General features: G+C 40.8%; 3 protein-coding genes across 8 annotated transcripts in view; all 3 read left to right on the top strand.

The window, feature by feature from the left end:
* The window catches only part of BPNT1 (3'(2'), 5'-bisphosphate nucleotidase 1), a 23,990-nt gene extending 4,499 nt beyond the window's left edge, over positions 1-19,491 (top strand). For 3 of the 4 annotated variants that reach the window (XM_032872945.1, XM_032872947.1, XM_032872948.1), the window contains exons 2-10: positions 1,282-1,409; positions 5,959-6,063; positions 7,827-7,934; positions 9,086-9,134; positions 10,660-10,751; positions 11,875-11,919; positions 15,412-15,609; positions 18,184-18,289; positions 19,333-19,491. In XM_032872945.1, coding sequence (XP_032728836.1) covers positions 1,282-1,409; positions 5,959-6,063; positions 7,827-7,934; positions 9,086-9,134; positions 10,660-10,751; positions 11,875-11,919; positions 15,412-15,609; positions 18,184-18,289; positions 19,333-19,481 — 980 coding nt within the window. In that variant the 3' untranslated portion in view covers positions 19,482-19,491. The remainder of the gene's footprint in view (positions 1-1,281; positions 1,410-5,958; positions 6,064-7,826; positions 7,935-9,085; positions 9,135-10,659; positions 10,752-11,874; positions 11,920-15,411; positions 15,610-18,183; positions 18,290-19,332) is intronic. The other variant, XM_032872946.1, reaches the window with a different exon arrangement.
* Positions 19,492-28,028: 8,537 nt separating this feature from the next.
* Positions 28,029-94,819, top strand: EPRS1 (glutamyl-prolyl-tRNA synthetase 1). Of its 2 annotated transcripts, XM_032872943.1 has the most exons (33): positions 28,029-28,201; positions 32,524-32,608; positions 35,243-35,342; positions 36,242-36,398; positions 38,176-38,315; positions 39,639-39,733; positions 43,694-43,820; positions 44,505-44,697; positions 46,126-46,297; positions 48,259-48,492; positions 49,733-49,817; positions 50,230-50,289; positions 50,587-50,607; positions 56,041-56,151; positions 58,135-58,271; positions 59,081-59,288; positions 59,858-59,970; positions 61,094-61,211; positions 66,729-67,082; positions 75,197-75,424; positions 76,628-76,890; positions 78,706-78,757; positions 79,237-79,446; positions 79,822-79,894; positions 81,149-81,228; positions 81,471-81,572; positions 82,295-82,450; positions 82,950-83,147; positions 83,541-83,714; positions 87,261-87,421; positions 90,014-90,092; positions 94,298-94,362; positions 94,457-94,819. In XM_032872943.1, exons 1-33 carry the CDS (start codon positions 28,156-28,158, stop codon positions 94,605-94,607), a joined length of 4,548 nt encoding a protein of 1,515 aa, XP_032728834.1. In that variant the 5' UTR covers positions 28,029-28,155; the 3' UTR covers positions 94,608-94,819. The 2 variants fall into 2 exon arrangements, with proteins under 2 accessions (XP_032728834.1, XP_032728835.1); XM_032872944.1 differs by lacking the exon at positions 50,587-50,607 and having other exon boundaries at positions 28,030-28,201.
* Positions 94,820-103,234: 8,415 nt separating this feature from the next.
* SLC30A10 (solute carrier family 30 member 10) lies at positions 103,235-137,093 on the top strand. 2 transcript variants are annotated; one of them, XM_032872942.1, is made up of 4 exons: positions 103,235-103,682; positions 126,814-126,891; positions 133,994-134,233; positions 136,549-137,093. In XM_032872942.1, exons 1-4 carry the CDS (start codon positions 103,235-103,237, stop codon positions 137,046-137,048), a joined length of 1,266 nt encoding a protein of 421 aa, XP_032728833.1. In that variant the 3' UTR covers positions 137,049-137,093. The 2 variants fall into 2 exon arrangements, with proteins under 2 accessions (XP_032728833.1, XP_032728832.1); XM_032872941.1 differs by lacking the exon at positions 103,235-103,682 and adding an exon at positions 125,287-126,093.
* The last annotated feature ends 7,086 nt before the right edge of the window (positions 137,094-144,179 follow it).

The following is a 144,179-nucleotide window of genomic DNA, read 5'->3' as shown; positions in this document are numbered from 1 at the left end:
TAGTCAGAAATTGGCAGTAGAATAATGACTTGCTGAATTGAGGCTCATAGTGTCTCTTTTCTGTTCTGTATTGTGTTCCTTTGTTGCACTGAAATAATATTGACCTGATTCAGTTAGAGGGCCAAGAGCTTTTGTCATCATTTGGCTCCCTGTGAGCACTCTGAGAAAAAGTCCAAGAGGTTTGTTAGAGAGTGTTCTTGGGATCACTTATGGGAAGTGTGAAGAAGGTAGTGATGCCTTGGGGAGTGGGGAGTTGGGCCACAATGCAGTCTCAGCAAAGGCCTCAGTCAGCCAACGGAGCTGGGCATTCAGAAGCCAGGATGACCCAGTAGAGTTGGGGTGGCAGCGAGGTTGGAGTGTGGACTGGCCTTCAAACCCATCCCCTCTGTTGCAGGTGCAGTGACTTAGCACATAAATTCCCAAAGAAAGATGGCAGCTAAAAGCCATCTGTTTGTGGCACTCTCAGCAGCTGGGGAAATGTCCTTCAGCCTGGAGAGGGTCTGGGTGGTACATTCCAGCCTCAGAACAGTCACTAAAATTGCAGGGTTTGAATTTGTATTTTCAAAGAGGAGTATACACTTTGTCCTGAAGGCTGTTTTTCCCTTATCTTTCATAGGCCAGGGGCTATTCTGACACTCATTACTTTTCCAGATGATTAGTCTTCACCCCAATTAGGTGTGTTGCACGTTCTCTTTATTTGGCAACTGAGGACGGTAGTAAATAGCCAGTAGATTAAATTTCATTAATGTCTAATGGAATATTCATTGGTTTTTAAAAATTAACTGTAATCCCATGCAACCCCTCCTTTTTTTTTTACATTACCCCGTACATACACCCACATCCCTTATGCTCTTCGTACCTCTCTTGGCTCTTACCAGTTTTATGTTACAGATTTTAGGTTACATTATTTTACTCCCAATCCACCAAAATATTAGTTCATTTATGGCAGATGTTGTATCTTGTATTTTTAGCCCCTGACGCACTTTCCACAGCCTTTACACATACACACATACCCCTCAGACATAAAACTTTGTCACATGATCATGGGCCTGGGACAGTTTTCCCCATGCTTCAAAATGTCCCATCTGCAGAAAGAAAGAATACTATAAAATTTATTGAGAGAGCTAATGCTGACATAGTTTTTCCAAGTCTCTTAGCAAGTATTTATTAAAGGATCTGTACAGTGAGGTACTCAGTAAATATGCGTTGAATTGAATTCAAGTGACTGAAACCAGTAGTTGGCTTTGAAAGTAACGGTGTTTCTCTTAATTTCCCCCTTAGGACTGATCATGGCTTCCAGTCACACCGTGTTGATGCGGCTTGTAGCCTCAGCTTATTCAATCGCTCAAAAGGCAGGAACCATAGTCAGACGTGTTATTGCTGAAGGAGACCTGGGTATCGTGGAGAAGGTACTGAAAGTCTTGTCTCATTTCATACCAACTTTGTTTTTGTTCCTTCACATTTTAGTAAAGGATGTAATAATCTGGACAGACTTCAATAGTTGAAATAATGTCTCCTCTATGGAGATCACTAGATCCTTAGTTCATATGAGCTCTATTTCTGCTTTGAAAATGACTCCAGACTTCCTGCATCCCAAACTTTTATTTGTATGGTTAAGCCTTCTGACTGCTGTCTAGCCCCAGAGCACTGTAACCAAGCTTCATATCCTAAAGAAATCTCTTACAGGACACTTAGTCCTTAGTGAACTTGCCATGTTGGTAAAATCTGGCATAAAAATAAGTATTCCTTATGGTCAGAGCTTTACATTTTTTTCTTCATGGAAAAGAAACACGAGACAGGTTGTGGTTTTATTTTCCCCCAGTGTGATAATTAAAAACAGGTAAATTAAAAAAAAAACACTTAGGTAAATTATCAGAAAGATAGTTTATCAAGAGAGTTGATTCTTTTTGTTTTTGTTTTTTAGGTAAGCTCTATACCCAGCCTTGGGCTTGATCTCACAATGGTGAGATCAGGGGTCGCAGGCCTTATCAACTGAGCCAGCCAGGCACCCCTAGTGACGGTTCTTAAAAGAAAATCCTACCATGCATGTGTTCTCGTTTATTTTCTTAAAAAAATTTTAGACATTTTATTTATTTATTAGAGAAACACAGAGAGAGCACAAGCAGAGGTAGAGGCAGAGGGAGAGTAAGAAGCAGACTCCCCGCTGAGCTGGGGGCCTGACGTGGGACTCTATCCCAGGACCTGGAGACTGTGACCTGAGCTGAAGGCAGACATTTAACCGTCTGTTGACCCAGGTGCCCCTCTAGTTTAAAATGTAATTTCTTCAACAAGATTTAGTTATCATTTCACATTATAATTTTTTAAATGTAAGTTTCCATATATTCACTTTTTATCATAACTTTTAAAGAAGATGGTATTGTAGGGGCGCCTGGGTGGCTCAGTGGGTTAAGCCTCTGCCTTCAGCTCGGGTCATGATCCCAGGGTTCTGGGATCGAGCCCCGCATCGGGCTCTCTGCTCCGCAGGGAGCCTGCCTCCACCTCTCGCTCTCTGTCTGCCTCTCTGCCTACTTGTGATCTCTGTCTGTCAAATAAATAAATAAAATCTTTTTAAAAAAAAAAGAAGATGGTATTGTAATTTTGCCCAAATGAGAAAATTACAGGGTAGGATTAACCATTAACATTAAAATGACTTATAAATAGAGTTGTAGTTAAGTCACTCCTTTATGATAAATCAGACATCTATCTAAGGCTGTTAGCAGAAAAAAAATGAGGACCAAAAATATGAGTAAAAAACAATTTAGTAATAAACTCAGATGAGCTAATTATAGGACATTCAACATAAGTGCTTTTAAAAATTAAGAATGGGGTGCCTGGGTGGTTCAGTCAGTTAAGTGTCTGACTCTTTTTATTTATTTATTTATTTATTTGACAGAGAGAGAGAGAGAGAGAACACAAGCAGGTGGAGTAGCAGGCAGAGAGAGAGGGAGAAGCAGGCTCCCTGCTGAGCAAGGAGCCCAACATGGGGCTCAATCCCAGGACCCTGGGATCATGACCTGAGCTGAAGGCAGTCACTTAACCAGCTGAGCCACCCAAGCACCCTAAGTGTCTGACTCTTGATTTCAGCTTAGGTCATGATCTCAGGGTCATGAGATCAAGTCCTGCATCAGGCTCTGTGCTGGATGTGTAGCTTGCTTATGATTCTCTCCCTCTTTCTCCCCCTCTCCCCAATACCCGCAACTAGAAAAAAAAAATTAAGAATAAAAATCAAGACGTGTGCCTGGCTGACTCAGAAGATCACTTGACCCTTGATCTAAGGGTCATAAGTTCAAGCCCCACATTGGGTGTAGAGATTACATAAATAAAATAACTTAAAAAAAAAAGAATGAAAATCACAAGAAAAAGTTAGAGAAATCTCACTTCTAATTTTGATAGCTTTATGGGTTTAATAGTATAGGAAGTAGATATAAGATGTCTTCATTTAAAAAAAAATATTTCATTCTCCATTGTCAAAAAAGATTCAAGCCATTGATAAATATGGACATGACATGTCCCATCCCCCCATCTTGACCACTGTTAGGTATATTCATAAGTGGGTGATCAATTTTACCCAAACATTTCATTTTAATTCATAATTCACATCAACCAAGAAAAGATCATTGGTGACAGATCAGAGGACTCCGCTTCCAACTCTGTCCTTTTCTCTTTAACCATTAACTTAAATACAGTTTTTAAGAATCATTGAATGTATCTTCTCAAAAATGTTGTGGAACAGGAGCATATAGAGAGCATACTTAACAAATTTATCAATAAAATGAACCTGGGAAGGGTAGTTAGCATATTTGATCACAGAATAAGTATTCAAAAAGTTACAAACACTGAGAAAAGAGGGCCAAGTCCAACAGGATATTATATCAGGAATAATTAATAAGTTCCCAAGATATTCATGTTCAAGTGATAAAAAGTAAATCTGATTTACATTTGTTTAAAAAAGAGGTTTTTGGTTGACAGCATATATGCTCAGTAATAAGCCAATAATGTAATTCAGTGACTTCAGAAGGCTATTAATTTTATAGCCGTTTTAAAAGTTTTTTTTTCTATTATAAAAAATAGGAAATGCAGAAAAGTAGCAAAAAGTGAACAAAAATTATCCATCATACCACCACTACCAATACCGTCAATCATTTCAGATAGTTTCCTTAGTATCATTTATTTTTAAATTGATTTTATGCTGTGATTATATTAGATGTGCCACATTGTAGCCTATAGCTAAGGAGTAATGGAAAAACAGTAATAATCTCCTGGTCCTCTGTATTGGTAATAACCTCCTTATCATCTGTACCTGTCAGATATGTCTAGTACTACTCTCCCTGTCCTTTGTACTGGTAATAATCTCCTTCTGTATTGGTCACATACTTCTAGGTAATAGATTTAAAAAAAAAAAAAAAGTAATAGTTGCCCTGTCCTCTGTATGGTCAGGCACTTCTAGGTAATAGGTAAAAAAAAAAAAGGTAATAGTCGCATTGTCCTCTGTATAGTCAGACACTTTTAGGTAATAGGTGAGCAAAAAAGGTAACAGTCACCCTGTCCTCTGTATGGTCAGGCACTTCTAGATAATAGATGGTAAAAAAGGTAACAATCGCCCTGTCCTCTCTACTGGTCAGGCACTTTGTTGATACCTCATTTTTAAATTTGTCACACAAAAGATTCAGAACGATGAGGTCTGGCATTATGTCAGTAGAAAGAGCAGGAAATATTATCCTGGACAAGAAAAGAATTGGGATAGCTTTCCTCATATACTTAATGGCTGGCAATGTGTCTGCTTTCCTCTAGAGAGTAGTGTCCAGACTTGATTAATGCAGAAGTCATCTTCAAATTTAACAATTCTTTTAAGAAGTTTCCACAGATATTTCTAGAATACCTCTGGTGTGCCAGACACAATTCTTTAGGAAATAAAACAAAGATCTCTGTCTTTGTGGCCCTGTATTCCAGCAGACTAGTATTTTGCATGTAGGTAACAAGAAGACTTAAGCATGGCATACAAGTCTTTGATTTTCATGATCATTCCTTGTTTCATTAAAAAGTATTGTCGAATTTTTACTATTTAAAGTAATAATTTTGTAACTCCACCTAATCAGGCATGTATAAATTGCAACATGTCATAATTCTGTGAAAGCAGACTATAGAAGACGTTGTGGCTGTCATTTGCAAGATTTTCCATAGTCTTCTACTAGAATGACTATCTGATGGTGGGGATTGAGTAAGAATGCTGTGGGTGAGCTAAATATATCAAATGTAATTGCTGTTCATTTTCATAGTTTTTATATTTTGGAAACAGGAATTCTTTCTATCATCATGAGGACCTGTTGAATTATTAGGAAAGTAGATGCTTAGTAGATTAGAAGATTAGTGAGTAGAAGTTATAGAAAGATTCAAGTTGGGAATATCTTTCAAACAGCTAAAGATAGTTTTTAGCTTTGACTGCCGTGAAAAGTTATGAATCTCCTGTCTCTTCATCTTTTTAAACAGAAGATTGATCTAGAGATCTTTTTTTTTTTTTTTGAAGATTTTATTTATTTGACAGACAGAGATCACAAGTAGGCAGAGAGGCAGGCAGAGAGAGAGGGGGAACCAGGGTCCCCACTGAGCAGAGAGCCCGATGTGGGGCTCGATTCCAGGACCCTGGGACCATGACCTGAGCCAAAGGCAGAGGCTTAACCCACTGAGCCACCCAGGTGCCCCTGATCTAGAGTTCTAATGTAGGGAATTTATCAACTGGGGGAGAAAGTGTTCTTATAATCTAAAAGCTCCTTTCCAAACTTGAACCACTATAAATCCCGTGAGAAAAACCAAGCCGGGAAACTAGTTGACTCATTGGGTGTTAAGTTCCATGAATCTAAAAACAAGTGCAACTTAAATGACATAAACACTCATGCATTAGGAATCAGAGGACAACTTATTTCAGATTAGTTCTGCTAAAATTTACTTTCCTTGTTGCAGACCTGTGCAACAGACCTGCAGACCAAAGCTGACCGATTGGCACAAATGAGCATTTGCTCTTCGCTGGCACGGAAATTTCCCAAACTAACAATAATAGGGGAAGAGGTAAGACTTGTAAGGAATGAACTCTTTTTTTAATGACTGTTTACCATATGGATTTATAATTGCCACTTTTTAATGACTTCTGTACCACTGTCATTATTTCAAGCATTACATCTGGTGTTTTTTGTTTTTTTGTTTTTTAAAGATTTTATTTATTTATTTGACAGAGATCACAAGTAGGCAGAGAGGCAGGCAGAGAGAGAGAGAGGGAAGCAGGCTCCCTGCTGAGCAGGGAACCCGATGTGGGGCTCGAACCTAGGACCCTGGGATCATGACCCGAGCCGAAAGCAGAGGCTTTAACCCACTGAGCCACCCAGGAGCCCCCATCTGGTGTTTTAACACCAAAACAATTAGCCTGTTCCTTGGACTTGAAGGAAACATCCGATTATAAAATATTTTAGTCCATTTCTAGGCAGATGTCTCAATTCTTGACTGCAGAAGATAGGGTTCCTGTTGTAATATTTAGCATGCAAACTAAGAGATGGACAGAGTTCTAGACCTTTGGAATAAAAGGGATTTTGTTGTTTCTGATTTTTTTTTTAATTGCACACTTGTCCACTGACTGTAACACTGAAAGTGAAGGAATTCACATTTTATGTAATTGAGAGAGAAGTATCTCATGTCAGAACCACTTACTTACTTATTTATTTAGTTTGGTTTTTTTTTTTTTAATATTTTATTTATTTGACAGAGAGAGACACAGTGAGAGAGGGAACACAAGCATGCGGAGTGGGAGAGGGAGAAGCCGGCCTCCTGCCAGGCAGGGAGCCTGACACAGGGCGTCATTGGATCATGATCTGAGCTGAAGGCAGACACTTAACGGCTGAGCTACCCAGGCGCCCCTATTTATTTTTATTTTTAAGAATGTGTTTAATAAGGGCTTAGGATGATAAAGGGCAGGAATCTTATGCTTACAAATAGGTTTATAATGATTAATTCATGATGAATTATTAACTACTGAATCCTGTTGAGGGCAGGTTAGGCATTTGAAGCCATTTAAGTGTTCCCATGGAAACTAGAGTGAAGTCAGAACTCTTTTAATTTTTTTTTGTTTTTGATTTACATTCAATTAACATGTAATGCATTATTAATTTCAGAGGTGGAGTTCAGTGATTCATCAGTCTTATTAATAATCAGTGTTCATTTCATCACGTGCCAACATCCATTTACCCCATACCCCTCCAGCAACCCTCAGTTGGTTTCCTACAATTCAGAGTCTCTTCTGGTTTGTCTCCCTCTCTGATTTTGTCTTACTTTATTTTTCCCTCTGTTCCCCTATGATCCTGTTTTGTTTCTTAAATTCCACATATGAGTGAGAGCATATGATAGTTGTTTTTCTCTGATTGACTTATTTTGCTTAGTATAATACCTTCTAGTTCTGTCCACGTCGTTGCAAATGGCGAGATTTCATTATTTTTGATGGCTGAGTAGGATTCCGTTGTGTGTATAGACTACATCTTCATTCATCTGTCAGTGGACATTGCAGAGACACTTACTTAAATAAGCTTATAACACTTAGATTTTTTTTTAACTGTTCAGGATAATGAAGATGGGATTTTTTCGTAGTCAACTTTGATCAGCCATATGTGGTCATTTTTGCAGTTTTATTCAGTGTGCTTTATTTTTTGACTCAGTTAAGCTCTAGACATAAATGGGAAACAGGAAGGTCTGGTGAACTCTGATGCTGCATTTCTTCTGTCACTAAGACAATGGGTGCTCTGTGAATACCAAACAGTTTCAGTAACCATCCGCATTATCTGCTTTAGGATCTGCCTTTTGAAGAAGTGGGCCAAGAGCTCATTGAAGATGGTCAGTGGGAGGAGATACTGCAGCAGCCGTGCCCATCCCAGTACAGTGCTATTAAAGAAGAAGATGTATGATCCATATGACTTCTTAAGTCTTTGTTGACCCTCTGTTCGTGCTCTAGTAAATAAAATTCGCCTGTAAGGTTGAAAAGCTGGTAGACATAAAACAGGGCACCCCAGGAACTTGAAATCTTTAAGGGACAGCAAAGAAGTGTTAGGCGACCATAGGGAATGTGTGACCTGTTGGTTTAGGGCTTGGTTCCTCACCCCATCAGTTTCTTCTCTAAAACTGTTTCTAAAAATACTTCTAGGGAGAACATCTAATTTGTTAGTAGATTTGGTAGTAAAAACTTTTGTTGGTAATTGAGGCTGGAAGGAGGTGAACTAGGTTGCTGTTTTATGTTTGGAAGGCCATAAAACTCACCTCGCTTCCTTTATAAAGCCGTTTAAATTAAATCTTTGGCTTCAGATAATTATGCTAATTCTTTAGTTGTTGAGTTTTGATTTATTTAACGCACATTCATTGAATACCTACTGTGAGTAAGGTGCTTTGCTTTGAGGGAGGGAGGGCACAAGGACAGTGAGACGCGGTGTCTTCTGGGAGAAGGGGGCTTCATTCACAGATTCATGCCAAGCATTGTAATTCTGGTGGGTCATGGCTACATAGCCTAAGTCATACTGAAGTTCTAAGGAGAAGGGATTTCTTCTTCTGTCTACTCTCAGTTTATAAACTGTTCATTTTTCTTTGCTGGACATATGTGGTGTCCTTAAGTTAAAATTACACTGTCTTAATTTTTTTTTTTTTTAATCAGCCTTTGTATGTCAGAGTGAGTAGCAGCCACACACTGTTTAAAACACTTTTGGTGTGCTCGCTTCGGCAGCACATATACTAAAACATTTTTGGTGCCACATTAAAGCTTTCCCTGTACCGCCCCCCAGACCTCAGTGTGTTCATAGCATTTTGTTGAGTGTTCCGGTGACAGTAAATGGAAGAGTGGAGCATTTCCTATTCAAAATTCTTAGATGGGACTTTTCTCTAATTTAAATGGACTTTTTCCATGATTATGAAACAATAAGGTGTTTTACTACTGTAAAACTGATGACATTAGCTTAAGCAATTCAAAATATAACTTTAAAAATGAAGAAAGAGGTATTTTTAATCTACTTAGACCTATTTTTTAAATGTTGTATGCTTAATTTAGATATTTCCCTTTTTTCAGCTTGTGGTCTGGGTTGATCCTCTGGATGGTACCAAGGAATATACTGAAGGTTGGTATCTCTTCAATATTTGTTTTCGATAGCAGTGGGTCCAGTAAATGATATTTAGTTAAAAACAATTAATATTTCATCTGCTGCGTAACAACCCAGGATCATATTTTATGTTTATGCCCTAAAGCTGCATTTCTGCTCATCCTTGCTATTATTGTATATCAGCGATTGTCAAGACAGGGAAAGGGAAAATTCAGTCCCTTCAAATACCACCCTGTGATCTCTACCAGTGCCATGATTCTAATGTCCCCCAGGTGGGAATAACTAACACAAAGCTAGGTTTACCAGAGGGACTGTGCTGAACCCCCAGCTCTGTTGGGGCAGAAAACAAACAGCTGTGCTCTGCAGTCACCTCCCGCCCCTCCCTCCCCAGCCACCCCTTCCCCTACCACCAAATACCTCCCCTCCAACCACACCCCCTGCCCCCTCATACCCCCCCCAACCATGAGCTGTTTTCCCACTCATAGCTTCACCTTTAGAGATGAGTTTGGGAATGCGGTACAATATTTCTCCTTTCTGAAATTGTCTGAGATAAGAAAAATTAGAAAGCAGCACATTAAAATAAAATTGGCAGCGTTAAAGTAAAAAGACCAGGCTCAGAGCCAGAGTTTTAGGTTTTAGGAGCAGAGCGTATATAAGCTTAGAGTTTTATTTTTGAAACCAAGATCTATATAAGTTTTCTTATATTGGTTCTCAGCTTCATGACTTAAAAAAAAAAAAAAAAGATTTCTCATAATCATTAGAAAAAACTCTCTGTGTCCTTGGGTGAGACATACCTATACATCTGAGTCAGTCACACAGTATATGTGCACGTGTATGTATGTGTATGTGTGCACAGTGAAATGTCACTCTAAGGGAAGCTCTAGACAGCTTAGTGTGTGTGAGAACACCCAGGTAGATTGCTTAGATGTTGACACCCACCTCTGGAGATTGATTCACTGATACCAGAAAATCAGTATTAAAAATTATGCCAATTAAGGGGCCCCTGGCTGGCTCAGTCAGTAGAGCATGCAACTCTTGATCTCAGGGTTGTGAGTTTAAGCCCCATTATGGCTGTGGAGTCTACTTAAAAAAAAAATTATGCCAATTAGTTCTGATGCTTCTTGATAATCTGCGGACTCTACTTGGAGAACCCTTACCCTGGAGACTTGAAATGCAGGTCTAGACAGTAATCCTGGAGTAGAGAGTGAACCAGCAGGCAGGACTGGCATGGGTGGTGGCAGAGGGGGACAGGAATCTAACAGTAATGGCTGCAGAGTCATGGCTGGTTTATTCAGTTGATATACAAACTGTACTAATGAGACCGTGTCTACCGACTTGGTTAAGTGGCCAAAGAAATCGAAGCCTGCTTCTGTCTCTGGCCAGCTATCTCTTATAATTTGTGCATTTTGTCAGAAGTAGGATTGATCGTGGCTGAATCATCACAGATCTCTTACCTTTATTGCAAAAATAACTTGGAGCAATTGATGTGCTGATGATAAGTCAGAATATATAATTGAGCTTGATACTCATTTCTTCTTCACAGGTCTTCTCGACAACGTGACCGTCCTTATTGGAATTGCTTATGAAGGAAAAGCCATAGCAGGAGTTATTAACCAGCCATATTACAACTACCAGGTATTACTATAAATGATACAAAAATACTTTATTAGATACATAAGTAGAGTGTTCTGTGATTTCCTGATGTTATCTAAACCAGTGGCTTCTAGCTTTGTTTCCCGTACAATTACTGGGAAGGTCTACAAAATACAGCTTCCCAGATCATACGCCAGACCTGTTGAATCAGAGCCTCTCAGGGCATAGGTATTTCTCTCAGGAATGCATATGTATGTATCTGTGTGTAGGCAGACACACCGTATGTATTCATATATGTATGTATTTTATGGATGCCTCTTGATTCAAATGTAGAAGTTTGGGAATTACTAACATGGTTCTTGATTAGCTTGGTCATTGAGACACCTGATTTGCAGGTGGTTCTTGAAGCAATTGAAGAAATGAACCATTTCAACCAAGGAAAGATGCTAGCCATGTTGTTTGCCAGGTAATACTGCATAGCACCTAAACTGCAGTCAGCATTAGTAACAGAACTAGATACGCTCTTGCGCTCATTTGTCTTACTTTATCTCTCTAATCTGCTCTTTCTACTCCAAAGAAACTGTCTTTCTTACAAGCCAGAGACTAATGTAATTCCAAAGCAGAAATATACCATGAAATTGCATTAAATGTTAAAGGAAATTGTTGCAGTAAAATATTTGAGGTATTCACATTAGTGTGATCTTAATAGAACTTTGGAGAAGCAAAGTAACCAGAGTGGGGACTATTACTACTGAATTTCTGATTTGAGCTTAGAGCAGGATTAATCTCTGCTTCTAAGATAAATTTGTTTCTCATGTGTATGATTATAACTTTTTTATTTATAATCCTGTGCTGCTTAAATTTATTTAGCAAAAATAGTGGATTATTAGGAAAGTCTCCCATATTGAATTGCTTAAGTGTCTATGAATTCTTTTAATATGACTTTAACGTTTATACAGTGTTATAGAAAGACACAAGCTTGTGGTTTTTGTGTAGACTTTCAAGTAAGTTAACGCTATTACTTAAAAGAGGGCCATATAGTTCATAGATAATGTTGTAATGCATGGCACGTTTCATCAGAAGAAGATCACAGTTCTTAGAGAGGTTATCAATACTTTCTATCACTTCTTTCTGAGATTAGAAACATTGTATTCGTTTTCCACAGAACAATGAAAAGCAGAAGTTAAGGGAACACAAGAATGAAGCAAAGGTGAGAAAAATAGCTAGGGTTTTGACCCCACTAGTAGGTAGAAAAGAGGCAGGTGACTTGTGGTACCCCAGGTGGCCATTGTCCATCCCCTGTCCCAGTTCACTTCCTCCTGTTCTGCTTCTCCTGTTGCTGCCTTTCCCTTTACCACAGTTCCTCTGCACTCTCTTGTTCCTCTCGTCCACTATCCACTCCTGCTTATTCCTTAAAATTTGTTGCGAAAAGTGGAAAAGTTGCTTAGTTCTGTTGATAGTATTCAGGGCTGGACATTCCATTTTTAGTAACCATCAATTATAATAACAATAGCTAAAATTCATTATGAGTTTACTGTGTGCTGCCAGACTGAAGGGATTCACATGCATTATCTCATTTAATACACACCACAGTCCTTTAAGGAAACTTTGTTCCTGTTTTAAAGAAGAGGAAACTGGGGGCGCCTGGGTGGCCTCAGTGGTTAAAGCCTCTGCCTTTGGCTCGGGTCATGATCCCAGGGTCCTGGGATCGAGCCCCACATCGGGCTCTCTGCTCAGCGGGGAGCCTGCTTCCTCCACTCTCTCTGCCTGTCTCTCTGCCTACTTGTGATCTCTACTGTCAAATGAATAAATAAAATCTTAAAAAAAAAAAAGAAGAAGAGAAACTGAGGCAAGTAACTTGCCCCCAGACCTCCCAGTTGTCATTGACGATCTGTAGATTGAAACCCAGGTCCAGGGGTGCCTGGGTGGCTCTGTGGGTTAAGTGTGTGACTCTTGGTATCAGTTCAGGTCATGATCTCAGGGTCACGAGATCGAGCCCCAAGTCAGACTCCACAGTCAGTGCGGAGTCCACTTGGGATTCTCTCTCTCTCTCTCTCCCTCTGCCACTCTCCCCCGCACTTGCTTGCTTTCTCTTTCTCTAAATAAATGAATAAATAAAGTCTTAAAAAAAAAAAAAGGAAGAAGAAAGAAAGAAGGAAACCCAGGTCCAGACCCTTAGCAAATACTCTATAGTGCTTTCTTGAGATAAAGACTTCTAACAATGCAAACTTTAGTATTCTAACAGATGCTGAAGCTGGTAGGCACTTGAAAGAAACAGCTTAGTGCAAAGAGACCTAATCTGTCTTTATGTTGGAGATAGCTTCTTTTTTTTTTTTTAAGATTTTATTTATTTATTTGACAGAGATCACAAGTAGGCAGAGAAGCAGGCAGAGAGAGAGGGGGAAGCAGGCTCCCCGCTGAGCAGATAGCCCGACACGGGGCTCGATCCCAGGACCCTGAGATCATGACCTGAGCCAAAGGCAGAGGCTTTAACCCACTGAGCCACCCAGGCACCCCTGGAGGTAGCTTCTTAACCACTGTGAATCATAATTAACCATTATGAAGTAAGATGACAATGTTAGCCTTTACCACCTGCCAGAAAGTTGTGGTGGGGCTCTGAAGGAGAGAGACCGAGACGAGGAGCACAGTGGAAGGCTGGCTGGCAGCCTCTTGGGGTCACATTTACCTCCCCAGAGTGTCAGATCCCCTGGGCACATCCTCTTTGCCGCCATACTCACTTACAGAGGGAATATGACATCTTAGGGAACAGAATACCCATGTCCACTCTCCAGTATGCTTTCCTTTCTTTTTCAGAATAACTGAAGAGCTGAATTAATAAAAAGGCTCCTTGAAAGCATGACCTGTATCTCAGCAATTAAGCGAAAGCCCAGTGGGCACCAGAGCCCATCTTTACAGGTTCTAAGACTCCTGTAGTGTAGACTCGATGGCGAGCACAGGAAGCACGTGAACATATGCTGAGCTCCCAGTACTTGTTCTTTGGTTCCTTTGTTGCCCCATTTGCAGGGTGAGCTGTGAGCAGACAGCCTCCTGCTGGCTGCCTCTTCAAGGATTGCCTCACTTGTAAAGAGCTGCATGGCCCTGTGAGGTGCCCTTTCTTAAGGCGGTCCATTTCCAGTGACTGGTTATTGCCTGAGTATAAGTGCCTGGTATCTCCTTCCGATTTTTATAACCCTGAAGGGCCCTTCTAGCTTCAGAGCTCCCCACAGGGCTGGCTGAGACTGTTGTTGGATCTGCATGACAGCTTTGGGTCTCCCTCTGCCCGCTCGTGCTTCCTTCCCTCCCATCCACAGGGGTTAATCCCAGGGGTACTCCATGATAAAGACGCTGTCTGTCCCAGAATCTGCTTCCCAGGAAATCCAACCTGCAACATGGGTGTATTTCACTGTAACGGCAGCCAGGGTACTGTTAGTGGGCGACTAAGATGTGTTTGAAAGCATTTTATTTTTTTAAAGATTTTATTTATTTATTTATTTTTGCAAGAGAGAGAGAGTGAGCGAGCGAATGAGAGCACATGTGCGTGACCAGGAGGGAGGGGCTGTGGGAGAAGCAGACCCCCCACTGAGTAGGGAGCTTAATGTAGGACTCGATCCAGGACTCTAGGATCATGATCTGAGCCGTAGGCAGCTGCTTAACCCACTGAGCCACCTAGGTGCCCCTGTTTGGAAGGATTTTAATAAGGAAAATGGGGCAGTATAGTTTAGTGATGAAGACTACTGGCTTGGAATACAGATGAGCCTGAGTTTGGTTATGATCTTCCTGCAGTCCTTGGGCGGGTTACTTCAGGGATTCCAAATCTCATTTTTCTCATCTGAAGAACAAGGATGATAATCCCTACTTCATGGAGTTTTGGGGGATTAAATGAGATAATACATGTAAGGCATTTAGAATAGCACCTGCTATACTAAATAGTATTACTTAGTATTCAGTAAAATATCTGTATGTCTACAATATATGTTTACTGTATTAACATAATGGTGTTACGGTGACTCTGTGTTAATTATTTTATGCATCGGGTAACGTTTTTCTGCATGAAGTGTATAGTTATAACCGTGTGTTTGAAAATTCTTTGAGCTCTGCAAAGGAAATTCAGATGCTGAGATTGCATTGTCATTGCCCTTTTTACCAGCACAATTATCAGCACAGTTTTTAACCCTGACCCCATTGTCTGTGGCTGCCCCTCAGTATCAGCCTGTTCAGTTGCCCTGTCTCTATCGCAGCAAAATACATAACTGCCATTACCCATTCCCACAGTAACAAGATCCTTTTTCCTTGGATAATGAAAAGTGGTAATCAATACATCATGTTTCATTTCCTGGGGACTTGAGTACCTTTTGCAAACAGCCATTTCCAAATACAATAATGAGATCACTGGCTGACTCAGAGAGACATGGGAATCAGTATATGATGTTTCCTTTCCTGAGGACTTGAAGGAATAACTGTAAATTCCCTCCAGTAGCTCTCAAACCCAGTTTTTAACCAAAACAACAAGAGAAGGCTCCGTTGATTATCTCAGGAAAATCTCAGGGTGGTTGATGATGTTCTGGTTCTTTATTAGATTACGTTGTCATATTTTTATTTTTTAAAAAAATCAGGATGCAAACCTAAAGCGATAGTCTCTGTATGGCTGACATTTTTCTCCAGATGATTACAAACATTGCTGTTATTTCACTCGCTTGCATAGGCAGGACCCGACGCCATGTTGGGGAGGACAATCTGGGGAGTTTTAGGTTTAGGTGCCTTTGGGTTCCAGCTGAAAGAGGCGCCTGCCGGGAAACACATCATTACAACGACCCGCTCGCATAACAACAAGTTGGTGACTGACTGTGTCACCGCCATGAACCCTGATGACGTGCTGCGCGTGGGAGGAGCAGGAAATAAGGTACGAACACGTCTGCCATTCCACTGAAATGCAATTGAATTATGGAAAGAAATCCCGAGCATTTCCCGAAACGTGAAATAAGAGCTGGGAGAAGGAGTTAGAGGTTGTAATTGACCATTAAAAGCACATTTCAGCAACATTTGAATTTTTAAAAAATGTTATCATTCGAGTCTTTTTATCTGAGAGTTCTGTGCTAATGCAAGTCATTAGGAGGACATCTTGTGCCTCTTGCCTGCCCTCGTATTCTTGAGGACCCTCTTGGGTTACTTCCTAGACCTTTCTTCTGCGGACCCAAAGGATGGGCCTGCCACCCCTTCCTGGACGCTTCCCCCATTCTTTCACGTAGGCTTCCATCCTGCCGAAAAAGTTGTGAAACAGAACCCAGTTGGATCTGCGTCCCTAGCACTGATCTCTTCTCATCTGATTGCCCCCTGGATAGCACCATGATGACATACTTCAGATATCTCAAATTCAGCATGCTCAATTGGATCTCTTCCTTTTTCCTTCCTGCCCCTACACGCATTCCTCCTATTTCCTGTCTGCTTAATGGTACCACCATTTGCCTAATTGCTCCAGCCAGCCTCCTGAAAGTCACCCTAGACTCCTTCCTTCCTCATATCCCATCTGTATCTTCTTAATTCCTCCCTAACGTCTCCTTTGTCCATCTCAGCTGCCTTCACCTTAGTTAAAACCTATCATCATCTCTCACCCAGACTTTCCAGTAGTTTCCAACTGGTCTGTCTATTCAATCCTAGGCCTCACAGTACCATAAAGCAGTTAAAAATGCAAAACTTACTGTCTATCACTTCCTTGCCCCAAATTCTTGGATAACTCCCTGCACAACAGTTTAAAACCCAAGCCTGTGAGAATGGAATGTTAATTCCCTTATATTTTGGCCCTTGAACACACCCCAGGCTTATCTCATGCCATCCCCCAGCTCAGACCCTGGGGATACCAGACTGGCTGTAGTTCCCGATGCAGGTGCATCTCACACTTGTGTCCCTGGCATGGGGAAGGCAAATCGTAAATACTTACTGAACTGAGTGGAATTCATTTTTCTTCACCTACCCTTTGGAAGCAATAATCAACTATTTTTAGATTTTCCAAAAGCATTTACTGGTGAGAGGATGAAAATGTGAGTTTAAAAATAATAGTATTTGGGGGAAAAAAATTCTAAAACATTTCCAAGTAAAAATGTATTCACTAAATATAGTGGCAGGTGTAATTTCTCTTTGCCCTTACTTTTTTTTTTTTTTAAAGATTTTATTTATTTGATAGAGAGAGATCACAAGTAGGCAGAGAGGCAGGCAGAGAGAGAGAGAGAGGGAAGTAGGCTCCCTGCTGAGCAGAGAGCCCGATGTGGGGCTCGATCCCAGGACCCTGAGATCATGACCCGAGCCGAAGGCAGAGGCCTTAACCCACTGAGCCACCCAGACGCCCCTGCCCTTACTTTTATAACTGCAAAAATCCCATTATGTGTTTTATTCCCAAGGGGTACCATTCTCTTTAGGAACAAAGTCCCCACCCTGTACATCCCCCACCTTTTCTCCTATAAAAGGTGGGGCAATTATTAACTTTTTTGGGCATGTTACTAACTTGTTGGGCAGTTATTAACTTTTTCATGTCAAGGACTTCTTTAAGAGTCTAATGAAGGCTACAGCCCTTCTTCCCTTAAGAAAACAGACCCAAAATAGTTCTTGGCACATAATAAGACTTGACACATATTTGTTGAATGAAAGAAAACCGTTTTATATAGAGGTCTACAGCAAGGTTTAATCATTTGATGGTGTTCTTAAAGAGTACTAAGAAGAGTAATTGGTTACATTGCATTCATTGAGATTTTCCTCCTCCTCTCAGTCTGCTCTCTTCCTCTGAATATTTGAGGCCTGAGTTTTACAGTACTGATTATTTTATGGTACAACCCAAAAATAAGTAAATGACTCATGAAAGCCTGATAGCAGGTTACTCTTTAGAGTCCTGTCGATTCTATCAAATACCCTCAGTTTTGTTTGAGAATTAAAGGAGTTATTAAGATAACAATTTAAAAATTCATATTTTGGTAGAAGAAACAGTAATATGTAGTAGGACTCCAAAGACTTAAGAAACTACTTGTTAGTTTCTTTGTCAGCATTGCATATGTATTAGGACTTACTGCATTTTATACATGAGTGCACTACTCGCGCTTGATGTTCCTCTAGCCTTTAATCTACAGGATTAAAAATCTTTCAAGTTTTCTATAATATACAGTACATTGTTTCTACAGTAGGAAAAAAACCAACACAATAAAAAGAAAACTTTATTTATCTAAGTAGGACTATGAAGACTATTCTGATCTCTTCCTTGTAGCTTATTGAACCACTTCCTCCCCACCCCAGGTCACTGTAGGATTCTATATTTTGTTGTATTCTGTCTATTTCTGCATAATACTCATGTTCCTTTCAACCTGCTAATAGCTTTCACCTAAGTTGAGTCTGACAGAGGCATGGATGAAATACACTTGGTAGAAACAAGCATTTTCTCTTATTCTTTAATCATTTCATGGCCAGGGGATAATTATTATCTCCAACCCTACAGATCATTCAGCTGATTGAAGGCAAAGCCTCTGCGTATGTATTTGCGAGTCCTGGATGTAAGAAGTGGGATACTTGTGCTCCAGAAGTCATTTTACATGCTGTGGGAGGTCAGTCCCTTTTATTTTGGGGAATTACAGGTGTTACAGCTTTTTTATTATGCTACGACAGAATCTTTCAGTATATTTACCTACATTCTGAGGCTATAAAAGCTCAGAGGAATCCTAGAGATTAGCCAGCCCAACCCCTGCATTTCAGAAGTGAGGATGTCAATTTTTCAGCAAATTCATTTTCTTTAGTTATTGTTTATCTTTTGGTCTTCAATCTACATATAGTTGACTTAATTAAACCCTTATTGCTTTGTGGATTTAATGCTTCTAGGGTTTCTTTTTTCTTGAAAAGAAAAATGGTCATTACCATTGTCTTCACCTCACTTAGTTTCATTTAAGCCAATACTGGTAAATGTTTCAGTACTAGTGCCTAAGATCACAGAGTTAGAATTTTTTTTAAATCTGACAATATATTACAAATATATGCATAGTAAGAGGATTTTCAATTTCCATTAGACATAAGTTGACTTCTACTCTTAAACAAAACAGTTGATTTTTGTTCTATCCTTTCTCCTAATATATTATCCAATTTCATATCTCATCAGCATATTACATGACAAGGGAGTTAAATTCATCACAATTCCATCTCATTAGGATGCTAAATGAAACTATAATGTGACACAATTAAATTGGATGAACATACTTCATTTAAACCTTAATAAAGTGTTAATACTTGGTGGTAGAATGAAGAAAACACTTCTGAAAATGGGAATAGTAGCGATAGGGTAGAACCCGCAGAAAAAGTAATCATCTTAGGAAAAGAGAAATTAACTGATACCGAGAAACAGGAGTTAAAAATGCTAAATGAAATTAATTTTAACCAGGGAGAAAAATAATTTTTTATCTTTCAGTTAGTCAAAATTGTTCTATAGTTTTAAATTTAAGTGAATTAAAACTTAAGCCTTTATAGTCACTCATTATTTTTCCTATCTTATCCAGAATAAATTGATACTATCCCATAGGGAAGTAAGAGGCACTTAAAAATAACTAGAAACGTAACGATCCGGCCAGCCACTGATGTTGTATTGATGTTTCTTCTGTAGGCAAGTTAACCGATATCCATGGAAATGCCCTTCAGTATAACAAGGAGGTGAAATACATGAACTCCGCAGGCGTCCTCGCCACACTGCGCAATTACGACTACTATGCAAGTCGGGTTCCAGAGTCTGTGAAAAAAGCACTTGTTCCTTAAAGGAAAACCTCATTTACTTAACTAGGAGAAGGACACTTGATTCTCAGAATAATATACTTTAAAACGAATTGGATGAAATTACGAGAGTTCCCCTTTCACTTAATTCATTGTTGATCAGTGATTTATATTTACTTAGCAGTAAAAAAGGAAAGAATTTCTTGATTAATTATTGACCCAGGCCAATTGTGAGATCAGAAGGATTTATAAAGTAAGTGTGTTACGGTTCTTTTCCTCCTTGTGAAAGGAAGGGTTAGTTTCAACTCGCTATTCTGGTCGATTATTTAATCAACATTCCTGTTACTGTGAACAGTTTCTTTAGGGCACAGAATCACAAGTTGTTACCTGAATCTCATTCTTGTTTTTCACAATAATTTTAAGTTTTCCTTACTCCAGTTAAGAATATACTGAAATGTCATGTATGTTGATGAAACAGATTTATGGAAAAACTTCTTTGTAATAAATTATTTAATTCTAGTTTTTTATGTTCTTTACCATCTTTTAAAATTTTTAAGTAGTATTTGAAAATGACATAGTCTCTACCATGGACATTACTTAATTCTTATGGTGCCATTGTAATGCCTAGCTCTGGCAAGTTGGGTAATTACCTTAGTTCTTTACAAGGGGAGATTATAACATAAGCTATCAAAATTATTCTGACATTTTTGGGTCTCTTTCCAGTGCTTTTAAATAAATGTCTCTGTTACTGGATTAGGTAAGTCGTCTAAATTAATGTTTCTTAGACCCGACTATATATCAGAATCACCCAGGAGGCTTTTCAGAAATACAGATTCATAGGCTCATCCCAGCAGTTTTGATTCTGTATATTTTAAGAAGTCTACTCCAGGGAGTTTGATAATCACTGAAGTTTAGATAATATCCTCAGAACATCCGTAACCTAGCCTGAAGAGGTCTTTGTGGCTTTGACACCTTCGATGACTCCAGTCTCTTGTGACTGTCTTCTCAGTGACTTTCTTATTCCCTCTTCTAGCCACTCCTACTTGGTCTCCTTTCTTGGTTTCTCTTTGTTTCCCTTCCCTTAAATGTCAACATTCACCAGGATTCTCTAGGTTCCCTCTACTTTCTCAGTAGATGATCTAATCCACACATATGGCTTCATTTGGGTTGTTTGTCCTTAATTCCAGAATCTTTATCTCGTTTAGAGCTCATGGGGCGCCTGGCTGGCCCAGTCAGTAAAGCGTGTGACCCTTCACCTAGGAGTTGTGAGTTCAATCCCCTCTGCACCTTGGGCGTAGAGCTTACTTAAACAAAGCAAAAAACTTCTCAAGTTCTAGGTTATGCCCAAGAGCCTGCTTTGATGTCTCGCAGGTGTCTGTGAATTATTATGTCTACAAAGCTCTTCATTCTTTCCCATCTGTCCTTAAATTATTTTACAAATCCTTAAGGTGATCCTAATAACTGGCCAAATTTGGAAATCACTTCTGAAATCCATTTTCTTCCCTCTAAGAACACAATTCCTTATCTATAAAGAAGAGGCTAAACTTAATTAAAAAAAAAAACCCAAGTGCAATGTGAGAAAAACTTTGAAGGCATTTTCTACAGGTTCCTATTTAAAAGTGAATTATCTGAGAGACATATTGGCATGTCCACATTCTCTCTTCATTCACATTGCCTATTCATTAATTCACACCCTCATGCTCCTTTATTTCTTCCACAGATCACTGTCATGCCTTCCTGACTAATCTGCCTGCCCGCCCTGTACTTTCCGCCCTGTACTTTCTCTCTGTTCTACTTATCATATCCTCAGGGTTATTTTTCCCAAAATCAAATCTGGTAGTGCCACTCTCTTAAAATCTTTTAGGGCTTCTTGTTGCCTTCAGGATAATATACAAGTTTCTTGTCACAGCATGTGAACCTCTGATGTCATGGCTTCTTCCTTCTCCAGTGTCAACTCTGATCACTAACTTATATCCATGCTCAACCATTTAAAGTTCCCCCCCAAATACCATGCTTTCTCTCACTGTGGCTTCCATTAATTCATTCAACAAGTAATGTTTTGAACACGTTCTATATGTTAGTTATAGTTAGCTATACTGCTCTAGGTACTCAACATTTACTGGTGCATATAACACTGGTGTGAGTCTGTTCTTCTGTTGAGCTCATATGCTTGTGAAGCAAATCAGATAAGGAACAAGTAAATGATATCAATTAGCTTGTGGTAAAGCTGCAGAGGAAATCAATTAGGAAGATTAGCTAGAAAGCAACAGGGGCAGGATGGGAGTGGCTGGAGAAGGATCTCCTTTATTTTTAATTTATTTTTTAAAGATTTTATTTGAGAGAGAGAGGCAGAGAGGACTAGTGGGGTGGGAGGTGATGAACTTAGGGAGTGGGGGAGGGGCAGAGGAAGAGGGAGAAGCAGGCTCCCAGAGCCTGATCTGGGGGCTTGATCCCAGGATGGTGGGATCATGACCTGAGCTGAAGGCAGACACTTAAGGGGCTGAGCCACCCCGGTGACCCGAGGATCTCCTTTGCATAAAGCGGCTATCCTTTCTGGGAAGGTGATGTCTGCACTGAAAACTGGATGAAAAGACGTCAGTCATATCTAAAGCAAAGGGTACAGGGTTTCTTTTTGGAGTGATGGTTTAAAATTGTCTTAATGATTGGATAATTCTGAATATACTCAAAAATCATTGAATTGCATACTTTAAATTGGTGAATTATATGGTATATGAACTATATTTTAACGAACCTGTTAGAAAAAAATTAAATAGACCCATATGGCTAGTTCCCATCATATTACATAGCACAGCTCCATATCCGCTTCCTGGTTTATTCCAACAATTTCAACAACCACTCAACTCCAGCAAGACGTTTCAGCTAAGCCTCAGAATTAGAATATGCACACGCTATGGGATATTTTCATCTAGATATATTATAAGCATCTCAAAAAACCAGTCTGGAGCCAAATACTTTGCCAGACCTGTTTTCCTTCCTGTCTTCCCTTCTTAGATGATGACATCACTGTCCAACCAGTTATCCAACCTGAAGTCTGGTGATAAACGTAGACATACCTGCTTCCCTGCCACTAATCCCTCCCCAGGATCTCATCCAGTCACTATGTCTGGAACTTGCTCTCTGTTGTCAGTTCTGATTTTCACTGCCTTGGTTTAGGCCTTCATCTTTTATCTTCTCTCACATAGACTGTTGTAATCGCATCTTAACTGGTCTCTCTGCCACCATTTCTGCACACTCCAATCCATCTGCCATATTGTCACCGCAGTCGTCCTTGTAAAATGCAATCCTAATCATCTCTCTCAGTGTCACTTAAAACTCTTCACTGATTCCCTATCACAGGATAAAATCTGGCTCCTCAGAACTCTTGATAATTTAGTGTCTGCCTGTTATCTAGCCTTGTAATCTCTCATTGCAAAATAGTTTACATTCTGACAGTAACGAACTGGCCAGTTTTCTAAATACGCACGGCTTCATGACTCCAGGCTCTAGCTCATGTTCTTCCTTTAAACTCTTTTTTCCATCCCCTAGATATGCCCTCTCTTATTGGGAGCTTTCCTTTGCTATTTTTTCCTCCCTCTCCAACTCACGGTGGATAATCATTTTCCATCCTCTGAGCTACTTTTGTACTTTGTGCAAACTTTCACTTATTCATTTGCCTTTTGTTTCATTGATTTTTTTTTCTTTTGCTAAGCAGAAAAAACTTTTATTTTGATGTAGTCCCAATAGTTTGTTTTTGCTTTTATTTCCCTTGCCTCAGGAGACATATCTAGAAAAATGTTGCTATGGCTGATGTTAGAGAAATTATTGCCTGTGTTCTCACTAGGACTTTTATGGTTTCAGGTCTTATATTTAGGTTTGATCCATTTTGAGTTTATTTTTGTATATGGTGTGAGAAAGGGATCCAATTTCATTCTTTTACATGTAGCTGTCCAGTTTTACCAACACCATTCATTAAAAAGGCTTGTATATTCTTGTATATACAAGAATTGCATATTCTTGCCTTCTTTCTTGTAGATTAATTGACCTTATAAATATGGTTTTATTTCTGAGCTCTCTATCTTGGAATTGTTTACAGTCTTAATAGGAGTCAACAGTTTAATGTGACTGTAAAGAGTTAATGCGGTATCCATTAATAGCATTGTGATGGACAGGATAAAAGAGACAGTGCTTCTGCCTGAACTCTGCCCTGATCACACCACACCCAGAACATTTTGTTCCGTTTTGATCACATTTTAAAAGGCACATTGAGTAACTGGAGCAAGTTTGGAAGAGAACAGCTGGGATCAATTAAAACTATCATTTGAAGGATTACTGAAACAATTGGAGACTTCTGGCCTAGAGAACAAAGATGGGGAGATATCATGAAAGCCTTCAGTGTATGAAAAGTTGTCATGTGGAGGACCCCAGAACTGTTCTGCAGACCCTCTGAGGATTCAGGTGTATCAAATAGTAATTAATAGGTGTTTAGAAACAGAGGGTGTTGTCTTGGGTGGTAATAAGTTCCTCATCACTGAAGGTGTTCAAAAACAGTTTATTTGGTTATTCATTTTTTAAAAAGATTTATTTATTTTAGAGGTGGGGAAGAGAGGAGAGAGTAAGAAATCCCAAGCATACTCCCCATCGAGTGCGGAGCCTGACACAAGGCTCAATCCCATGACCCTGAGATCATGACCTGAGCCGAAATCAAGAGTCAGACGCTTAACTGACTGAGCCACCCAGGCACCCCTTGTTTGTTGAATAAATGACTTCAGTGTTCTTTGTGCATTCCCTGGTGCATCATATGGTAAAAGACACTCAATATGAGAAGGATTTTGAAAAGAGACCCGAGGATTTCTCAGCAAATAAACAGCTATATATCCCTATATATCATATATGTTCAATCACTCCATAATATTTAGTGACTGTGCATCTTTGATGTGCTGGAAACTCTGTTGGACCCTTGTGAAACTTAATAACATCAAAGAAATCTTAAAAGTCGTCTTGACCAAGAGGAGTATGTTTGGGAGAGGGCAGCTATCAGTATAATCTATCTTAGTATTAGCACTGCATAAACACATTGCTTACTATCTACATGGAAGCTGACCAAATCTGAAAGAATTACATGAGGTGTAAGTTGATGAGTGGAAGGGCCCACAACCAGGGAAGAATGTGACTTTCACCTTAGAGTTCCTAATAGTCATAAAATAATGCTGAGCATGATAATACAAGTTTTCTCGTCTTAATGGGATCATATAGCACTTTATAAATCTCTTTCTCCACCCCCTCTAACCATTACCTCATTTAACTTTATTCAGGTGTTTCCATACATTTAGAAAAAGTATCCCGTGGCCATTTATGATACTATGGCCAGGAAAAATAAAAGGCTCTTTCATTGTTGTATGTTTAAATGAAATTATGAGTCTCTAATCATAAATAAAACTAATATGTAATAAAATGGCCAGAACATAAGAACTGAAGTGGCAGCAGCATAAGGAGGTCTCTGCCAAGAGATTTTAGGAGAAATTTAAAACGGGAAAAGTAACAAAAGATCCAAAACTACTCTGATTTCAAGTAGAGCATTTTATCTAATTTACTAGTAGAGATAGACCATCAATGGAGAATATGAGGTTAAACAGGTTATGGGACCATCTTAACAAGGCCAAACAGGTAACAGGTCCATTTCTTCCTATTGTGTTTATATGTTTAAAAGACATGAATCTATAAATATTATGTCTGAAAGGCTATAGATAAGAAATGCAAGATTAGCAATAATTAAATGCTTAAAGAAAGCAAAAGGGATATATGCAGGTTTATTCAGGTCTGAGATTTGAGTAAGAAGTCTGTCATATAAAAATGTGGGGGGAAATAATTTCAGGCAAAAGGAAAGTGGTGCAAACAGATAAAAGATGGGCTAGTATTCTTTTTTGAGTAAGTCATTGGTTTACTGATAATGTTTTATAAAATAAAGGAAAATAGATACATAAAGGTCCCAGATATCACCTGAATTCAAAGAAATGGAGGAGTCTGGATTAATAAGTTTGAGGATCAGTTGTAATTTGGTTTAATATAAAACAGTTCACAAACGATATTTCAACTTCAGAAGATACAGTATTGAAATATCCCTTTGTCCAATCTTGAAGCTGCATGTTTTGTCCAAAGGGATTTTTTTTTCTAGAGAGGGTGTAGGTTTACATGTGTATGGAGAAATAGGTGGACATGCTATTTCAACTATTAAATTCTTGGTTATACGTGGTATTAGAAAGGAAGAACAAATCAAAATTATTTCTAGCAATCAATTTTCTGGAACAACTCTGTGGGCTTTTACCAAAAGTAGTGACTGGCTGATAGCATCTAGGGAGAAGAGGCTTTGCCAAAGAAAAAAGTACCGTTGGTTTGAATGTGATTGAAGAACAGAAGGGTGATCACAGTGGAAATTTTCATGAATTGGCAATGATGTTGGAAGTTTCCATGCCAGTGTCAGCTGCAGACTCCGTGCCCTGCTCAGTCACCTCCACAAGGGACTTGTTTTAGGATTTTAGATGCTTCAGACCCCTGGCTCCTGGTCATGCCCTATTGACTGAAGGCAGCCACTATTCCCATGGCTCCCAGCATGGCCTTGACATCAGAGCTCTCTTCCACTTTGAACAGAAGCAAGTACAAATCTACATCTTTCTTGCTCGTATTCTACGAGTTGCCCAGGTTATCAAGTTTTTAGTGGTGAATTTATCTTTAAGCTTCTACAGATCACGTACTTCATTTGGCAGCAGCAAAATCCTGCTCAGATCTGCATGGTCAGTCCTGCTTAGATCAGCACAGTCATGCTTGCCTTTTTACAGTATCCAGGATCTTGGCTTGTGCATCCTTCAGGAAGGCAAAACTAAAGACCTTGTTTTGTTTCATCATCTGCTTAGATTTGCTCATATTTTTGTTCAGCCAAAATTCTCCTTTTTCAGTATGTTCTTTATCAAATTCCTGCTCCCACTGCCCTTTGAAATAGACTGTGTTCATCAGAACCAGTACAACAGAGCTGCTAGGAGCGCGACTGGGAAGTAATCCTTACTGTTCCTCCTGCTTGGCTTTCCACCCAGGAATTAACCCTCGTTACTTTCTGCAGTGTTTACATAATCAACAGATTCCACATTGGCTAGGTTAAGTTTATTAACATTACCCAAGTCCTGAAGAAACCGATGCATCATTTTCCCCTAGAGCCTGTTGGCCGTGATGTTCAGTTCACGTGCATCAGTGGGTTTAATTCAGTAAGAAACTTTCGAAATGGATGATGCAGACATCCTGACTTTCAACCTGACCTGTTGTAAGTCCTTCCTTTTGTGTCTCTGTGACTTCATTAAAGTGTGTCAAATTCCCCTCTCCTTCTAGGATGATGTAATCTCTAGATCCTTAACCTCACTACATATGCAAAAACTCTATTTCCCAATAGTCACATTACAGGGACTGAGGGCTCGGACTTGGACATATCTTCTCTCGGGAGACACAATTTACTCTACTATTTACCCCAGTGAACCAAACCGCCTGGTATTCATGCCTTTGTGCAGTCCCCTCTTTTGTATCTGGGTGGGCCCTGTGGGACTCACTGGTCACCAGTCAAGTGTCAAAAAAGTGATGCTGTGTGATTTCCAAAGCTAGATCGGAAGGAACGTGGAAGCTTTCCAACTTGGGTCTTTTGGAACCTTCACTCTCACCGTACCCAGACACCCTGTAAGAAGTCTTCTACCCTGTTGGAGGCTTCACACGGATCAGATCTAAGAAACTATGGACAGGGAGTGGGGTCCAGCTGAGTCTGGGCTTCCAGACTTCCCACCGCAGGCATCAGGTGAGTGAAGCCTTCTACACCTTCCTCCACCCTAGCTTCCAGTTAAGTAACACCAAGCGACCCCACCTAATGCCGTGGGTCATCTGATGGTGGTAGTGGAGTGATGAGGTTGAGCTGTTCTGTAATTAATCCTTTGCCCCTCGACTCGAATACCAGCCTTTGGAACACACACACACACACACACACACACACACACACAGGAAAAGAAATCCGATGACCCTGTGAAAGGCACGCTTGCAGAGTCCAGGCAAAGCTAACACAAATTCGGGCAAATTCGGGCACCGGCTTTTAGTAATGCCTTTTATAAATAAACCCATCCTTTTTAAGCACTATTTTCACGTACGAAAATAACTCTTGGAATTACATTCTCTTTTTGAAAAATACGAAACATTAGAAAGGCTCCCCCACCCCCAGCGGAACCGGGGCTGTCGGCGTGGTGTGCACGCTTCCACGATTTTTCTGTGTTTACAAACACGCAATGCCATCAACAACACTCTGCTCCACTTGCGTGTTCTGTTCCGGGACTCACGTGTACGGCTCGCACACCGTAAAACGGTCTCGTAACTTGTTCTCGCTTTACGAAGTGTCGTAAAGTCTCGTTCGCTTCAGCTTCTCCCCCCTCAGCGCGAGTCGCCACGTAGGCCCTCCTGTTCCCAGATGCAGAGGGGCGGGGTCGGAAGCCGCGGACTCCCGTGACCGGGCCGAGACGGCGCACGGCGATGACGCACCGCGGTGTGCGCGAAGACGGCGGCAGCCACGACGCAGGGGAGGGGCGAAGGCTGCGGCAGCGTCCGGCGCGCGCACACGTTGCAGCTTCTTGCTTTCGGCGGGGTACGGAGAGGTTCTGACGGCCAGGCAGGCGCACTGATAGGTAGCCGCAGACCGGCGGAGATGGCGACGCTCTGTCTGACCGTGAATGCAGGAGACCCTCCGCTGGGTAAGGGGCCGAGGCCGCCGACCTGCGTGGGTTGCATCAGCCGTGGAGGGTGCGGGGCAGGGAAGGTCGCCGCGCCCGGCGTTGCGCAGTGGCGGTCACGGTCTGGGAGATTAGGCCTGCCGGCTCCTCGATACTGTGCACGGAGTAAGCTCTGCGCCCTCCTGGCAGGTGGATCTGCTCCTGAAGACAGTTTTCTCGGGCGTGGAGGGAGGCGTGGTGTGAGCCCGGGCAGGGTGACACGTCGCTCAGCTTCGGACCTTTTCTCTAAGAGGGATGATTCTCAGCCAGCTCCTCTCTCCCTTTTTTTGAAATGGCTTTCCCTGGAGAGCTGCCGGTAGAAATGTCGTTTTGAAAGTTAAAATCCATCGTCTTCGCGTCCCCGTCTTTCAGCATACCCCCCTTTACTTATATCTCCCTTCCTCCCTCTTCTCAGAAAAGATCTTTAATCCCCTTGACTACCTTATGTTTCGTTGGGTTCAAGGGGAGCAAGGCAGACAGTGTAGTAGCTGAGGTTGCATTACAACCGAGGTTGCATTTATTTTTAATTAATGGTGGCACGGTAATTGCTAGAACACTCGAGTACACTGCGGACTGATAGGGTTCCTTTCCTACACACCCTTGTGGATGTGCTCAACGCCAGAGTAAACGTCGGACCTGTTCCCTTGCTAGTACGTGTTAAGTTCTATTTAGATTTGCTTTTTCTGTGGGGCCGAGGTTGTTGTCGATAGATCGCTTAGAATTTCTGCCTTTTTATTACTTTGGGAAATTTCACAAAAGAATTTGAGTAGTTTATTAATCTCCTATTTGTTAACGTGTATGCATAGTATAGACTCATAAGTAGTTTTTTTTTTTTTAAGGTTTTATTTTTAGGTAATCTCTACACCAAACATGGGGCTGGAATTTAATAGCGAGGTTACCCGCTCTACAGACTAAGACAGCCAGTCTTTTGGCATAAAACCCACAACTTAATAGCTATTTTACGTATTTTAAAAATGCTGATGTTTTAGCATATTGGTTTCAGTAATTATGGGCTAACCTCACACAAATCAATAAACTAAAAAAAAAAAATGGGTTTGCTCTTTGGGCTGGAAAGTACTAGACAGTGTGGTCTCATGGTTAAGAGCAGAAACATTTGGTTCCTGGAGACTTGGGTCCAGTCCTGGTGCCATTTACCAGTTGTGGAACCTTGGCAGGTTGCATGTTTGGCTTCTCCCACAGTTCCTTTGGTTAAGAAAGAAGGAATAGTATTTTCTACATAGGGTTGGTTGCCAGAATTAAATGAGACGTAGGTAAAATTCCCAACATATTTGAGATACTCCATAGCTATAATTTTTACTAATGTTACCTAGTAAATCACCCTGTTTCCTTGGCTACCACATTCTGACTGTTCTGGAAGAACAGAGGATCTTCAAGAAATTTATTGTCATTTTGAACTGTAGACCAGTGATAGAGTGTATGTATGTTTTCTTCTCCCCTCCTTTTTTGTTTTTTACTTCTTCCCACTGTTTGATTAAAGCACATCTCTAAAGATTGAATGAAACATTTAGAAAAACAGATTGCATTGCTGGAATTTCCCTGTTTGACATGCATTCAGCACGTGAAATTTTTTTTTTAATGTTAAAATAATTTCAAACTTAAAAAGGTACAAGAATAGAATCAAGTACTTTTTTCCCCCTTTACCACTGGAGAGCATACTGCAGATCATGATGCTTCAGCATCAGGAATACGCCAACATACAGCTCTCTCAAGCAAGGAAGGTCTTCACATGACCTGACAGGACCATCAAAATCAGGAAGTACACATTGATATTATTCTTCCATTTAATGCAAAGCCCCTATTCATATTCCAACACTAATTGTTTCAGCAACACTCTTAACAGTACAGGGATCAAAATCCAGAATCAAGCTTTGCACCTCCTTGTCATGTCTCTCCAGTTTCTTTCAGTCTGGAATGTTTTTTCAGTCTTCTCTTGGCTCTCGTAGCTTTGACCTCTCTGAAGACTAAAGACCAGTTACTTGAAGAATGTCCCCATCAGATTGTTTGATGTTTCCTTGTGGCTGTATTCAGTGACACATCTTTGGCAAGAGTAGCACAGAAGTGATTCATTTTTCTTCATTGCAGCCCATTAATTGGTGCATGAATTTGATTTTTCCATTACTGATGCTCTAACCTTGATTATTTAAGATGGTGCCAGCCAGCTTTATGGACCACAAAATTTTCTCTTTGCATTTTAAAAAAAAATTTATTTATTTATTTGACAGACAGAGATCACAAGTAGGCAGAGAGGCAGGCAGAGAGAGAGGGGGAAGCAGGCTCCCTGCTGAGCAGCGAGCCCGATATGGGCCTCGATCCCGGGACCCTGGAATCATGACCTAAACCAAAGGCAGAGGCTTAACCCACTGAGCCACCCAGGCACCCCTTCTCTTTGCATTTGACAGGCATTTTGTGGGGAGATGCTTTAAGACCATGTAAACATGCCACTCAAACCTTCGTTTACTGGTTTCAGCACCCACTGATGCTTCCTGCCCAACTTTATTATTATTAAGATGCCAAAAGGTCACCTTCCAGTTCTGTTCCTTCTACATGTATTAGTTGGCATTTTTCTGTCAGAGGATCTTTTTTCTTTTCCATTAAAAAAATTTCATAACAAAATGTACTCAGGTTATAATCTGTATTATTTACTTTTATTCTTTTAATTTAAAACTTCTATTTTTTAAAATTAGTTTTATTAAGCTATAATGTGCATTTACTAAACTTCACCAATTTAAAATTGACAAATATGTACAGTAACCACCGCAATAATGATAGAGAATATTTCTCTCATTTCACAAAGTTTCCTTATGTTCCTTTGCGGTCAGTACCCTTTCCCCATCTCTGGTCCCTGATAACCACTGATCTGCTTTCTGTCATTATTGTTCTTTTTTTTTTTTTCCTAGAATTTCATATACACTGAATCATATCATATCATACCTAGGATAATGCTTTGGGATTCATCTGTCTTATTGCCTGTGACAGCACTTCATGGTTTTTATTTGCCCTGTAGGATTTTATTGTATGGATACACTGAAACTTGTATCATTTATGTTAGTGGTTACATTGCTGCTGTTTGCCAGTGGGAGCCCCTCCAAGCTGGCCTCTGTGTCGTTTTGGTTTATCTGTTTGATTACTTCTTGTTTTCTAGCACAAGATTTTCCAGTTCTGTCTTGTACCTTCCTTGCCACAGCCCTGTTTCCAGTGGAGCTTGGTATTTAGAAATCAATATTTGGGTGCTGGGGGTTCATGTTAGCCAAATTTCAAGGACAAAAGATTAATGAATCAATTTAGGATATTTAATAGGTGTTGTGAGGTAGATTACACTGTGTTTCAGAGTTTAACTTCTGGATTGCCTTAGGCCTGCATTCAGTTCCTGAGTGCCACATATTTAGTTAAGGACTTTGGGTTCAGTATTTAATCTTTTCAAGCCTCAATTCCCTCTTCTGTAAAAGGAAGATAAAGATGTCTCCCTCTTAAGATCACTACAAAGATTAAAAATTTTGATGAGGGGCACCTGGGTGGCTCATTGGGTTAAGCCTCTGCCTTTGGCTCAGGTCATGATCTCAGGGTCCTGGGATCAAGCCCCACATTGGGCTCTCTGCTCAGCAGGGAGCCTGCTTCCCCCTCCCCCTCTGCCTGCCTCAATGCCTACCTGTGATCTCTCTGTCAAATAAATAAATAAAATCTTTAAAAAAAAAAATAAAAACCTTGATGACTGTAAGGCATTTTAGCACAGTGCCTACCACATAGTAATTACTCAGATTCTATTAACAGTAGTTTTTATACAAGGCACTATTCTCATTTCTTGTCTCCTGAGGGAGGAGTAGATGTATTTCGATGCCCTTCACTGGAAGCTGAACATACGCAAAAGCAGTTGGACTATGCCAGTGCATAGTTTCTGATATGTTATTTTCCCAAGACTGGAAGAGGATTCTTTCTTTTTATAGACTACTGGGAAAGAAGTTTACTCCTCGCAGGACTCAGTATTGGTTTGTTGAGTCATTCTTACTGCTTCATGATTCAGGTTTTAAATACTACATTGTTGGGACGCCTGGGTGGCTCGGTTGGTTGGACGACTGCCTTCGGCTCAGGTCATGATCCCGGGGTCCCGGGATCGAGTCCCACATCGGGCTCCCAGCTCCACGGGGAGTCTGCTTCTCCCTCTGACCTTCTCCTCGCTCATGCTCTCTCTCACTGTCTCGCTCTCAAAAATTAAATAAAATCTTAAAAAAAAAAATTAAATACTACATTGTTAATAAAGAAACATCTTTTCATCTCCTTCCACTTAGGAGCTTTGCTGGCGGTAGAACATGTGAAAGACAATGTCAGCATTTCTGTTGAAGAAGGGAAAGAGAATATACTTCATGTGTCTGAGTAAGTACTTTTGTATCTGTTTTCAGAACTGAACAGCATTTTTTAAATATTCAGAATTCAGTGTTCTGTGCTTGTTTTATTTGCTCATTGGTAGATTAGAAAGAATTGTGCTTTTCTTCCTCATTCTTAAAAGAAGTATATCCAGAGACTTACATTTGTCAGCAAGCTATCTGATCCCACTTACAATCTAAAAGAAACTAGAAACATACTGAAAGATTCTTTTTTTCTTTTTACTTCTCTGTTTTCGCAGCTTTCTACAATGAGCATATATTGTATGTTCCTCATTAAAGTGAACCATTTGCATCCCAGCTTATATGGAAGATTAAACTTCTTTTTCAGGAACCCACTGAGAAGAATAAAAAGAACTGAAAGGGAGATATTACTATTCTTAATTTTAGTTTAATGAAACTGAGGAATAGATATAATCTGGTTTTAGATTCTTTTAAAAATACTTCACCACATAATAAAATCTGGACCAAACTGAAAGAAATTTTCCAGGGTATTCTCAAGCAGGATACAGATTTGAAATGTGTTTCAAAGGTCCATAGTAAACTGACAGAGAGACTTGTATTGGGAAAAGGGCAAGATACATAAAAACACATACTCACACACACTGTTCTACTCCCCATCTCCTCCTTCCTCCCAGTATAGTTGTATCATAATTTTGGTTAGGTTTCCATTCCGTGTTTACACTGTAATGACCCAGCAAGTTTTACTCACTGCTAAGCCACGTATTATGATTATTTTTTGTGTACGACTCTTACTTTTCCATGGAATAATTGTTTGTTTTGTTCTCTTTCTTCTGAAGCCTCTCTGATTCCTGATCTTTTCTGTGTGACTTCAGGGGTTTGTAGGAATATTTTCTTTTGATTCAGTATTCTGAAATTTCACAGTAATATGCTCTGATGTGGGTCATTTTTTTTTTTTTTAAGATTTTATTTTTAAGTGATCTATACACCCAACGTGGGGCATGAACTACCAACCCCAAGATCAAGAGTCACATGTTATATTGATTGAGCCAAGCTGGTACCCTCTGTGGGTCTATTTTTAATCTCTTCCACTAGGTGCTTGGTCTCCTTTCAATGTGAAAACTTGGAAATCCTTCTATTTTGGAAAATTTGAATAATTTTTTTCTTTGATGATTTTCTCCTCCCTTTTTTGTTCTTATGGATGTTGAGATTAAGTATTACCTTCATTTTTCATCTAATTTTTCTTTTTTCTTTACTTTCTGGAGAGTTCTTCGACTTTACCATCCTAATTTTCTATTGAGTTTTCTATTTCTGCTATTATATCTTTAGTATCTAAGAGCTTGGTTTTTTATTTTATTTTCTTTTATAATATCCTGTTCTTGTTTTATGACTGCAGTATATTGTTTCATTGCCTAAAGGAAATTTATTTGTTTACTTTTTAAATTTTCTTTTCTCTAATTTGTCCGAGTTGCATTTTCCCATGTGTTTATTTTGGTTACTATCTTTCAGGTTAAAAGCTTTCTTCAGATATTTGGTAACTTCTGATGACCTTCTCAGATTTAAGCTGGAGTTTAAAGCTGTTTATTAGTTCTGAACTCTAGGGTAGGCTTGTTAGTTCTGAGCATACTTTGGGGTGGTCTGATTGAACGGTTCATTTAGGGGGAACTTCTGATGTTAGTATCCTTAGTTATTTCTTCTTAGGCTGGTCAGATTATTTGGTGAAGACTTTCAGCCTCCCGTTTGGAAGGTAAAGAGTTGATGCCAGAATATTTTGGAAGCTGAGGGTGGGAAGAAGGCTGAGGATCTTAGCATCTAGTGTGTATGTGTGTATTCTCCCAGTTACCTGCGTAACCCAGTTCACTGCTGTGCCAGATTGCCCCCATTTGAGAGAGCCTTCGTTTTACTCTTTAGAGAAAAGGCTTCAGTTTTTGCCACGATTGAGTAAAAGCAGTGGTTCCGCTGAGCAGAACAGGGCTCGATGGTGTCTGTTTCCCACCAATTAGTAAACAGACTTTCTATCACCCCTACTTATTTTAGCCCCAGTTCACTTTTGCTTCCATCGAGTCATTACTCTTTCGTGGATTCTAAAATTTAGGTTGGGTTGGTTTACAACTTTGTCCACTATCCACTTAAAATTCAGTTTCTTCAGACCTGCTGAATCCATCTGCTGTCTGGCTTCGTAAACTTTATTGTGACTGTTTCTTCTCTTTAGTCTCTTTCCTTATGGGTGTGTGTCTCTTAAAAAAATAATTTCTACAGAACAATTTTGGTGGGGTTTGAGCTGTCCTCTTTTACTTGGAAGTAGATAAAACTAGCCTCTTCCTGACTGTGTATCCTTGACTTCTCTGCCTTGATTTATTTTAAATCACTGTTATTCTTGCCGTCCCAGTTATATTTTCGTATTTACACCGCAAATAGACAATAGTTAGAAGGACAAAGCATTATAGTTTACTCTGAACTGAATTGTTGGATTTAGCCAAACATTCAGAACAAATTGGAGTTTGATAGAAACAGTAGGGAATACATTAGGCAGATTTTTTTAAACTGTAGTTAAAAATACATGGTAAATAAAAGGTTTATATTTTTTATACTCCTTTGTAAGTCTCATGACTCCTACTGATTTGCTAGAGCTGTGGTAATATTTTATCACATGCTTATATTCTAGAAATGTGGTATTCACGGACGTAAATTCCATACTTCGCTACTTGGCTCGAGTTGCAACTACAGCTGGGCTCTATGGCTCTAACTTGCTGGAACATACTGAGGTAAGGGATGAACATTTCCTTGGGCTTATTTTGACTTATGCTTGTTCTTTTGAGCACTTCATTTTATTGTTGGCTTATATACTATTATTCTATGTAAGGATAGTAATGGAGTTTAGTGATAGACCTAGTTAAGGAATTCTCGTCCTGTTTTTATTTTTAGGAAAACAAAAAAACACCTCATATTTCCTAAGTTTGAACTTTTAATCCCATACCAGCTGTCCTGTTGGGCCCATGAGTGCTGTCGTCTTCCTAGATTCCTAGAATTTCAGGCTGGATGTGACTGTATAGATCCTCTCATACAAATCCCTTAACTTTACAGATGAGGCAGCGGGCCTAGAAAAGTTAAGAGGTTTTCCCAGGGTCACACACACAGTTTGGATCCCTTTCTCCTTTCTCGGTATATACTTTAATTATCGTATGTGCTGCCAAAGCGAGCATGGTGATACTTTAATTAATTACAGCAACGGTAGATTAACTTCTAGTACTGCTGTTTAGATGCTTTTTGTTTGTATTCAGCTCCAATTCTCGTCCGTTTTATAAAAGTCAGCATACAAAGGATAGTTTCCTCGGTATTTACTTTTAAATTTTGCAGGTGGATGAATCTGTTTGGCTAGGTATCACCTGTTAGTTTTGATCAAGTGGGTTATTCCTGCCTGTTGCCAGTTCTCCAATCTTTTTCTTCCCCGAAGTGCTCCTCTGCACTTCTGCAGGAGTGAGGGAAGCACAGAAATAGAACGATGAAGTTTGTTTATGCCACTTTAGATCTCAGGCAACCAGAATTAAATCCACACAGTGGCAAATTCAGTAATTTGAGATAAGATAGGCATGGTTCTGAGTTCATTTGTTTGTTTAAGTCTAAACGCCAAGATACATTTCTTTTCGATCTTTTATGTCCACAGATTGATCACTGGTTGGAGTTCAGTGCTACAAAATTGTCTTCATGTAGTTTGTTTACTTCTGCAATCAACGAGCTCAATCATTGCCTGTCTCTGAGAACATATTTAGTTGGAAATTCCTTGAGCTTAGCAGATTTATGTGTTTGGGCCACCCTAAAAGGTACCATTTATTCTTCCTGAAGAATGCTGTATTTTTATTGCTTGATGTTTTGCTCGGTAAGGAGTGTGCATGTCTCTCTCTATATATAGGTCTTTAAATACACACACACACACACACACACACACATATTTATTTATATACGAATAAACTAAGATATGTGCGTGTGTGTTTGTGTAGAACGAGAGTCACTTAGGACTTCCTTGCAAAGGAATGACTGCCTTGGCTGTTTCATTCCTATCCACACGTAGGAATTCCTAATAGTTTGCTATCCCGAGAGGTCTTCTGTCTCTCACTAACCTAGCTCCCTTCTGCTTGTAAGGCTCACCTTGGTCCTGCTGAAGAAGCTCTCATCCCATTTATGTCAGCACCTCTCCTGTCTCAGCCATTCCTTTACTCCAGGCATTATTGTCTTTGATTACTTAGTAGGGGTGTATGTGTGTTTGAGGGGGTGATCTGGAGTTGTTCCTTTTGGAGGTCATAGATTCTCTGACTAGTTGGCAACAGAGTAGGATTATAGGATTGATGAGAGATGTAAAGAGGACTTGAATTTTCCTAGCTTATTTTCTTGGGGGGGGAAAAAAAAAAAAAACAAATATGCCAGAAAGTTTTATCATTCTTTAGTGTTGCATCATGTGGGATTTTTTTATATTGTTTACTATTTTTGTGGCTAAAACTTTTCTCCAAATTGTCATAATAATAACCAATATAAAATGAAGGCCTTTTCTAACTAGATGTTTTCATGTATAGTTTTGACATTTTCATCTTTTTCGATTTTTGACTTAATAGTCATGGAAGGAGGATACGATCTTGAGGATGTAGCTTTGTGATATTACAGAATTAAATTTTCCTTCACTGCCTCCTTTTGATACTACATTTGAAGAAATGAGCTACTTCTTGATCTTAGTTTCCTATTTTGTCTTCTAGTTGATCTACTTAAAGTATTTCCTTAATTATGAAATAAGACATTGGCCTTATAATGGGGGTGTGGTGGTGTTAAGGGCAGGATTTAGTATTTACTTCAGTCAGTTGAACTGCAAAAATATTTTTTTTTTTTTAAGATTTTATTTATTTATTTGACAGACAGAGATCACAAGCAGGCAGAGAGGCAGGCAGAGAGAGAGGGGGAAGCAGGCTCCCGGCCGAGCAGAGAGCCCGATGTGGGGCTCGATCCCAGCACCCCGGGATCATGACCTGAGCCGAAGGCAGAGGCTCAACCCACTGAGCCACCCAGGCGCCCCGAACTGCAAAAATATTTTTAACTTCTGTGAATTCTGTAAAGTGTATTAAAACATTAGAAAATATTACAATGCATACCTAGATGTAAATTTTTCATTATAGAAGCACTTTTTTTTTTTTTTTAAAGTAGGCTTCACGCCCAACATGGGGCTTGAACTCAAGACCCTGGGATTAAGAGTCACATGCTCTATGGCCTGAGCCAGCCAGGGATACCTATAGAAGCATAACTTTAAGCTATCTCATTTACTTAAATTAACCACAACTAGAACTTTGCTTTTAAAGTTGTGGATTTATCGAATGGTTTTAAAATAATTTTTGCTAGGGGCACTTGGGTGGCTTAGTCAGTTAAATGGTTGCCTTCAGCTCAGGTCATGATCCTGGGGTCGTGGGATTGAGCCCTGCGTAAGGCTCTTTGCTCAGCAGGGTAGCGGGCTTCTCCCTCTGCCTGCTGCTCCCCCTGCTTCTGCTCTCTTTCCTCCCCCTCCCTCTCCATCTCTGTGAAATAAATAAAATGTTTTAAAAAAATTATTTTTGCTAATAGGCAGTGCTGCATGGCAGGAACAGTTGAAACAGAACAAAGCTCCAGTGCACGTAAAACGCTGGTTTGGCTTTCTCGAAGCCCAGCAGGCCTTCCAGTCTGTAGGTACCAAGTGGAATGTTTCAGCGACCAAAGCTAAAGCGGTAAGCATTTTTTAACGCTGATACCTTAGTCTGTTTGAGACCGTAGATCTGAAAAGAAAATTATTCTTACTTGGAGTTTTTCTTTTCATATGTGAAAAAGGATCTTTTTGGAAAAATCTGCTGAGTCTGTTAACTGTGGGCTTGCCTTTAACTGTTTAACTCCATAAAGCCTTAATTATATGTCTAAAATATTATGCTCATGCAGTGTATGTCTCTTAGGAAATCCAAAATCCAAGTAATTAAAATCTCATTATTTATAGCTATATGAGTTTTATATAGCTATATGAGCTTCCTCCCAACTCTCCTGTTTGCTCATTTTTGACCATTGAGTCCTGAGCTTCTGCGGAGCCTTTTTGTTGGTCCTCTAGGAGGATGTGATGCAGAGTCCAGTAGGAAAGATGGTCTTCCCCAGCCAGAGCGTCTCTACTTCAATCTGTTTCACACATTAGGCATGTGTAGTAAAGTCTCAACTTAAAGGTTTTCCACTGTAGTAAAATTAGAAAACTACTGCCTGCTTGAGTAAAGACAAAACAGTCTACTCAGTTGTTTTGGCTAAAAATCATCACTCGTCCTTCACCATGTTTCCCATGAAATCAGTTACTAAGTTCTGTTCTTATATTTGTTGATAATGTTTTCTGTCTCCACTGTTACTTAGTTTTATTGGAGCTTCATTACCTCTTGGTTGATTTAATACCATAATCTCACCCAAGGTCTCTCTTTTCTACTTCAGTCTCCGCATTGTCCACGGTATCATTTTAGAAAATACAAATAAATGGTCCTGTTACTCCTGGGATTTCCTTGTTGCCTAAAACCGAAAAGCACGTGTATGAGGAGCTTCATATTCTGGACCTCATCAACAGTTTCACCTTCCTTGTCCACCCATCCCACGTGCATTTTTTAGCTTTTCGTGGATGTTGCACTGTCTTTGTGTCTTATGTGTGCTGCTGTTCCTTTTCTTAGAATGAAGGCACTTATACATTCTACATCTAATGTATTTCCACTTATTTTTTAAGGTCCAGCTTTGGTTCTTAACCTCCTTTTAAGCTTTTCCTGATGACCCTAGAAGCTGTTGGTTAATGTCAACTGACTGTTCTGACAGCACTCTATAAATACATATGAATATCTCTGTTCCCAGTGGTTGGTTTTATTTACATACTTCATAAGATTTTGGGTGCTCAAGTGCAAGGACAACGTTCTATTCCTCATGTGTCTTGTAATCATGCCTGGTACATAGTGGGCACTGAGTTAAGTATTTGTTGAATGAATGTGTTCTTTAACATTTAATGATGTAACTATATTTGTTGTTTATGTTCTGCTTTTCAGATACCTGAGAAAAAACAAGATGTTGGGAAATTTGTTGAGCTTCCAGGTGCTGAGATGGGAAAGGTTACCGTCAGATTTCCTCCAGAGGCTAGTGGGTAAGGAAATGTAACTTGTAATTACAGTGGAATATATTTAGTGGAAAAGCTTTAGGATAGTTGAGTACTTATGATATTACTAGATTACTAATATAGAAGAAAATAAGTAAGATTTTAGTTGTGGGAATCAAAATTCTAAACATCTTAGTAGTCTATTTATTATTGACAAGTAATGTTAATGTATCAAATTTATAGTTTTAGCTTATTAATCAGACAATATTGTTATTTTGCCCCACACAGAATTTTAATTATAAATAGAAAAATATCCATAAATAGAAAGCCTTAAGTTTTATTTACATTTTGAGAATCTTCAGCTCTCATTTAATAAGGATTTGTAGTTGTACCCTGCGCGGTCCTTTCGGTTAGCAGTAGAAGTTATGGTAGAATTATTTTTAGGTTCCTTGTTTTCTGAAATAAAGGGGCATCCTGAAAAAATCCTATTCCTTTTCAGTTCTTTCTATTGTCAGCAGACTTCCCAACCCCTTTCGCTTTTGGTAGCAAAAGAAAATAACATTTGAATAGCTCTTTGGAGAAAAAGTCTTGTTTTGGCTGGCGGCCACCAGCCTGCGGCCTTCCCAGGCCTTGCGCAGCATTGCCCAGGGCTGTGGGGAGTCCACCTTTGCGCATGTGTTGGCCTCTTTGAGCTGGACAAGCTTTGTAATAGCGCCCTTCCAGTGAGGATAATGTAAAATGTGTCTTATTAAAGCCATTAGCCTCAGGAACTTAGCCATTAGGAAAGAATTGTGCCACATTTGGTAAATGAGATGATTTTTTCCCCCCAAATTTGTTTAATTTCAGATTGTGTATTCTGTAGCTAAATTCTTACCCATTTGTGGTAAGTGGAATGTGTAGACGGTAGAAAGTAGCAGAGTAAGCAAAAAACCATTTTATTTTAGCTATTCTTAATAGTTCTCCACAGACTTCTCATAAGCACCACTGACAGGAAAATTTGTTGTAGAATTCCACATTTTCTCTCTGCTTTTCTAAGTTTGCTGATGAAGGTGGTAAAATAAAGGATAGATAGAAGGAGATGAAAGAGAAATAATGAATTCGGAAAATTCATAGACTAATTAAATGATCACTTGGTAGTTGATTGGGTGGAATCTCATAAATCAGACTTACTGTATGTACCTTAATTCCCACAGACATCTCGGGTCCTTGTGGCCCATTGTTCTGCTCCTGTGTGCTTCATCACAACTGCTTTCCCATTGGTAGTGACTTCAGTGGTTTCCTAAAGCCACTTTCTTAACAGTGGCTGTTTATAGCTCTAGCATTTGGACATTAGTCCTTTTACAATCTTTTTATATTTTCTGTCACTGTCATTTCTTAGAATAATGAGTACCTTCATGTTTATAATTTATGAAGTACATTTGTCTGCCATAAATTATATCAATTTCAGAGACATGCTCTTTGCCAAATACAGCTTGAGGATTTGGAATATAAATCAGTATTCAGGTGTTTTTTAGGTCTTTTTTGTTTTTTGTTTTACTATTCGTAATTTTATCATACCCCTTTATACTGCTAAAAAATTTTTAATTTTTCTTTTTCTTTTCTTTCTTTTTTTTTTTTTAAGATTTTATTTTTAAGTAATCTCTACACCCAGCATGGGGCCTTAAATTACAACCTTGAGATCAAGAGTTGTATGTCTACCAACTGAGCCAGCTAGGGTCCCCCTGTAATTTTTCTTATTAGTCATTTTATTTTTCTGTGTCTTTCATGAAATGCCAGAAGGCATGACTTTTTTGTTTGTTTAAGATTTTATTAATTTATTTGACAGAGAGCACAAAAGCAGCGTGAGTGGCAGGCAGAGGAGGTGGGATGAAGCAGACTTCCCACTGAGCTGGGAGCCCTCACATCTCAGGGCTTGATCCCAGGACCCTGGGATCATGACCTGAGGTGAAGGCAGATGCTTAATCAACTGAGCTACCCAGGTGCCCTGAAGGCTTGACTTTTGCCCTTTTTCTTACTCTTAGCTAACATATATAGAACCTGTTATGTGCAGGTACTACTAAGCATTGTACATTTAGTGTTTTAATCCTAATAGCCTTGTGAGGAAAGCACTTTTAATAGCTGCATTTTACAAATGGTTTCAGAAACTGATTCCTACAACATTTTGGTAGTTTGCCAGACTTGTGCTATCTGGCTCTAGAGTCCATTTGACTTAAAATTCTGCAGCCTATGCTGTTACGTGTGGCAGAAGCCCAACTCGGTATTAGTACTAACTGAAAAGCGTAAATCTTACTTTCTTTAGCAAGCTAGATGTCTCTTGAGCTGGTTATTTTAGTTATCTTGTGAATATTTTATAGTCCTTTTAACTTTCTTGATATTTAGAATTGTTAGAACCATATACATTATTTCAGATTCAGAAACATCATCTGTAAGATAATGGTTCGATTTCCTCACCTCTCTTAAATTAATTCCTTTATGTAAAGCCCAACACATTAACTATCAGATAGTGTGGGTAGTGATTGTTTGTTTGTTTGTTTTTTCTTCCTAATGATGAGTATAGGATGATATAGGTATAACACTTTCAACAAAGACTATAGACAGTGTTTCTGTTTCTTTCTTGGAACTCACTGTCCTTTGTTTTATTTTATTTTTGGTTAACCTTTTGTTTTAGAGTAGTTGTAATTTTCAGAAGCATAGCAAGGATAGTACAAAATGTTCCCACATACAGTGCCCCCAGTTATCTGTAATGTTTACCATCTTACATTACTCTTGTGCCTTTATCACAGCTGGTGAACCAATATCAATATTATTATCATCACCTAAACTCTATACCTTTTTTGGATTTCATTAATTTTTTCCTAATGTCCTTTTTCTGTTTTAGAATCTCATCTGGGATACCAGTGACAGCCTTTTATGTTACGCAGAAAGTTTTGAATAACCCTAAATGCATTGCTTTGTATTTGTCTGCATTAACCTAAATTCTTCTTAACACTTAATCATTGATCTAGAATGCTGCCTGAATTTCTAAAACATGGATTGATTTAAAAACTGATGTGAAGACTTGCAAGGAGTTGTATTTTCCCCTTCCCTCTTGACGCCAGCTGAGATCGTGTTGGCATGAAACCAGGAAACTAGTGCAGTGGGACCATGGCTACCATTAGTGGAAACTAGTAGATATGATCAAATGTCCTTGCTACATGCCATGCTTGCTGCCTGGGAAAGGGTATTTTCAAAAGTAGTGGTATAGGATACTGCTTTTTAACCACATAGAAGAGAACGTTGATATAGAATATTACGGACAGTGCCTGTGACATACTTTATTCCTTGTAATTGCCAGTTGCCCATAGAACAGAGTAGTGTTTTCATAGGTTGTAATTCACAGAGCGTTGGTACTGGAAGGTCCTTTAGTTCAAATCCTCTTGTTTTGGCTTCTGAGGAAACTGACACCTTGAGAAGTGGCTGTCCTGCAGCCTCCTGATCCCCATGTGCCCTTTCATGGGATCCTCCTGTGGCAGTGGTGATCTCAGAGGTGCCTCTCGCTGGCCTGCATGAGGTGGGCACTCGGTTCTCAGTAGCATCAGGTCTTAGTGAAGAAGATACACTACCGCGTAGCACTAAAAGCTGTTTTGGAAGCCGTTTTCCTCTAACTAAATGACCACTTGTTTCCTCTGTAAGGAAAAAAAAAAAAAGGATTTTCCTTGAGGTTGGTTTTTTGTTTATTTTGTTCTTTGTTTTTTCTCCTTAAGGTTGTAATGTTAACAAATCACTTGTCCCTTTGTGAGATTTTACATATGAAATTGTTTCTTGTGATTATTTTATAAATGTTATAGCCTTTTTCTTCCTGTGAGGGTCAGATTTTCTATCACAGTACTTTTTTATTAGAAAATAAAATATGACTGGAGTACCAACTAGAAGGATTTTTGTTTAGTTCTCATCTCCTCAAAAAGGTTAAGTTTAAGTATTTAGTTAAAACATGTTAATGAGTTTCTTTGTGAAATGTTTTTGTTTTAGTTACTTACACATTGGGCATGCAAAAGCTGCTCTTCTGAACCAGCACTACCAGGTTAACTTTAAAGGGAAACTGATCATGAGATTTGATGACACAAATCCTGAAAAAGAAAAGGAAGATTTTGAGAAGGTAATTAAAGGTGTAGTGATGACCCTTTGTCAGAAAAGTTAATGAAAATTAGAGGGTGACCTGATACCTTCATGGTATGAAAATAAGTTTGTTCTCATAGCCACTTGTATCCCTCATCTGTATATTCTGTGTCTGAGACCTAAGCCAAGCAATACTGAGCTCCCATACCAAAATTTATTTTTTGCTTCCTCAATTGTACAATTTACCAAAGTGTGCTGTATTTTCCTTTAAGTACCAATTTCTTACATGAATTGGTCACTAGAGGCAGGTTTCCTTTTTGTCATATAATTTTAAGTGTATGAATGAAACAGACATTTAAGTAGGTATTGGAAAATTGGGAAGGTTTCCTAGCCTCTTTTATCCTCTTTATTCAGAAGCATTTCAATTTATTCAAAGAGAGGGCAAATGATTGTCAGTATGACCAATAATAACCAGTTTTCCAGAGTAAATGGAAAGCTCTTTCATGAGATCAGCTTTCTCAGCTGAAAATTTGGAGACTAATATAATGAATATCTTTTTTTCTTTTCTTACCTAATATACAACTTGCACAAACATTTTCAGGCCTTTTTTTTTTTTTTGACTGATGGTGTATAATTACATTTGCCCAAATGCAGTATCAAGGATTGAAAATACACAAGAAAATGCAAAAGATAAAGTGATGGTTATTTTGGATTCTTTTTGTAGGTTATCTTGGAAGATGTTGCAATGTTGCATATCAAACCAGATCAATTTACTTATACCTCGGATCATTTTGAGACTATAATGAAATATGCAGAGAAGCTAATTCTGGAAGGGAAGGCTTATGTGGATGATACTCCTGCAGAGCAGATGAAAGCGGAACGTGAACAGAGGATCGAATCCAAGCACAGAAAAAACTGTAAGGCACATTTAGTGTATTGTATTTTAATTGATGGGCTTCTGTTCTGTTTCTCTAGTACAGCAAGATTTCTGTGAAAGATGCTTGCTTGAGACACATTTGGGAATATTCATATGTTAATTCATCATAATTCTTTTTCTTTCTTTATCATCTTCAATTGTTTTTACTTTGTTGCCATCACAACTGCATGTGATGTGTGTCTCGCTTACTAAGTGCCGTCTTTGGCATTATATTCATTCCGTTTGAATGGTTATTTCTGCAACTTTTTATAGTTCTCCCAATTTAAATACTGAGTCTTTTCTATAAAATGATCATGTTATTAGTACCCAAATCTTCTTAGCATGTGGGTAGATGTGAATATAATACTGAATATAAAATTGAAGCTCGGTGTACTGCTCTGTACCTCAGAAATATCACTTGTTGAAATAACCTTTCTTACTCATTACTTGTCCCCCGAGTTACTGAATAGGGCTATTTTCACTCTGTAATTATGTTGCCGTAATTTCCACCGTATACTGTATTTAAATCTTGGGAAGTGTCTAGTGAATTTAGATTGTTACAGAAGTCATTCTTTTTTCTCTCTCTTTTTTAAGTTTCCCTACATTTTCAGAGATTGTTAACAACTTTACTTGTAGACCTCACTTGATTTTTTTGAGGGCAGGGGAGATGTGTGCATTCCCTTCAGGAGTTTCCGCAGACAATCACTGTGTCATAGTCCTTTCTTTCCTACATGGGACAGGTTTTCAGTGTTCTCACATAAATAGAACCATAACCACTTAGGACATAGAATTCTTTTTTCTGGGATTAAACTTGTGTCATTGTTTTCTGTGCTCTCTCATGTTTTTCAGTATAAGAGTCTCCTGCTTTCCACTGGAATGACTGACAGGGCTTTCAGGGACCCCACAGGCTCAGGCTTACAGCCCGAGCTGTGTTCCTAACCTGGGCACCGGCGGTAGCACTGATCCCTGTGGGCCCTGTGGATCAGGCCAATCTGGTCTGTCCTTGGGCGTGAGGTGGCAAAGGCATAGAATGCTTCTGCTTCAAAGGCAGTGTTAAATTTGAGGGGGTCGGGCTGACCAGTTGTGCTATGATGGGAAAAGAGGAAATGCAGGATGAGAAAAACCTGGCCTCTTTCGCTCTTACTCTTAAATCAGTATTACATCAGTGAAATGTATTGATTTGACTGCCTTTAAAAATATATTTATAGAGTGTATTTTTTAAGCGTTTTGTGAGACTTCATAAAAAATGATGCATTTACTCTTCATACCAAATATTAGAATTATTATCATATTTTTAAACTGTGGAGTGTGCTTTTATTATACAAGTAGAATGTGGAAATTTGTATCAGATTATGGGACTATTAAAATAATTTGAATTCAACTAGATTAGTAATACATGAGATAACCTAATAGAATTATCATCTTATAGCTGTTGAGAAGAATCTGCAAATGTGGGAAGAAATGAAAAAAGGGAGCCAGCTTGGCCAGTCCTGTTGTCTGAGAGCAAAAATTGACATGAGTAGTAACAATGGATGTATGAGAGACCCAACGCTTTATCGCTGTAAAATTCAGCCACATCCAAGAACTGGAAATAAATACAAGTGAGTGTCTCTCTTTCATTTTGCTCTGTAGCCTAGTATGATTTTTGTTTATCGCTGTAAATGTGGAGTACATTCAGAATAGTCAAGAGACTTGGATCTTTATTCATCCACAGGTTAGTAACTGCTGTTGGTAGAGTGTGTAACCTAATCTCTTGGGGGTTTACTCACCTATTGATTAAGGTTATGTTAGGTTATTTCTAAGATAATTTCCATCTATAAAAGTCCTATACTCTCCCGAAAATTGCTTTTTGTATTGACTAAGTTTACTGTGGTGTGTATCTTTATTTTTTATTTTATTTTATTTTTTTAAAGATTTTATTTATTTATTTGGCAGAGAGAGAGAGAGAGATCACAGGTAGGCAGAGAGGCAGGCAGAGAGAGAAGCAGGCTCCCCACTGAGCAGAGTCTGATGCGGGGCTTGATCCCAGAACCCTGGGATCATGACCTGAGCCGAAGGCAGAGGCTTAACCCCCTGAGCCACCCAGGTGCCCTGGTGTGTATCTTTAGATTAAGATAGTTTTCTTCCTCTTACAAACTTGGATTCTGCTGGGCATAAATTGATTCACAAAAGTGATGGAATTGAAAATTTATAGAAATAGGAACAATATAAGAAAGTGTCACGCGTTTTTTTTCTAGTTTTGATTAGCTTTCTGTGTGGGTTTTCAGTTAATGATTTTTTTCTTCAAATGGGTTCCCCTCCCCTATTAATTTACTTTTATAAAGTAACTACAGAATTTTTGTTTTAATAATTTGAAGAAGCCTTCTACATATAATTGCTGAATCTGCACTTCTGAGATTAGTGAATGTAAATGCTAACCTCTTTAATGTAACTTTCTTTAAATGTGAAGGTGTAGATATGGTGTCCATATGTAGACAAAACCTTACACATGTGGTTACAGGTATCTACATAAGTCATTTTTAACAGGGTGCTTTCTCCTTATTTTATTAAGCAAATACTTGGACTACCTTTGGAAAAGTGAATTTGGATACACATTTTCAGTATCAAATAATTGCCAAGCATAATGCAGTAGCATTTTAATGAAGTTGTATCCAAAAAATTAGAAGGCATAATGCAATAATATATTTCTTAAAACTCAGAGTGCTTTCACATTGTGTACATTATTTTAATTAGGAATTGTTTCTAAGGCCATCTCCTCTTGAATGGAATTTTAATTAACCTACTTTTCTTCTCTTTTACTTGTCAAAGAAGAAAATGCTTTATTCTTAAATTCATTTAATTACTGGAGATTAAGCTTAGGTATTTATTCGAGTGTGGGATTTATTAAGATATTGAAAAGCTAAAAATTCCTTTGAATTATTATGTACAGTTGACTCTTAAGCAGTGCAGGGAGTTAGGGTGCCGACCCCCTGTGCAGTCAGAAATCTGTGTATGACTTCTGATTCCCCAAGAACTTAGCTACTAGTAGCCTCCTATTGACAGAAGTCTTACTGATAACAGTCAATTAACACATTTTTATGTTATATGTATTATATACTGTATTCATAAACTAAACCAGAGAAAATAAAATACTAAGAATATCATAAGAATATATTTGCAGTACTGTACTGTGTTTATAAAAGTCCATGGATAAGTGGACACATGTGGTTCTAATTTGTGGTGTTCAAGGGTCAGCAGTATTTTGCTTTTTGCTTTCTCCTATGCTATACATGAAGTGTAGCTTGTAGAATTTGCTGTGCCAATACCCAATTGTCGGTTAAGTTGCAAATTTGCTTTTTTGTTTGAATATTGAGTGGGTTAACTGATTTGTTGGTCTCAAAGACTGATAATATTTTGATATACTTTGAAGATTATGGGTCATGAAACCTGTTGATTTTTAAGAAATTCCTAATTTGTAAGGAATTATATTTCAAATTACTCTTGCTTCTTATAATGTAATAATCTAAGATGGAAAGGGTAAAATGCTTCAGTTTACTTTTGAACATATTCCCTTTTTTTCCAGTGTTTATCCAACATACGATTTTGCCTGTCCCATAGTTGACAGTATTGAAGGCGTTACACATGCCCTGAGAACAACAGAATACCATGACAGAGATGAACAGTTTTATTGGATTATTGAAGCCTTAGGCATAAGAAAACCATATATTTGGGAATACAGTCGACTAAATCTCAACAACACAGTGCTCTCGAAAAGAAAACTCACATGGTTTGTCAACGAAGGATTGGTAGATGGATGGTATGTTTACTGTGACCTAGAATTTAGAGAAAGTAGTAAGAACATGGTCTATCAGTTGATTTTAAAACTGTTTTGAGGGGCGGGTGGGAGGGTGAATGGGAAGAGGTAGAGTGGGTGGGCCTCTAGGGTTTCTGGTCCTTATCTTTATTTCATCCAGTGCATCAAGTCCCTCTACCGCTCCCCTTTATTGTAATGCTACAAATATGGAGTGCCCATTTGGACCCTGGTGCATGGGAATGCAAAACACACAAGGGCACATTCTCTGCTGATCTTAGCATTTTGTAGAAAAGTAGTTGTGACTCTTGTCCTTTGTATATCTGGTTACCATTTTCCACACTCTGCTGAGGCTCTGAAGCTTTTCAGCGAGGTCCCAGGAAGGCCAAAAATACTGAGTTGAGGTGAAGACATAAACGGTTTCTGCCTTGGTGGTGAAGACCCACCTTGTGGAGCCATTGGTTGCCCAGAGTACTCAGCTCCTAGGAAAAGTTAACAAATCTCTGTAGCATGTTAACCTATATAGGATTTCTACGAGAAAGAGGAATATAAAAATTCAAGTCATCTTGTAGCCATAGATCTGTGTAAAGGAAACCTGTTCAAATGAGTTACCATGCTGATGAGTGTGTTCTTCATGTGAATTAACGGGAATGTATGTATCAGTTTCTGTTAGCATCGCGTAATAGTTAATATGTATTTTATACTGGTTTTAGAGCTGAATTTGATAAAAGGCAAGTTTATCTTGGGCTCCAGGCAAAAGTTTTTATTGAAAATAAAATAAAATTTCTGCAGAATGTTAATAACCAGTGTATATATTTTTTTCAACCCAAGGGGCTTTGTAAAGTATATTCATATATGGGTGACATGATACCATTTCTTATCTGATTCTCACGGTCATATGTAGAATAGGGAGCTTGAATATTTGCTAAATAAAAAGCAAATAAGAATGTTTTAATACATGGGTTTTCCCTATTTGAAGATGTCACCTGTGTCTTTTTTGAAATGTGTTTTTACTATTCCTAGTAGTGCATTTATTTTACTGAGCAGTATTTGACTAGTAAGCAGTTTTCCTCTTCCATGTATGTGGGCTCATTGATATTTTAAGCTACTCAATTATTATTTAAACAACTCAGTCCAACTATTTCGTAAGCTAACTATAATTATTATTCATTAAGGTATTTCGTACTGCTTGTGTTTGTACATTAAAAAGATCTCCTTGGTACTTACAAATTTCCCAATTTCCCAGGGATGACCCAAGGTTTCCTACGGTTCGTGGTGTGCTCAGAAGAGGGATGACTGTTGAAGGGCTGAAACAGTTTATTGCCGCTCAGGTGACCTACAGTTTGTTTTCTATCTTCTCTGTTTGAGTTTTCAAGTGTCTTATTAATATCCCTTTAGTCTCTCTTAATTTCTGTTCATTTTGTTCCTTGTTCCTTATAATGCAGAGGCAGAATTTTTTTTTCAAAGAGTATGTTTATGATAGTGGAAAATTGAGAACATCCTACTCAAGCAAGCTGAAGCGGGACAGAGATGGCCTGTAGTATTTTTATATAGTGAAACATACAGCTCTTGAGTCTGGCTGTTCAGGGTAACCAAATTAGTTTGTGCATACTAGGTTTTATATTCCAATGGAAGTAAACTTGCAAGTATTTTGGGAGTTTATTTTTTTTTCTAACATGCTTAGCTTACGTACTCCAATGAATACTTTTTGCCTTTTAAGTCATTTTATTATTGCTTTTCTAGGGCTCTTCACGTTCAGTTGTGAACATGGAATGGGACAAAATTTGGGCATTTAATAAAAAGGTACACATTTTTGACTTTTGGTCCTCCTTTCTCGTGCCTAAGTCCTGAATAATATGATATGTGTAGAATTCATTAGTGTGTTCATCATAGAGAAAACTTTGTGAAGAATGTTACCATTTTGCAGACCTTCAGGAAAATGGAATGTTTTCCTTTCTTAAACCTATAAAGAGTATTAAGCCTATTTTCTATACCAAACAAGTCACAGTGATTAAAACAAACTTGGAGTTAGTGGGGAGCGGTAACAGTTTTTTCCTTAAATATCTTATGAACACTGCATTTCATTTTTCTGCTTTCAAGCTGCGAGCTCTCTGTAAGAAGGTATCACTTAACGCTTTTATTTGCCTTACCTAGCACATAGCTTTTAGCGTATTACATGTTATAACCTGAGATGTTATACAGCTTTGAAGCACAATCACATTTATATAAAAGACTTGCTTATACAAATCCACTGAAAATGCATTATTCCTAGTTTTAAAAATCATGTCCTCTGGTTTTCTTAGTGGCAAAGGGAAGATCTGGCTAACTTTATTCCACTGTTCCCTTGTGTGCTGAGAGGACGGAGTTTTTAAGTTGTATGTTTCACTGAGATGTATTGAAGGTTCACTAATTGTAATTCTTGTGTCTTATTGAATCTAGTTTTTTTTTTTTAAACTGTTCTTAAATGAAATCAAATAAGGAATACTGCATATTGACATTGTTAATTGCCAATTGGAAGCAGATGCTTAGACACTATAATAAGGCAAATCATTAAAATGCCATGTTTTAAACTATAGTTTCTGTGATTGTGTTCTGTACTTTTTTCTTACTGCTGCTTGATTGTGCTGATGCCTTGCTTCAAGAAAGACTTGCTTGTCTCGCATGTGTCTTGAATTTCTTTTATTTAGTGTCGTGTGTTTTTGATACATAAAAGGAATTAATTGGCTCTTTCTGTTGCTGCAGTTACTAATAATAAATACAAGTAGAATTTTCAGGCAAGGTTAATTTGGTGTACTTTTCATTAATAACCCAAATTTTAAAGGTTTTAAGTTTTAATAAAGTTATACATGTGCACTTAGTTCAAGTACATGAATTATATTTCACCACGGTCAGCTCTGTAGGGTCTGTTAAGGTGAGGAGCATATTTCCCTCTCTTCTTTCCTTCCATTCCCTGTCCCCCAGAGAAATACTTTCAGCTCTTTTAGATCATTATTTTGGTATTTTTATTGCCTGTATCTCTAAATAATACGTGTGTTGCTATTTCTTATTTTTTACTTAAGTTTTAGGCATCCTCCTTTGACTCACACAATGAAAAGACAGGACATGAGTCTCTTACTTTTTCTCAGACCCTCTTGGTTTTCTTGTAGTTAATTATTGTTTCCCCTCATTTGTTTCGTTTTCTACTTCTGTCCTCTTGGAATTGTCTGAATTCCCTACCAAGGTGTTCTTGTGCCTCAGTGTTCTTTCAGTTCCGTCGTGGAGACCGCTCTGCTAGAGCCTTCTGCCCTGCTCCACGCTGCTTCGGAGGCTCAGCAGTCTTCGTGCTGGGCCATCGAACTGGGGTTTCGTGTGCTTTTGTTCTGTGATGGATCGATGATCTGGTTCTTGGAGCTCTCGTCTCTTTTTATGTTCCTCTGCTTTGCTCTGCTCTGTCCTTTGGTAGCTCCCTGAGAAGGGGGCAAGGGATGAAGATTTTTGAGACCTTTTATATGACCTTTTTCATTCTGAAATTTCATGAGGAGGTGTTGTGGCGGGGCTCTGTTTTCATCTTTATCCGTCAGAAAAACAGGTGGCTTCCAGTCTGGAAACTCGTTCCTTCAGTTCTGGGAAATTGTCTTGAATCCTTTCTTTATTTTTTCTCTGCCTTGCGTTCTTCTCCCTGGAACTCGTGAGCAGATGTTGGACCTCCTGGACTGGTCCTCCAGGTTTATCTTCTCTCCTTTTTTCTATCTCATCTTTTGGCTTTGCTTTGTGCTGGATTGACTCAGCTGTATCTTCCCGACCTCCTGTTGAGTTTTTCATTTATATATCATGTTTCCAAGGTTTTGTTTCTGTTCTCTGATTTAAAAAAAAAGTTCTTGTTCCTGTTTCATGCTTAGAATACTAACATCAATAGGAATTCTTCTTGTGATCTCTTTCCTGCAGATTATTTTGGCTTTCTGTTTCATACTAAAAGCATGTTAAAGACACCTCAGAGGTCTGGATAATCTTGGTTATCTGCTCATGTTTAACATGGAGGACTACAGGAGCCGTCAGCAGGCCCAAAACAAAGAGTTGGACTTGTCAGCTGAGCCTCACTGTAGGATGACCTAGCTGAGTCAGTAGTTGGAGAACCTCTGTGTCAGTAACTTTATCTCTTATCTCTTGGAATTGGCAGTTTTTCCAAGGAAGTTTCTTTTAATTACCTGCCTGAAGTGTGAAGGCTTAGCTTTCAGAGCTTTGGAGCTGAACAGAAGAGGACCGAGGGCCTTTCTACGTAGTATCATACATTCACTTAATTTTGTGCAGTACCCTCTCCTTCAGCTCCTCCTGGTACTTGCCAGGATCTAGGCACCCTCCTCCTTGCAGAGAAAACTTCTTTCTGTAGTGGGGATGGGGAAGTGGCAGTACCTCATTTATGGAACAGAGAGGGGATGTTTCTCTATGGTTTTCAGATCACAGAATTTTGTTGTTATCTCCTCTTTGATTACACTAGTTTTCGGGGTTCGTACTTTTAAACAACAACAACAAAAAATCCTTTTCTTTAAATCTTTTCCTTTTTTCTAAGATTTTGTTTATTTGAGAGAGAGAGAGCGAGCACTGAGCGGGGAGAAGAGGGAGAAGCAGGTTCCCTTCAAGCAAGGAGTCCAATGCAGGGCTCGATTCCAGGACCCTGGGATCATGATCTGAGCTAAAGGTGGATGCTTAACTGACTGAGCCACCCAGGTGCCCCGATCCTTTATGTTTTTTTTCAGTGAGGATACAGGAGGGAATGAAAGTAGGTGAGTATTCTTCAGGCTGCTTTGTTTATCCATACATCTGTGGGACCTCTAATCAGTAAGCACCATGTTGAAAACAGCACAGTTACAACATTTTGATGGGTAGTAAAGATGACGTTATTCTGGTGACGTACCTTTTCGTTTCTGTTGCTGGCTTTCCTCACCAAATCCTACACTTCCTTCACTTTGCCACCCTTTCTGCCCCTTGAGGTACAGATCTCATATTTAGGGTTCATGTCCCATTCAGTCTGATTACTGCTTTGTTATTTTGTAGCTCACTCTTTCTTTCCAAGCTCTGTGAATAAAATGTAAGTGAGACATGACTGAACTAAATTTAACACCATGGCTCGGTGAGGCAGTCATTAAGGACAGAGATAAAATATCATTCTCTGGACACTCTCCCGCTCTTCGTAACTTAGCATTTTTGTTAAAGCATCTTCTGCTAAAGGACTAGAGGGGTAACTGGATTAGCTGGAACTCTTTAAGTACATGTTCCTTTGGAGAAAGAGCTTTATTTGCAGAGCATAGTGTATATGGCCAAGAAAAGGGGAGAAATGGATGAAGGGGACAGTGAGATGTAGTGAGTAATAATCTCAATATCCTCCTGAAAATTCTGTAATCCATATTTTCGTAGCCTGGCTTTTCATATTGCTCAGAAATTAATACATAATTTTTCTGAATCATAATTAAAGTTACCTAGTTCCATTACATAAAATCTACCGTAATACTGATAGGAGACATTTCAGTAGCTTACTCTGTATTAACGTAATTTTCTTCTTGGTTGTATGTAAGTGTAAGTATTAGGATCTGAACTCGTTAGCCAAGGCAGGAAAGTCATGGCTTTAAGGTGTTCATTTTACAGTAATACTGCTTACATCAACCTTCCTTTATTGCTATAATTTTTAAAGCTATGTTAGTATTCAGTAGTATGATAATATCATAGTTACCCCCCTGCCAAATCGCATCCCAACTCCCTTGCCTCTGCCCCTACCTAGTAAATTTAAAGTAGTTAGAGACTTCTCTCTTTGACCCCCAAAAAGGAAAGTCTTCAAATGAAAACTTTTCAAGTAAACCCCAGTAAATAAAAGGGTAGCTTTTCTGGTGGAAGTGTGTTAAGGGTTCTGGAGTCTTCTCCACAGTCCCAGGCCTGTCTTTCCCCCACTGGGTGGTGTCTGCCAGGGGAACTCCTTGAAATCCCTGGGACACTTCGGAGTAATTTGATCCAGAATTTTTAGAATTGTATAATTGAGAGCTGAAAAACTTAAAATCTTTTAATCCAAGATTTCTCAGAGTTCACTGTCCCTGACTATCCTGTGGAATGCTTGTTAAAAATAGATTTCTTTAGCCTTTACTTCAGACTATCACATTCATTGTCCTGTAGGGTTAAGTGGCCTGAGAATCTGAGCTGGCCGCCCTGTAAGTGAGGATTGTAAATAATCTGGTGTGAGAAACCATCTTATCCGGCTCTCGTCAGGTCCGGAGGCTGAGCTGCAGTGACCTGGAAGAGGTTTCCCAGGCCGGCTTGTCTAGTTGTAGCTTTCTTTAAAGAAATTTTATCTTCCTGGCTTAAGTACTGAACTGAGGAATCGCAGATTAAGTCTTCGATCATTTTAGCCCAGTTGAAGCTGAAAGGAGGAAACTTTAACTAGTAAGGATGATCTTTAAGCTAACTCAAGGAAGGAAGGAATGGAATGACGATATAGAGAGAGGCTGGTCCTGATTTACTACCAACATGAAATAGAAGCCATGAGGAGTAGCAGACACAGGCAGTTAGAGAGCTTTTCAGGCTTCTATGAGTGACCCTCTGAGTCACTGAGAATTTTCATATTCTTCTTTTCAGAAGCTGGAAAATACTCTAAAAGCAAACATACAAAACAATAACCCAGCAGTGGTAACCACAGAATAATATAAAACAAACACAGCCAAGGTCAGTTAGCCATACACTGTTTCCTACATCCTCCTTAGCACCTCCCTCTGTACATACGCCTCTATCTACGTTTTTCTTCCATATGCTTTATTTAGTGTCTAAACACTGCTGTTTTGTGCGATCACCATGGATAATTGTAAATTGAACAGTGAAGTGAGCAAAACACATGCGATCCGGAAGGGCGTGCTACTGCTGTTTTGGAGGTGGAGTTAGGCCCAAGCACAGTGAGTAGAACCATTCATCCAGTGAATCCGCACATGTCTGTCGATTACCTGTGTGTGCCAGGCCCTGGCTCAGCACTGGGAACACAGTGGTCCCTGTATATGTAGCTTGCAGACCAGCAGAAATGTCTTGTTTATACGATTGAGTTTATAGAATTGCCTTATTATAGTGACCTAATAATGTTTTGCTTTTGATTGTGACGTGTCACCTAACACTGGTTAAAACTGATACTAAGATACATTACCTATATTCTTTGAAAACGGACTTTTCCAACAATACAAAAGGACATATCACACTTACCCATAGGATTGATAGATGACCCCGCAGGATGATTTTTCCTCATCTTCTAATAACAGAGTTATAAGTTATTTTCAAAGGTAATATTTTGCTTTAACTAACTGGTTTCTTTTCACCTGTCAGGACTCATTCTTGAGAAGGAACTCTGAATTTCATGTAGCTTTCGATTATGATTGTTTTCTTTTTTTCTACTGGACAGTTAAATATTAAAGGAGACTTAGCAGGTAAAACAAAAAATTAGTAAATGCAGTAACAAAGAAAGCCAGTTAGTATTCCTGTGCTATCATTTATTTTATTTATGAAGTTTTAAAAATATCTGGATGTTTTAACACGAGGTTGCATTTGTTGCAGGTTATTGACCCGGTGGCGCCACGATATGTTGCATTACTGAAGAAAGAAGTGGTTCCTGTGAATATCCCTGAGGCTCAGGAGGAGATGAAAGAAGTAGCCAAACACCCAAAGGTCACCCTGCACTTTCACCAATGTTTTTCTCAGAAGGAGCAGGATAAGAAAAGGGAAAATTTGGCTTGGGGGCAGCTGTTGCATGGTTTTGAGATCATTTTCTGTTCAATATTATTTGTCAGTATTTGATACTAATTCAAGTAAATGTTCTTGTGGGTTTTTTGCTGAGGAAATTTATTCTAGTAATAATCCAAAACACATCTCAGAACTTTTACACTCTGTGCCTTTGTTGTTGTTGTTGTTCTGTAGAGATAGTATATACGGATATAATAAAAGTTCACCTTTTCTTGGCGTCCTTCTGAAAGATGATACCATAATTCATGCTGTTGTCTTTATAGGAAAGCCGAGGTGTGTTCTCTGTTAACTAGTTATTCATTGGTACCTTTGTCTTTAAGCCTAAACATTAGACCTAGTAATATTGAATCACAGTTTTTCTTTTTTTTAAAGTAGGCTCCACGCCCAGTGTGGGGCTCGGACTCATGACCCTGAGATCAAGAGTCGTGTGCTCTACTGATTGAGCCAGCCAGGTGCCCTTTGAGTCACAGTTTTCGTTCACAATTTATCACACTGGCATTTAGTCTGTTTTCGAGATTATCAGTGAAGTGAGAATGAACTCTGTCCATCTAAATTCAGAATATAAATCTTAGATACAAGTAGTAGGGAATTCCTCTTAGTTAAACCATGGTTGTTGTCTTCGTTATGACTGCTTGGTTGACAGCCTTGAAGCAAAAATAGATCCTTTTATTCGAGCTTTGTGGGTTGTCTATAAATACCTTCATTGTATAATGGAGATGCATAGACTAACTCACTCATACAATAGCCTAATATGCTCATAACCTTACTCATAACTGCGTTATGTACACAGGCTAACTCACATTTAAAATCATAGGCATCTGAGTTGTAGCCTTATATGATTGTCTTTCTACATGGCAGTGGCTATTTTTAACTTTAAAGATTTGAGTTACTTTAGGGTGACTCCTAATAAGATTTGGAAAGAGTATATGTCTGTGATAGATTTGACTTTGCCTTTATCTTACATCTGATTGGTTCAACCAGGCGATGTGCTGTGTATCATGTCACTGACTACAGTTAGCTTAATTGTGAAGCTTACTGACTGCTTTGAGATTTGAGTGGTGAGATAAAATGTCCTAAAGTGCTTATTTGTTAAAATGGTAGTTGTGTTCAGATAGCATAGTTAATAGTTACACATAATAAAGGATAAGTTTATTACTCATTTGGAAACACTCTTTAAATGATGACTGGAGTGCTCAGTGCTATCTGTGGAATCTTAGGTATCATTTTCCTCACTAAATCTTAGCCTGTTACCATTCTTCTCTGAGCCCAGCAGAATGTAAGTCAATACAGCATACTGATTTTTCTCAAATACATTGGTACATTTATTGAGTAGTTAGTAAACACATGCTGTGTAATATTTATTTCAAAAAAACTTAGACTTTTCTTCTTTTGAAGTCTGTTAAACAAAAACTGAGAGTTAACACACCATTCTTTTCATTCTCCAAATCTTTTTCCTTCTTTTATAATATATACTGAAAAGACAGGAAATTTATCTATCTATACAAATATGATACTCTTTAATTTGTCATCTAGTCCACAAATTTTCTTGCTGTGGTGACATCTGTTGTCCTGTAATGTTCTGTAGCCACTGATCAGGAATGACTTCATTTTCTCCTTTGCTGCCAAGCACTAGTGACATTCTGAGTATTGCAGAGTAGATTCTGGTTGGAGGGACAGCAAAAACAAATGATACTGTCTTAGCTCTGAAAACAAAGAATTTTAGGCTGGAAGTAATTGTAGGGACAGGTCACTTCGTCTGACTCCCATTAGCATTACTGCCACATGGCTGGGATTCAGCATGTTTGATAAAAGAATTAAATGAATGAATATTAAATTTGCATGCTGGGTTCAATAAGTTGTTTCAATCAACACTCTTCTTCTTCTTCTTCTTTTTTTTTAATCAATCAGAATCCTGATGTTGGCTTGAAGCCAGTGTGGTACAGTCCTAAAGTTTTCATTGAAGGTGCTGATGCAGAGACCTTGTCGGAGGGGGAGATGGTTACCTTTATAAATTGGGGCAACATCAACATTACTAAAATAAATAAGTAAGAACTTTTTGTCTGTTTTTAAATAAATATGGAAGGGAAGTCTTAGTTTATTCACTTATTAAAAATTACCATATTTAGTCTCACTCACTTTCCCGCCGGTAAATCTGCTCAGGGGTAGAAACTGCTAATTCTGGACGCACAACAGGTTTCTTTTCCATATGTGGCCAGTTTACTAATTGGGTATTGGGGTGTTTTGCTTGTGATACTGAAAATTACTGTGTCTAGATGTTAAAAAAAGTAGTTCTCATGCTTACAGGTCTCTTCTTGTCATCTGATTCTCTTTGTACAGTTGCTGGGCAAGGGATCCTTTGGACAGAATTTGTATACATAACATTCTTTACCCTAAAATCTGTTTTAAAATTATTTTGTGATGAATACGAGCTTTCTAGTTAATATAGTGTGCTACACTTGTTCTTAAGATTACATAAATGGAACATAGTATGCTAATAAAATTTATATAAACTCTGAAATATGAATTGTCCAGTCATTGCGTATGATTTCAAGTAATTGTTAAATGTTTAAAAATATGGTACTTTACATTTTTTAATGTTTAATGCAGATGACTTTAAAATTTGTAGATATGTTCATGTTTTTTATCAGATGAGTGTGCATCTGTTCTCTAGTAGATTATATTTTATTTGTCTCTTAACCACTATATGTCTGGAACATATTAGAAGCTCAAATAGATGTTTGCTTTGGCATTTTTCCAAAGAAAATTCCTAGCCATTTATTATAGGTACAGGACAAAATAATGCATTTTTTGACAGTTATTGTTTTCTTTTAACACTTTTCAATCTTTTATCTAGAAGTGCAGATGGAAAAATTGTATCTCTTGATGCAAAGTTGAATTTGGAGAACAAAGACTACAAGAAAACCACGAAGATCACGTGGCTTGCAGAGACTGCACGTGCCCTTCCTATTCCTGCAATCTGTGTCACCTACGAGCACTTGATCACCAAGCCGGTGCTGGGGAAAGATGAGGACTTTAAGCAGTATGTCAACAAGAACAGTAAGGTAGCCTCCTGAAAGACACCAGTTTCTTTTTCCCTTGTTATATCAACTTTTTTTTAGAATTTTTAAAATTACTTTTGAGTATTTGGTTTTCAAGTAAAATGGAAAAGATCTGTAAGATTTTGTTAAAATGGAAAGATGTAAAAGAGTGATGTTTCTGTTTTACAGAAGGTAAGAGTTGAAGCACAGCGGGATTAAGGAACTTGCTTATGCTTAAGTGCCGTGCTGCTGTGCCTTACAGCTGGGTCTCTCTCTGCTTTTCGCACTGCCACTCATGGTGGAATTTATGGTGGGAAACTTACTTAAGTATGCAGGGATACCAATCAAGTTGATTAAAAGGTTTCCTGAAGTTAATTCATCAGTTCATCAATTTTAAGTTTTAAAAAAATACAATATATGTAATTGTTTACTTCTTTACTGTTTCACTGTATCTGCTTAAGTAGTGAAGTTTTTAACATATCTGTTTAAATTAAGGATATTCCACCTTCTGGAAAAACAACTTCTATTTTAGAGTTGTTTTCAGTGCTCTGATTTCTAAGAAGTTGTATTTTGGTTTTCTATCATCTTTATAGCATGAAGAACCAATGCTGGGGGATCCCTGCCTTAAGGATTTGAAAAAAGGAGACATTATACAACTCCAGAGAAGAGGATTCTTCATATGTGATCAGCCATATGAACCTGTTAGGTAAGTAAATGTCATTGAGCATTTAAATGAAAATGCTTAACATTCTTATAGTAAATAAGATTTTAAATATCGAATTTCTAATAAAATACGTGATAATTTTCTATTCAGTTTGATATTTGCCTTTTATATTTAATATTTCGACCTTAAGGTAACAAGCAGTAACTTTGAAACAGCATAATAATAACAAATTATTGATTTCTAAAATTAAACCATCTTATAATTCATCTTCATGTAGTCCAAGTATAAAGAGAAAATTTCAATATATCGTTGGGTAAAAATTACTACTATTACCTTTTTTTTTTTTTTTAAGATTTTTATTTATTTATTTGACAGAGAGATCACAAGTAGACAGAGAGGCAGGCGGAGAGGGAGGAGGGAGCAGGCTCCCTGCTGAGCAGAGAGCCTGACGCGGGGCTCGATCCCAGGGCCCTGAGATCATGACCCCAGCCGAAGGCAGCGGCTTAACCCACTGAGCCACCCAGGCGCCCTACTATTACCTTTTTATAGTGTATTTTCATTAGATGCATTATAGAATATAAATAACGCAGCAGGTACATTTAGAGGAAAATAGTAATCTTAACTTAGTAAAGCTATTATTCAAAAATATTGAAGAGATGTAATAAATTCTTCTCTTTATACTTTCACTTGAGCTTTTATTACAAAATTTGAAGAAGTCATTTGCTTATGAATAGTCTTGGTGGCAGTGGATTTTGCTGATTACTTTTAAAAATTAAGAAATTCTTATAAGTGTTTTATGGAAATTTTTCTGTTTACAAACATATTAGGTGTTGTATGGAGATGCATTTGTCTTTCGGTCAAGAATGAGCACCCACTAGTGCCATTTCTGGTGGCAGATAGAGGAGCTGAACTTTTGTCCTGGAGTTAGCCTGTTTATGTCTATAAAAGATCTTAAACTGGAAGGTTATAATTAGCACTATGAATTTTTATTTATGTATCCATTGTTTTTAAACTACTCTGAAGAGCTTCTGATTTGAATAATAAGAGAATGGACTGTTTATACTTCAAGAAGCATTAACATGATGCCAGTGACTTAATCTAGGAATTTAGCTTGAATTGACATAATTTTGTTCTAAACCTTTTTGGCCCTCCATTTTCTCTTTAGCCCATATAGCTGCAAAGAAGCCCCGTGTGTTTTGATATATATTCCTGATGGACATACAAAGGAAATGCCAACATCTGGGTCAAGGGAAAAGACCAAGGTAGAAACAACAAAAAATGAGGTAAACGTTGACTTCTATGGATATGTCTCTAATCAACCATCTTTTTACCCCAGGATTTAGAATCTTTCTTCATGGTACCCACGGGCTAAGTGAAATTCTAATAGTTCTCTTTGTTAAGTTCAAAGAGATAAATGTTTCTTACGCCAGTAGTTACTTGAAGAAATAATAGATGTAAGTGGAATAAAAGAGAAATTTTATTGCTACAAGATTATGTTCTCAAATTTAAGTATTTTAATTATTTCATTCTAAAAGTGATATACTGATTAAAAGAAAAAATAATACTTTCTTTCCTGAATCTTATACTTGCCTTGGATACTACAGTGCTAACTTCCTGTTCCATAGTGATTTTCCTGTGGTGTTTGATTTTAACATAGCAGCTGTGGAAATTCTAGTTTTGCAAAGGTAGGACATCATTGAAAGGAATGTGACATGCTCTGATGTTAACATTGAGCCATCTTGAGCTTGTAGTACATGTAGTGTTTGACAGATGTACATGTTGCTCTGTTTACCTCAAATACTTAAAATATTTTGTGGCGCCCCTATGAATTTCCTGTGGCACCCTGGAGCACCCTGATGCATGGTTTGGGATCCATGGGTGTTGGGTCCGCACTGACATCTTGGCAGGTGGATGGGAAGTAGGATTAGAAGATGTGTTAAGTGGTTAGGAAGCCAGAGGATGAGGGAGGGGAAGATACAAAGTAGGACATGAATTCAGGAAGTAGAGTAAGTAATATAGTAAGTCCTAATTTTGTGTGATTGAATAGGTAAATAAAAAATAACCTGAGCTAGGGAAGATAGAAACACATAAGTTTATTAGATATGAGTTTAAACTCTTTACAACGGGAATGTCATAACTTGAGCTTTTAATTTACACACATTAAATACTGTGTGATCTCAGACAAAAGAAAATTAAAGGAAGAAAAGAATTTAAATAGAGCAGTTCTTAAACTTTTTAGTCTCAAGACCTTGTATACTCTTTTTTTTTTTTAAGATTTTATTTATTAATTTGACAGAGATCACAAGTAGGCAGAGAGGCAGGCGGGGTTGTGGGGGGGCGGGAAGCAGGCTCCCCGCTGAGCAGAGAGCCAGACCTGGGGCTCTATCCCAGGATCCGAGCCAAAGAGAGCCACTGAACCACCCAGGCTCCCCAAGAGCCTGTATCCTCTTAAAAATGATTGAGGACCCTTTTTGTTTATGTGGGTTATATTTATCAGTATTTGGTATACTAAGAGTTGAAACTGACAAGTTTTTAAATTAAGGATTAATTTGTTTTATTTTACTTATTTATCTATCTACTTTTTAAGAGAGGGTGAGAGAGAAAGAGATTGGCATACACAAGCCAGGGGCAGGAGAGGGAGAGTGTCTTCAGCAGGCTCCATACTAGGCATGGAGCCCGATGCAGGACTTGATCTCACAACCCTGAGATCATAACCTGAGCCAAAATCAAGAGTTAAACAACTTAGACTTAAAACTTAAACCATCCCCGCACCCTTATCAATTTGTTTTAAAATGGCAATAATGAACCCAATTATATTTATATAAATATTTTTTATGAAAAATAACTATTTTTTAAAAGTTTGAATTAGAAGAATGCTGTGGTTTTGCACTTTTAAATATCTCTTTAAGATCTGACTTAGTAGCCTCCAAAAAATTGCACTGTATACTCATGAAAGACTGACTCAAAATGATAGATTACATCTTAGTGTATTAGAAAATAGCTGTGGCCTTACAGACCTCCTTTGAAAGGATCTCAGAAATCCTTTGGGGTCTGTATGCCACACCTTGAGAACTGCCAGTATATGTGATGAAATAAGAGTGACGTGGGGAATGTGGCTACCTAGGCTCTTGTTGGTCCCAGTGTCCCCCAGTAAAATTTTGCATATGCTATAAAGATGCTAGTGTTAACGCTGTAAATTTCTGTATTTATTTTCAAATTTTTATTTAAATTCTAGTTAGTTACCATATAGTGTAATACTGGTTTCAGAAATTTGTGTATTCTTGAGAAACTTTGCTCTGTAAAGCAGCATACTAAGAGTGACAGGGCTGGTTTATTAGGAAAAATAGTCTTGGGGCAAAACACTAAGAACCTGTGCGTCTCCTATAGCTTCAGTCAACTGTTGGCTGGTTGGCAGTCATCAGAGGCCTCGCTGGACATCCATGGTGGCTCACTCTCATGGGTGGCAGTTGATGCTGACTGTTGGCTAGGAAAGGGGAAATGTCACACAAAGTAGCTACAAGTGACCTCTTTAGCCTGATAGTGTCAGGGTAGTGAAACTTTGTAGGACAACTCAGGGCTCCGGAAGTGAGTGGCTGGTAGACATGGTGGAAGCAGCATTGCCTTTTATGTTTTAACCTTAAAAATCTCACATAGTGTCATTTATGCCATGCTCTTGGTCCAAGCACTCATAATCTTGCCCAGATTCAAGTGGGGGGTATACACCCCACCTCTTGATGGACGGAGTGTCAGAAAGTTTGTGGATATGTTTTGGAACCTGCACAAATCCTAAGAGAAGTTCAACTGCACTTGACTAGCATTGGAATCCAACACCGCCTGGCAGCCTTGAGCCTTAGCAGTAAGCTGTCTCCTTTGGTATGTAGGTCTTTGAGGGTGTTTTCCTCTAATAGATAGCAGTACCATCAGAACTAGAGTCTGACTCAGCGTGGATTCTGACTCAGCGTGGATCCCGCCTCATCTTTTTTTTTTAAAACCCAGGAGGCTAGCTCTTTGAAATTCCTTCATCTGCACTTGTACCTTTAGATGGCTTAATGTTATGGTAAACAGTGTTTTTAAAGTACCACCTTCACTCAAGGAAGCTGCTCCTTGGGGGTGGGGGCTCAGATAATGCAGACTTCCCGTGAGCATGAAGCCTGGCATGGGCCTTGATCCCTGAATCCTGGGATCATGACCTGAGCTGAACACAGCTGCTTAACTGACTGAGCCACCTGGGTGCCCCAAGGAAGACACTTCTAAAGCTTTCTCTTTAATTGTGAGAAAGCTTTTTCCTGTATGCTTCTTTGACATCAAACATTAACATACTGGCAGAAACCACCACAAGGTGGTGTGATTTTTCAGTGTTACCCTAATACCTTTAATAGTGTTTCCCTGTTTACTAGGCATGAATGAGTCCATTCAGTTATCAAAAATAAGTATAGCAGAACAGAATGTATATATTTTTTTTTAAAGTTTTTTTTTTTTTTAAAGATTTTATTTATTTATTTGACAGAGAGAGATCACAAGTAGACACAGAGGCAGGCAGAGAGAGAGAGAGAGGGAAGCAGGCTCCCTGCTGAGCAGAGAGCCCGATGCAGGACTCGATCCCAGGACCCCGAGATCATGACCTGAGCCGAAGGCAGCGGCTTAACCCACTGAGCCACCCAGGCGCCCCCAGAATGTATATATTTTTGATACAGAATGACTCTATTGTATTCTTGCTTTACTGTATAATATTTTGCATTTATATGTGCATATTAACATTTATGGTTGTGTATTTTAAGGGAGTAATTTCGAGTATATGTGGGTTTTTTTAAGATTTTATTTACTTTTTTAAAAAATTATTTTATTTTATTTTATTTTTTTTTAAAGATTTTATTTATTTATTGGACAGACAGAAATCACAAGTAGGCAGAGAGACAGACACAGAGAGAGGGGGAGGCAGGCTTCCCGCTGAGCAGAGCGCCGGATGCGGGGCTCGATCCCAGGACCCTGGGATCATGACCTGAGCCGAAGGCAGAGGCTTTAACCCACTGAGCCATCCAGGCGCCCCTTTACTTATTTTTTAGTAATCTCTACACTCAATATGGGGTTTAAACTCACAATTCTGTGACTAAGGGTCACATGCTTTACCACGTGAGCTAGCAAACCTATGTGGTTTTGGTTTTTTTTCAATATTTTTATTTATTTATTTGACAGAGATCACAAGTAGGTAGAGAGGCAGGTAGGCATAGAGAGAGGGGGGGAAACAGGCTCCCCGCTGAGCAGAGAGCCCTATGCAGGCCCAGTCCCAGGACTCTGAGATCATCACCTGAGCCAAAGGCAGAGGCTAAACCAACTGAGCCACCCAGGTACCCCCTGTGTGGTTTTTGACTTACATGTTTCCTTTAGAACCTAACCCCGATGTAAAATGCAACTCTGATGTAGCTTGACGTGCTCCTTAGCTATCCAGGTAAAGATATCTGAAAGACAATTCAGAGTGCTGGGTCTGGGATCGGGACAGTTCAAGTAGAGATAAAACATTCTGGAGTTAATATACAGGAGTCATGAATATGGATTAAGCAGAAGACCATTAAAGAAAAAAATCATGGGGAAGGTATGTGAGCTGGGTTTTAAATTTGGAAGCATTTCAGTAGGGTGGAAAGCTTTCTAGGCAGAAAGAAAGCGTAATATTGAGAATAAAAAATAGCATAGCGGGACGCCTGGGTGGCTTAGTTGGTTGGACGACTGCCTTCGGCTGAGGTCATGATCCCGGGATCCCGGGATCGAGTCCCACATTGGGCTCCCAGCTCCATGGGGAGTCTGCTTCTCCCTCTGACCTTCTCCTCGCTCACGCTCTCTCTCACTGTCTCGCTCTCAAATAAATAAATAAAATCTTAAAAAAAAAAAAATAGCATAGTTACTCACTACCCAGAGATCATTTTAGTTTACGTATCTCTAGGTTTATTGCATATATCCATATATAATCATATGCCTGGAAATAAATAATTTTACACAAAATATATAATTTTATACTATGGAACTGTTCCATACTGTTCCACAGTATTTTATGGAGGTCTTGCTTTGTTATCAATCTAGATATTATCTCTTAAAAAATTAATAATTCCTGAAACTTATTGATACTTTTTCCCAGCATTTGTAACTAAAAGCTTTAAGCAGATTTATTACCTTTTATTTTCCCATCACACTGATGGGTTCAATATAGTTACTTTTCTTTTATAGTTAAAACCAGAGGGTGCCTGGGTGGCTCAGTGGGTTAAGCTGCTGCCTTCAGCTCAGGTCATGATCTCAGGGTCCTGGGATCGAGTCCCGCATCGGGCTCTCTGCTCAGCAGGGAGCCTGCTTCCCTCTCTCTCTCTGCCTGCCTTTCTGCCTCCTTGTGATCTCTGTCTGGCAAATAAATAAATAAATCTTTAAAAAAACAAAGAAAAAAAACCAGAAACAGCTTATGGAACTAATTTAAGATCGCACAGCTAGTATGTGGTGAAACAATGATTTATTCTCAGATCTTTTGGATGTGTCATAATTTTTTTAATCCACTAATGGTAAGGATTTAGCTGATTTTCAGTTTTTTATTCTCATAAAAATGCTTTAGTACATAACCATGTACCTCTATGTTTGTTTACTTCTGTCATTTTTCATTAGGATAAATTTTTAGGAATGAGATTATTTACTTTAACTTTTTAAGGGATCAAAATTTAATTTTTTAGTGTGAAATGTTGTATGACAAAACAGTTTGATACAATTTTGTGAGAGGACATTGAACATGAATTAATTTTTTCGCTTTTGGTTTTCTGCTTCTGTAGCCGACTACTCCTCTTAAGGAAAGACCAGGTCCTTTGGATAATACCTGTGCTCCATCTGAGGATTCCTTGGTCCTTTACAACAGAGTGGCTGCTCAAGGGGATGTGGTTCGTGAATTAAAAGCCAAGAAGGCAGCAAAGGAAGATATAGATGCAGCTGTAAAACAGCTTTTGGCTTTGAAAGCTGAATATAAGGAGAAAACTGGTCAGGAATATAAACCTGGAAACCCTCCTGCAGTGGTACAGAATGTTTCCTCTGGATCATCAGCAAGTGTTGTGGAAAGTAAATCTCTCTACGATGAAGTCGCTGCACAAGGGGAGGTGGTTCGGAAACTGAAAGCTGAAAAAGCCCCCAAGGTCAGTGTTTTGGAACTGGGCGAGACAACACTGGGAGGGAGCTCGTGAATTCAGCCGGTTTAGGGTAGCTGTAGTCTCATCTTTTAAGACATACTGTTTATAGACTGCTTGAATATTTTGGCAGAGCAGTCCATCATTACTGATACCTGCTATGTGCCAAGCTCTGGAAATACTAACAGGCAGCTCACTGTCTAGTATGGGAGTGGGTGTCAGGGAGGAAATATGCACACTGTGATCCACGTGGTGGACTGTAATCCTGTCCTGTGTGATGTGTAAATTGTTCTCAGAAGCACTTGTGGTTGTAAGTGGCAGGGAAGGAGGAAACTGTTCATAAAGGATATTTAAAGTAGTCCTGAGATAGAGGAAGCCCTTTATGTGTGAATAAAATTCAGAGAAAGTGTAAGTGGAGATCCATGGTTCTCAGCTTCATTTTACATCAGGATTACTAGAGAGCTTGCTAAAACACAGATTTCAGGGTCCTACTTCTTGAACAACTTCTTCAGTAAGTCTGGAATATGGAGGGAATATGCATTTGTAAAAAGTTGTCTAGGAGAAGCTGGTGCTGCTGGCCTGGGGCCTGGTAAGGAAGACCAGCAGCGGCAGGGGCAGAGAGGTATGAAGGTTCAAGGTATATTCAAAGAATAATAGTTTGTCAGGTGCGCCTGGGTGGCTCAGTGGGTTAAAGCCTCTGCCTTCAGCCCAGGTCATGATCCCAGGGTCCTGGGATGGAGCCTACTCAGCGGGGAGCCTGCTTCCCTTCCTTTCTCTCCCCCTGCCTTTCTTCCTACTTGTGATCTCTGTCAAATAAATAAATAAAATCTTTTAAAAAAAAGAATAATAGGTCGTCAGGACATTTTTGACCAGTGACCATTTCCAGCTCTTTGTAGGGGAACCCTCAAGTGATAACGAATTTTTACCTAAAGTATACATTTTATTCTTGTTTTAATTATGTCTTTATGCCAAACATTTAGCCATGTGGGTGGTAGCACAGAGTGTGGAACAGGATTGTTTGTTGTAAGAGACGAGGAATAGTATCTGTGATAAAGGTCATATATATATATATATTTTTTTTTTTAATTTTTAAAATTTTTATTTATTTATTTTAGAGAAAGAGCACGCATGGTGGGACAGAGGCAGTGGGGGAGGGAGAGGGACAAGCAGATTCCCGCTGAACTCGGAGCCTAGTGTGGGGCTCAACCCCATAACCCTGAAATCATGACCTGAGCTTGGACCAAGAGTCAGACCTTCACCAACTGAGCCACCCAGGCTTCCTGAGAATGGTCACATTTAATAATCAAGATGTACAGTACTGTTTGAACAGTAGTATAGTTCTAAAACATGAACAAATGGATAATGCTATAACTGGATATAATTCAGTCACTCATGAGCTTCCAAAAATTACAGACTCTGGACTGTGACGTGAACACAGAGAGGTATGGTGAACCCTTGGACTTAACTTCAGTGACTAGGGGAGATTTGTTCTTTTCAGGGGATCTACTGTCCCTCAGCATCCTGGGCTTTGGTTGGAGAAGAATGGAGTAAGAGGTTACAATTTCCTCATCTCATTAACAAGTTGCTAGGCATCTAACTGGGAACTGTGCCCCCAAGATTCTTTATTTCATGGACATTTGACCTCTGTTGAAGAGAGAACATGCTTTGGGGGGATTTTGGGGTTTTATTCCAGAAGTTAATATTTTTCTCTCCCTTATGAGGTATGGAGAAATCTTTTTTCTCTTTTGTGAGCCTGTTGGAAGTCCTGCAGAGCTATTATGATCTTCAAATAGCTCTGCTTCTAGGAATAAAGCCTGCAGCTTGGGATGTAAATCCTTGATATTTCCTGTCCTTTGGCAAGGTTAAGAGTATTTTTCACTCTGTAGATCAGACACAAGCTATGGACACTTTTTGAAAAGGGGAAGGGCTTTGGTCTTTAAATTCCTTCATTCTGATTAGGGTACATTGAGATTCTGTGCTGATTCTTGGTCAAGAAATTACGTGTGGGGCACTAACAGCAGCGGCCGTTACACTCACAGCGGCAGCCAACTACACCTCCCGTCTCATTGGGTGAATGGATTATATCCAACTTCCCTGGAATAGCATGGTCAAGCTTATGAAAAGTCAGCCCGTGGGTTAAAAAATCTACATTGCTTTGGTCATTAGGCAACTGCTTTTATTAGGTTCTGTTTGATCATGATAGATGTGATACTGAAGTGAGTCTGACTTCAACCTACATTCACTGAATGCTTACAGTGTACCATATCTGTGTTTGAGAATACTGCTTACATTTTGTTTCCTCTCTGAATGCTAAGAGTAGTAAATAGTGCTCTCTCCTGTTCTGGAGAACCAACCCAGTGACCAGGAACAGAAGTATTTTTTTAAACTACATCTGGCGCCGTGTACAATACACTGTTACTATTTTTGCATTTAATCCTCACAATAGCCATGTTCAGTAATGTTCAAATAATACTTTTTTAAAAGATTTTATTTATTTATTAGAGAGCACAGAGCAAGAGTGAGAGGAAGAAGCTGACTCCCCGCTGAGCATGGAGCCCAAAGTGGGGTTCGATCCCAAGACCCTGAGGTCATGACCCAAGCTGAAGGCAGACGCTTATCTGATTAAGCCACCCAGGCGCTCAGTACTTCTTTTTATATTTGTTGGTTTTAGTAACCAGTGAGAAACTGAATATGAAAGTAATTTTCTGAAGTTTACAAAGCCTAGATTGCAATTTTGCGGTCAGATTCCCAAGTTATTTCTCATTGGAGATGATGGCAGTGGGGCATTGCATTATGAACACCAGAGGGTTATGTTTTTACTAGTTTATTAACTTACTAAACAAGTCCGTGCTTATTTTATATTAATAATTTATCTAAACCTATTAACCGTTGTATTTCCTGCAAAAGTAGTTCTCTTACATCATATTCAGTTGTAAAGAAGGTGATCAGCTGAGAATTTATAGTTACAGGCTTCGATTAGAATTTTTCCTTCTCTATTTGTCCATTCTTCTGCCCTTCTCCCTGCCTCCCTCCTGATTCCGGATCAGGTAGATCTGTGTAGAACTTCTGAGCATAAAGGCAGAGTATAAGCAAAGACGGGCGAGGAGGGAGAACTTGGAGGCCTGCCTTCAGTTTCTCCTTCAAGTCCACCTTCTTCTGCTCCTCTTTCCTTTTTCTCTTGCTCAGTAGGTTGTTGCAAAAACAGTGGATCAGGCAGATAGAGTTGGGAGTTGCTTATCTGAGAATACACCAAAGATAAAATAATTCTGAATGCTGAGTTACTTTAAAAATTGAAGTCACTTTTCGGATTTGAAATATTAACTTAATATTAAGTTTGAAAGTTATGGCTTCAAAAAACAAAACTTTAATTTTGAACACATTTCTCTGATTTGAAATCTAAGTGAGTACAGTTTAACTTGAAATTTTAGTATTGCTTTCTTGAAATGGGAGTCAAAAAATGGTAAATTAAGGGCTTTATGGAATATAACACTTCGAATTCTGGGACCAGGTTTGGCAAACGGTGGTCTTCCCCTGTGTTATATAAGTGAAATTTTATTGGGATACAACCACACTTCATAGTTTACGTATTATCTAAGGCTCTTTTTGTGCTGTAACTGCTGAGTTGAGTAATTAGACTCACAAAGCCTACAATATTTTTTACGTGGCCCTGGCCCTTTATTGGAGAAGTCAGCTGACCCATCCCCTATAGGACAGAGCCTTAAAGACCTCTGTAGTAAGGACTTTTTTTTTTTTTTTTAAGATTTTATTTATTTATTTGACAGACAGAGATCACAAGTAGGCAGAGAGACAGGCAGAGAGAGAGAGAGGAGGAAGCAGGCTCCCCACTGAGCAGAGAGCCCGATGCGGGGCTCAATCCCAGGACCCTTGGACCATGACCCGAGCCGAAGGCAGAGGCTTTAACCCACTGAGCCACCCAGGCGTCCCAGTAATGATTTTTTTAATTGAAGTAATAAATGGCAGCAAAATCAAATGATTATTATGTTAAACAGAAACAGTAATTCACAGTTGTTCGGTCCTGGCATTAGCAGCCGCTCTGTGTCAGAGCCCATCTGTGTGGCTGGGTGCTGGTCACCGTACTTCTGCAGTTGGAGCATTTGATTTGTGGCATGTTGTGTTTTATGCCCTCAGTAATTCAGCTTAAATATCCTGCCAACGTTTGCCCTTTTATATTTTACACCACTGTTTTTGATTTTGAAAATCCAAATCACAGCTTATCGGGAGAGGAAACACGTTGTTACATCTCTTTGGTAAATAGGCTGTTCTAGAAAACCACTGCCTCTCACCCCCACCCCAAATACCCTTGATTCTAAGGCCAAAAAAATAAAGATTGCAGGGAGTAGAAAATCAGAAGACACAAACTGATCCTTTCCCTTAACAGATTTTGAGCTTCTTGTTTGGAATTTGTGTGTAACGAGTTTCTGCTATATCTGTATTTGGTGTTTAACACAAGCTTGCTTTTGCTCTGAGAAGGTATAAATCCATCCATCTTGTAAGACAAGCTATTTCACAAGACTGACCACAGCTTAGGGATCTTCTAGGAAAATCTGAGGAGTTTATATTGATTGGTGTCACGGGAAAGTAGCGGATACATTATGATCTAGGTAAATGAACCCGTAGCTGAACTGAGAAATGGAAGAGCAGATGTTCCAACTCAGAATGACTCCAGAGTCTGGGCGCTCTGGTGTGCTGGACTGGCTCCTGGGACTGAGGTTCAGGATTGGGCTGTGCCGTACAGGATTAGGCATTTAAGCTGAATAAAGATTTCTGACCAGTTGACTTAGTAAAACCTGCAAACACCTTGTTTTGAAAACCTATGAACTTTTAGTTTACTAAATCTCCTAGCTGGCTTTTTTATCTGATAGGAGCTTCATTACTCTCTGTCCCCAACTTGGGGGAATTCCCTCTTTGGGTTGTTACTCCTCTCCCATCCCCACTGAGTGAGAAGCTCATGGGGCATGGTCATCACTCGTGTGTGCAGGCGGCCCTCTCTGGGATAGCTTAAAAAGGAGCAAAATGTGGGAGAACATCCATAGAGTTGGGCACTTGTTCTAGGTGTAACCAGGTGCGTTCTCTGCCATCCTCAGTCCCGTTCCCGGGTCACGTGTACTTTCTCAAATTCCCATCTGAAACTCTCACCAAAGTGGTTTTTTGATAGGCTGTTTCCTTCTTCATTCATCTGCATCAACAATTATTTATTGAAATCTTTTCATGTTGTATTGGCTATGTTAGATACGTTTAAAACCGTTTTGTCTATTAAGAACTTAAGATTTGGGGTGCCAGTGCCTGGGTGGCTCAGTGGATTAAGCCTCTGCCTTTGGCTGAGGTCATGATCTCAGGGTCCTGAAATTGAGCCCGTATTGGGCTCTCTACTCAGCGGGGAGCCTGTCTCCCCCCCTCCCTCTCTGCCTGCCTCTCTGCCTACTTGTGATCTCTATCAAATAAATAAATAAACTCTTTAAAAAATAAATAGGGGCGCCTGGGTGGCTCAGTGGGTTAAGTGTCTGCCTTCACCTCAGGTCACGCTCTCAGGGTCCTGGGATCAAACCCCACATCAGGCTCCTTCCTCAGTAGGGAGCCTGCTTCCCCCTCCCCCTCTGCCTGCTGCTCTGTCTACTTGTGATCTGTCAAATAAATAAAATCTTAAAAAAAAAAAAAAGAACTTGAGATTTGTCAGCACCTGCTTGTAGGCTTCTGCTGTTTAATCTTTTATCTATTACTACCATCCAGTTTTTCTTTGTGAATGTCTTTTATTCCAGAAAACTAGAGTATTAAAAGAGATTATTTTTTCCTCGTTCAACGAGACGTTGTTAAGTAAGAATCAAAGGCCTCTTTTAAAAATGCAGTTTTCGTGGCATGTTAGCAGGAGTCGATCAAAGACTCTAGAATAAACCCTAGATTAAATCCTGGCTCTCCTGCCGCTTACCGTGTAGCTGCAGGTAATGTGCTTCATCTTATGTCCAAGCTATACCTCTTCTGTACAGTGAGTCGGGGTGGTTTTGAAAAATAAAATGATCCACATAAAGCACTTAGCATAGTGTCCAGCACAGAGTAAATAAATGGGCCATAAGATAATAGTGATAGGTTTTTTTGTATTGATAATGCTAATTCTAATTCAAGACTCTTTAGATACCTTCTAAATCATCAGAGAAGACTGCGTAGAGAGCAGTATTGTTTCACTATTTTGAAAACTAACTGAATAGATAACTCAGTTATCACACTGTTCCATTTCTCAGTTGGAGAAAATATAAGTATATATAATTTTATTTATTTATTTTTAAAGATTTTATTTATTTATTTGACAGACAGAGATCACAAGTAGGCAGAGAGGCAGGCAGAGAGAGAAAGGAAGGGAAGCAGGTTCCCTGCTGAGCAGAGAGCCCGATGTGGGGCTCGATCCCAGGACCCTGAGATCATGACCTGAGCCGAAGGCAGAGGCTTAACCCACTGAGCCACCCAGGTGCCCCAAGTATATATAATTTTTAAATGATAATTTAGTAGTAAAGTGATTTGTCCATTTTAATTTTCTTCTTTATAATCTCTTGAATTGTAATCTTGCCAAAGGTTTTTTTCTTCTTGAATTGTGTGTCACCTGACTTCAGACTCTGGTCAACACTTGCTTATGGGTTAAACTGGAACTCCTTTCAAAGGCCTCTTTTTGTAGAAATAGTTCCAGGAAAGTCCCTTAACTTTCTTCCCATTTTCTTTCTTTTAGCTGATGGAAGTTTATTTTTCCTTGATTCTTAGAATTCTGATTAATTGTGTCTTATTCCTTAGGAGTTGAAAGGAACATGTTGTTGTGAAAATGCTTTTAATTCTAAAGGCAGTGTAAACAAGAGACAGATCAGGGGTACAAGCTTCCTGCTTCTCTTTGTGTGATTTCTCCTCTTCTATTTATTCCTGTGTGGTACCTGGGGTGACAGACTCTACTTCTGTAGGCAGCAAAACACATTGTATCATAAATTATTGGAACAAGGAGATGTTACTTGTTGATCCATAGATGCGAGTTCTTAGAAGGTCACCAGTGCTTCTGCACTCCTCTGACCCCCACTGTAGTATTCTTCCTGGCCTCTGTTGCTTGCTCGTAGATGTTTGGAGCGCGGTTATAATGTAGTGATGAAACTTGGATACTAGGGCAATTGAGAGGTACTTTTTCTCTCTCTGATTGGTGAGATGGCTTTTCAATAGTGTAGATAGTACTACCATTCAGGTAAAGTGTCAAGCCTGTGTCCTTTGCCTGCATTGTTGTCCTCTGCTAGAATCATAAGCATCTCATTTCATTATTTTTCATTATGATTACATTGAAGTGTCAGAGGATGATGTGTATACATTAATATGTATACATTAATGTCTAATTAAAACCACAGCATACTGGAGCGCCTGCGTAGCTCAGTTGGTTAAGCATATGACACTTGGTTTCAGCTCGGGTCAGGATCTTAGGGTCATGAGATCCGTCCCTTTTTGGGCACCGCGCTGAGTAGGGAGTCTGCTTCTCTACAGCCCTCTCTCCTGCCCCTCCCCCTGCTCACGCACAGTCTCTCTCTCTCTCTCTCTCTCTCTCAAATAAACAAATCTTTAAACACACACACACACAAACTCAATATACCTTCTCGTTTTATTTTAAATTTTTAAAAGAATAATATATTCTTTAGTTAGGCCCAAACTGTGGTTTGTTTTGTGCTGTGTTTAGTGTTTGTTTAGTAGGCTAATGAAAATAAGGTTTGTATAGCAAAGCCATTGAGCTGATCTTTATTCTGATTTTGTAATTTCTGAATCCCCTATTTATAGACACAGGGCTTGGACAATGCCAGTTTGCTTGGATATCTTATTATTTATTTGTCTGTTTACATATGTAAAATGCGAAGTTACAGTACTATATGTATATGTGTTTATGTTTATTTTTATGGTTTGTATATAGGATTATAATGTGGTTTATATTTTTAACTTTGATCTGTTATTTTATAATTGAACTCCTTTGTTGCTTGGGTTTCTCCATGATGATTATTTATAGAAATACCTTGGTGGTAATTACTGATTTTTGATAATCATTGAAATTTTCAGAAATTTTGAAGTTTTAAATAATTGTGTTTTGTCTTTTATCTCAGGCTAAAATAAACGAAGCCGTAGAATGCTTACTCTCCCTGAAAGCTCAGTATAAAGAGAAAACTGGAAAGGAGTACATTCCCGGTCAGCCTCCATTATCTCAAAGTTCAGACTCAACCAACAGCTCTGAGCGTAGCAGTTCAGAAACACCAGAAGCCAAAGTACTTTTTGACAAAGTAGCTTCTCAAGGAGAAGTTGTTCGAAAACTTAAAGCTGAAAAGGCCTCTAAGGTTAGTGTGGTGTTTTGTTTGTATTTTTGTTTTTCACATTACCGGCTACTTTCCTTTCCCGGAACACTTTCTGGCCAATCGAATCTAAGTTCTGCTCATATGTTTCAATTCTCAGCCTTTGTCTTGGGTATTAGAGAAGCCTTCACTGATTGCTTTTCTCCCCATCTGTGTTTGACCAGACATTCTCATAAGACTCTGCCTTCTCTGACATTGTACGTAAACACGGTGTTTTAGCTGTTGGTTAAATAGTCTGCTTCTTTCTCTTCTGTGAGACCCTAGAGAATAGGGATTTAGACTCCAACAATGCCTGGCTCACCGTAGGCCCTTGGTGCATGCTCTTTGTTTTTCTCATTCTGGAGCGGAGTCAGTTTCAAATGCAAGTGTTATTTTGAGCTCTGGTGTAGTCTGTGCTAATTATATTTTCTTCAGAAGAGTAGGATTTTTTTGGTACAGATTTGTGAATGGAAAACAGTATGTCATTACAGATTTTAAAGTTTAACCAGTAATGTGGAAACTTGGTTGCTGTCATCTTTGTGATTATGAAATGTTGAACGAATGTAGCGTAATGGCTCCTAACTTAAATTGCGGTGGGATACGTGTTACACCAGAGCTTCCTGATAGAACTTCCTGTGACAGTGGAAGTGTTCTGTGGCAGTTCTGTCCCGTCCCGCAGTCTTCACCACTGAAGGCTTGAAACGTTGTGACTGAGTAACTGAGTTTTTAATTTTATATTATTTTTATAAACATATAATGTATTATTTGCCCCAAGGGTACAGGTCTGTGAATCGTCAGGCTTACACACTTCACAGCACTCAGCATAGCACATACCCTCCCCAATGTCCATACCCCAACCACCGTATCCCTAACCTCCCACACCCCAGCAACCCTCAGTTTGTTTTGGGAGATTAAGAGTCTCTTATTTTCTTGAATTTAAATAGCCAAATGTGGCCGGTGGCTCCCGTTCAGACAGTGCAGTTATAGTACTGTTTTTTTTTCAGTCCCTCTTTTGTATAATTCTGTCCCTGTTTCTTGTATTTTTTTTGTTTCTAGTCATTAGTATATTTAATGTTCTTTATTTTTACCACTTTGCCTTCTGCCTTCACTTATGTTTTCAAATCTGCTTAGGAAGCTTTGGTCATTGGTGCTTAGACAATGATTTGAATTAAATATTGTCTTCTCTTTTCCTCTATTGTTAAACTGCAGGATCAGGTAGATTCAGCTGTACAAGAACTCCTTCAGCTGAAAGCACAATACAGATCTCTGGCGGGAGTCGAGTATAAGCCTGTCTCTGCCACTGGGGCTGAGGACAAAGATAAGAAAAAGAAAGAAAAAGAAAATAAGTCTGAAAAGCAGAATAAGCCTCAGAAGCAAAGTGATGGCCAAAAGAAAGACACCTTTAAAAGCCAAGGAAGTGGACTGTCGTCCAGTGGAGCGGGAGAAGGGCAGGGGCCCAAGAAACAGACCAGGTAATGGAACGTGGAAGCTGCATTCCAGGTGAAGCCGTTGTGAAGGAATTCAACCCCAGAATTATTTTTTTAAAAAACAGATTTTGGTTATTTTGCCTGTCATGTGAAGTTGGAGGATGCTCTGTATTTAGGTAACAAGTTCATCTGCTTAGTTCAGGACTCTCAGAATATCAGAAGTTAGGTGAAGTCTCACTCCTATGCTTATATCCCATCTTCCCAGTTTCTCCTAGTGCCATCTTGAATTGGTAACCGCAGCTAGTTTCTTCCGTAACCACTGAGAGATCTTCATTTGGCTACACAAGTGAGAACAAATATGTATAAATGTTCCCTCTTTCCTCCCATTTAACACAGTTGGTAGCCTGACAATACTCATTGTCTTACACCTTAAGCAAGTTTTTCAGATGAAAATCTTTTATGGTGACTAAGTGACAACTTCATTCTCGATAGGATTTTGAGTTTGGTAGGGTAGGTATGGAACAAAGCTGTTTAAAAGACAAAACAGTGGAATAGATGATGTTTTAGTGTGTTCTGGTTTGTATGAGTAACGTGATGCCTCTGTCCATAATCCCCAGGACAGAATTAAAGTGGACTTCGTTCTAGCTTCCTTCAGTGGCTTAGTAAAAAGAAAAAGCTATCATTAGCAACTGCTGTTGTGAGATTTTTTTTTTTTTTTAAGATTTGATTTATTTATTTGACAGAGATCACAAGTAGGCAGAGAGGCAGGCAGAGAGAGAGGGAGGGAAGCAGACTCCCCGATGAGCAGAGAGCCCAATGCGGGGCTCAGTTCCAGGACCCTGGGATCATGATCTGAGCTGAAGGCAGAGGCTTTAACCTACTGAGCCACCCAGGCGCCCCAGATTTTTTTTTTTTGCGAGATCTTTTGGTTTTAGATTTGTTGAGCTGATTTTAAAATTCTGCCTCTTAACCCTCATGTCATACATGCAACGTCTCCTTAAAAAAGAGAATATAACAGTTGTTTTTCGTGCATTTGACTGAGTGATCAGACTTATAGATCCTAGAATAATAGAGGACAGAACACGAACTTCTCACTTTTTACCTCTGTTTGTGAAAAGACCAGGTTTCAGGCATCTTGTTGAGCCGTGTCAAAGTGAAACAGTGGAGAAGTCAGCTTTAAATACATTAAAATTTTAAGCCAATAAAGCCTTGTTTGTAAACTCTAAAACAGGACTAATGGGTGATTTTTTTCTATGTGGATCATAAGACCACAGTCCTTGAATAATTACTGGTTTCAAGAAAAGGATCATCGCCTAGAATAGTTTTTTTATTGCAGATCTGACTTATTTTGCATCTATCTCTGCAGCTTTTCCTTACTGCAATTAAAAGAAAAATTTGTAGACTCTGTAAGGATTATGTCTGCCTATGTATGCACACATACACACACAGCCGTTTTCATTACTTTTTACGTGTTACTCTCAGTGGGCAGTGATCATGCTAATTACAATGTTTTCTGGATCAATTTTGGCAAAAGAGTCTTTTTAGTGAGAGAATTCTATGTAAATACTATTTTTATTACAAATACATTACCTTATAAAGAACTTCGTGGAAAGAGATGTCTGCATTAAAATCATAGCCTTTGCTAGCTTAACTTCCCTAGTTCTTTTTGGGCAGTATCTAACCACCTCTTTAAGAGGTTAAAAATGTTATCTTGGGAATGAATATACAAGAGAGATAAATATGGAAATAACTCATATTGAAGAAAACGTTTTCTGTTTTGAACTTCAGAAGTTTGTTTGCATTCAGCCTAAAAGCAGTTGATGAATGAAGAGATTGATACATTATTTTTCGTATCTGCAGGTTGGGTCTAGAGGCAAAAAAAGAAGAAAACCTTGCAGATTGGTATTCTCAAGTGAGTATGCATTCAGTTTGTTTTCATATTTTAAATTTCTCAAAGACTACTTTGTATTTAGATTCTTGAAGTCCAGACACAAAGTAATGTACGAAGTCATGAATAATATATAAATATATATGTATAGTATAGCCATTTAACCTGTCAAGTTTTTAGATCATGTTCACATAAAGCAGTGAATTAAGAAGTAGCCCTTTGAGATAATCATTATTCTATTTTTTTTCCTTAAATGGCAAGGTGAAGGGGTTAATCCGAAGTCACAAAGATCGTAAACAGCAGAAGCAAGATTAGAATTCAAGTCGTAAGGGCTTTAGGGTTGGTGTTTCTCACTGTAGAAAAGGCTACTGTACACGCACATTAAGGGAATCTACCAGCAGTGGAAGCCTCCAGATTTGAAGCTTGGTTATCATTCACTTGGCACTTGTATTATAATTTTGGTTTAATTTAGGCTTTAAAGACTATATTTTTCTTTTAAAAAGGTCATCACAAAGTCAGAACTGATTGAATACTATGATGTAAGTGGCTGCTATATTCTTCGTCCCTGGGCGTATTCCATTTGGGAATCCATCAAGGACTTTTTTGATGCTGAGATCAAGAAACTTGGTGTTGAAAACTGCTATTTCCCCATGTTTGTGTCTCAAGGTGCATTAGAGAAAGAGAAGACTCATATTGCTGACTTTGCCCCTGAGGTAAATTCGTTTCCTTTATATTTGCAGTTTTCTCTCATAAACTAGAAAAGTGTATTTTTAGTTCACACTTGAACAGGAATTTAGATGGCAAGACCAATTTAGAGAACTGTAAAGCCATTAAAATATATATATATATATATTTGTACCTTCGGGGCAAGTTATGATTCTGTTTGTTACATTAACTAACTGGCTCTTTCTTTTTGCTAAATATTTATAAGGACAGTATGTATCTACTTTTCTTACCAGGAACAGCAGCAATTACTTAACTTGCCTTAACTTACTGTAGCAAAAATTGAAATAGATTTGCCTGTATTTGTGCTGTTTCTCTGAAGTGCTGTTTAAAAAAATGTATGGAAATTGATTTTATCTTACTAGGTTGCTTGGGTTACAAGATCTGGCAAAACGGAGTTGGCAGAACCAATTGCAGTTCGTCCCACTAGTGAAACAGGTGAGGATGGGCCTTGGGGCATAGGAGAGTGCTCACTGGGACAGCTGAGATGGCTCCTCGAGTTGCCTCAGTGTTGATTTTGTGATACATACGATCCTCCTTGACAGTAACACAGTTTAACAAATGTTGATGAAGATGAGTATATACTGCAGTTGCGTAGAATTTTATTCTCAGTGCAGTAAACATCGCAGAGCTCTTTACTAGAATAAAGTTTGTTGTTGTTTTAAAGACACTTTGATCATTTTTTTTATTTGATGCTGTAATTTTTCAGAACTTTACAGGACTTATTCTTGGAATAATTTTAATTCTTGGAATTGATAATAAGTTTGCCAGCCCTGATGTTTTATGCCATATTTTCTTACAGGTTTTGTTAGTCATTTTAATATGACATATTTGTATAGGGTTTTTCTAGGTTACTAAGTGATTTCATTTATATATTCTTAGTGAGAAAAGTTGAGGTAGCGATTATAATCTCCATTTTGCAGGTTTAAAAAAAGGTCTCAGCAAGGTTTTTGGGTTTATCATTGTTTTCCAAAGTGATTATCCACCTTTAGAATGAAGGATTCTTTGCTCTTTACTTCATACTTCTGGTGATACTCTTGTATAATATGTAAGGATGCATTATTGAAATAATGACACCAGCTGTTTTCTGGTTGGCAGAGTGTTTAGTAATTCTAGTCATGAGCAGGCCATGATAAGACAGGACTCCTTCACTTAAATTAACAGTTCTTGGCAAGAGCTTTCATACTCTAGATAGATGCATTGGATAGATTTAATCTGAATTCTAATTCTAATAGATAATTTTGCTGGATTCAGCAAGTTATTTAACCTCTCTGTGCTCAGATTCCGCATCTTGGGTACTAAGATCATGATACCGACTTTGTGGATTGAGCGTGGGAACTGAACAGCGTCATAGGTGCGAAGAACTTCACAGACAGCATGATGTGTGCTGTAAGCTTCTCTTAGTGTTTTTGAAAATAAAACCGCTGAAAAGCAGTGAAATTAAATGTGAAGTGTAAATTTCAATCTGAAAAACATAAAATAAGGTCAGGTTTAGGTAGATTTATTTCCTTGGCTAATCCACTTGATGAAATAACGTAACTGTTCACTTACCATTACAAACATTGGAAACGCATTTACACAAACAGAGCATTTTAACTTCTATTCACTGTGTTACTCGTGTAGCTCTTACCAGCCTTCAAAGAGAAAAAAAAGCCTTCAATGACTAACCACCTGTATCTTGTATCTTTTCAGTCATGTATCCTGCATATGCAAAGTGGGTGCAGTCACACAGAGACCTGCCTATCAGACTCAATCAGTGGTGTAATGTGGTGGTAGGTACATACTCTTTCTTACATTCTTTCATTATTCTTCGTATTCAGTTTTGTTTTGTTTTGTTTTTTAAGCACATTTTATTTTTCCTTATTTTTATATTCAAAGGATTAGGAGAATGGAAGCAGTTTTTAATCACAGTTATGGATTACAATTATGATTTCTGGTTACTTGCCACATTAAATTGTTAATAAAAACGGAAAAGCTTTCCATAATGATCAAATTGTGTTCTTGCCTCTTCCAGCGTTGGGAATTCAAACATCCTCAGCCTTTCCTACGCACTCGTGAATTCCTTTGGCAGGAAGGGCACAGTGCATTTGCTACCTTTGAAGAAGCAGCAGAAGAGGTATAAAAAGTTGTCTTCCATATTAATTATGTTCCATTTCTTTCTCTAAGCTGTGCTTTATTCCCCCAACTCTAAGTAATACAGTGTTACTGCTTACATAATAATCATTTAATAAATAATTCTAAATTGAAATTTAATCTGATCTGAAAATAACTTTAAAAGATAATTTCCTGATATAATTATTTTGTTACTTAAAATTTTGTGTACCACCTGTTAAAAGAAAAAGACACAAGTTAATACAGGTGTACACAGACTTAAGAAACTGCTTTAATGAAATTTTATTAGAAAATGTGCTGTTTTAAATTTTCAGATGAAAATATTTTTGGACTTCCCTGTATGGAGGAAATTATAATCCCGGGGTGAAATTAATTATTCTTCAGAAGACTTTCATCCTGGTTCTCTCTCTCTCTCTCTCTCATACACACACACACTATAACCTGGTTACACACACATATATTTGTATCTTTCATAAACATTTTTTTAATAATATTCTAAATTTATGAACATTTTTAAAAAGTTACTAAACTTCTTCCATGTTACTTTGTTGAATGTCTTCCTTAGTAAATACACACTGGCTGCTTTAACCTTTCCATAAGAAAAGGTTTTCATTGTTTTATGTATTTTTCCACCTCAGTTAGTTTTAAACAGTACAGCTTTATAGATCTGTAAGAAACAAATACACCATAAATTGGAACACTTTCATGTTTAAAATGTTGTTACAGGTCTTGCAGATACTTGACTTATATGCTCAGGTATACGAAGAACTCCTGGCAATTCCTGTTGTAAAAGGCAGAAAGACTGAAAAGGAGAAATTTGCCGGAGGAGATTATACAACTACCTTAGAAGTGTTTATATCTGCTAGTGGAAGAGCCATCCAGGTACCAGCCAAATGCTGCATGGGGTTCATGGGTGACTGTAAGCATAGCCTGTGGGCAATCCAATAGACTTCTGTCACCAGAGAAGGAGACTCTTTCCAAAAAAAAAAAAAAAAAAAAAAAACCTGTGTATTTTGTGTGCTTTCCAGACCATGTTATAATTTCAGGCTTATCTATTCCATTCTTACAAATCTCTAAGGTCAATTAATTGAAGGCTTATATTCTGAATTACCAAAGCATGGATTCTTTTTTTAATGTTTGTAGTTGAAGTTATTCCTACAAAAGGGGCTGCTTACAGCAGTACACTTCTGTACTTTTTTTTCCCTTTTTGACTAATCCTGGTCTTTTTTTGTATGATTTACGCTGTAAAAACTTAATATAAAAAAAAAGTCAAGGAACGTAAAACATGTCTAGTGACATTTTAAGGTGTATGATCTTACAGAAATCATTTTCAGAGGCATAATTAGTTACTAACATTGACACTTCTATTTCTCTGTTTTAGGGGGCAACATCACATCATTTAGGGCAGAATTTTTCCAGAATGTTTGAAATTGTTTTTGAAGATCCAAAGACACCAGGAGAGAAGCAGTTTGCTTATCAGAACTCCTGGGGCCTGACCACTCGAACTATTGGTGTTATGACCATGGTTCATGGAGACAACATGGGCTTAGTATTACCACCCCGTGTAGCTTCTGTTCAGGTAAGGAAAGTATTTCTGTTTATCACTCTTTCTATAAAATACAGTCTGGACCTTAGTATTGTGTAACTGTGTGTATCATTTCTGTTACTGTTTTTTTTGCTTTTTTAATTTTTAGCTGCTTTTTATACAAAACTTTCTTAGAAATCTTCTGTTTGAAATGATTCATAAGCTTAATGAGATGTAGTAGGTCAAATAAGATGCATTTAGCATAGACAAGTAATGTGCACTGGTTGGTAGACATTCCGTGGAGATTAAAAATCACACAAGTTGATCTGTGTTAAAAATTACATAGTCCCCAGTAGGTTTTGATTCCTGAGTATCATGCAGCAGCCTGACCACATTACTTTGTATGCTGTTTCTTTGTATAAATTTGTGCTCTTGCTCTGGTTCTAGGTGATGGTTATTCCTTGTGGCATTACAAATGCGCTTTCTGAAGAAGACAGAGAGGCTCTGATTGCAAAATGCAATGATTATCGAAGGCGGTTACTCAGTGTTAATATTAGAGTCAGAGTTGACTTGCGAGATAACTACTCTCCAGGTTGGAAATTCAATCACTGGGAGCTCAAGGTAAATTCTTCAGTTACATCTTTTACTTCCATACTCCCAATTTGGGATTAGATTTTTTTTTAACATATATTTCTATGAAATGTAAGGTTTTCTCATTACTTTTCTCTACTGGGGTAATTGTGAATTTTTTTCTTTTTCACTTAATTTTCATAAAGTCCAGATCTTTATAATAGTGTTATATAAATATTTTATATATATAAATATATATAATACATGTATATATATATTTATATATCTATAAAGTTTATATATTTGCTAAATTTAAAATCGCTTTTCCGGAAGCTTATTTTTATTATGTTAAAATTAAAATGATCTTGAAGACCTTGTATATGATTAATAAACCTCATAGGGTTGTTACACTAAATGTTTATACCAGGAATTCATATAATAAGTAAGCTGTTTAAACAGTAAGACTATCAGAGCAATGGTACATGGTCATCACCTAGCTGTCATTGTTAACAGCTGATCAGTAAAACATCAGAAAGTAATACCATATTTGGTTTTTTACACCACTCTGTCTCACACCCATTTGTTGATCTTTATTTCGTATATTCAAGGCTAAATTCTGATTTAATGTTTTTTTTTTAAGATTTTGTAAATATTATTCATTTATTTATTTGACAGGCAGAGATCACAAGTAGGCAGAGAGGCAGGCAGAGAGGGGTGGGGGAAGCAGGCTCCCTGCTGAGCAGAGAGCCTGATGCAGGGCTTGATCCCAGGACCCTGGGATCATGACCTGAGCTGAAGGCAGAGGCTTTAACCCACTGAGCCATCCAGGCGCCCCTTAATGTTTTTAATATAAATTTCATTTATTGCATATCATCATTAGTAGATGATCTATATTTTTAATAACATTTTTCAAACTTCTGGAATTTAATTTTTTTCATAAGCTTTACCAAGGGAATCTTACTAGAGTAGCAGAATTTCTAAACTCACATTGTAGGAGATAGAGGAGAAGATGTAGTGATACTGCAGCTCCAAGCTGATTCCAAGTATGGAGGCTCAGCAGCGTTGGGATTATTCAGTGTGAACACATACGGGCTTCCCACAGTTGCTGGTATTTATACAACTGTTTGTTTTAATTGGCCCTTAAGGTAAATCTTCGGTGCTAAAAATTAGTTGTACTGATTTTGTTTCTCTTCTGTATAATACATTTTTCCTTTACTTACCTACCTTTAATGAAGACTTTAAAGATAGATGTTTTCTTACATACTTGCCTTCCAATTACAGTACTTTGTGCTTACTTAGAAAGAGGAGTGTGTGATGCCAGCAGCAGCTTGTCTGAGCCCCTGTGTTCTTGCCTGAGATTCCAGATGTTAAAGGAGAAACATATTCTTTGTTACCGGCTGGATTGAAAGAGAAAAAGGCATCCATACACACTTCTCCCTTCTGTCTTCCTCCTCTTCATTTTCACTTCTACCTCTAGGACTGACTTGACTTTGTCACTGTCACTCTTCTTTTTAGTACCATGATGAGCCTGTACTGTGAAGGAGATTCTGGGTGTGAGTAGGCCTTGCTACAGCTTCCTTGTCTGCAGTTCTCAGGAAAGAATACAGAACATCTAAATTCTAAACTTGATGCCCAAGACTAAAGAACAGTGAGAGGGGTCACTAGTTAGTGAAAAGTACTCATGGCATTTCTCTCCATTCAGTCCAAGAATTCCTGAGAAAAGAAAATAGTTTTGGAAGATCTAGATTTGTATTCATTTGATAGTGATGAACTTTGTACAACGAGGCACTTTGTGGGTGGGATGAGATGTGTATGTATTGGGAGACTCAGTTTCATTACTGGGGTATATGGTGTAGTTACCAGACTAGAACCCAGGGACTGCCACAACTTCTTCATTCCTCTTCCCATATTATGAAAGTTGAAAGGGGAAAATAATGAGTGAATTAACTACTTTTCTTTTTACTGTGTTGGATGACTAAGATAATTTTGTGTTGCTATTGAAAAGAAAAAGAAGCAAACCAAAACAATCCGTTATGAGTAAATTCATAACATTTTACTTAGAAAAAATGGTCAGCAGAATATATGCCTCCTCTGTGATTTGGCCTCAGATGATCTTTCTGGCCATTGCCTCCCACTCCCCTGTGTGAGTGCCCTGCTTATTCCCCATGGCCTCTGTCACTCTGTGCCAGGTTATTCTCACGCCAAGATGCCCTCTCGCCAGACTCAGGCCTTGACGCCCTGCTCTGAGCTACTCTTCTCATCCAGCACAGGACCTAGTCCTGTTAGTTGTCATGTCAGTTTCGTTTCCGTTACTGAGAAGTTCCTTAGCCTTTCTCTGTCATTCACGACATGGGCATTTTTGTGGATAGAGGTTAATTATTTTATAGAATGTTCCTCAGTTTTGATGAAATTACTCATTAATTTTTACCTTCTAGTAACTTTCCTTCTCTTTCAGCTGAGGATAGTCTCCCACTTGTGATTTTCTGTACTGATTATTTGTGTGCATGCCATATTTACCTGGCAGAACATGAAGCTCCTTGAGGACAGGATCTGTTTCTTCTTACTCCTCTTGTAAATCTCATTGCACTTAACCCTTTTACCCATGCATACATTAGGTGAATAAAGGAAGACAATAAAACAATACTTAGCATACAATAATTTGTTCTCTGGTATTCATTATTTTATAAAATAAGTCTTTAAAGATAATTTTTTTTTTTAAGAATGACATTTAAAATTTTCCTTTGACTTTGATTTAGGAGACTGCCATCGGCTAAACTAACTTAAATTCGAAACCCCAGATTAGTTTTAGAGGATCATTTGCTCAGAAAGAAAATGTTTAAAAGACCTACGGTTTTAATGTTTAGAAAATTTACTGTTTATCCTAAAAATAAGGTCTCTCTGGGTCTTAATTCCCCTCCTGGAGCATTCATAAGGGTTGAACATTCACAGGCTTCAACTTGCATATGGTCCTGAAGCTCCGTGTGAGGTCAATAGGGAATAGGGGAATGGTTCCCAGAGTGCAGTCCCAGCCTCACTTGAGAACTTGTTAGAAATATGAATCTTTAGGCCCCATTCCTGGACTTCCTGTAATAAGAAATTCAGGGGGTGGAGCCCAGCAGTCCTTGCTTTAACAAGCCCCTCACGCTGCGTGCTGGAGTATCCGGAGCTAAGATGTAACCACACTGTCGTGCTGTGAGTGAGTCACAGACGTGCCAGGTGTACTGATCAGCGACTTGGGGCAGCCTTAATTTAAAGAAGTCCTTTCTATTTCCCACCTTGTGTGCCCTACAGATGCAACTTTCTGTGCGTGCTTTTATGGGAGAAGAGGTAGGAATATTGATCTAGACAGCACTCCCTTCATGTTTCTCAACTCAGCTCAAAACTGGTTGGGGAGTACATTTTTTTCCTTAGGTTTATACATTCTTATCGGAAGAGATTTCTGTAGTGTCTCAGGAATATTGCCTGCTGTTTTTATTGTTTGCTTATGCCTTTGATTTTGGGGTTTTTATGATTTGTAGGAGATAAAGCCATGAAATACTCTGTGTCTTCAAGAAGAGATAGGCATGTATCATTTTAACTGCCTTTTTTGTTTTCTAGGGAGTTCCCATCAGACTTGAAGTTGGGCCACGTGACATGAAGAGCTGCCAGTTTGTAGCTGTCAGACGAGATACTGGAGAAAAACTGACAGTGGCTGATAATGAGGCTGAGACTAAACTTCACGCTCTTTTGGAAGACATCCACGTGAACCTTTTTACAAGGTTAGTTCCTTAGGATTGCTTTTGTCTCTGATCTTGTCATCCTGTTCAGCTTTTGAGAGCTGTACTGAGGAATTTTGTGAGTGTCCCGACTGGAAGTCATTTTTCCCTCTGAGCTCCCAGAGTTCTTAATTTGCCTCTCTTGTGTTTTTGACCTGTATCATCATGATTTTTCCGAGGGCTTTTTCCATCCTGCTAGGTTTGCAGTGCTGGCCTGGCTGTCCCATGGACTAATTTGGGTTGACTTTAAATTGAGGCCTTTAAGATGTGTAAATTTGAGGGATTAAGGCATTGATTTTCACCTGTGAGTACACATTAGTAGCACCTAGGAAGCTTTAAAAATAGCAGCACCTAGACCCCTCCCCAGAGATGTTAATTTAGTCTAGGGCGAGTGTCGCAGATGTAGTATTAAAAGCTCCCCATGTGCTGGGTATTTACCCTAAAGATACAAACGTAGTGATCCGAAGGGGCACGTGCACCCGAATGTTTATAGCAGCAATGTCTACAATAGCCAAACTATGGAAAGAACCTAGATGTCCATCAACAGACGAATGGATAAAGAAGATGTGGTATATATATACAATGGAATACTATGCAGCCATCAAAAGAAATGAAATCTTGCCATTTGCGACAACGTGGATGGAACTAGAGGGTATCATGCTTAGCGAAATAAGTCAATCAGAGAAAGACAACTATCATATGATCTCCCTGATATGAGGGAGAGGAGATGCAACATGGGGGGTTAATGTGGTAGGAGAAGAGTAAATGAAACAAGTTGGGATTGGGAGGGAGACAAACCATAAGTGACTCTTAATCTCACAAAACAAACTGAGGGTTGCTGGGCAGAGGGGGGTTGGGAGAGGGGGTGTTATGGACATTGGGTAGGGTATGTGCTATGGTGAGTGCTGTGAAGTTTGTAAACGTGGAGATTCACAGACCTGTACCCCTGGGGGGAAAAAAAAAATATATATATATATATATTTATAAAAAATAAAATTATTAAAAAAAAAAAAAAGCTCCCCATGTGATTATGATATGTAGCCAAGGCAAAGAACAGTTTGACTGGGATTGGAGATCTGGGGTGAAAGGAAGCTTCAGGACAGCCCTGATCTGTGGAGAGTGTTCTAGAATCCAAGTTCTCAGGGCAGAGGCACTAAAAGATTGATGCGTATGTGTGGCACCTTACTTACTTTCCTGTCCACCTGAGACAAAAGAGGAAGGTCCACTGCCTGTTTGGGGGAAGGTGGTGCCGGCATCTTCTTATGTATTCATATGTCTTCTAGGACCTTGTGCCCAGCTCATATTAGGCCTCAGTAAATCTTGCATTTAAGGAATGAACTAATTTTAGTCTTGGCATTACATGGTTTTGGGCAAGTGATTTTGCTTGGCTTGGCTTGCTTGCCCTAAAATGAGAATGAGAACGAGTCACTTGACTTCAAGGATTTGCTTAGGCTACTAATGAGTAGTGCATTTGAAGTCCATCTGAGCTGAGAGCAGGTCATATTGTCAGAGGTGAAAGGTTAGAAAGCTGCTTGTCCTTACTGCTGCCGTTTAAATAGTGCATTTAGTACAGGGGTTCTTTCTGGGGGTTTCTCTTCAGAGTCACCTGGGAGGTTTGGGAAAGAAGCATACTGGAGCATCACACCTGGAGTTTCTGATCCATTGGTTTTAAGATGGGTTCCGGTCATCTGTGGTATAAAACTGTTTGGTGTGTGATTCACATGCGTCCTCTGATTGGAAAACCACTGCTTTTTTAAAAAGCAGTTTTATCATTGACATTTTTATTCAGTAAATGTGTTAATGTCGGTTTCATAAAGGTGCATTTTTGCCCCATCCTTAGGCTTAACCCTTACATATTTTCCTGGATCTCACTGGCTGTGACTTATTCACATGAGCCTGTCAGACTATGAAAAGGTCAGAAGAGGGGTTTGGTGGAGAGCTAGCAGTTACTGGCAGAGAAGTCACATGGTCTTAGTCCTCAGATTCAGAAAAGAAAAATATGCCTTCTCTTTCTTGGTTACCACCCATGAACCATCCTGTATGTAATGTGTGACTTTGAATGTAAAAGGGAGTGATACTTACTTCCATTTCTAAAACCCGAAGTTCTTAGAAAAGAATTATGTAGTATATGAAAATAGCTCAAATAATGTGTATTTGTGGTTTTTCCTTTTTTATAACATTTCCGTGCCTTTCTGTTTGATTCTCACAACCATCTGTATGGCAGTTAGACTTACTTGAGTACTTTTCCAGTTTTGTAGAAAGGAAAACTAGGACCAAAGAGGTTTTAAAAATACTGCAGACTCTCATAGGTGCTGAGTGGTATAGCCAGGCATAGAATGTTCTGGAGAGTTTTAATGGCAATAACAAAAGTAATTATTGCCTATCGTGTGCTCGGCAAATTCCCCTTCATCTAGTGTTAATCCAGTGATGTGCTGAGATTGCCACACAGTGGAGGTTCAAACGGAGATGTTCTCACTTCCAGGTTATTGCTCTTTTGTTAAATTTTACTTATTTTCTTTAAAAAACAAAACAAAAAAAAACTTTGTCATATTAGTAAGAAAAAATATGTATTCTTTTGCAATTATATTGTGATAGGGCTTCCGAAGACCTTAAGACTCATATGGTTGTGGCTAATACAATGGAAGACTTTCAGAAGATGCTAGATTCTGGGAAGGTAAGAGACTTCTGAAAAGTTTTGAATATAAAAATGTTTCAATGGTATTTTAAGACTCATGCATATTAATCTCTTTTTTAAGGCCAGTCATGTGACAGGATTATATATTACTCCACATTCTATCCTCTGTTTTCCACTGGCTTTCCTAAAGCATTACAGCATTTTATCATTTTTGGATTACACTGAACTGATTGTAAAAGTTTTTTCTCATGCTTGAAGTACAGACTAAACGACGTTAATTCTATTTTAATTACTGAAATTTTTCATTTTGTTTTTCAGCTTGAATTAGATTCCTAAAGTAAGCATTGTTATAATGTAATGTGTATATTCCTAAGATAAGGTTAAAAGTCCATGTCAGAAATTTCAGTTCTCTGACCTGTGTGTGTGTGTGTGTGTGTGTGTGTGTGTGTGTATCTATTTCCCCTGATCTTAATTGACTGAACTTTTCTGAATAATAATAGGGAGAGTACTGCTCGTGTCTAAGCCTATTTTTTTGAATGAGTGGGTACTTCACTCGCCTTTAAAAGACCCAGGTCTTTCTAATTAGGTACTTTAGTGGTTCTTTAAGATTTTTATCAGTTTTATGTGTTGTGAGTATGCAGATATTCTAGTCGAAACTTTTAATTTTCATAGTGAAGAGGTCCTGATTTGCAAAATTATTAATTACTGGAATGAATCACTTATGAACTTTAGTATTCTGGTATCCATGCTTGATTATACAACCAGTCCTGTGTTCTCAGATTATAAATGAGGAAACCACGGGCCAGAGTCTAAATGAATTACCCTGACCTCTACAGGAGCGGACTTGGTCCTAGAATTTAGATCTCTCTCCTGACTCATTTTAATGCACTTTCCTTTTTTATTCGCTTTCTTTAATTTTTTAATTTTATTTTTTTAAAAGATTTTATTTTTAAGTAATCTCTACACCTAGTGTGGGGCTCAAACTCACACCCCCGAGATTAAGAGTTGGATGCTTCAGTGACGGAGCCTGCAGGCACCCCTCTTTATTTTTAATCCATGCTGAGAGTGTAAGGCAAAATTTAAATTGGTTAGGGTCATAACCTCTTAATATGTCTCTTACTGCGTCAGCTGGGACAGTGTTAATCTTTTTGGCTCTCAGTTTACTAATGTGTAAAATGAGTACAAGATAATCTTAAAATCCCCTTCAGATCCATAATTCTTCAGTATTTAGCTTTCTATTCTTGGTGTATTGCCTTTGTCATCTTCCATCTTTCTGGTTTCCATAATTTGTCATAATTTTTCCATAATTTCCATACGTACTTCCAGTAGAAGTCTAGAGAAGTGGATAGCCATCTATCTGATGCAGTGTTTTTTTTTCCTTTCACTGTAATTTATGATTATTTTATTTTTCTATTACTGAATTTTAAAATTTCATTCATTACGGAAGTATGGTAGTCACTTTTGCAGTACAGACTGGTAAAGATATTTACATAAGAGTTAATAAATCAATAGAGTACCTGTGAGTTAATCCATTGCTTTCAAAGAAATGAACCTCAGCAGGTCTCAGTACAGTCGCATCTTTTATTCTGACATTAGGTCAGAGATGTCAACATCTATCCTAGAGCAGCCAGTAGGTAGTACATTCACTGTATGTCCAAAGAGCGCGTGGAGATTAGAGGAGGTTGTGTCTGTTGGATCCCGGAGCCAGCGCCAGCTCCACCCCCGTCTCACTTCAGTGTGGTGACTGACCAGCAAGCAACCTTTGAGGCTCTTGTAAACAAAGCTATGTTTACTAGGTGGGGAGAAGGAGAAAGGGATCTTTGGAGCTTGAATGTAGGTGAAGGTTTGGTTTTCTACTCTTCTTTGTTGGTAAAATTAAAAAAAAAACTGTATCAGATTCACAGAACTTGAGTAAATTTTTCTAAAGGGACGATGTTAATTAAATGAAAAATAGATGTTATTTATATATAATTATTTTTTTACTGTTGACATATATTACTAACCTATTGAGCACTATTTTTGGTTGATAGGATTATTGGTATTTGTCATCATTAGCATTTTCTGCTACAGAATTCAAAATACTATATATTGCAAAAAATTTTATCTCTTTGTAGCATATATATAGAGATAATAAAAAATAAAAGTTAAAGACCTTTCCAGCCTAAAACTGTGTGTTATTTTTTCATATTAATGAATTACATGCGTAACTAGTCAGACATTTTAGGTCTTATCACCCACACTTTACTTTGAAGCTACAAGGAATTAAAACATGGGTTTTACAAAATCGTTATTTATGAGTCTAAATAACTTCAGTTGAACTTTTTCACACTATTCCATTTTAAGTTTTAAAAATTATTTTAGGGATGCCTGGGTGGCTCAGTCAGTGAAGCATCTACCTTCAGCTCAGGTCATGATCTCAGGGTCCTGGTATTGAACCCCACATCGGGCTCCCTGCTCAGCGGGCAACCTGTTTCTCCATCTGCCCTTGTTCCACCCATGCTCTGTCTCTCAAATATATCAAAATATTGTAAAAAATTTAAGAAATAAAAATTATTATTTTATAAATACCTTCTCAAGGCTCAGTAGTTTTTTTCTTAGGGAAAAATAAAACCATTTACTGTAAAATTTGTTAAAGTTAGGAAAGTAAAGCTGTGTGTGGGTTAAAAATAAAAGTAAAATTTTCTAAGAAACCAAATTTAAATTTATTACCCAAAGACAGCCTTACTATTTTTATTATTTCACAGTGACCATGCTTCAAGTTTTCCTCCCATTCTTTTGTAATGAATTTTAAACAATACTTTTATGAATGCACATTCTTTCCATGCTTTCTGTTTGTACCGATGCTAATGATTTACCAAGTTTCAATACACAGGGGTAACTTTGGGTTATTTCCGCTCTTGTATCTTTAGGTTTATCTTTGCTTCTGTTTTCCTTACAGTTTTTATTAAAATTTTTCAAGATACATATTACTAACTTTAAACCTTCCATCTTCTCTCATCCACCACTCCCATCCCCCGGGGATTTTCCTACTAATTTATTACTTCTTTATTGTCTTAAGGCAGATTATCAAAATTACAGTTTATCAGTCCTGGGAGTTTGGCTGACACATTTTACCGAATGAACGTAAGAGACAGATAACTAACTCTTCCTCGCCCGGAAGAATGTTCACTTGATCAATTACTTGTTCTTTTTTGTAATTTCCTAATGTCAGTGTACTTGCACCTTACTTCTTAGTGAAGACTTTTGAAGTATATTTAGCCAAATTCTGAGTGCCTTAGTGTTTGCAGGAGGGGCTCAGTTTGAGTACGGAATGTGTGGCTTGGAATGATTGATCAGAAGTTGATGAGGAAGCTGGATAGCCTCTTAACTGTTTTTAAACTGGCATTTCTAACGCATGGGTGGGATTATCCACGTTATCCACGCTTTTGATCTCCCCGCTGCTAACCTTGATTTCCAGGAGTTTTCTGTAGGACTGTTAACATAATTGTTATTGCATACAAATCTCATTTTGAAGTAGACATGATATGAAAGTTTAGGATTTACAGCTGAAAGAAATCTTAATTCTTGTCTAGTCCAACACACATTTTACAAAAGAAAACTCGAAACTAGGGATTTTCAAACAGGCGGTGAATTTCAGCCGGTAAAGTCCCGGCTATCTTGATTTTGCCCGTTATTGTATATGGCCCATGAAAGAAAATTTGAGAAGTTGTTTTTTCTAATACAAAATGATATTTGACTTTCACATACTGTGTAGACTTTAAAAATGATTCACTTCCCTATAACAGTGTGGCATAAAGTGAGGCTGACCTTTTGTTAATGGTTATTGTTAACAACTGTAAAAATCAGTTTACTATTTGTCGTCTCCTCTCTGTCCTCCTCATAACCGTTTACCTAGGCAGAGCAGGTGGTGGTCAGATTTGAAATGAGGGGGAGGTATAGCTAGAGTCTGGACTCAGACTACTTACTCTTCCTTCCTTCTCTTCAGGCACTGTGTTGTAGCTAGTGTGTTTGGACACTGAAGTATACTACAAAGATGTTTTTGTTTTGTCTTGATGTCTTCTGGTATGTGGGTTTGGGATCCGGGAAAAACAGCTTGCAGCTCTGAGCAGTGTTCCTTGAAGGTACTGGGGCCTGAAAAAGGCTGGGAGACCTGTCCTTTTTGCTTGTCAGTTTAATAGACCATTCAGGTGTTTCTTTTATAGAACAGGAGTTAAAAATCCTGAATATTTTTCCTTTTCTGTTAGATTGCTCAGATTCCATTCTGTGGGGAAATTGACTGTGAAGACTGGATCAAAAAGACCACTGCTAGGTAAATATGGTTAACAGACCGAACTTGTGACAGTAACAACGAATGGGAATATACAGCATAAATAAGTTGAATTCTTACCTGTTTTTAATTGCAGGGATCAAGATCTTGAACCTGGTGCTCCATCCATGGGAGCTAAAAGCCTTTGCATCCCCTTCCAACCACTCTGTGAGCTGCAGCCGGGAGCGAAATGCATCTGTGGCAGGAACCCTGCCAAGTACTATACCTTGTTTGGTCGTAGTTACTAAGGGACGAAACAAAACTGCTATCTCCAACCCGCCTCACTTTTTAAAAAAATGATATTAATGTCTTCCCAGATGTAGACCGTTTTATGATTTTTTAAAATAAAAGTTCAGATAGGTCACATGAGACACAAACACCTTATTCTGATGCCTAAATTAACGGTGGGAAAGAAGACTTTTCAGTAAAGAACCCCAGTAATAAATACCATGAACTGATACTGTCTTATGTATTCATTTGTTTCTGGGATATCTGAAGCGTGTGCTATGGGACATTCTCACAGAGACCTGAAGAAAACTGGACCCTGAGGTAACTGCCCTTGGTCTGAGCATCCCTCATGGTTCAGACCTCGAACGTGCAGCTATCCGGCTTCCTGTATGTTGAAGTACTTCCCTTTCTTCACTCCTTCTGCCAAATCTAAAATGGTCCTCGATCTCTCTGTTTAAAAAACAAAGCCACTAATAGACAAAAAGCCAAAACAACCCCCAACTTTCCCTTGAGGAGCTCGCTCCCTCTCGCTACTACTAGTTACTGTGGGGTCTTAAAAAAAAAAGTCATGATTTCTGAAGGAGGGAGCAACCCCCCGCCCCACCTCTGCCCCCCACACCACCACCATTTCCCTGATACACTGCTGCCTCTGCTGACCAAAGCTAACTTCTCAGTGTTGTGTCTTACTGTGTCACTCTGCTGCATTTCTGCTGCTATAGAACATTTCTCTTTTTACTAAAATTACTCCTCTGACTCCCCCTCCCGCTCTCTGGTTCTTTCTCTTAGTTACGGGTCTTTCACCAGCATTCCTCCTCGGCGTCCTTCACAGACATCCCGAGCCCAAGCTTCTGTACTTGGTGCTCTTCTTGTCTAATCCGCTGGATTCAGAGAACACGAACGGGATGAGCATCCAACGTTGTCACCTCTAGACCTCCATTCCAGCTGCGTAGTCGGGTCTCTCGAGCGTTCCATCAGAGTATCAGGTCCTCAGTCCCCAAGCCCACATTTCACTGCCCACTCCCAGACCTGGTCTTCCTACAGTACTTCCTGCCTGAAGGATTAGCATGAGCACCATATACCGGTAACCTAAACCAGAACCCGAGAGCCGTGCTAGTCAGCCCCTCCAGCACACAGTCTGCTATCTTCATGGCCTAGCGTGACATCCCACCCTTACCGCTGACGGGTCCTGGGTCTCCCATTTTACAGATGACTTGACTGCCTCTGATGTCAGTCACTGTAATGGCCTCCAGAGATTCATCTGAAGCAGTCCCCACATTTTCATAGGGTTTTTTGCCTTCATGTACAATGTATTAAGATGTTCATCTTCCCCTTAAAATCTTTTCTTGGCTCACCATCACTCATGGGAGAAAATATGAATCCTTTAGCCTATCCTGTCCAGTCCTACCTGTCCAGTCTCCTCTTCAACCAATCCAGCAAAGTCCTTTGCAACCTAACCATTTGGGGTTTCTTGTGCAATTTCCCATGTACCATTTCCCATCTCTGTGTGTGTCCCTTTGCCTGGAATGCCTTTTACTAATTCCTAGTCTACTGGCTAAATCTCTTTATTTGGGGCCCTGTCCTAACAGCACTTTCCCACTTGGTAGTGATAAATACATACCAATAAGGGGAAAAGCTTCAGAAATGACTTGGAATTTAGAGTCATGCTTCAAAGACCAGTGGAATTTTAATAAATAGAAAAGGAAGGACATTCCAGGCAGAGGCAGCAGCATATGCAAAACCGTGAAAGTATATGCTGTTGTGTGAGAACACAACAAAACTGTTCTTAAATGGTTAGGAAATTGTCAAAGCAGATAAAATACAGCATGCCGTCAAGACTGATGTTTTCAGTGTATATATTCGTATACCTAACTTAAAGGGATAAATACATGAGCCACATTTCTGTGCGGGACTCGGTATCTTAATGAACTGGGGCAGTTCAGAATGTTCTATCTTGTCTTTCCACCCTTAGTAGCTGTGTAAAGTGCCTATTCAGTTGTAAAATGGAGAGAAGTCTAATACCTGTATTGTAGAGTTAGTCTCCCTTATAAAGGACTTAGAACAATGCCTAGCACATACTAAATAATACCTAGTGTTAGGACAATGCAGAGTCCAGTCGCTCCTAATTTTAGCTTTAATTAACAATAGTTACTTGAGCTTCTATTTTATTATTTTTTCTGCGAGCATACATGCTCTAAAGGACAAGGTTTTTTCAGTGGGTCCATGACAAAAGGCTGAAAAGTAGATCAGAGACTAATAACCACATTTTGTCCATAGCCCCTGTCCATTTTGGAAGAGTTGGCGATCACTGGTGCAAAGACAAATCCCCAGACTGTTTTTGGAAGTTTCAGATGAGTAGAACTAGTCACAGAAAAGCTTGGAGTTTGCTGCTTTAAAGGTATTCACTATTTTTTTTAAGGTTATGTAATTTTTAAAAATTTTTTATTTTTATTATGTTAAGTTAGCCACTATACAGTACATCATTAATTTTTGGTATAGTTTCCAGGGACTCATTAGTTGGGTATAACATCCAGGGCTCATTACAACATGTGTCCACCTTAATACCCATCACCCGGCAACCCCATCCCCCGGCCCCCCTCTCCTCTGAAACCCTCAGTTTGTTTCCTGGAGTCCATAGTCTCTCATGGTTTCTCATGGTCTCCCTCTCTGATTTCTGCCCCCTTCAGGTTTCTCTTCCCCTAATGTCCTCCATGCTATTCCTTATGTTCCACCTATGAGTGAAACCATAGGATAATTGACTTTCTCTGCTTGACTTATTTCACTCAGCATAGTACCCTCCAGTTCCATCCATGTGGGTGCAAATGGTGGGTATTCATTCTTTCTGATGGCTGAGTAATAGTCCAGTGTGTGTATGACCCACATCTTCTCTATCCATTCATGTGTTAAAGGGCGTCTTGGCTCCTTCCAGAGTTCAGCTATTATGGACATTGCTGCTATGAACATTGGGGTTCATGTGCCCCTTCTTTTCACTACATCTGTATCTTTGGGGTAAATACCCAGTAATACAATTGCTGGGTTGTAGGGTAGCTCTATTTTTAACTTTTTGAGGAACCTCCGTACTGTTTTCCAGAGTGGCTATACCAGCTTGCATTCCCACCAACAGTGTAGGAGGGTTCCCCTTTCTCCACATCCTTGCCAACATTTGTTGTTTCCTGCCTTGTTAATTTTTAAAGGTATTCACTATTTAAAGGAACTCTCTAGTAAGTAATTATGTTAAGGAAGGAGTCCTTCACCCCAAATCTGTTTGTGATAAATTGCTTTCTTTCTTAAATTGAGGTTCAGCTAAAATACCAGAACCTTCTCAGACATCTTAAGAGTGGTGTTGCTTTTCTAGAGGGTGCAGAAACTGAATCCAAAAGACATCCTTTAAGAAATGATCAGTATTTTACCTGCAGATGACGGCCATTAACTGGATATATGACCAATGGTCACAGAAGTGATTGTGAACCTCGTGTTTGTTGCAGCAAAAAGAAAACACACAGGTCAAGGGATACTTACTGCCAGCTCTGGTCCCTGGGACACATGGTGTAGGTTGCCTGTAAGCTATTTCTAGGTTCACCTGTGACTGTTGAAAATAGTTCTTAATGATGCAGATAAATCCTAAGAAGCCTAATATTAGAATGAGTAACGGCAATGCATCCGGCCCTCTGCTGCAGAAGCTGTGAGCGGCAGGACACTGTGCAGTACAAGCAGAGAGAAGGCATTTCGGCTGGAGAGTCTGCACGTAGCACCTGACTTTCTGACTGTGTCTGTAGATACTAAGTCATCTGTCACAAAACTCCGGTTTTTAGGGGTTGTCAGTGTCGGAAGTCTGGGGAGGCAGCTGCCTCTACCCTGTTCTTTTCAAACCTATCTTTTTGGCCTTTCGCTTATCACTTTCACTGTGTCTAGAAAATGCTAGCCATTTATTTAATAAATTTGAGTGCCTGCTCTGTGCAAAGTACCAGAGCACATAGTAGTGAGTCAACATGATTTTTCCTCCTCTTGGCTTTATCTCCTTGATGTTGTCTGTTTTAGCTGCAGAATTAGGCAACTGAGTGGACAGGGAGGTGGAGTGATGAGCTGGGGCTGAGCCTTGTTAGAAGGAGGCAAAGCCCCGGGGAGGTGATCCTGGCTGACAGCAGCGTGCTGACCGCTATCCTGTCCTAGTGATGACAATAGCTGGAAAACCCTGTTTTGCCACACCACTAGGCTTAAAATTACAGATACAGATGCGTCTCTGTGGCTCAGTAGGGGACGTGAAACCAGAGTCTTTGATCAACTTCACTGGAAGATTTAAGAGTTTGGAATGTCAATAGTACTGAAGTGATTTAAAGTATTTAAAAATATGAACAAAAAATGTTTTATTAATTAAGTTTCACGTAATAGGGCTATTTCAAAATATATCTTAGGTATGTTACCAGAACCAAATTTTGGCACTCACTGGGTGGCTCAGTTGGCTAAGTGTTCAGTCTTGGTTTCAGCTCAGGTCATGATCTCGGGGTCATGATCTCAGGGTCATGAGATCAAGGCCCATGTCAGGCTCTGTCCTCAGTGTGGAGTCTGTTTCAGATTCTTTCTCCCTACCCCACTGCCCCACCGTGTGCTCACTCTCTCTCTCTCTCAGATAAATAAAATATTTTTAAAAATAACCCTTTCTTGATTCTATGTCCCTTTAGCCTTGAAGCTTTTGTCTACTTGCCCGCTGCTACTCCTCTTGTCCATTCTCTTGAACCCACTTCATTTGCCCTCTTGCTAAGGTTACCAGTGGCCTCCGATAGTGGTAAATTGAACCATCTTTTCCATTCCTTTTGCTTGATCTTCATATTTGACCGGCCGATTCCGCCCCCCCCCCCCGGCCCCCCCTTTGAAACACATTCTTCCTCGGCCTCCTGGTTTCCCTTCTCTCTCTCCGGTCCTTTTCTCTCATCTCTTTGTATTTTCTTCTCCTTCCAATCCTCTCAAGTTTCCTTGGTGGCCTCCTGCAGTTTCTTGTCAGCATTCAAGTTCATATATTCCCAGCCTATCCATCACCCCTGAACTCCAAACTCAATTCAACCTGGCTGTCTAATAGATACACCAAACAAGGTCACTTCTACTCCTTGCTCCCACCCTGGCCCTACAGCTCTCATCTTTGTCTTACCTTCATCTCAGTTGCAACATCAGGTCCGATGCCTAATGTCACCTTGACTGTTCTGTTTCATATCTCCCATCCAGTTGCCCAGCAAATGCTATTGATTCTAACCTCAAAACAAATTCTGGATATACTCATGGCGGGCTGTGCCCCCGTATAGCCACACAGGGCCGTGTGCTTGGTTGAATGCTCTGCGGTTGCTGTCTTGAAACTCTTTTTTTTTTTTTTTTTAAGATGTTATTTATTTTAGAGAGAGAGCATGGGGGGAGGAACAGGAGAGGGAGAAGCCGACTCTGCCCTGAGCACAGCACTGAGGCAGGGTTCCGTCTCACAATCCTGAGATCATGACCTGAACTGACATCAAGAGACAGAGTCTTAGCCGCCTGAGCCACCCAGACCCCCGTCTTGAAATTCTTAATAATGAAGAAAAATCTTTAACTTGTCATTTATCAATGACAAAATTTATCACACTAACCGTTTTTAAGTATATGCTTCAGTATTAAGGATATTTGCATTTTGGGGTAACCAATTAACAGAACGTTTTCATCTTGCCACATTGAAACTATACTCATTTTTAAACACTGTCCCCTCCCAAACTACCAGTCTTTCTGCTTCTATGAATTTGACTACTTTAGATAAGTAGCTCATGTAGGTGGAATCATACCGTACTTGTCTTCTTGTGCCTGCTTATTTCACCTAGCAGAGTGTCCTCAAGGTCCTGTAGTAGCATGTCAGAATTCCCTTCCTTCGTACGGACCAGGTATGCACGTATAACATGTATACATGCACACATATACACACATACGTACCACATTTTGTTTCTCCTTCCATCTCTCAGTGGAAGATGACTGTGTTCCCCTCTTTGCTCTTGGGGATAGTGCTGCTATGAACATGGGTGTGCAAATACCTCCTGGAGACCCTCTAATTAGTTCTTTTGGATATTTGCCAGAAAGTAGAATTAGTGGATCAAACAGTTCTCTTTTTAATTTTTTGAGGAACTGGCATACTGTTTCTCATAGAGACTACACCATTTAAAATTTAACTTTTTCAACAAAAAGCCTTGCACTTTCATTTCCTGCCGAAGCCCCCGTGCGTTAAGCAGCGGGTTCTGTGTGGATGCTCCCTCTTCTCGCCTGCTCTAAGTCACCAGCCTTTGTTTAGATCAGTGCAATCGCCTCCAGACGGTGCCCCTGCTCTCTTGTAATCTCAACACAGGAGTCAAAGAGTCTTTTAAGATCTAAATTAGATCTTGTCATTCTACTCCTCTCCTGGCTCAGGACCCCACATGATCGTCCCCCTCCCACCATCTCCTCTCAGACCTGATAACCTGCTTCTCTCCCTCAGTCACTCCTCTGCAACCAGACTGAGCTCCTTTGATGCTCCTTGAACTTCCCATGCTCACTGCTTCCTCTGCCCAGAAACTTCTTTCAGGCGTCTCCATGGCTCATTTTCTTACCTCCTTCAGATCTGTACTCAAGAACACCTCAGTCAATTGACTACTTTATTTACTTATTTATTTATTTTTAAGATTTTATTTATTTAACAGAGAGAGAGATCACAAGTAGGCAGAGAGGCAGGCAGAGGGGGAGGGTAAGCAGGCTCCCTGCTGAACAGAGAGCCCAACGCGGGGCTTGATCCCAGGACCCTAAGATCATGACCTGAGCCAAAGGCAGAGGCTTAACCCACTGAGCCACCCAAGCACCCCTTGACTACTTTATTTAAAATAACACCCCAACACCTATGTCAGCACTGTACCCCCTCTCTCTGCTTCATTTGTGTCCATAATTCTTACTACCATTGGACAGTCCATACATTTCGTGACTAATTTGTTAATTGTCTCTCTCCCCCATTAGAGTGTAAGTAAGCTTCACAAGGGCAGAGACTTTGCTCGGTTTTATTCACTGCCATCTCCCCAGAGTCTAAGACCGTGTCTGACACGTAGGAACTTAGCGTTTGTTGCATGAATGCATGAGTGGGACAGTCTGCGTGCAGGGATGTGCACCATCTGGTGGTATTAGAAGTCTCACTGTTACAGCATCAGCTGAATTGGTGATCATTTCTGAGCTGCTGAGGAAATTATAAGGGCCACATGGAAGTTGTCAGGTTTTAGTCAAAGTCAGTATACTAGTCAAGGTTCTGTTCTCCAGATGAATAAAACCAATAGGGTGTCTGTACAAATAGAGAGCTTTATCGTAAGGAATTGGCTCATGCCATGACGAAGGCTGACAAGTCCCAAGATCTGCAGGGACTCAGCCAGCCGGAGAACCGGGGGCCTCAATGGTATAGAAAGACCACAGCGTGGCAACCCTGGAAGAACTGATGTTTCGGTTTAAGCCTGAAGGCAGGAGAAAGCCAGTGCCCTAACTTGAATTCAGGCCGTCAGTCAGTCAGCAGGAGGAATTCTCTCCTCCTCGCCGGAGGGTCAGCCATTTTGTTCTGTTAGGCCTTCGGTGGAGAGGTGAGGCTCAACCACATCAAGGAGGGCAGCCTGCCGCACCTGGTCTACGGACTCGAGCACCAGTCTCCTCCAAAAGACACCCTCACAGCAGCACTCAGAATGGTGTCTGACCAAATGTCTTGAGCACCTGGCCGCCCAGTCAACTTGACACCTAAAATTAACCATCACACACTTTAAATTCAGAAGAGATTGGGTGTAGTCGTTTCAGTCTATATTTCTGTGGAGGGTTGACTGCGGGCAGTCTGCTCAAAACAATAGAGGCCGCTGCTGTTTTACATATTCGGGACCTGGTCAATCTTTATGGTTTATAAGTGACAGGTGATAAGATTAAAAACAAAAAAATTTCCTTGCCTCAGCGGAATCAACTTATTATAATTCGGCTTTCTTCCTGAAACCAATGGGGTTATGTCTGTAGCGCCTTCAGCTTAAAGGCACTTCATCTTTTCTGAACATGAGGAATGTTTTTCTCACCTTCCTTGTGGAGAATGTTTGGATGTCGGGTGCTCGTTTATTCCAAATAACAGACAAAGTGGTAGAAAAATCACCCGAGCTTCATCTTTAGCTTTTACTTATCATCGCTCTGACCTGTGGATTAGTGACTCCTAGACATGTTCCCTGCTCCATGCACTTAACCGAATTCAAAATATTTACCCAGACAAGACATGACGGTCAGGTCCAATGGCTCGTCTCACCTGAGTAGTTACCGCACACACCAAGATGGGAAAGGCCGACCCCACGGATGGACTTCTGCGTGGTTCAAAGACACAGAGACCCTTGGCTTTTGTAACGAAGCACACAACAAACGAACAAACAAAACCCCTCAAGTCTGCATCTAAAGCCGGTGTCTTCAATCTCCCTGAGTGCCAACTCACGTGACATCTCTTGGTTAATTGCCCTTTAAACTGTTTTATAGCTTTATAGCAGCCTATAAAAGGTGATTTCCAAATATGACAGGTGCTGAAAGGCTGAAGGGGAGACTGACCCAGGAGTCCTAACAGCTAAACCTGTAGCTCAGCCTTCCCGGGAGAGGGCGAGGAGCGCCGGAGGAGCCCCGCGCGATGGGCCGATACTCGGGCAGGAGCTTCCGATTAATCTTCATGTGCGCGGTGAGCGTCCTGCTCTTTGTGGCGGAGCTCGCGATCGCCCACATCGGCAACTCCCTCTCCTTGGCCTCCGATGCCTTCGCCGTCCTCTCCCACTTGGTGTCCATGGTCATCGCTGTGCTCGGCGTGAGGGCCAGCAGCGTACAGCGGCACAGGAAGAGCACGTTCGGCCTCCTGCGGGCGGACGTGGTGGGAGCGTTTGGCAACTCCATCTTCGCCGTGGCGCTGATGCTCGGCATCCTGCTGGAAGCTGTCAAAAGGTTTATCAATCCCCAGAAGACGGAGGAGCCGCTGCTGGTTCTCAGCGCTGGGATCCTCGGGCTGTTCTTCAACGTCCTCAACTATGTCATCTTGGACTGCTGCTACTGCTCGGCACGCGGGCCCCCGGGGGACCCCGAGACAGGTAAGCCGTCCTCGGCTGTCCTAGCAGATTCGGTCCTGCTCGTGTCCCTGACTTTCCAGAAGATCTTCCTCAAGGGAATTGCCTGCAGTCCCAGGTTCCTTGTGAGCCGTGGTGGGAGTGTGTGTATGGTGTGTGTGTGTGTGTGGGGGGGGTCCTTCTTTAATTTTTAGTCACTAGGAGTGGAAGGTGTTCAGAGAAGTGGAGAGGGAGTAAAGGGACCGAGCAGGGCACGAAGGGAGCCGTTTGAAAGGAAGCAGATGGGGCACTGAAAATAACCTCATTTAATCAGGGGCCAGGTGCAACGTGGCTGTGTTTGAATTTAAAAATAATATTTTAGTGTTCCCATAAGATTTGTTCAAAAAATACTAAACTACCTAACCAGCAGGTATCAAGGAAATTGTCAGACAAGCAGCTAGAAAACAACTGACTAGGCTGATAAATTCTTAGGAATGGATATTGGAAAAATTTATGTAAAACAAAAAATAAAGGAGATGATCTAGTACTTACTTTTTTTTAGATGGAAATATTTGTATTTATTGATTATATGCACCCAACCTATTTGAGAAAAAGGAAAACTATTGTCACGTGAACCTTTAGATGGGACTTACGGTGGCTATCAAACGTACTGGGTCATCTGTCAAAAGAGGGAGTGGAATCTTGGAAGGGAACAATACATCTAAAGCAATACATTCATAATAAAGTAGGAGATGGAAACATGTTTCTTTATTGCCACAATAGGAATTAAATATACATAAAAATCTTCTTGCAGAAGCGAGGAATTTCCAGCCCCATCACATGAACAGATCAGGTTCAAATCACGGTTCTCTACCAGAGGGCAGCATTAGCTTTAGCCCACCTAGCCTGGCTGCCCACAGGTAATGCAGAGGTAGGAAGGACTAAGGGAGATCCTACGTGTTCAGCCCTTGAGGCACTTGGTAAAGAGTAACTCTCGTTTTTTAAAACACCAAAAGGCAGGACTTTGAATTATGTAATAATCCAGTAGCATTGAATTCTAATTGCTCATCTGGATTCTAAGAAATTTCAGCGTATTCCTTATTTGATGCTAATCAGTTTCATCTCACTAGTCGGGGTGTTCTACTACGAAGCCCGGGGAGCCTTAGTTCTAAGTTTGCGTTTTTCATTGTGTTCCTCCTGTCTTTGCTACCAGTGTAAATTGCGTCAGCTGGGTCCAGTCCTTGATCCAATCTCTGTCTAAATTTTCCTATTGGTAGAATGTATGTTATGAGATCACCTATAGTATGTATTAACTATAAAAGGGAACAAAGAAACTAGAACCTATATCTGTATTCAATTTAATGAATCAACTAAAGTCTCATCTTTTAAAAAGACAATAATGAGAGGGGTGCCTGGGTGGCTCAGTGGGTTAAAGCCTCTGCCTTCGGCTCAGGTCATGATCCTGGGGTCCTGGGATCGAGCCCCGCATCGGGCTCTCTGCTCAGTGGGGAGCCTGCTTCCCCCTCTCTCTCTGCCTGCCTCTCTGCCTGCTTGTGATCTCTCTCTCTCTCTGTCAAATAAATAAATAAAATCTTTTAAAAAAAAGACAATAATGGGTTAACTTGGGACCCTAAACTTTGTTTCCATCAATCATTATGTAGAAATTATTACTTGAGATTCCAGATTATAAAATTCACATATTAATATTTATTTCTTAGTGCTAGTTATGATTTTAAGGCAAGGAAGCGGATTTCAAGCAAATGATTCGTATTGGCCGTGGAACTGTTGCCATCACTGAAGTTGCCATATTGTTTCAGACATGATCTAGATCTGCATATAGCAAAGGCAGTTTAGGCAAAGGGTGTGACTCTGTGACCAGTGTGAAAATTGATAGACAACTGTAATTTTATTTTTATAAGTTGAATTATTATCAGGTCTTAGTTCAGCTCCTGTTTGGGAAGTAGTGCTTTCCAATGTCTATGTCCATGCTAAAATGACAAGAAGAGGCTTAAGACAAATATTTCACCCTAACGATATCAGTTTCTATTGCCTTAATTCCAGAATCTCCATCTCCTCTTAAAGGGTCAGATGCTATGTAGTTTGCTACTTTAACTAACTATAGTGTTAGGTATACACATACAGCTAATTTTTTTTAAGGTTTTTTTATTTATTTGACACAGAGATAGAGATCACAAGTAGGCAGAGCAGCATGGAGAGGGAGAAGGAGAAGCAGGCTCCCTGCTGATCAGGGACCCCCTGATGTGGGGCTCGATCCCAGGACCCTGGGATCATGACCTGAGCCAAAGGCAGATGCTTAACCGACTGAGCCACCCAGAAACCCATACAGCTGATGTTTTAAGAATCATGTTCTATGTTCACTTTATTTTGGTAGCTTTTCGTATTGCATTATTCTATTATTAGTTTCAGACTGTTTAAGCCCTCCAAGTGATTTTAGCATAGCTATTTCGCTTCTTGACATTATATCTTGAGTTAGGTATTTAGCACTTTTACTAAAACATACATTTTGATATCTTTCCCATCACCTTAATAAGTTTAAAGCAAACTTTTGGATGAATCTCCTACACTGACATCAACCCAATTTTAATTCTCTTTCATTTCAAGAAGAAATGTGATTAGTCCATACATATTAATTTATACCAGGAGGTGTACAATATGAAAGAAAATGACTCTTGACTTTAGAAGATTTGACCTAACAGATAATTATATCCTAATTTATTTGGATAAAGAATTTCTGTATGTCTACAGCCCTGACTTGTAGCTCTGTGGTGCTTCCTGGGTTAGTGATCAAAACCAAGATAATCCACGACCGTTTCTGTGGGATCTGTGGCCAGAGAGAGTGTTTACTTAGTTAGCAGGTCTTCAGTGTCTCCCGGTTCTGTGGATCTTTAAGTCGTTCTGCTTGATCTGTCTGAGGTGGGAATTGACACCAGTTACATCTGTTGTTTGACATCATAGGAAAGTAAAAAATAAGACCACTCACTTTAAATTAAATATGAACAGACTAGATTGTCTGTACAGCTAAGACTTAAAACATCCCTGGGATTCATGGAGTGAGAGAAGTTGGAGGATCAGACAGATGGAGCCAGAAATTAAACAAACAGACAGACAAACAGAAGAAAACCAAAAAAGCTCTGGGAGAAAAGGAACGTGTAGAAGATTTGGCTGAGATGAAGAAACCTTGAAGCTCTGGGTCAGTCCTTTGCCGGCGTGAGTCCATCCTTGAAGTGAAAAGTGATAGGGGAGGCAGGTGGTTTTGGCTAAAGTAAAAGGCAAAATGAAAACAGTAAAAATCTCAAGCATGAAAGAGAAAACAAACAAGAGGGAAGGATTGAAATGTGGATGGCTACGTGTGTATTTGCAGAAGCGGTGGGGGGTTAAAACGACATGTGGATTCGGAACCCTGGAGATAGAGGACACCAAGGATTTTCTTTCTTTAGACTTAGGGACTAACTGTGCTTTGTTTACATTTCTTCCTACTCTTTGTTTACTTAATTTTCCTTGACTTTCACTTTGTCTTTTAGGTCTGGATTTTATTTTTTATTATTTCTCAGGATTGAGTTTTCTTTAGAATAAAATGAATACAACTTTCTATGCCCTTACCTGACACTTAAACAGATAGATACCTTTATGTATACTGGCTTTTTTTTTTTAAAGATTTTATTTACTTATTTGAGAGAGAGAGAAAGAGGCACAAGCAGGGTGAAGGGATGAAGGAGAAGTAGACTCCCTGCTGAGCAGGGAGCGGGATGTGGGGCTCCATCCATCCCGGGGTCCTGGGATCATGACCTCAGCCGAAGGCAGATGCTCAACAGACTGAGCCACCCAGGCACCCCTGTACACTGGCCTTTATTTTAAACCAGAAGCAATTTTGTGCAGCTCTGTCTGGGCTAGATTAGGCTTGCCATGTATATAATATATACATGGCAAATTTATATTGGAAATAGCTGATTTTTAATTAATTAATTAATTAATTAATTTTACCAAATGCCTTTCCTTTCAATTTACTTGAAGTGTTTTTTAGTCCAAACTGTGTTGATTTTCTGTCTCTCCTTTTGTCTCTTCCTCTCTCCTTCCACTCTCCCTGCCCCCCTCCCTCTCTTTCTCACCACCTCCCTGGTGCTTTATGTTTCTCCAACCAAATCACTAGAGGCAGTGACAGCACAGTAGTCCACAAAATTCCTGGTTGCAGAAGGTTTTAACACACAGCTGATTGGCTCCTCTCATCCGCTCCTAGTCTACACTAGTCAGTACTAGTTAGGACTCGGGACTCCAGCCTGATGGAAGCCTTTCACCTAGACAGTCCTGTAGACTCTGAAAGCAGATCTGGTTTCCTTTCCTTGTAGAGCAAATTCTATCCAGAGACAAGCAAAGTAAGCAAGGCTCTGCGAGTTTCAGGAGGGACAAGAGGGCATCTGCTTCTGCTCTCCCAGTAGCCAATACCGTGCTGTCACTAAGAGGGCAGCAACCACACATTCGAGCACAGCTTTTCACCCCTTCCCTCGAAGGGGGAAGGTTTTCAAGGATGAGTTCCCCATCTCATTCAGAGGCAGGATTGGAATAGATTGGGAATTGGCAATAATTATTATATAATGTTAAGAATCATGCTTAATTCCCAGAAGCTGGTACTCTGCCATTTGTCCATATCTGACACCATTGTTTTCCAAGCACCTTCTCGGCTTCTGAACAATTAACTTCCACATGAGGGTTCAGTGATAAGTACACACGCTCCCGTCAGAGCTCACAGTATCTGTCCCACTATAGACGCTTCATACTCCCTTACACCTCTTTCCGTCCTCTCACGACGCCGTGGGGAGTCCCTCCCTTCTCCGGTTGGAGAAGTTACAGGCTTCTGGGTCAGTGACAGGGCTCTGGGTCAGTTCTAGGGAGTGAATAAGAAAGATTAACTGAAGATTGAAACATAGGAACTATTTCACATTGGCGAAGTCAAATTCAACTGAAGAAAAAGAATAAAGCAGCTCCTTTTTCTAAGCCATTTTCTTCTAACATACAGAGGCTGCTCTGACTGATATCTGGGTTAAATTTTAATGAAAACCAAGTGTTTATCGACATCTGTGGGATGTCAGGCACTTGGAAAGCATACAGATAATAGTCCCAGCACTGTGTGGCATACATTTGGAGAACTGTATGTTTTATGAAAGAATTAGAAAGTATTGCATTGAATTCGAGAATTGTGTGTATTATGAGACAATATTTGCTATTTTCATTTACAGACAAGGAAACAGGTTGAGCATCATAGAGGTAGTTCATGGAAGAGTGACAAAGAAATTACAAGGTTGATTCTAGGCCCTTAATTAAAGGTCTTATTCTGCTTCACCAAGAAAAGAAAAACAGTGAAAAATCACTTGGCAATAATCATAAAATATCAGGTTAAAAAGTGCCAATTAGTACACTATAAAGTGAATCCCAATTCCAGTAGCTGAGTGACCGTCAGAAAGTCACTCAAACTTTCTAAACCCCAGTTTCTCAATCTGTAAAATGGGTAGGTAGTATCGAGCTCCTAGGGTGTTGTGAGGATGAAGTTACATGCTATGTGTGAACTACTCACCGTAGCACCTGGTGGTGGTGGTTCATAGTGGTGGTGGTTCATGCTTATGTCCCCTTGAAGGGACAAGGAATGAATGAAATATTAGGAACACCCCTTTGCAGACAAGTCCCTTGCTCTGCTCCACAACCACGGCTGGCAGCCCGCCTTATCCCTGGCCAACCTGGAAAACCACACAATACATGTGTATTGCCAATGACTGGTAGCATCCTTAGTGGGGTGAACCGATAGGAGCGTGGACCAGGTACCGGAAAATGCAGGCTCTGAACTTCTCCCCTCATTCCCTGGGTCTGACAATGGAGAAGATACTTAACCACTTTGAACCTCATCTCATGTATCATTATACCGGTTTTCAAGAATCGGTATGCTTTTCTTTTGATAAATACTAATACTTTCACAATGCATGATTTTTCAAAGGGTTCTTATGTTTCCTTCCTTGCTTTCAGTGCTTAAGATAACACTTTGTAGAAGGCCATTGCTTATGTTTTTCAACTGTTAAAAACTGATTATATGCTTATATGTTTTAAACTGTTGTGATGGCATTAACATCAGAATATGACACTCATGAAAATAATGCAAATGTAGCTTGTATTTCCAAGTTGCAAATGAAGAAACCAAGGCACCAAAGGTTTTGAGGTTAACCCAAAGTTGATGCTAGAACCAGGACTTTGCATTTTCATATGTCTATCCTACCATAAGGCGATTTGCCCTTTAAACATTTCCCTACTGTTCTGTCTAGCGAATAGTGACATTCCCATTTTCCTTATCAAAAGCCTTCATTTTCCAAGAAGGTGGGCTGAAAGTAAGCTTATTATTTTGGTTTTCTTTTGGCCAGATGCTTACAAAATGTAAAGAGTATATTTATTACTTTTCTCCTCTGCCTCAGTCTTCTGAAAGAGACAATAGTTAACATGGTTTTTATAAAACATTATGTATCACTGTATCTGATGACTATGGCATTTTTTTTTTATAAAACGTTTTTTTTTTTTAAGATTTTATTTATTTATTTGACAGACAGAGATCACAAGTAGGCAGAGAGGCAGGCAGAGAGAGAGGAGGAAGCAGGCTCCCCGCTGAGCAGAGAGCCCGATGCAGGGCTCGATCTCAGGACCCTGAGACCATGACCTGAGCTGAAGGCAGAGGCTTTAACCCACTGAGCCACCCAGGCGCCCCGACTATGGCATTTTTATAAGCAGCAATAAATCTGGTGATTCCATTTTCTTAGAAATTATCTTCCAAAGTCCACGTCCTGATATTTATTGTCTACGTCTAAGGTGTTGAGAGGATTTTGAAGGAAGTAATTTTTAATAAAGTATATCTGCGCTCTTGTACTTTTTTTTAAGATATTATTTATTTATTTATTTATTTTTTTAAAGATTTTATTTATTTATTTGACAGAGAGAGAGATCACAAGTAGGCAGACAGGCAGGCAGAGAGAGAGGAGGAAGCAGGCTCCCCGCTGAGCAGAGAGCCCGATGCGGGGCTCGATCCCAGGACCCTGAGACCATGACCTGAGCCGAAGGCAGTGGCTTTAACCCACTGAGCCACCCAGGCGCCCTATTTTTTTATTTATTTGTCAGAGAGAGCACAAGCAGGGGGAGCAGCAGGCAGAGGGAGAGGCAGGCTTCTGCTGAGCATGGATCCGGATATGGGGCTGGATCCCAGGACCCTGAAAAAAGGCAGAGGCTGAACCGACTGAGCCATCCCAATGTCCCTGTGTTCTTGTTCTTTATCTGCTGGGACTTCAGCCCAATAGGCCATAGGACAAAGATGATCCTTAACTCAGGCCGATGAAAACTCAAGGTTGGTTCCTTAGAGGAGAGCTGCAGAGAAGTCAGGTTGAAGGAGGCACTGTCGGGATGAGCCACCTGCTTTCTGTAGAATTCTTTACATGAAGAAACTGCCTTGAGATTTTGTAGGACCAAATGGAACGGAACCAACAATCACCTTGATAGCTGATGCCTAAAGTCAACTGAGGACATTGTTGGGACATTATGGGACCAATAAACAACTTCCACCTTGAGTCTAGAGCTAAGTGAGAACTAAGGGATCAAAGATAGTCAGACAGCAATAAAAAGAGAAGTCTAGGTCTTGATAAAAGCTCGTCTGGAGAATGTACCTTGAATGTCACAATAGGCCCAGCAGTAAACTTACCCTTCCTCTTACAAGCAGAGCTCAACAACTGGGGGAGCAGAGGTGGACCCCAAAACAGAGACGGTGTGCGTTCTCTGAGGGCAGGCCGTTGGAAGGGTAAAGCTCCGGAGGTGCTGAGCCGGGCTTCTTCCATTCCTTCACCTAAACCCACCAGTGAGAGAAGACCTTTCCACTCCAGGAGTGATTTCTTACCTGAAAGTTGGAGTGGGAATGAAGGGGGTCAGACATCGGCCACCCTGATGGGCCCCTCATGGACCCACGAGACAAGAGGAATGGAGATCTCCCCTTTACCCCATGCTGCTTCATGTATTCACTCCTAGCTCTCCTTGAAGGACTGGGAGAAGTTATCAGTACAGGGGTGCCCACTTTCTGAAGGCTTGGGCTCCCAGTGCCAACCACTGTTTCCTTTCAACATTCTTCTTGGGACCAGTGCTCAGCAATTTAAAAACCCCTAGCGACTGAAATGGAGGAGAACAGTAAGTGTATCAGTCATATCGACCCCAAAGACCCACGGGTGGTCAGTATTGCTCACTAGAAATTACGTGCTGACATGAAATGATAGCATCAAGATATTTTAATAATTCAATGTCAGCAGTATAAAAATGCCCCCAATTTAAATGTGAATCCCTTCACCATATCAAATTAGGAGAGAAAAATCAAAATCCAAAGTAGATATGTTTGACCTGATGAGTTCCCGTCCAGAGAAATCAAAGCCTCTCATTATTAATTTGAAGGATGGCCCAAAGGCGCAGCACAATGAAACCACAGAACCCCCAATCTCGTTCACTTGGAGCCCCATCTCAGTTGGAGTGTCATCTCTGCCTGATGGAGCCAGTAGTTTTAGCTTGAATTGTTTTCCACTGGAATGGATGTTGTTCTTCAGGACATCCAAGTTGGATAAGTTGGACACCAAGACTTCGATGTGCTCCACCTTTCAAAGATCTCTTTGTCTTTGGAGGGGTGCTTGGGTGGCTCAGTTGGTTGGGTGTCCAGCTCCCTGCTGAGCATGGAGTCTGCTTCTCCTCTGCCCCTCCCCCACCCCCACACATACTCTTTCTCTAAAATAAATAAATAAATCTTTAAAAAAAAATCTCTTTATCTTTGGTTCTCTTCAGTTTTGCTACAGTATTTCCTTACATGAATTTCTTTTTATTTATCCCACCTGGGAATCATTGCGCTTCCGAAATCTAAGCATTTGTATCTTTTATAAATTCTAGAAGATTTTCAGATACCGTTTCTTCTAGCTTTGTCTCTCTCCTGTTCCTTCTAGTTTCGCCTCCCATAACACCAGTTAGATAATATCAGATCTTCTCATTTGGTCCTCCATATTTTGTACACCGTTTTTCATCTTTTCCACTTTATGTTGTTCTGTGTTGCGCTCTAGGTAGTGTGGGGAGATCTTCAGATTTGCCTTCACTTTTTCAGAAACTGATACGGCTGCAATGGGCATGTGTAGTTTTCTGCCATTTTGCCACATGTGTACATTTGTGTAATCCCCACCAAAATCAAGATACAGAGCTATTACCTTACCACAAAGCTATCCCTCCTGCCATGTTTTTATAATCATACCCACTGTCCCTCCCCTCACTCCCTATCTCTATGAACTTGAAGCCACTCATCTGTTTCCATCATTATTATAATTTCAAAAATGTTATGTAAAAGTAGAATCATACATATATGATCTTTAAAATTGGCTTTTTTCTTTTGGTATAATGCCCTTAAGATCAGCCAAGTTGTTGTGTGTGTCAGTAGTTGGTTTCCTCATATTGTTGAGAAGTATTCCATGGCTTGGATATAGTTGGATGTTTTAAAGCCATTCTGCCAATTGTATGCCTTTTAATTGTTATATTTATACCATCTACATTCAATGCAATTACTGGAGTTAGGGCTTAACCATTTCATTTTTATTTTCTGTTTGTTCCTTCTGTTTTTATTTCTCTGTTTTCCTTTTCCTGTCTTCCTTGAACATCTTTTAGGATTCAGTTTTGATGGTCCCATTTTTTTTTAGTTTTTGAGTATATCTTGGCATATCTCTGTGAGTGGTTGCTCTAATCATTGCATTTCACATACTAATCTACCAGAGTGTGTCAGTACTGGTGTCAGTATTTTACCAGTTTGAAGTGTAAAAGCCTTACCTCCCTTTATGTCCCATTATCTTCCCCCATTTACTTATTATTATTATTTTTAGAGAAGGGAGGAGAGGCGGAGGGAGAGGGAAAGAGAGAATCTTAAACAGGCTCCACTCCCAGCACAGAACCCAACACAGGGCTCGATCTCACGACCCTGAGATCATCACCTGAGCTTAACCAATTGAGCTACCCACGCTCCCATATCTTCCCCCATTTATAGTTGTTACAGTCACACTCATCCCTAAGACCCTGCTCATCCTTTTTTTAGGAGCCAGTAGAATTTTAATCCTTAACTTGCTTTGGAAACATTCAGTTTCTTTGCTTTTTTAGTTTTCTGAATGGCTTTCAGCTTCTTCTTTTTGAAGTGTTTCTTTTTCTTAGTACTTCTCACATCTCTGTGGTGTAGCAGCTGTTCACAGAGAGCCCCTCATCTGAGCTGTTAGAGCCTAGCGTTACCTCTGTGAGCCGTTGGCCCTCACACCAGTGTCATCAAACTTTGATCTCACGTTTTCATCTAGCCAGCGACCATACTTTTCAGTAGATGCACATGGACTGGAGTCGTTGTGCTTTGTCTTTTGTTTTCTTGGTCAATTACCCATTCATTATAAAGGATACAATTTAGGGACAACCAAATAGAAGAAATACCCCGGCAAGGTAGGAGGAATGCATGACAAGCTTCCATGCCCTCACTGGGTGCACCATTTTCCCAGTCCAACACAGAAGCTCTTGTTCAACGCCCCCCTCCTTTCTCTCTGTTGTTCAGATAGGATACTTTCTATTATCCTGTCCTCAGGTTTGTGGATTTTTTCCTTTGTCTTTTCCACTCTGCTGTCAAGCCCATCAACTGAGGTTTCTTTGTTTTGTTTTTTTTGTTTGTTTATTGTATTTTTCAGTTTTAAAATTTCCATTTAGTTCTTCTCTATTTGTTGAGACTCTCTATTTTTTCATTTATTTCCAGTATATTTGTAATTGCTTGTTGGAGTATTTTTATGGCAACTACTTTAAAATCCTGTCAGTGCCTCTTAACATCTGTGTCACCCAAGCATTGGCATTATTTTTCATTCAAGCAGAGATTTCCCTGGTTTCCCTGGTTTTTGGTATAACAAAATATTTTCAGTTGAGTCCTGGACATTTGGGGTTATAGGAGACAGTGGGTCTTATTTACATTTTCTGTTTGAGCCGGCCTTCTCTGACACTGTGCTGGGGGAAGGGGTGCTGCTTGTCACTGTAAGATGGGATTAGAAGTCCACATTCCCACTTGGCCTCAGTTGGCACCCGGCAGGTGTGAGAGGTCAGGCTCCCCGTTGGGCCTTCACTGATAACATTCTGGCTAGGAGGAGCAGGGGCACCTTCTACTGAGTTCTTAATATTAGCTATTTTTCAGTTATGTTGCTTTGATCTTCACTCACACTGTCCATACTTTCCTTTATTTCTGTATATTAAATACACTTAGTTTATATCCTATTGTTGTCATTTCAATATCAGCAACTTTTACATGTCTGATCTTGCTGTTTATTATCTTAAAAAAATTTTTTTTAAGATTTTATTTATTTATTTGACAAAGAGAGATCACAAGTAGCCAGAGAGGCAGACAGAGAGAGAGAGAGAGAGGGAAGCAGGATCCCTGCTGAGCAGAGAGCCCGATGTGGGACTCAAACCCAGGACCCTGAGATCATGACCTGAGTGGAAGGCAGCAGCTTAACCCACTGAGCCACCCAGGCGCCCTAACATTTTTTTTTAAAGATTTATTTATTTTAGAGAGAGAGAGAGAGAGAGAGAGAGCAAAGGGTAGAGGGACAAAGGGAGAGGGGGAGAGAGAACCTCAAGCAAACTCCTGCCTGAGCACAGAGCCTGACAAGGGGCTCAGTCTCACGACCCAGAGATCATGACCTGAACTGAAGAGTTGGACACTCAACTCACTGAGCCACCCAGGTGCCCCTGCTGTTTAATTATTTTTGCTGCTTCTCTTAAGTGGCTTCCTTTCTCCTGTTTTATGTGTTTTCATGATTTTTTAGCGTGAACTTACTCATGTTCAATGGAAAGTTCAATGGAACTTTCTCTTGAGGAATATTTAAGTACATTCTTCCACACAAGATATGCATTTATTTCTGTCAGGTCTCTAAGGGTATGACCAGCTTGTGAGCACATAAAAAATTCTTTGTTTGAAAGCTGTTGTTGTTGTTCCTGTTATTATTACAACATAAGTAACATACATTTGGACAGTGTTCCCACATGAAGGCCATAGTATAGTTTCAGCTTCCTGTGGGAGAGTTTTTCCTCTTCACCCATAACCAAGGCTGAAACATGCATTTTCTTTGCTGTCTTCTTTGTGGCAGTGAGTGTTTGTTTGATGGCTTCGTTTCACTTCAAACTTTCACCAAGGGATTTCTCTTTGAGGGCATCTCTGATCCAACGCTCCCCTTTGTATGGATCTAAGTTTTGTCCCTTATGCCGTCCGTGTCTATATGGCTATTAAAATCCAAGACTGGAACATTTGTCTTTATTGGAAAGATAGCCCTCAGTCAGATCCTGGCTTCAACTCATCTTGTTGGCTTTTGACTTTCACTTCATTTTTGGTCCCTGAGTGTTTTCTTAATTTCCTGTCACACTTTTTGAAGAGTTCAAAAACTGCGACAGAACCATATAATTGTATCCCAGAGCTAGAGCCCTTAATATAGATAGTCTTAGGTTCTCAGAGCTCAGCACTTAGAATAGCCTGGGCGGCTCAGTCATGGTTAAGTGTCTGACTCTTGATTTCAGCTCAGGTCGTGATCTGAGGGTCGAGTTGGGCTCCACACACAGCGGGGAGTCTTAGATTTTTCTCTCTCCCTCTGCCCCTCCCCTACGCATGCACACACACTCTCTCTCTCTCCTTTAAAATAAAAATAAAATCCAAAAGAACAAACCAAAAAGACAAAAACAAAAACAAAAAACTCAGCACTTAGAATAAGCCAGGCCCTCATCACCACTTGCCAGGACTAACAGAGTCAACGCTGTCAGGGGACAGGACTGCAGAAGAGGGTGTCCTCTGGTTTTCTGCCTCTGTAATGCCAGCAAGATGGACCCAGACTGGCCAGGGCCTGGACCTGCATCCTTAGCTCCAGTGGTAACAAGAGGTTAATTATGTACCAAGTTTTCTACATCTGGTAAACACACCACATCCTTTCCCAAAGGGTGACATTTAAAATATTGCTGCCTGCTCACAGAGTTTAGAAATTTGCAGCAACAACGTCCTTGGCTCCATATTTTATTTGTGGCATTTTTCTTTCCCAATCAGTGCATGTGTGTGCATGTGTGTGTGTGTGTGTAAGAGGGAGAGAAAGAGAGGAGGAAGCGGAAGGGAGGAGGGAGGAAGGAAGGAGGGAAGATAGAAGAAAAGGGAGAAGGAGGGAAGGAGGGAGGAAAAAGGGAGGAAGGAAGGAAAGAACATTTTAAGTTCCATTTCCATCTTGAGCTCCTGTTCCTGGATCTGTTGAGAGTCACTCTCCTGTGGGTGGGCTTTATTCAGTCCTGTACCTCAAGGACAGCTGCCCCTGCCCTTAGCGTCAGAACCACTTAGGCCCGGGAATCCCGCTCCCCGCAGAAGCGTCTCCCGCACTCCACATTTGATTCAGGCTGTGTCGGGCTTAGCAGATGTCCGAGCTGAAGCCATTTGACCGTGTGCGGGGGCTCCTGTTGCTCCTGCTCCTACTTTATGCTCCCGCAGACACCCGGCTTTCCACAGCTTGGGCATGTTTCAGGCCTTGGGGTTTGGGGGAGTATATCATCCTGCTGAATCTCTTGTAAGTTTGGGAGGCGCTTCTAGTGTTTTGCTTCCTTTGTGTTCTTTTCTCAGAAACACTCAGTGGAGTTGTCGATGATTTAATGGTTTAATCAAGTCCTTAAAATTGTTCCCTTTCCTTCTCTACCACGCACGAGGCTGGCATTTTTGTTGGACTTTTTTCTTTCCATTTTGTCATTGTTTTTTGGGTCAGACATTTGTCTTTCCCACATGGATTTTTTTTTTTTTTTCTTATCACCGTGAGAAAAGTGAAGTCAGTGTTTTCAGGGTCTGCCAAAAGCAACTGTTGTCCAAACAAATCTTGTCAACTCTCACCTCTTAGAGTCGGATCACCTCATGTGAAAAGCATTTTCCACTTAAATAAAACATTTAATGCAGGCCTGGACTCAAGCTATCATATTCTTGCCTCAGTCCACTTCAGTGTGTCTCATTCTCCCTGAGCCAGTCCTGGAGTCCTAAGTGTCCGTTTCTGGACCTGTGCCCATAGGACACAGGCAAACCCTACATCCGCAATAACTGTTTTGATTTGAAGCCCATCTAACAATGCTTTAAATATTCTATGCTAATCTTCCTAGGCTTCTCCTCTCAAATAGCTCTGGATTTTGTGGAAGCTTTGTATAGACGTGCCAATCTTTCCACAGTGGTTCCTTGTTCTGGTTGCTGTGTAATGAACCACCGCAGATTTAATGGCATGAAACAACAAGCATTTTATGATACGTGGGATTCTGTGGGCTGGAATTTGGAAAGGAACCAGCAGGAACAGCCCATCTGCCCCATGAGGTGTGGGGCCTCAGCTGGGAAGGCTCCGCGGATGTAACAGTGACTTGATGGCAGGTGGCAGCATCATCATCTATCTGGTTCCTGGGCTGGAAGGTCTCGACGTCTAGGACTGCTGACTGGACCATGAGCTTGTCTCAGTGTAGCTTGGCTTCCTCACACTGGAGTGGCCTTGGGACATCGTACGTGCTGTCTTGGGTCTCAAACGTGAGTGCTCCATCGGACAAGATAGACGCCTCAATACCTCTTTTGGTCCAACTTCAGATTCTATAGATTACAAACAAGTGACATCATAGAAGGAGTGTCAAGCCCATGGACCCACTTCTTTTTTTTGTAAGATTTTATTTATTATTTATTTATTTGAGAATGAGAGAGAGAGAGAGAGAGAGAGATAGCATGCCTGAGTGAGGGGAGAGACAGAGGGAGAGGAAGAAGCAGACTCCCCACAGAGCAGAGAGCCCGATGTGGGACTCCATCCCAGGACCCTGAGATCCTGACTGAGCTGAATGAAGGCAGATGCCTAACTGACTGAGCACCCAGGTGCCCTTATGGACCCACTTCTGATGGAAAGAACATCAGTCACCCTGTGGAAAAACACAAAGAATAGAAGATATGTTGTGCAGATATTTGGAAGAAGCAACCTGCACAGCCTGCCCTCAGGCTAACAGTGCACATCCCTTCCACATACAAAATCCACTTCCCAGGACTCCTGAAGTCTCCTCCCATGGGCCACCGGCTTCCGGCCCAGGCTCTTGGTCATCTTAGTCAGGGCCAGGCCGAATGAGTCTCCTCCAGTTCCATGAGTGTTTCCCCCCTCCCCCCGCCCACTGTCTGAAGATCTGTGAACTAGAGATGCAAACGCCGTGCTCTCTGCACACCCAACATACAATTGTGTGTGTGTGGGGGTGATTTGTAGGACAGATTTCACGTAGCTGCCGTGTCCTGCAGTTGCTTTTACTTCAGACAATATTGGCAGCTTTAGAAGGATGATTTTTAATAGTTCCCTGGACCTGATTCTCTCTGGTGATGGTGGACGCATTCCAGAGCCCAGTTGGCTCCCTGAAATCTCGACTTTCTGCCTCTGAACTGAAGGATGTCTTTGGTTCCCAGTCCCTAGTCTGATCTGATCTAACCCCCTCCTTAAGAATATTTAGAGATGGGTGCATTTCCTTTTCTTTTTTTCGTGTCTGTCTTGCTTCAGGAAAACACCCTTCCTCTGGTGCAATCTTCTTCTTTCTGAGAGCAAGTTTCTCTCCCTCTCCCTTTCTACACAGTAAGACTGGAGCACGGAGTAAAACCAGTTTTAAAACTCTTGCTCACAAGGGGCACCTGGGTGGTTCAGTGGGTTAAGCCTCTGCCTTCAGCTCAGGTCATGATCCCGGGGTCCTGGGATCGAGCCCCACATTGGGCTCTCTTCTGGCGCGGAGCCTGCTTCCTCCTCTCTCTCTCTGCCTGCCTCTCTGCCTACTTGTCATCTCTGTCTGTCAAATAAATAAATTAAACATTTTTTTTAAGCTAAATATGTTTTAGAAAAAAACAAAAACTCATGCTCATGAGAGCCTATTAAAACAGCCCTGCCTCGATGACAAGAGCCACTTTTTTCTGTGAGGCAGGAAGCTGCTGTGACTCGTTGAGGTCCAAATATGGCCAGGTTCACGCAGGAGCCTTCACACCTCACAGCACCCACCCTGGTCCCGCCAGGACCCTCAGCCCCCACGTGCTACTTTGGCCTGTAGAGTCTTAGCCTAATCCTTCTCCAAGCTCCTGGCAACTCACCAGGATGGTAGGGCTTAGGGACTAATAAATCCTACCCCTCTCTTACTCTCCTAGGTTTGGAAACAACTGCTAGGTAAGATACAGATGGCGTTTGAACATGATGCCAACTTTACTGTAGGTATGACATAGCCCAGGATAGGACTTAGATGTTGAACAGCAGAGTGCTTGTTAAGAATTCATCTGGCAAATCTGGAAAAGAAAGGTGAGAAGAGGTCAGCTGCGCATGTTCCAAGCTTTCCCCCACACCTAGCAACTGAAGTAGTTACCCTGCCTCTGAGCGGAAGCGTAGAAAGAGGTGAAGAGTGTTGTTGTCCCCCCATCCCCCACGCCCACCCCAGGTGTCCCTGGGGAAATGCAAAGCTTGGAGAATGGAATGGAGAGTCTCCTTAACACAACCAAAACTGTGAGCTCCAATGTGAGCCATGTTCGTTCATTCCCTTGTCCCTCCTTCCGTCTCTTCCTTCCACCCTATTTCTTTTATTTTTTGTCTGTTCCTTCTTTTATCTTCTGTCATCCTGCAGGCTACACAGGGGGTGAGTGTCAAGGAGGTCTCCCTGAAGAACTGTCTTTTGAGACCGAAGGCATGGGGAGGAGGAGTTGAGTGGGGTAGAGAAGGTTCCAGGAGGTGGGAAGAGCATAAGCCACGTCCTGGAGAATGGGCAGGGTGAGAGAGAACCAGAGGGATGAGCTTGGATAGAGAGGAGTAGTGGGCCTAAGACTGAGTCCTGGGACACACCGACATTTAGAAATGAAGAGGAGGGGGGAGGAACTATCCATGAGATATATGGAAAACCAGGAGGGTACATTATTTGGGGGTCAAGTGAAGAGAGTCTTCAAAAAGGAAAACCAGGTTTTCAGGAACAAATGTTGCTGAGAATGCCAAGACGAGCGTAGAAGAGCAGGAGATCCCAGCATGAGGAGGTCGTGAGTAACTTTCCCAAAACCTTGTCCATGGTGTGGTGGAAATGGAGGTGGCATTGGGTGGGTGACAGAGAGACTGCGATTTGAGGAAGTAAAGGCTGTGTGGGACAGTGTTTTCTGGAGTTTTTCTTTTGGAGGGAGCACAAAAATGGAGCAGGAATAAGTTCTCCAGCATTGGTGAGGAATCGAAGTAAGGAAAGGTCCTATTTTGTCAGCCGTTTTATTTTTCTAATTATTAAATTTATATTTCTCCTGAGTCACGAATGTGGAGAAGAGGAGAAAACCACTCTTAGCAACTGATAGTAGGTGTGGTTTCTTGGTCAGCTATGGACCAGGAGTGTCTGGCTGCAAGTGACAAAAACCCTCCTTATACTTGCTTCAGCAAAAAGGGAACTTTCATTGGTTCATATAATTAACTTGGAACCAGAGACTGAAACTCCATCAGAGGTTCTCTTTCACTGTCTCTCTTCTCTTTCTGCTTCCTTCCTTACTGCAGAATGAAGGGTTTGGGGAAGAAAGCAAGGGGAGATGTAATGATTAGGGGCTCTGGGTCACCTCCTCACTGCTTAAGTGACCAAACAAGAAAGGGAACCTCTCTCTCTCTGTGATATATTTTGGAAACTTCCAGAGAAGGACTCTGGCCCATGTTGGGTCAGGTGGCCATCCTTTGACTCAAGCATTGTGGCCAGGGGCTGAGGAAGTATGTTTGGCTCAATCTTGGCTATACGCCCATGTCTGTGCCAACGGGACAAGACGTCTTACCAGAAGGAAGCAGGGAAGGGTTCCAGGCAGCCGAAAACCTTGGCTGAACCGTTTACATTAGTGGTGGTTACCAATAACCGTGCTCGCTTTCTATAGTTCATGTTAATTGCGGCTTCTTCATGGCAACAACAGCAATGCCTTTTATTTGTGTATTTGTACCTTCATTGTCTTATTTGATGTTGAAAACATCGACATGCACTAAGTAGTATGAGATTCTTATTTGCATTCTACAGACAGGATGATGGGCAGAGCTCTAAATTCATGCGGGACCTGCCTCCTTTGAGTGGGCTGCAACTCACATCATTGCTGAGCATTTCTCCCTGAACAGCTCATTCAAAGTGGAGTTGACCAGGACCTACTTCTTATCATCTTTACACCTCCTGCCTCTATCATTAAAAAAAAGTGTGGTCACCTCCTGTAAAGGATCTCTTGAATTTAATGTATTCTAAAAACTTTCAAGGACAAGGTGCATACTTTTGGGGTACAGAAAGGATCTGTGTTACAAAGTATTACAAATATACACATTATATAAATTCACCAGCAAGGAGCAGACGTGTAAGGGAGAGTCCTCTGGAGAAGGACTTCCCTTTTCGAAGGTCCTCACGTATTACCATGCTCTGTGGGCTTGGAGCTGGGCTAATGGTGAGAAGTATCCGGCTTCTGATGATGTATTTAAAATCTGGAGGAAGGGGCGCCTGGGTGGCTCAGTTGGTTAAGCGACTGCCTTTGGCTCAGGTCATGATCCTGGAGTCCCGGGATCGAGTCCCACATTGGGCTCCCTGCTTGGCAGGGAGTCTGCTTTTCCCTCTGGCCTCTCCTCTCTCATGCTGTCTCTCTCCCTCTCTCTCAAATAAATAAATAAATAAACAAATAAATAAATAAATAAATAAAATCTTTAAAATCTGGAGGAAGGAGATATGGGAAAAAAGAGCTACAGCCTCTTTGCGATAATGGCTTGGTGCCTTCGATGAGATGTCCACTCTCTTCCTTGAAGGGAACATCATCTCTGTTCAACTAGAACAAAAAAAATGAAAACAAGACCAGCTACTTTTTCAATTTCTTAAAAAAAAAATGTTGGTTAGTTTCTGGGTCAATACCAGTGTAGGAAGAACTTCTAGGGCTATAATCTCTACTTTATAAACTTTAGCACATCAAGTTCTATGCCAATAAAAGGTGAACTTAAAAAAACCTTTCATTAGTTTAGAACAAAAGGAGTATTAGGAGTGATCAACTTAGTATAACGTGGGGGCGAAGAAGGTCCACTCTGGGTTGTGATGCCTGGATGGGATCTTCATTGTATCACTTACGTATTGTGTGATCTTGGGTGAGTTCCTTACAGTCTCTGGGGTCCAGGTCTTCACCTTTATGAGTCAGTTGTGGGGATGAAACGAGATGATGTCTATAAAGTACTCAGCACAGGGCTGGGCCGTCAAAGCCCAATAAACAGAAGCTGTTGAACCCTCATCATCTACAGGAACGTGTAGGAGGCAGTCTGAATTTTTGTCAATGAACTTAGATTATAAAGATCCTCTCTCTATATATATATAAACTATATAGAGCTCTCTCTCCCTCTAATCATAGTTAGCTAGTCAACGCATTTCTCTTGAGCACATTTTGTTGACACTCTCCGTCTATCTTGAAGTCAGGAACCAGGCCCTGGGCAGGGTCCCTCACACACAGCTCCCTCCTCTGCCTCCGCAGCAGCCGGCCAGCTTTCCAGTTCCATCAACTACCTTCGGGGCAGTGACATAATTCTTGTTAGCTGTCTTCCGTTAGGAGGATGACTGGGTAACAGGCACACGTGATAGATTTCTGCTGACCTGGAGTTTTTCTTTCAGTTGTGAATGACACAGAAATGGCAGTCAGCAGGGACTGCGCTCTGTCAAGTGATTTCCACCAGCCCCTGTCTCGTCTCGACTACTTTGCCTGCTGTCCTACGTTACGCATCGCAGAGCCTTTGTAGTTTGAAGACAGGATAAGCCAGGAACTGGGGTAGCTTTCTCTGCAACTGAGTGTGACATCTGTGGTTCAAGAGTAATTCTGGTACACATGTGCCATCGTGCTAATGTTAATATAAGCATGCTGATGATAACGGGTGGCCCTCTGGCCCACTTTCCCCTCCCCTCCTCCTCCCGCCCACTCTCTTCCTCCTCATCCCATTCCTACTTTTTCTTCCTGTGTTTTTTTTTTTTTTAACCCACTTAATCCTCACAAATATATGAGGAGACACTATTACTATTCCCTTTATAGAGGAATGAAATCCAGACCAGACCACTAAGGAACTTGTCTAAGACCAAAAAGCTCAAAGCTTTCATCCACCTATCAATATCTCTTCATTTCTTTTAAGTTATTGACCATTTTAATACTCGTGTTTAGAGATACTTGCAATGATCAGTTTTCTCAAGTTCTCGGTGTTGGGATATTTTCCTGGAGGCGGGGAGGGAATGTTTAATGGGCTTCTTGAGTTTGGATACTCATCTTGTGGAAGGTGGGACCATCAGGCCAAGGACATTTTAGCATGCTTGCTAGGGTCCCTTAGTGCTAGAAGACAAGATCATGATTTATAAGGCTAAGACAATGAATGGGGAGAGAATCAGCATGCTACTGATTGGTGCAGTTATTTCCAAGTCCAATCCACATGTGTTTCAGGAATGGTTAAAGTTCAAGGGTTAGAGACAAGAGGTGGGGAATAGAGATCACCAGACTTCACAGATCCTTTTTGGGAATAAGGAAAGAATATAAGACAAAACAAACCAAGAAAGAAAATTGCAAGGGTTCCCCCAACCCCCTTCCCTGAACACACAACAGCAAACACCATTCCTTTTTCAAGGATTCCAGGGCTCGGCCTCTCCCAGAGTCCTGGGGACAGTTCTCTTCTGGATAACTTTTACTTGGAACAGAGCCTGTTGTCAACAGGAAAAGCTCTGTTTGGGATAAACCTTCATGGAGGTCAGTCGATTGAACTTTGAGTATCAGGTCATGCTGTGAGGGACACAGGGGGTGGAAAAGAATATTCTCCGCCATGGAAAAATGAGACAAGGACAGAGAGGAGGCCTGTCCCGAGGTCTTTGGTGGTCAAGGGACTTGTGTCCACTCCCGGGAAACTGATTTCTGAGTGTTGGGTGGGAGGGCCACGCTTCCGAAAAGTGCGTATGGTCTGTGCTCCCCTCCAGGGCTGTCTGCAGCTCGCCTGGGGAGGGAGGCCTTGTGTGTGAAGACGCTGGGAGAAGAGAATGGGGGACAAGGACGATATCGTGCCCTGACGGGGTGACGGAAACGACAATGCGCTCCTTGCGCAAAGGCTACCCGCAAGGACAGCGGATAAAACAGCGAGACCACGGGCCCTCGTGGAGGGGGTTAGGCCGAGGGCTCAGTTCCAGCTTCACGAAACGCATTGCAGGAAGCACCCTGAAGGCTGGGCAGGGTTGGCCGGGGCCTCCCGGGGTTAATGCGGAGTCTATAATGCCCGCAGCGCCCGGCACGTACGTGAAGGCGTCCACGTCCACCGCGACGAACACGCCCCGCGGCAGTCAAGGTCCTGATCGCCAGGAGTCCACAGGGCGCGGGGGCGGGGGGAGAGGCTGGGGAAGCGGGGTCGGGGTGGGCGGGCGAATCCCCCCGCCCAAGCCTCAGGGCGTCGGGGAGGAGGGCGCTCCAGACACGCCCCCTGTCCCCAGCAGCCCCCACTCTGCCCTGCGCTGTCCTAGAAGGCCAGACATTGGCCCGTGGCCACTTGCCAAGTGGGGCCGGGAGCCGGGACCGGGGGAAAGGGCCTCGGCGGCGGCCCGAGGGCCCTCAGAGCCTGCCGCCGCGGCCACTCCCTTAGACTCTGGCCGTGCGGGGACCGGGGGCGCTCTGCCTCCGCCTTATAAGAAGCCCGGCGCGGGGCCCGCGGCGAGGCCGGAGGCGGGCACGGGGCTCGGGCCGCGCAGGGGCGCCCCCACCGGCGGCGGCTCGGCGACATGGGCCGCTACTCGGGCAAGACGTGCCGGCTGCTCTTCATGCTGGTGCTCACCGTCGCCTTCTTCGTGGCCGAGCTGGTCTCGGGCTACGTAGGCAACTCCATCGCGCTGCTGTCCGACTCTTTCAACATGCTGTCCGACCTGATCTCGCTGTGCGTGGGGCTGGGCGCCGGCTACGTGGCGCGGCGACCCCGCGGGGGCCTGGGGGCCACCTACGGCTACGCGCGCGCCGAGGTGCTGGGCGCGCTGAGCAACGCCGTCTTCCTCACGGCGCTCTGCTTCACCATCGCCGTGGAGGCCGTGCTGCGCCTGGCGCGGCCCGAGCGCATCGACGACCCCGGGCTGGTGCTCGTCGTGGGCGCGCTGGGGCTGGCCGTCAACGTGCTGGGGCTGCTCATCTTCCAGGACTGCGCCGCCTGGCTCGCCTGCTGGGGCCCCCGCCGCCGCCCGGCGCCGCCGCCGCCGCCGCGCGAGCAGCCCCAGCCGCCGGCCCGGGGCCGCGCCCCGAGCGCCATCGGGGGCCCCCGCCGGCCCTCGGCCGCCGCCCGCGGCGTGGCGGCCGCTGCAAGGCAGGACGAGCAGGGGGCGACGGTGTTCTCCAACGTAGCAGGTGCCTTTCGGTTGCATCCTCCGGACCTCGCTCTGCCTTTCCCTCCTCCCGCCCGTCCCTTCCTCCTCATCCACGCCCTCTTTTTCTTCCGGGCTGTGGCTGCTGTGGCTGCTTTTATTTTGTTTAAAAAAAAAAAAAAAAAAAAGGGAAAGAAAAGAAAAAAAGGAAAGAAAGAAAGAAAGAGAAAGAAAGAAAGAAAGAAAGAAATCCATGTCCTCTGTAGCTCGGCTTTAATTCTCTGCTCCTCATTTATTGTCTTCCCCACAGTGTCTCTGGTTTTCTCCTGGATCTTCAGGCCTCCCCTCCTCTTCCCTTCCCCTTATTCTCTCTGTTTCAGAGCCTTGATTTTCTTAAATATAGTTATTATTGGGCAACAGATCATGAGATACGGTCTGAACTTTGTTTTCTCCTTTCCGCCTGGCCCACCCTTCTATCCTCCTGGGAGTTATGGGTTTGGAGACGGGGGTGGGATTCCACTTCCCTCTGTTTTTTTTGTTTTTTGTTTTTTAAACTTAAATGGAAGTGTGAATGAAATCCAGAGGTGGGTCACAACGCTTATGTCAAGGCCAAAATGTACTATTCTGGGTTGTGTGTGTGGAGAGGTAGGGGGGTTCTGATGAGCTAGTAGGAGTTTAAGATAACAAAACCTTTTTTTGAGTTCATTGGTTCTTTTTGTTTGTAGAACTTATACACAACACAAGGTTTCTTCTTTGAATGCAGGTGATTCTCTGAACACCCAGAATGAACCAGAAGAGACTATGAAAAAGGAGAAAAAGTCTGAAGCCCTGAATATCAGAGGTAGGATTGACTTCGGGTGGATTTGAAACCCTTGTCTGTAATGCATATGGGCTGTGCTGCGTTTTTGTTTGCCTTTTAATAAGGTGTGTTAGAAAGTAGGCCAGTTGCACTAATAGACTATGACCCTAGTCTCTTGCCTAATGGCTGCATTGATTTGGAGCAACACACTAGCTGCTAATGATTTATCCTTGCTCCGCTTAGAGCCGGGCTCATGCTGCCTGCTCCAGACACTCACAGATCAGGAGTAACATGTTATTACTTTACTCGATTTTCCCCACTTGTGGGTATGGCTAATGCAAATGAGGTCTATTTTAATTGAATGTAATTTTGATGAAGATGAGAAGAGAGTTACTGGCTGCTGTTCATCGTGGCACTGCTGATTGACCCTCATGCCTCACTTATTTCTTCCAGGATTCTGCAGCTGGGGTGGGTCTCTTGGCTCTCTTGAATCTCTACTTCCGGGCCCAAAGCGGAGGGTTCTGGTGAGGCACGTGGAAGGCACGTTACTAGCATTCTCCCTGCCATGTGCTCAAGGTCACAAGCACTGGGCAAAGGTTAGTCCAGGGAGTTCAGAGGTGAATTTCTCACCAGATACCAACATTGCATCCAGCACCTCTCTCTTCCAACTTCTTGGGCAGAGACTTTGCTTCGGAGTGATTCCAGAAGGGTCAGTCCGCCATCTCAACTTGGAGGATTTCAACAAAGATTATTTAACCCTTTACTTTTAGATGATTTGGGGGAAGCCTGTGATAGGGCTTAAATGGAAATAATATAAAGAAAAAGTAATCATCTGGGAGACATTTTCATTTTTGAGAGTCTCCCGTCTGTTTTACAAAGTGATACCTGGTATGCATCTACAGGGAAAGTCAGAAGAAAAAAAAACAACAGTGACAACAACCATGCATGAGCTCCTAAAAATTTCTACGTGAGTCACTTTTTAAAAATTGAACTGCAATAGGAGAATTTCTGAAGTGCTAGCTGGCGAATCTTTTTTGAAAAGAGAGAATCTATATTGAAGAACCATTATCCTTTGTCTTTCTTTGGGTTCAGTTAAAAAAAAGTATATATAATATATACTATACACATTTTTTTTTAAAGATTTTATTTATTTATTTGACAAACAGATCACAAGGAGGCAGAAAGGCAGACAGAGAGAGAGAAAGGTGGGGGGGAAGCAGGCTCCCCGCCGAGCAGAGAGCCCGATGCGGGGCTCAAACCCAGGACCTTGAGATCATGACCTGAGCGGAAGGCAGAGGCTTAACCCACTGAGCCACCCAGGCACCCCACTATACACATTTTGATATCAAATACATACTATATATTATATATATCACAGATTTTTCCACAGTACTTTAATTTTTCAAGGCACATTCTGTTATTCATTCTCATGATGCAGAGAAGGAGAACGGGTAAGCGAAAAGGTGCTAAGAGGACTTAATAGTGGGACCGATAGATAGTGTGATCTTGTTCGGGAAGCATGATATATGAACCTGCAGCATGATCATGAAACTTGTACAATCTGGCCGATCTTTAGTCTAAAGTCGGAGCTCCTAGGTGGAACAATGCCAGGGTAAAGCCTTGCTGTACCTGGCTCAGCCCTGAGCTCAGCTGACCAGTGTGTTCTGTAGCTTCCGACAGAGGTGAATAATACAGCAGCTAAAAGATTGGGATTTGTGCTCAAGATTCCTGGGTTTGAGGTCTTGGCTCTACCATTTAAGCCTCTGACTTTGGGCAAGTTTTTGGACTTCTCTAAGCCTCCAATTCCCTCATCTTTTAAATAGTATCTACTTGAGGGGGTGGCTGTTAGATAAAGCATGTCAAGTTCTTGGGCAATGCAGAGGGAAAATGTGCTTTTGTGCCAGGCACCCTGCGAGCACAAGTCACTTGCATTTGTAAGAATCTCACCAGGTGGGAGCTGTTGTCTCTCAGGTAGTGAGTGGAATTGCTGGGCTCAGCCCAACTGTGTAAGTGAGCCCTGCTGTGGCTCCCAGGAGCCTCTCCATCTTTCAGGCCAAATGGGAGGCTGGCCTCCCCTTAGACCTTGTGTCCTCATCTTGGATCCATGATTCAGAGAAGGTACACACAATGTTATAGCAGAAAAGGACTTAGTGGGAATGAACTCCACGCCCCCTCATTTTGCCGATAAGGAAGCAGGGTCCTGAGAGTCTGGTGACTTCCCAAGTCACCCAGGCAACCGCAGAAGCAGGGCTGGGCTCCTGGGCTCCTTCGCATTTCCACCTCTTTCCAGTCTAGCACACTGCCTGTACACTCCATGCAGAATGGCTTGCTTCTCCAGTGTAGACAGTCCACTGAGTGGTTACACTTTTGACCTTTAAGCCACCGTTTGAGAAAGCAGGACTATTCCCCCAGATCTGCAGGGGAGCAAATGACTGGCGGGGATTCTTGTGAATAAGAATCATTTCTACATATACATTGGTGTTTCTCATTTCAGTGGAATAAAACAAATGCCTTCTGAGAAACACAGTCCATCTTCTGCAAAGCACCGTGAAAGCACAATCCTTTAAAAATTCTCGCCAGTTGTGGTGGTTGATTTTATTTAATAGGATCAAATGCGATACATCCAAAAACGTTGCGACAGAGGGTCAGAAAGATAATTAACTTTTTGTATTTCAGTATAAGTGTAAATAGATAGACCACAATCTGGACATCATTTGAAAATAAGTCTCCTTTGATGAGATGTTTCTAATTCTTTTTTCCAGTAAGAAAGCTCTCTCTTCCTTCCATAACCACTTGTTAATGCCCAGGGCTGGTGTACTGTATTCCTGATTATCAGCAAATTCAACAACACTGATGGCTTTTCCAAAGGCTGGGACACATCAAATTTCAGCTGATATCAAATTGCCAGTTTTTCTGAGTTTTTGAAAAAAATCTCAAGATAGGAAGTGAGGTCCAACCGTTGAGGTGTCCTGTCATTGCAATTCTACCTTGTGAGAATGATGACTAATCAGATCATTGAGCTGTCTACCAAGGGCTGATCTTTGTCTCTCAGATAATGCTGCCTGACTTACCTTTCTGAATCATAGATGTGATCCCATCAGAACCTGCTCAGAAATCTTTCCCGCTTCTGGAATAAGGTCCTAACGCCGGCAGTCAAGGGCTTGCTGTTCCCATGTCAGCACTCCTTTCTAGACGTTTCTGCCCTGTTCTTCACCCCTTTGCTGTCCCACCTCCTCTCCTAGACCCGAGCCATCTCTCCTGTCCCCATCCCCATCTAATGCACACTTACAGTGAGGCGAGAAGAGCTCAGCCAGGCAGATCTGGTTCAAGGTCAGCCCCTGCCTTTTACCAACTAGGTGATCTTGGGCAAGTAACTTAACTTTTTTGAGCTTCAGTCTCCCTACCGACGTAGTGGAGATCACCACAACATCGCTGTGGGGTTGCGAGCGTTGCATGAGGGGTTGGAAGAGCGCAGAGGACACAGTCCACAAAGCATGCAAATTATCCTTGTCGCAATCATTTCTCTGCACTTACGTCGCAGTGGGCTTTCAGACATCGTTTCAACAGATTCTTCAGAACTAGCCTCCGAGAGAAGTGAGACAGACGCTATTCTCATCCCCATTGTACAGAGGACGATGCTGGTATTCAGAGAGGTTGACTTCCACAAGGTCCGTGGCGCACAGAGACTCTCAGGGTCTATGACTTCACACTGAGTGTGCCTGTCTCGCATGCTGCCTGATGGGCACGTCCTCACCTGCGGCCTCCCTTGAGCTTCCTGCCTGGAACCCTTTCTCTCTGAGCTCTCTCTGCTTGGAACCCCGCTGCCTGTTGAGGTCCATCCCCGCTTCAGAGTCCTGCCAAATTGCCTCATCGCTCGAGATGCCGTCCCTGAGATTGCCCGTCACAGAGAATCTCCACCCCCCCATCCTGAGGTTCCTGGTGCCCTTTTCTGAGAATTCTGCCAGTGTGGACTCTGGTCCCTGGAGGATGATGACCAGGCCTTCTTCGTCCTTACACGGGAGGCCAGAAAACACACTATAATATCCAGTCTCTGGAATTTGAAAGAATCAGGCTTTAAGAGGATTTTCAAACTGAAGGCCATGATAGGTTGACTCATAAAATCAATTTAGTAGAATATGATGAGCATTTAGAAAATTAACGAGAATTGAATGAAATAGAATAGAAAACAGTAATAAGTCATAGGTGAGGATAGGCTTTGTTTTTTCGAATTTGTTTCAATGCGTGTCTCTGGGTGTGCTAGGAGGCAAAATAGGATTCTTACTGTGGATTATGGGAAGAAGAAGTTTGAAAGCTATTTTATGTAATTATGAGGGGCTGGCAGGGAGATTTCTTAGGAGGAAAACATGAAAGGGGAATCTAGGCTGTCTATGAGGCAGGGTGCACAGTGGTTTTTTTTGTTTGTTTGTCTTTTTAAAGATTTTATTTTTTATTTGACAGACAGAGATCACAAGTAGGCAGAGAGAGATGCAGAGAGAGAGGAGGAAGCAGGGTCCTGGCTGAGCAGAGAGCCGGATGTGGGGCTCGATCCCAGGACCCTGGGATCACAACCTGAGCCAAAGGCAGAGGCTTTAACCCACTGAGCCACCCAGGCGCCTCGCACAGTGGTTTTCTATGCAGACTTGTATCCCCACTCGAACCCTTTCTGGTTCTGTGATCTTGGATAAGTTATTCAGCTACTCCATGCCTCAGTTCCCTCATTTGTAAAATGGAGAGGGTAACCGCTTCAGAGAGTCTTAATATGTAAGGACATGGGACACTCTTACAACAACGTCTGATGCATGTTTGTTAACTGGCAATACAATTATTATTATTAAGTAAAAGACAGAAGTCACTCTATGTCATGGGAGTTATGACCGGCCTGCATTGTGTGCTTCTGGTGCTAAAATATAAACACAAGAAGTGCAGACCATGACCCTCGTCCTCACGTCACTTAGTGACTAATGGAGGAAACAAGGCTGTCATGCAGGAAACAGAGGATGAAAATGGTCTTAGGCAGTGAAACTGATGTCAAGTGCAGATAGGAAATACTTGGTTTTTGTATTTTTATAGTACTACTGTGTATTTCCCTGGAGAGGGTCCAAGCTTCGATCTTCAGGTTTCCCTGGAGGAACAAGGTATATAGACCAACTCTTGGGAATTTCTCTTTGTGGCTCAGAACAAGGACTGGGGAGTAAAAAGCTCTTCCAGAGGTGGGGTGTGTGAAAGGGGGCACAGAATTAGAAAATGGAATTATTTAATCTATTCATTGAATCAGGATCCTATTCTAACAACTAAACACTCTGCCAGAAGGGAAAGTGAAGATAATTTGTATTTCTGTATTATTTTGGGGTGGGAGGGTGTTTGCCACAAATTGCATTTAGTATGTTTGCAGAATGCTGTTTCACCTCTGATGCTACTCAGCTATGCAGAATCCTAAAAGTATTGCCAAAAAGAAGCATTCGTCCAATTAAACCATCTTCCAAGTGAGACTGGTTGTAGCCACAAGTGAGTTATGAGGATTTGGGATTCTTATTAATTCAACCCAGTGGATCTGTGGGATCCCTGGAGAGACAAAACGAGCCTTTCTTAATCTATACGCTTTCTTCTAGAGCACTGTTCTGGGACTTTCATGTGAGTTTCGGGCCCCTGTGATCTTGTTAAAAATGCAGAATCGGATTCCAGAGCCTCTGACATGGGGCCCGAGATTCTGCATCTCTCACCAGCTTCTGGGGGTTGCTGATGCAGCCAGTCTGTACACCAGACTGACTAGAAGGGTCTGATGTCTTCTGCAGAAAAAAAAAAAAAAAAAAAATAGAAAGAAAGAAAGAAAAAAAGAAAAAACCCAAACCAAACCAAAACAAAAAAACCAAACCAAGACAAAAAAACCTAGTGTTTGTATTTTTAGAATTCTTCTGACAAAGTTTTCACCTAAATCCCAGTTTAGTCTGTGTGTCACATACAACTGGACACCCAGATCTTCTGTGTTAGGATGGCAAATTTTTTGTATCATAATCAAAACATTGAAGGTTGGTTCCCTTAATTAAAGGCAACCGTGATGTTATTATCTCTTAAATTTTAATTTTATTTTATTTTGACAAATGGCTCTTTATTCAGCGGCAGTGTTGCTGGAGACCCTTCTTTTTTTTTTTTTTTTAATTGACTCCCTTTTTTTTTTTAAGACTTTTATTTATTTATTTGACAGAGAGCACAAGTAAGCAGAGCAGCAGGCAGAGGTAGAGGGAGAAGCAGACTCTCTGCTGAGCAGGGAGCGTGATGTGGGGCTTGATCCGAGGATCGTGACCTGAGCTGAAGGCAGATGCTTAACTGACTGAGCCACCCAGGCGCCCCTGGAGACCCTTCTTAAGGACCTTTCAAACCAGATCCAGTTTAGATGACTGAGGCTAAGTGAGGAAAAGGCAAAGGCACGTAGGAAAGGGGGGGGAATGGATCAAGGAAGAGGGAAGACGAGGAATAACAAGAACCACTCTCTCTCTCTCTCATTTTTTTTTAAGATTGTGTTTATTTATTTGACAGAGATAGAACGAGCAGAAGCAGGGGGAATAGCAGACAGAGGGACAGGGAGAAGCAGGCAGCCCTCTGAGCAGGGAGCCTGATGTGGGCCTCGATCCCAGGACTCTGGGATCATGACCTGAGCCAAAGTCAAATGCTTAATGGACTGAGCCATCCGGATGCCCCAAGAACCTCTCTCTTGATAAGTCTTAATTCCTTCTCCTCTTCAAAATGTTTAAAACCATTTAAATCACAGACACATGTCTGAAAGAATAAGAAACCGTTTGCACAACCTCTGTTTACCAGTTCGGTGCCTTCTGACAAGTGGCAGGCAGCCGTGGTGAGACAGGTGAGCCGTGAACAGACAGTACCTTTCCCCACTGGGGTCTGCAGCTCAGAATCTTCCTAGGCTTTTATGGGTTCTCTGGGTCCTGGGATGCTGGCCTAGGGTTTTGTTTTCTGCAAAGTAGCTGACTTTTGTTTTTTTTGTCCATTTGAATCCATTTTGCTCTTCTAACCAAAAAGAAAACAAATAGCAACTGGTCTTCTTAGACTTGGCAACCCAGGTCACAGAGCGTCCCATGGCTCCCAAATGTGGATCTGTGCTTGAGAGGTCTCTCTTCCTTCCCAACAGGTGTGCTTTTGCACGTGATGGGCGATGCCCTGGGGTCAGTGGTCGTGGTGGTCGCGGCCATCATATTCTATGTGCGTCCCCTGCCCCCTGAGGACCCGTGTAACTGGCAGTGCTACATCGACCCCAGCCTGACTGTCTTCATGGTCATTATCATTTTGTCATCCGCCTTCCCGCTCATCAAGGAGACTGCTGCCATTCTGCTGCAGATGGTCCCCAAAGGCCTGAATATGGAAGAGCTGAGTGAGTCACGTGGTCCTTATCTAGAACCACGCCCACCTAATACTCCCCGGGTCAAAGGGCTGGTGTTCTTTCAGAGCAGCGTTTGATTTATGTATCTCGAAATGCTGTAAATCACCTGGCCATAGAAACGTCTGTCACATGTTTGGTAGCCCAGTAAGAGGACTCACAGCTCCGAGAACCAAAGGTCCTTTGCAGCCCATGACTCTCTGACTCAGCCGCAGAGTTTTGAGAATAGAGTGTTGGGCCGAACCTGCTCCTCGGGTCCCACCTTCACGTCAGAGATTGATTTTAAGTCCCGTAAGTTACCCTGCCAAGAACTTGATTTTTATTCTCCTCATTCTGAAAACAGGAGTCATTCATTTGCATTTGGGATCCTGCTTTCTGGGGAGCTGATTTTGCATGGGCATGCAAGTCACCGTGTCTCTTGTGACACCCTGTTTAAATGTAAACATGAATTTAAAACAGGAGCGTGTTTTAAATTCAGATCATTCATGGCCTCCTTCAGTAATGAAACCTCTTTGCTGGGCTCAAAGAGAAGGTCAATCTCCCACCTTAGTTATGTGCGTCTGAGCACACGTAAGTTAGAGACTTGGCCGAGTTGCTAACTGGGGACAATCCAAATGCTGGTGAGAAGCTGAATGTGCTTCTTTATTTTCTAGTGTTTCTACTGTGAGGTAGAGCCTGGCCCACTGTGGGGCTCAAAGTTGGAAGACTAGATCCCCGACAGGAGGTTTGAATGGGTCTTAATCCATCATATGGCCATGGCTAGGCCTTCCCCTGGGAGGGCGTGATTTATGGTGCTCACTGTTGGTCAGAGCCCAACCAGCCCCCTGTTTAGGAGCACGCATTGGGACCAACTGCTTGGGCCATTGCCAACAGCCTGTGCTTCTCCTAGTCTTTCCCCCTGGATGTTCTTTTTGCCTTTTGGAGCCTCCTCTTGGGCAGCACTGCTTTATAGTCTCAGGGCCACTTAGGTGGTCAACTCTCCAGCTGTTTTACCGTGCTCAGTCCCAACAACCAGCCTTCATTTCCTGCAACCTGCTATCTACCCAGTCCGGCAGGCAGAGGAGGTGGGCGGTGAGGAAGGAGATACCCAGGAGCAGACACGCAACATTGTCTCTTCCTTCCAGGAACTTATTTTCCAGTTGAAGAAATAAGATAAACATATCAAAGCAATTTGTGATAGATAATGGTTTATATTGCCTTTTAACCAAGTTCTCTATATTTAAAAACATTTAAAAAATAGATGGTAAGAACAGGAGCAACCCTTCTATGGGACTGTTATACTATATGCTGGCAATGTTCTAAGTGATTTACTCATATTCACTCATTTTAATTCTGCAAGTAAACCTGTGGGGTACTATTGTTATTATTCCCAACTTACAGGTAAGGAGACTGAGGCCCTGGGGGCTAGCTAAATTACCCAAGGCTGTGTCTAAACTGGGATTCAGACTCTGGCTAGCTTACAGGGTCTTTGCTCCTAATCACTATTCCACATTATCTCTCTAAAGACATGCTCATTTGAGAAAGTATGGAGAATATAGAAGACTTAAATAAAAAAATAGAAGTCTCTCGTAATCTTTCCACCCAGAAATTACCTCTTTTAATATTTTTGAATCATTCAGTGAGACAAGCTTTTAGCTGCATAAAATTTGTGTGTGTATATATACACTGATGTTTGCTTAAAAAAAAAAGAAAAAGATTGTGCCGTATATACAGTATAACTATTTCATTTTTCACTTAAAGATATCTTATATACGTCTCCTCATATCCTTAAATATGCAACTTACTTATTAATGGCTGTAATCATATTCTTTTATATATAATTGATTTAACTATTTCCTTATTTCTGTTTTTTCATTAATACAAGAAACACTGCCCAAACCATTTTTATAAATGAATGTTTGGGTATTTCCCTATAGGTTAAATTCTAAGTACTAGAGATGCTGGTAAAAGTTTTCCGTCCATATTGCCAAGTTCTCCTCTTTGAAAAAGACACCCTATTTCATACTCCAGGCACAGCCCGTCAGGGTGTCCGTTCCCTTGTAAACTCACCATCAATCCTGGGAATTTTTTGGTATGTTGTTAAACTTCCTTTCTTGAATTGCCTTTTATGGGTTCATGATGGATGTATAGGGACTCAGAGAGGACGGAGAAGATTATGGGAAAATGTACCTATGTAGATACAGCTCTTTTTCTTCCCATTGTTGTAAATACATCCTTTTGGTGAGAATGCCTTCAGGGACCGTGTCCCTCCCGTAGAGGTACCTTGTTTCCAGTAGCCCCCGCTAACTGTCTGCTCTTCCTTGTTGTAGTGAGCCAGCTCTCAGCTGTGCCGGGGATTAGCAGCGTACATGAAGTGCATATCTGGGAACTTATAAGTGGAAAGATCATTGCCACACTGCACATCAAGTATCAGAAGGACAGGGGCTATCAGGACGCCAGTAGGAAAATTCGAGAGATCTTCCACAGTGCGGGAATCCACAATGTGACCATCCAGTTTGAGCAGGTGGACTTGAAGGACCCCGTGGAACAGAAGGACCTACTGTTGCTCTGCAGCTCCCCCTGCATCTCTAAGGGCTGTGAGAAGAAGCTGTGCTGCCCTCCCGGCGCCCTACCCCTGGCGCACGTCAATGGCTGCGCGGAACACAATGGCTGTCCCCCTCTAGACACAACCCCAAGTGATAGCTTCGCTAGGCAAGAAACAACAGAAGTGGTTATTGAAGTATCTTCAGACAACTGTCTGAGTGACCATGGACAAGCTCTTAGCAAAACTCAGGAGGACCAACATTATGTCAACAGCACACATTTTTAATCTGGTCCCCACATAAACAGACTGAATAGAGGCATTCTGGCTGGTGGAAAGGCCTGTGTGGGCTGTATCAGATTTGCGGTGTGCTCGCTCTGTGTTCAACAAGGGGCTGGTTGTTGGGGATGTCAATTGCATGTATCTGTTAATTTCTGTGTGACTGAGAACTTTACGTTGTCCCCAGTGTCTCAGGCTGCTCTTCAACAAACTCACTGTTTTAGTTTGAACATTTATTTTAAGAAGCAAACTGTGCTCGTATCTGTGTCAGGGATGTTGAAGGCTGGGACTCCATGGTTGTGGACACGGGATTCAAAGCAGTTCCTGTTTTAAAGTGATAAGAACTTGTAGCGGACTCTCAGGTGAGCTCATAGCCAAGTACATCGAAAAAGCTTAAGAATCTTGATAGCTATTTTTTTTTCATTCCACTAGAAGATCACAAAAAAAGGAAAGTTGGATAGTCCTGTCACTGCAGAAATTTTTTTCTTTGACTCATTTTCGAATAAATGAAAAGTGAACATCTATTAGAGTAGAAAATATTCTCAGAACATTAGAGGAAGTGGAGTTTATTAGGGGAAGACAGGAAGAAAATCCGTTGACTACCTCTTCATTTTGTCAGGTGGAGGGAGAACTAATGTTTACTTTCCACTGCGAAATGAATTGCAGCTGTAGGGTGCTTCAGATGTTTAATGCATAAAATACCTTTTTTGCCACTTGGAAGTGTGGGAATATTTCCACTTTCTAAGGTACAACACAATACTTGTATCTTGTCTTGTGGGATCAGTCCACTGGGACTGTTCTCATTTATTGCATAATGGCTCATTTGTCCAAATTTCCTTTGGGTCTTTTTTTTTTTTTTTTAAGGCTCACACTTATAAGTATAGCATTTACCAGGAGAACATGGGTATTCCTGAGGTAGAAGAATATATGACACTGAGTAGTCATTCCTGCCCCCACAAAAATAAATAAATAAGCTAGAGTGACTTTTCTTTCACTAGGCATATTTTGAAGTATTTATTACAGTTGCAAACTAGCAACTTGATGGAAAAGCGTGTGTAGGGAAACATGAGAATTACTTTAATTGCTGCCTTTAAATGTGTCTTGGGGAGCTTATAGTTTCCCTTATTTCCTTTTCTGACTCTGACCCCTATTACCAATTTCAAATAAATTTATTAGACTCTAATTTGGATCTATAATCGACTTACATTAGCATTGGAGAAGCGTCTGTCCTGTACTGAACACATTGTTGAGGCAGCAGTATTTTAATCAGAAGAGTTTCAAGATAGGTCTGAGAAAGTGGAAGAAACCCTCATAGAGAACTAGAGTCTTACCCGATGGGTTACAAAATTGACTGGCAATGGTCGTCTCTTAGGCTCCAGGCACTGAGTCCTGTTTTCATATCTGCACAGTAGTCAACAGAAATGCTGGGTTGGTCACGGAAAAAGCGCCCACATTTTTCAGCACTAATACCATCTTAAAAAAGTGCCTTGGTGTTCATTCTAAGGCTGAAATAAATAAGCAGCTGTGATCAGTAGGATAGGAATCTTTTCTCTTTCCTTGAAAATTTATGATCTGAGTTTAAATTGGCCATGAATTAAGTAAATGCATTTTTATCCCTAGCTGTTTATTGGACTAGTCTGTATAGCCAAAAGAAGGGTTAAAAAAATCACAATGTTTTTATTTTTGATACTAAAGGTACAGCATGTACTCACACACACACACACACACACACACACACACACAAACAGGGGATTCTCTTTGACGCTCACCACGGTGATGAGTGGATGAAATTCTAGACAAGTGTTGGTTGAGATGTCTTGACTGGAACCAAAGAAGAAATGTGAAGGTCATTTCCAAATTTGAAGGTCTAATTTGATTTTACCTCGTTCTGCTTTTATCAAAAGATTTTAATTTTAAAGTTTCTTTGCAGCTGGCTAAAGAAGTGCATACTGGTTTATACCCAGATAATGCTAAGGAAGAGTCACTTAATTCGAATAGAACTAAATTTACCTCAGAAAAGTAGCTTAATGGACACTTACTCACAAAGGATGAATGTGAAATAATTCCTTTTAAGACAGTTCGAGTACATTTAAAGTGTTTGAGCAAGCTAATTCAGTGCAATATTTTTGTGTGGGGCTCAGTGCTTTCCTTCGTCTTCTCCAGCACTGTGATGCCTGCAGTCTGGTCTCTTTACTTGGGTTTTGCTCTCTCAGGGAAAGGCGGGATTTTTCTGTTCCTCTTTGAGGCAGCCTTGCCTGGTGGCAGTAGGTCTGGTGAACAGTGGCTTTACCAATGCAGTTTTCCTCTGAGATTAGAAAAACACGGTCGTTTATGTTAGCATCCCTGTGTGCTTAGGGAAGTTCCAGAGATCTTCCTCTTTTTTTAAGGAGGTGAAAATAATTTTTGAAAAGTCTAGGGCATCCTCTGTGTGTCTGGTCAGGGACAGCCATCCTGCACGCTAACCTAGAAGACTCAAGGGATGGTTCTTGCTTCTGCCCTCTGTCCTTCTGTCTCCATAGAAAGAGTCCGTTCCCCTCTATTGCAGCATTGGCTGTGGGAAGTCCTGTGTTTGCTTTTATCATTCCAATTTCAACTTTGGCTTGGAAGAGAGAGATGAATTGTTTTCATGACCCCTGGCCATTATGAATATCCACGAGAGCTCTCAGGCTCCACTGTGGACAGCAAAAAAAAAAAAAAAAAAAGTATGATCCCTCTAATGATTGATAAAGCATCAATAAAATAGGGAGACATTGTTTGAGGAAGAATTAAAAATATTCTTTATATTGGTTACTTTTTTTTCTCTTTTTGCCACCAGCTGGTCAAACTTTAGTGGGGGATAAATCAGGAACACCAAGTTCTGTAGGAAAGCATGCTTTCAAGATGAAAGAAATCACGGGAGTGGATTTGGGATTATAATAAAGGCAGCTGCCCTGTAAGCAAGAATTTTTGCTATGCTGTCTTAGCATTAGGGACATTTTCAACTGGATAATTCCTTGCTGTGTGGGGCAGTCCTCTGCTTTGTAAGATGTCCTGCGGCATGTCTGGCTCCTGCCCTCTCAGATCCACATCCATGAATCGTGACAACAAAAAATGTCTCAGGACATCACCCCAGTCCTCTCTGGGCAAACTGGTCTCTAGTACTGAGCCCACCGAGTTAACCTAACGATAATTGAGAATTATTGTTGATAAAAGTCCCTCCAGAGCCCTGTAATCATTTTATTGGGATCAGTCCTGCAGAATTCACTCTTTAAAAAATATTTTTCCAGGAGAGATCAAACTGCTCGCGAAAATGACAGTCATCTCTACATAGGGACTTTGGACATTTAAAAGAAAGATATAATTGGCGGTGGGGGGGGAGGGGGGGAGGTCTTACAAATCCAATTAGGCAGATTGGTTGATGTAACAGTGAATAAAATGAAGAAAAAACATTTGTTCTCACTGTTCTGTCATGACCTCTTCAACTCATGAATGTCCTCAGTTTGATGAACTTCCTATAAAATGAGACCAGAAAATACCAGTATGATTGATTGTTGGGGCTAAGCTGTTTAATTCATCACTGGTTTTAAGCTTGATGAGGTTTCTTCTATTGGTTCCAGACAAGCAGCTCATCTTGGTGCCAAGGACAAGTTTAGATCCTAAAAAAAATTCTGTATTGTCTGTGGTTTGCTTAATCCTTTGCCAACACATATCACATTTTTCCCCGGAGGGCAAGATACATTTCCTGCTTTTAAATATATCTTTACACTCTTGCAATTAAAGACTGCAAAAAAGGACTGTGTTGGGGGGGGGGGGAAACACGAGGAAACGCAACCTGATTTGGGTTTTGAATTTAGACTGAATGATGGCCCCATGCCTATTGCCTAGCTTTGCCCTTCACCTGCTAAGTTTTTACCCATTTGTACTTCTGAGTGTATTTGCACATGAGTCCCCGCAAGTAGGAATGAAAGTGTTGAATCAGGAAAGTGGCTGCTCCAGTGGAAATTGCATCAGACCCTAATCCTCACCATGATCTAAATGCCCTTATGACTTTGGAGATAAGCAAATGTGGATTGTCATGTTTGGAGCTTCTCTTTTCAGGTGTTTTATTCTGGACCTTTTCGTTTACATGGAACTTTCTTGAATATTGCTGGATGGATCAACTGTCTGTTCTTGGTACAAAGCCAGGCCAGAGACAATGAACCCGCTGTGAATTCTAGTGGGAATCATCCAGGAAGGACGATGATATTTGGAGGGAGGGCGACCCCTTTCAGGAGGTCGACCCCTTCCAGGAGGTCCGAAGTTAATGTTACAGTATTATGGAGTTTTGTTGCTTCAAGTCTTCCTGCTGTCCTCACAGGCGATTTTGCCAAAATGTCATTGTCACATTTGTGGGGACTATTCAAACTTGAAGATACAAAGTTTAAATAACTCATTGAGAATTCATGTGAAATCCCCCAGTAATGTATGAACATGCACACCTGTAACAGTGAAAGATGTTCAATGGTGCTGTAAGAGAAATTAAAAAAGAACCACACACATCACGCCTGATTGAGATGTTTCTGGAAATCAGACAGATAACTTGAAGTAGTTGAACCCACTTTGTCATTGCTGCTTACTCTAGTCCAGTTATCACTCAGGAACCCTTCAGATCAGTTTTATGCTAACGTGGGACTAAGTCTCCCAACTGTGTTTTGCTGCTGTCTTCTCCGTACCCCTCTGCCACTCTCCACCACCTGCAATGTCACAGGGCCCGTTTTAGCAAAAATGTCCCAGATTGACGCAGCAGACTACTTACCATAGCCTGGACTGACCTGGTTTCCTAGGGAGCCTCGTGGGATGCAGGGCTGCCCAGTGGGGTTTGTGCAAGAGGGGAGCTCCTGGGATGGAGGGAATGGTGGAGAGGCTAGGCTTATTTTGGAGAAGTCCTATAGATTTTAAGAGGAACTGTCCGTGGTGCCTCTGATTATTTTTAATCTGATCAACCCGTTGACTGATAACCGTGGGGCACTTACTGGAAAATGTGGTTCTTGCCTCCAGGGAGATTACAGTCTACCCTGGAAGCTAAGTAACACAGTCCAGCTTTGTGGGAGTTTAAGGAGACCGACTCATAGCCTGGGGGGCGGGGCATGGAGGATCTTGCGCTGAATGGGTTTTGGTCCTCAGATGTACACATTCCAAGCCCTGGGCAGCACCTGCCAAAGAAGAGGGCTACACACTTCACCACCATGAGCGTCCCTCCACAATGAGCCTGCAGGATGGAACAGAGGACTGGGCTCAGGGCTCAGAGTACAGGATGCCTGAGGACTCCGTCTAGTGGGGAGCCCTGTCTCCTCTGTCTCCCCCGCTTGATGTTTCTTCATAGCATTGCACATTAAATCATACATTTACTCATTTATTTCCTGTGTCTCCCCCTAGAGTAAGGCTACAGATGACCCACGGCTGTTCTTCAGCCCCCCTCCCGTGCTTGGAAGAGTGTCGCAGGACCTGTCACCAATAAATGCTGAATGAGTGAATGACTAAACACATGAATGAATGACTAGGCTCAACTTCTGGTGTTACCAGCTCTAGGATTTGGACAAATCCTTTAAATTCATGGAACTTCAGGGTTTTTTGTTTTCTCTCTCTCTATCTTTTTTTTCTTCAGTGATGAAGGCCTGTGTTCCCTTCCTTGCGGGGTTGTTGGAGGAGTCCTAGGAGACAGGAGAGCAGAGTTAAATGTCAAGTGGTTTTGTTATCTTACATGTTCAACCTGGCACTCACGATTTGCCTGTTCTTATCCTGCCTCCTCCCCTCTCTGTAATTCCATTTTGTCAATTAAATACCATTTAACGCGAACTGGCATTAAATAATGCTACAATCAACATGCGTGAAGGTGAAGAGGAAAGGCTTCATGGACGACTTGGCATTTGAAATTGGCCTTGGCATAGTTCAGTGTGTGGAGAAAGTGGGGAAGGACAAGCCAACCTGAAAGCTTAGACTTCATTCCTTAAGCAATTGGCTCCAAAGCTTTTGTGGGGAGGGGGCTGCAGATTGGGGAAATGCAGGCGCTAGACTATTCACTGCGGCGGTGGGGGGGGGTGGCTTTTTCCAGGTGCCTTCCCCACCGTACAGCTGGTGCTGCCTTCTTGCTCAGTGTTGGGGGCCTCTGCCATCTCACCTCCTGTCCTGCCAGAATCTGAGCTCCACCAGCTGTGGCTGAGCACGCAGTGGGCACGTCCTCGAGCAGTCTACACACACCCCTCCAAATTCCCAGGGAGTTTCTCTCACTTCTAAGATCAACTTTCCTTGGTGCATTTCTGCTCCAACCTTGCTGCCACGCGTAGTGCTGCCTTTACTCCCATCCTATGTCTGTCTAGTCATTGATGTCAGGACTCAATGTCAGTCCCTGCTTCTTGAATCTTGTCCCCGTCTCTCCAGTGCAGCTTGATCACCTCACATCCATGCTGTAGCAGAAGCCTCCCCACCAGCCTCCTGTCCACCTCCAAACTCTTGGTCAGCCTTCCTGCTTCTCTCTGCTCTGGGGGGAAGGACAAAGCCAGCCTGTCCCAGAAGCTCCTTCTCTCACCGGGCCCCCAGCCTTATCTTCTGCAGCAGATGAGAAGCACGCAGATTCCCAGGAAGTTAGAAGAGCAGAGGGGGTGAGGACGACTGGTAAATAGAGTGTTGCATGGGTCGGGGAGTGAATATCATACCTGTTCCTTTTACACTCGGAAGTCATTTTCACTTTTTCCAGTCCTGGATTACATTCATTTAGTTACTTCCTTTCTGGTTTCTCTTTTTGGGCCACTTTCTTCCTTTTCTAAGTTGGTGTGTCTCGTGGCCCCATTCCTGTGGATGACAGACTACAGCCCTCACATGCCTGGTGTCCTGATTCAGGAGCGCAACCGGAAAGGGATGTATCCTGTGCCCAGAAGCAGAGCCATGATCTCCTCCTGGGCAGAGGGCGGACTTTGTCACCTTGTATTTTCACCCGTGATCATAACATCGAGCACCAATATAGAGCACAAACATTTGGCGTGCCACATTGATTCTTTCAGGCTTGGAGATGCAAGAAGAAATTGGCACGGGATTTACAACCAAGGGCTGGGGGTATTTTGCCTACATTTTCTCAACGGAGGGAGCAGGGAGAGAGGTGGACAAATTCTCAGAGTGGCCCCATTG

This window comes from Lontra canadensis, unplaced genomic scaffold (assembly GCF_010015895.1).
Source record: "Lontra canadensis isolate GAN:19392208 unplaced genomic scaffold, GSC_riverotter_1.0 scaffold46, whole genome shotgun sequence".
Taxonomy (NCBI): domain Eukaryota; kingdom Metazoa; phylum Chordata; class Mammalia; order Carnivora; family Mustelidae; genus Lontra; species Lontra canadensis.
Note: the sequence above shows the minus strand (reverse complement) of the source record. Positions and strands in the feature narration are given on the sequence as shown.

Excerpts from the sequence above, each read along its gene's own strand:
- SLC30A10 (XM_032872941.1), top strand. The coding sequence starts at position 125,484 with ATGGGCCGCTACTCGGGCAAGACGTGCCGGCTGCTCTTCATGCTGGTG. Across the intron at positions 126,094-126,813 it reads GGTGTTCTCCAACGTAGCAG|GTGATTCTCTGAACACCCAG; the intron begins GTGCCTTTCGGT and ends CTTTGAATGCAG. Across the intron at positions 134,234-136,548 it reads CCTGAATATGGAAGAGCTGA|TGAGCCAGCTCTCAGCTGTG; the intron begins GTGAGTCACGTG and ends TCCTTGTTGTAG.
- EPRS1 (XM_032872943.1), top strand. The coding sequence starts at position 28,156 with ATGGCGACGCTCTGTCTGACCGTGAATGCAGGAGACCCTCCGCTGG. Across the intron at positions 87,422-90,013 it reads CACGTGAACCTTTTTACAAG|GGCTTCCGAAGACCTTAAGA; the intron begins GTTAGTTCCTTA and ends ATATTGTGATAG. Across the intron at positions 94,363-94,456 it reads ATCAAAAAGACCACTGCTAG|GGATCAAGATCTTGAACCTG; the intron begins GTAAATATGGTT and ends TTTTAATTGCAG.